The 143595-nt window shown below is 36.7% G+C and overlaps 9 protein-coding genes across 16 annotated transcripts in view; 3 read left to right on the top strand and 6 right to left on the bottom strand.

The window, feature by feature from the left end:
- The window catches only part of adam19b (ADAM metallopeptidase domain 19b), a gene marked incomplete at its 5' end in the record, with an annotated part of 26474 nt that extends 10518 nt beyond the window's left edge, over positions 1-15956 (bottom strand). The window contains 8 exons of the mRNA XM_079892425.1: positions 1-65; positions 1285-1489; positions 2998-3074; positions 4460-4538; positions 14799-14869; positions 15335-15447; positions 15612-15643; positions 15850-15956. The exon at positions 1-65 is cut by the window's left edge and continues 1 nt beyond it. Of these exons, the coding sequence (XP_079748551.1) occupies positions 1-65; positions 1285-1489; positions 2998-3074; positions 4460-4538; positions 14799-14869; positions 15335-15447; positions 15612-15643; positions 15850-15956 (749 nt within the window). The remainder of the gene's footprint in view (positions 66-1284; positions 1490-2997; positions 3075-4459; positions 4539-14798; positions 14870-15334; positions 15448-15611; positions 15644-15849) is intronic.
- A 1497-nt stretch (positions 15957-17453) lies between these two features.
- Positions 17454-21524, bottom strand: thg1l (tRNA-histidine guanylyltransferase 1-like). Its single transcript, XM_079893407.1, has 6 exons — positions 21028-21524; positions 20406-20582; positions 19097-19266; positions 18277-18365; positions 17792-17899; positions 17454-17700 (listed from the first exon to the last, which is right to left on the bottom strand). The coding sequence occupies exons 1-6, from the start codon at positions 21213-21215 to the stop codon at positions 17539-17541; spliced, it is 894 nt and encodes a 297-aa protein (XP_079749533.1). The 5' UTR covers positions 21216-21524; the 3' UTR covers positions 17454-17538.
- Positions 21525-21816: 292 nt separating this feature from the next.
- Positions 21817-25210, bottom strand: LOC307170750 (putative pancreatic secretory proteinase inhibitor). The gene is made up of 5 exons (XM_079891996.1): positions 25014-25210; positions 23308-23379; positions 23160-23191; positions 22964-23076; positions 21817-22828 (listed from the first exon to the last, which is right to left on the bottom strand). Exons 1-5 carry the CDS (start codon positions 25039-25041, stop codon positions 22783-22785), a joined length of 291 nt encoding a protein of 96 aa, XP_079748122.1. The 5' UTR covers positions 25042-25210; the 3' UTR covers positions 21817-22782.
- nipsnap3a (nipsnap homolog 3A (C. elegans)) lies at positions 24850-28975 on the top strand. Its single transcript, XM_079891995.1, has 6 exons — positions 24850-25226; positions 26359-26566; positions 26903-27064; positions 27321-27470; positions 28501-28587; positions 28714-28975. The coding sequence occupies exons 1-6, from the start codon at positions 25146-25148 to the stop codon at positions 28788-28790; spliced, it is 765 nt and encodes a 254-aa protein (XP_079748121.1). The 5' UTR covers positions 24850-25145; the 3' UTR covers positions 28791-28975.
- A 138-nt stretch (positions 28976-29113) lies between these two features.
- On the bottom strand, positions 29114-65638 carry abca1b (ATP-binding cassette, sub-family A (ABC1), member 1B). The gene is made up of 47 exons (XM_079891992.1): positions 65522-65638; positions 62442-62549; positions 61027-61120; positions 58234-58375; positions 57994-58112; positions 54288-54409; positions 53546-53737; positions 51047-51136; positions 47950-48190; positions 47370-47509; positions 47171-47287; positions 46846-47040; positions 46071-46276; positions 45796-45972; positions 45329-45551; positions 44188-44409; positions 42964-43279; positions 42307-42481; positions 41748-41879; positions 41471-41610; positions 41256-41393; positions 40938-41158; positions 40772-40847; positions 40424-40662; positions 40272-40323; positions 40063-40182; positions 39792-39940; positions 39444-39568; positions 39256-39354; positions 38867-39151; positions 38646-38784; positions 38477-38557; positions 38199-38368; positions 37929-38106; positions 37722-37837; positions 37059-37203; positions 36826-36949; positions 35791-35920; positions 35539-35659; positions 35374-35436; positions 35162-35268; positions 34896-35037; positions 34094-34228; positions 33113-33216; positions 32268-32360; positions 31554-31797; positions 29114-30537 (listed from the first exon to the last, which is right to left on the bottom strand). Exons 2-47 carry the CDS (start codon positions 62505-62507, stop codon positions 30394-30396), a joined length of 6849 nt encoding a protein of 2282 aa, XP_079748118.1. The 5' UTR covers positions 62508-62549; positions 65522-65638; the 3' UTR covers positions 29114-30393.
- A 5840-nt stretch (positions 65639-71478) lies between these two features.
- On the top strand, positions 71479-97596 carry slc44a1b (solute carrier family 44 member 1b). Of its 6 annotated transcripts, none has more exons than XM_079893593.1 (16): positions 71492-71626; positions 74828-74917; positions 77696-77838; positions 82000-82136; positions 83510-83603; positions 83703-83872; positions 84195-84284; positions 85074-85240; positions 85329-85515; positions 86321-86489; positions 87063-87219; positions 89131-89214; positions 90076-90213; positions 91311-91547; positions 92931-93035; positions 95005-97596. In XM_079893593.1, the coding sequence occupies exons 1-16, from the start codon at positions 71507-71509 to the stop codon at positions 95026-95028; spliced, it is 2112 nt and encodes a 703-aa protein (XP_079749719.1). In that variant the 5' UTR covers positions 71492-71506; the 3' UTR covers positions 95029-97596. The 6 variants fall into 6 exon arrangements, with proteins under 6 accessions (XP_079749717.1, XP_079749719.1, XP_079749720.1 ...); XM_079893594.1 differs by having other exon boundaries at positions 92931-93008; positions 95005-95450; XM_079893595.1 differs by lacking the exon at positions 71492-71626 and adding an exon at positions 73649-73930.
- tbc1d2 (TBC1 domain family, member 2) lies at positions 93400-114036 on the bottom strand (the record flags this gene model as incomplete). Of its 3 annotated transcripts, XM_079893588.1 has the most annotated exons (15): positions 113778-113900; positions 111830-112270; positions 110301-110445; positions 107426-107549; positions 105590-105699; positions 105299-105501; positions 104816-105199; positions 104200-104310; positions 103736-103908; positions 102932-103432; positions 102290-102410; positions 101522-101707; positions 101227-101348; positions 99984-100179; positions 93400-93507 (listed from the first exon to the last, which is right to left on the bottom strand). In XM_079893588.1, exons 2-15 carry the CDS (start codon positions 112265-112267, stop codon positions 93400-93402), a joined length of 2922 nt encoding a protein of 973 aa, XP_079749714.1. In that variant the 5' UTR covers positions 112268-112270; positions 113778-113900. The 3 variants fall into 3 exon arrangements, with proteins under 3 accessions (XP_079749714.1, XP_079749716.1, XP_079749715.1); XM_079893590.1 differs by lacking the exon at positions 93400-93507 and having other exon boundaries at positions 99615-100179; positions 111830-112267; positions 113778-114036; XM_079893589.1 differs by lacking the exon at positions 93400-93507 and having other exon boundaries at positions 99615-100179; positions 113778-113915.
- Positions 114037-114715: 679 nt separating this feature from the next.
- elp1 (elongator acetyltransferase complex subunit 1) lies at positions 114716-130813 on the top strand. The gene is made up of 37 exons (XM_079893472.1): positions 114716-114834; positions 115352-115531; positions 115634-115786; positions 116606-116687; positions 116873-116953; positions 117366-117451; positions 117612-117711; positions 117791-117881; positions 118015-118138; positions 118401-118494; positions 119233-119463; positions 119622-119792; positions 119886-119970; positions 120748-120903; positions 121102-121208; positions 121315-121418; positions 121512-121565; positions 121675-121780; positions 122294-122409; positions 123258-123331; positions 123597-123675; positions 123823-123902; positions 123990-124118; positions 124261-124346; positions 124427-124575; positions 125315-125438; positions 125534-125631; positions 126513-126714; positions 126796-126857; positions 126933-126995; positions 127658-127718; positions 127814-127927; positions 129088-129199; positions 129414-129541; positions 130001-130152; positions 130471-130546; positions 130631-130813. Exons 2-37 carry the CDS (start codon positions 115382-115384, stop codon positions 130696-130698), a joined length of 3948 nt encoding a protein of 1315 aa, XP_079749598.1. The 5' UTR covers positions 114716-114834; positions 115352-115381; the 3' UTR covers positions 130699-130813.
- A 553-nt stretch (positions 130814-131366) lies between these two features.
- Positions 131367-141584, bottom strand: smu1a (SMU1 DNA replication regulator and spliceosomal factor a). Its single transcript, XM_079893471.1, has 12 exons — positions 141461-141584; positions 140417-140627; positions 140154-140306; positions 138328-138438; positions 138087-138215; positions 137889-138008; positions 137677-137793; positions 132727-132854; positions 132525-132651; positions 132237-132404; positions 131969-132121; positions 131367-131733 (listed from the first exon to the last, which is right to left on the bottom strand). Exons 1-12 carry the CDS (start codon positions 141484-141486, stop codon positions 131635-131637), a joined length of 1542 nt encoding a protein of 513 aa, XP_079749597.1. The 5' UTR covers positions 141487-141584; the 3' UTR covers positions 131367-131634.
- Between the last annotated feature and the right edge of the window lie 2011 nt (positions 141585-143595).

The following is a 143595-nucleotide window of genomic DNA, read 5'->3' as shown; positions in this document are numbered from 1 at the left end:
TCTGCATGGTCGGCCACCACCATCAGCTCCACGTATTTCATGCTACTGCTGACATCCCTTCTTTTCTGCAGGAAGAGATAGATAAGATATGACTAAGCATAGGCTAATTTGATATACTACAGAAGAAGTGCTGAGTCACTGCTTCAAAACCTGAGTTTATGAATATAAATGCTGTGAGACACTAATTGAGACATCCTGTGTCTTCAGTTAGGGACAGACACTCTATTCATGTATGCAAACGCAAAGAACAATGTGTCCTTAGTTTAGTACCACTTTAGTCAGCTCTTCACATTTATTTAAATAACAAGTTTTATTATCTGGTACTTTCCATGAATAGGGTACAAAATAGAGCCTGAACTCTTAAAAAATGTGCTATTTTATTTTCTTTCTTTTTCAACAAATTGTCAGTGAAAGGAGGTGCATAATCTTTAGGAAATGTTCACTGACAACTTTAGGAGGTTGTAGTATATTTTAATATGGGCTGTTTTATTTTACATCCATTTTAATAAGGTTTTGCAACACTTAGCCTATATCAAAATTGGGGTCTAAACACAGTTAAAAGCGTGGATTTTTTTGCAAATTTCTAGCTAGAAACATTAAATAAATACAGAAAAAAATGTTAATTTAGGAAAAAATACTTAATTTAAACCTTAAAAAGTCAAACATATTGCAAAATGCACTTCAAGGGCCAAATAAATGCCAATTTTGAAAGAAAATATATATACATACATTAAAAATGTAAACAAACGGCCAAATAAAATATATGGAAAAATATAAGTAGATAAAAACTCTCTGAAAAATATGTACGGTAAGCAAATACATTTTAAAATCTATTTTTGTATATTTTGAAATAGAGGCCTATTCAAAAATGTACATGGGAATAAACATCAAAATATTTTGTTATTTTCATTTAAATTGTTGGATCTAGAAGGTCAGGACCTCTGAGGTGGTACAGGCCAAATTCACCATTTTAAGGGGTACACCTATATTTATTGTTTCTAAAACTAGCTACTTTTCATGCTAGGTTCATTTTATGTTACATATTAGTTTCTCTAAAATACTTTGCACAACAAAAAAAATTGGAAATGTGCCTTCAATGCTTTAAAAAACACACCATGGGCACCAAAATGAACAATATTCACACCAAGTGCTGTTGGAACTTTTTTGATGGTGAAGCAACAAGTTACACAATGAGCTTCTTCAAATTAAACGTATATTGATCCGAAAGGATCTCTAGTTTGACTTTGGGTGAAGTGTTCTTGCACAGCAATACCATGATCTCACCCTATTGGTCTGCTGAGGCTCTGCCATGACATCAATCAGCTCTTGAAGGCTTTCCGTGTGATTCCCGTCTCCATGGTGGTGTCCGCAGGTGCCCGCTGGCAGTTTCAGGCTCTGAGCGTTGTAAACGGCATGTCCCTGAGAGTGTGTTTGGTTAGCTAGCGGTTCGATCATGTAGCTCACGCTGTTATTGACTGTTATCATGCCCCTGGGGATTGAGAAGACAACATGTCAGTCACAAGAATCTTTAAACTTTAAATTTCAATGATCAATTGGAAAATCAGAGTCATGGAAATTTCAACAGGCCTACAGGATGGAAACCTCTCAGATGGGTTTTGCACGGGAAGCAGCTTCACCACACAAAATGATCTTTATCCCGGATGGGAGGGGGAAGAAAAAAGGGAATAAAACTGAATTGATAGCCAACTTGTGTTTATGCTGAACTGGTTTATTTAAGCAAAAACAGATTTCCTTGCTTCCTGGATATCCAAGTATTCTCCAAACACCAACCTAGTTACACACACAACACTTCACAGATGTAAAGGGACGCCCAACTATCAATGAAAATGCTTCCACTGCAGAAATGCACAACTATATGCAAGGCACAAAAAGAACCCAAACCAAATATTACTACGAACTAACAAACTTACAGTTACATGCCAATATTATGTGAATGTTAACTGTCTATGAATAGTGAAAGTTGCTACTGCATCCTGCAAAGATAAAGAATACTCAATGACATTAACAAGAGTTCTTGAATTGCAACTAAAGACATGCAAACACATCTGTTATATGATACATAAAACTCTAGACAAAATGTTTTCATGGTGCTCATTTAGTGGAATCATACACCGCAGCTGTGAAATTCATCTGGAAGGACGTGTGTACACTCTATAAAATTCTCAAGTTTCTCCCATCTCCAATCAAACCCAACTCACTCAAGCTGTGCTGGCTCATCGATCTTTTTGGATATCAGTCAATGTGTGTCTGTTCAGACAGGAAACGGAGTCTCTGAACGAGCTGGAGCTCAGCAGGACTCTATACATCTACCCTCGGCCCACTCAGAAACCCAGAGACCCGGCCACGCTGCTACAATGAACTCGCTGAACTCACTTCCTGGGCTAATAAACTGTAACTTTTGCGCAACAAAGACAAGTTCTCATGATGCAAAGCCATATCACTAAAGCTGAAGAGTCTGACAGAAAATGGAACTAAAAATGGTTTTGTGAAAGTCACAATTACTAACCATAAAAGACAGTTTTTGCATGATAATATTAACACTATAAAATGTAAATTTGATGAAGTAATTTTTTAGAAAACTGTTTTTGTTTAGATAAATATCATGAATTAATAAGAAAATTAAGCTATAGCTCACAAGAGGCCATGGGTTATGATTGTACCTTGGTTTAAGGTGGAGTGTGTCATTTCAGAACCACTAGTGGCACCAAAATGAATTGCAAAAATGTAAAAAAAAAAATAAATAAATAAAAAAAAACTTTTCAAACTCCCCACATCTTCCAATGATTGGAATTATAATAAAATAAGCCAAGTACTGTGCATTTATATGTGGCTCTTCCAATAACAATGTGTAACAGTACAAGCATTACATTACAAGCCTCTAAATTAAAGATCCATTGAACATGCAAAATAAAAACATATAATTAAATAAATATATTTTTTCACACAATACACATGCAGATCTGCTGTGGTTCTTACCTGAATCCAGCACAGGTGCTGATGACGAGACTAGACCCCTGGATTCCCTTGACTGACCCATGATAATAACAGTGATCCTGAAACCAAGATAACATATTTATAACATTAGAGGAAATTAGGTTTTGAAGTACTATAAGTAATAATACTATAAATATATATACTGGGTTTGGACACTAAAACACTGGCCAATATAGCATTGGAGGTTTCACGCCTTTATATGCATGGCCTCACTGGCCTGGTGGCCAATCTTCACTAATTTTACATTCCATCAGTAAGAGCAGAGCAATAGCACAGCTGTACATAAAATATTGCAATTCACACAACATAATAGGAGACTTATGAGTACAAAGAGGATAAATTGTAGGAGCGCGTCTTGCTGGCTCATCTGTGACCAGGACAGAAAATCCCTGTGGTGTATCGAGAGCTATGTTATCCAGGGTAATGTCGGCATAACACCGGCACCAAGTAGGACAAGGCACATCCAACAGGAGTGACTGTTGACGCAAGAGGAAGCTGTCTGAAAGGGATGTCTGGGTACTAACCCGAATTGTGTCCAAAAAACATAAAACCACAGCTGCCCAAATCACTGCAGAAATAAATGTGCACCTCGACTTTCCTGTTTCCACCAAAACTGTTTGTCAGGAGCTCCACGGGGTCAATATTTATGGTCGGGCTGCTATAGCCAAACCTTTGGTCACTCATGCCAAGGCCAAGCGTGAATTCCAAAGGTGCCAGCAGTGGAAATCTTCGGCTGTGGACAATGTAAAACAAGTATGTTCTCTAATGAGTCCACCTTCCCCCCTTTCCCACATCCGAGAGAGTTACGGTGTGGAGAAGCCCCAAAGAAGCTCAACACCCGGACTGTTGCTGTCCAGAGTGAAGCACGGGGTGGATCACTGATGGTTTGGGCTTCTATATCATGGCCCACTACGTGTGCTTGATGGGTGTGTCACTGCCAAGGACTACCGAACCATTCTGGAGGACCATGTGCACACAATGGTTCAAACTTTGTACCCTGAAGGTGGGGCTGTGTTTAAGTAATTTGATGATCATGAAAGTGAAGTTAAACATCTCCCATGGCCTGCACAGTCACCAGATCTAAATATTTTTGAGCCACTTTGGGGTGTTTTGGAGGAGCGAGTCAGAAAATGTTTTCCTCCACTAGCATCACATTGTGATCTAGCCACTGTGAGGAAAGAGGAATGGCTCAAAATCCCTCTGGCCACTGTGAAGGACTTGTTTCTGTCATTCCCAAGATTAACTGATGCTGTATTGGCTGCAAAAAGGTGGCCCTACACTATGCTAATAAATTATTGTGGTCTAAAACCAGGTGTTTTAGTTTCATTGTGTAACCCCTGTATGTATATATGACAACATAGTTTATCATAAGATTACTATGACAATATGAACTATTCACATGCTGTTTAGAAGTGAATGATTCTGGAATGGCTCTTACACTCACCCTGTTAGAAGGCCTGGAAAACTGACGGTTTCCATTTGGATCATACCATGTCTCCTGATATTCAGAGGAGAACAGCTCCCTTAGAGAAGAACACACAAAAAAGACAAAATAATTCAGCTTTACATTTAATATGCACAGCTGGTAACCAGACAGCTTCTATCACTTCCAAAAAGGAATAACATAAACACTTCAAACTTGTTTCCATTCCTTTTCTGGGGTCAAACATGAATCAGGATTTGGTACTTATCAGATGCAGGTTATTTGGAGAGAAGAAACCAAGAGGCCTTACTGGTTATATTGAGTATTTCAAAGGATTTCTGCGCAGAAAATGGCAGACAGTGTGAAGTCTCTTTCCCTTAATGACCTTGAGCTCATTAAAGATTCATCTAAAGTGGCTGAGTGCTTTGAGAATCAGAGATCCACAGTAAGTGTGCTTACAGTCTGAGAACAGCCTGTTTATTGTGCATACTCTTTCTCCTTAAAGGTTGAAACATGACCACTAAGTCCTAAATATTTAATTTCTCCCAAGTCTAACAAACGATTTGATGACTGCATCACACTCAAATCTTTTCTTAGCTACAGCTTAGCTATATATTATTAAGAAGTAGTACTGTGTCATAAAGAAGAGATTATGTTGATTTTCTTGAGTTATGTTTCCCCCACATCCTAATTAAAAAGGCATGACTACCCCTTCACAGACACCAGCAACAAATGTGTTCCTATTAGCATGATACTGGATATTGGATAACATGCAGTGGATACATTTTACTATTGTCCCATTAGTTATCATTAGTTAATGCATGAACTAAAACTTAACTAATAATGAGTAATTCATTTGTTACATAATTTATTAATTTCTGTAAATGTTAATTAATTAAAATACGGCTGTTCATTGTTAATTCATGTTAGCTCAGGTCCATTAAATAATGTTAAAAGATCCTATGTTTAATATTTTTCAATAATGTATTAGATAATGTTAAAATTAATATTAACTAAGATTAATAAATGCTTTAGAAGTATTTTCATTGTTAGTTCATGTTAACTACTGTAGTTAACTAATGTTAACAAATACAAAATTATAGTGTTACTACAATATCATAAATATCATTAAAGACACTTAAAAATGATTAATACTGTCTACAACCCATACATATTTATATTCTGATTTATGGGTTTAACAAAGCAAAATATAAATACTTTCCTTCTCAGGAGAGTAAAAATGGTAGACAGTAAATGTGTGTAAATAAATGTAATTTATTTACAACCAAGACACATTTTCAAAAATTTAATTTTAAAACAAAAGAAAATAAGACAAACAAGAATTTTTTTGTCAATCAAATTGTTTAAATTATATTTTGTATCACATTGACAAGTGCACTGTCATGTGTTGTTTTGGTTCTTTCAGTTTAGTTTCATCACCTGTGTTTAGTTGTCATAGTCATTTGTTAATTGATTAGCCTCACCTGTTCCTTGTTTTAATGCTCATTTTAGCTGCATTCACGAAATGTCGCAAAAGTGTCTGCTAAATGATTAAATGTAAGTGTTGTAATTAGGAGATTCCAACTTGTAAAGAGCGTTCATGTCGTCGTAGAACTCATGACTTGTAATTTTCAGAGAGCTCCGACTTGTACCACGTGAGCGCTGTACAACATGACCGCTGCAGATTCATTTTTGCCATTGATAGTCTTGCCATAGAAATGCATAATTGGATGTGAGTGAGCAGCTCGGTGTTGTTATTTCACAATTAATGCAGCATTAGTCTGTGTATTTTACCCCCTGTTTGGTTCAATTCTTTGTCTTTTCTCATTTTTGTTTGTTCTACTTGTTTTCATTTAATAACTATACTTCTTTGCAAATAGATCCACACTTCAACTCTCATTACCTGCAACCACGGCACACACAAAGCAATTCGAAGTCATTATTTTCAAATGAGAATTTTCTAATTTATGTCAGTGCGTATGTTCCATTGGTGTGTTTGCAACACCTTTTTTTATCCTTTACATTAAAAAATAAAGTGATGCATTGTGAACACCAGTAAAATCATTTACCACTCATGGGAACTGAAACAGTCTGTTACCACTGAAAATATTTTTGATCTGACAGTTTGACTTGCTCTATCTATATCTAACCACATATTGTAGTCTCATTCTTCCTCTTCTTCTCTTTTACACACACACACACACACACACACACACACACACACACACACACACACACACACACACACACACACACACACACACTCACACATACACACACACACACACACACACACACACACCTATAAATCTAAAGCGTCTGTCTCTCTTTGTATAAATTAGTGGGCCCAACAACACTTGCTCTGGACACAGTCCAGACCTACTGGGCTGCGACCTCCATCACCCCCACGCAGGAACACCCACCAGACTGCACAAGTCTGCACTGGCCCTGCAGGACACTGGATCTCTGCCAGGGAGTAAAAGTGTCATGGACGCGAGTGCAAAGAGCCCCTCAGAGACATACCGGTCATACGGGCATTCTGATATATGAAGAGCCTTTAAAATAAATACACGCTACAAGTATAAATACTAGCACACAGGGTCCTTTAAGGTCATATGAGCATATTTAGTAGCATCAACATACATTTTAACAGTTTAAATCCCTTTTCCACTCTTTTAAACAGACAAAGACTATTATAGACACGACATTTACTGGAGGGACACTCAGTTTTTGATAGACAAATGATGAAGGTGCACAATATGCCATGTCAGAACTTTTCATGTCACAGCGAACACCAGCAAGGCCATTTCTCTTCAAGATACAGTCCAAGAGGATGGAAAAGCACTCAGGACAGAATTAGGGGCAGTAGGATAGGGGGTTCTTGAGTGTATCTGACACCCTCTCAAACAATGCATGCCTGTTGATCCAATCTGCCGAGTAGTCAGAGGGAACTAAAACACGGCCCGCACTTAATCTGCCACACTGCCGCCCAATGACCCAAAATGTGTTGCTATATTAAACCCAGCCACAAACAGCCACTGGGCCAACCAGAAGACTCATACATTAACAATAAACTGAGTCTGGCTGTGCGTGACGCTATAGTCCCTTAGGCTCTGGAAAAATTGAGTGAGTGAGACAGAAATAGGTATTATTTTACTGACAGAAAGAAGGATGTTGCACATACTAGGTGGGCGATTAACAGAAGTTTTAAGTGACGTCATGGCAGTTGTTTTAGCAACACGATTACAAACACTTACGGAAAGACACCTATAAAACAAAAGCTGGCAAAAATAGACCATGATTGATTGTGGTCCAAACTAGCTAACTAACTATACAAGGAGTCAGTGAATAATGTTTCTCCTAACTTGCCAATGGTCGTGAACGCTCATTAATATTTCTTACCCAAAATGATATTGCATTTCACTTTATCTTTAACAAAAATATATTCTTTGTCACTATGAAAATGGGATAATTTAACATATTGTTTTTATGCTGTGAAATATTTACTGATTTTTATAAAGCAACCATAATAATAACGTTTATAATGTCAGTAATATTTTAAGATGAACACTTACTGGACTAAAGCATCTTAGGCTTGCTTGATTATCCATCATTATTAAAAAATAATTTTAAAATGTGAGTATCGATACATCAGGCTTTTGAGGAATGTTTATTCTGCACATCTCTCATCATTGAAATGCACTGTGATTATAAAACAAAGCATTTAAATTTCATCTTACTCAGACATATTATTGGAAGATATAGAGCAACAACTTATACTTATGTGCATTTTATGAAAGTAGTCTGCTACACTTTTATAAGAATCTCATTGAAATTAAGAATTACTTTTTGGACATATCAGCAACTGCATCAAATTGTATATTTTTGATAAGTTTGAGACTCTGAATAAAAGTGAAATGTTTTTTCCCTCCTCAACAATGAGCGACATATTCTCCTATATCCTATAGTCTTAAAAGCCTGATGTATAAAATATGACACTCACCAAAAGTTTTTGGGTTATTATTTCATATGTCAGGCTTTACAGGGTTAAATCCTAGGCTCAGAATAATAAAAGCCCTTAGAAAAAAATATAGGGTTCTGGAAAACCAACGTGGCAAACTTTTGGTGAAAATTGATTGAAACACGATAGTATGAAATTTAGCATTTTGTTCCCTAACTTCACATTTATAATGTTAATAATCTTTCCTTCTCCTTCCCTCTGTATAATAAGGGAAAATAATTGTATAAATTACCCCACAAAGATGCAAAATACCCACACAGAGCACTAAAAGCTTTGGCACGAGGCCCGACAGATGCAGTGATGAAGAGATGTGTGTGTGAGACATGGCCGTCTGGCAGCAGCAGAAACAAAGAGCTCATTTCAGTACAGAAGAGCTGCGTCTCAAGGGTCAGCGGGCCGCATTTTCTCATATCAAATGACATCACTCTAGATGGAGGAGGGAGAGAGAAGGATGAAATAAGGACATCACGAACAGACAGAGAATGATTGGAAAGGGCAAAAAGAGAAGAGGAGACTGGCTGGAGGGGAGGATGATGTAATTGGGGGCATTGCCTCGGCCATTGCCGTAATGGAGGGGCTTTTATTGCTCTGTTTCAGAGCGTATCAGAGCCTAAAAGCCTGTCTGAACGGTCTGCCCTCTAACTGACAGCCCGTCAACCTCCCAGAGGGGTAATTTGAAAGTCAAACAACCCAATGCATGTATAAGAAAATAAACAAAAGCAACAGAATGCAGAAGGCACGCATTAGCACATAAAATCAACATTGACCCTATTTACTTAGCCTACTGTATAATATTTGACACTCAAATTTCTAAGGCCTCTAAATTATACACCTGACACTGACAGACCTCATTGATATTTGTATTGCAAGCTATCAGAATTTCTTCTTACTTTTCAACTATATAAATAACATCTTCACCAAATTGCATATTTTTCTCAGTTTGGGACTCTGATTAAACCTAAGATGTTTTTTTTTCCCTTCTCGAGTATGAGCTCCATATTCTGATATATATCTGATATATATGAGCAACAAAAGCCTGATGTATCAAAAATAATACTCATCAACAACAACAACAAATTTGTCTAAAGGTTCAATACTGTTTTTCTGACTATTATTTCATATGTCAGGCTTTACAGGGTTAATGCACATTCCCGGAATTGATTCACCGGTGCACAATTGTTTGTAATTTTCTTTCTAATATTTCATCAAAATAAACCAAACTGCCAATCAAATTTTTTACCTAACACCCACTTTTTATGATCCAATTAACTCCAGATGGATAAAATCAAGTCCTGCTCTAAATCATTTCCATTTCATTCAAAAATATGTCACATTACAGAAGTAAAATGGTTGTAAATGACATTTCATGTTGACTTCAAATTAATCACCTCTAGTGACCTATAATCCCCTGTTATGTATTATTCTGATGACACAAGCCAACATTGTGGCTGAAAATATTAGGGAGGACATGGCGTCAGACTCAGACCAAAGACTAATGTTTCCCCTGAGATCTGTTAGCCCTCCGGAGAGAGAAAACGGAGAGAAATACAGGAGGGATAGAGTAAAAGAAGTTTCACCGTAGGGGTGGGCGATATAGCCTCAAAATGATATCACGATATTTCAAGAATATTTGCGATAATGATATTTATGATGATATAGAAAAAAAAGTTGACAATTTTTTTTATTACATTTATCTCACCTAAATGTTTGCTCACTCATTGTGGTTTTACAATTGGGTAATTTTGTTTTTAAGATTTTACACAACACAAGGAAGCTTGATTTCCATCTTTGAATTAAACTGAAAAAAGTAGCAAAAATATATACAAAGATACAAATAAAGAGAAAAGTTTTTGGTATAGGTCTAACACTAGTATTCAGAAATGCTACAGAAACTGTATAAGGTAATCAAATGTAAAATAACACTGATAGTCCTGAGTCCTGACTAAATTAAATGCATAGGTTATTAATTCTGATTCTTTACAATGAAAGCTATCTTTTGTTGTTTTGACGACAACATTAATGACAGACACATGGCTGCTGTCACTTTTAGAGCTAGTGCCCGGATCCATTACTGTTTTCATGATACTGACTGTCACACGCGTTTTATGCTTATTTCAGACATAACCGACTGTTTATGAATATACTAACCATGGCCGGCATTTTTACACTATTTTGCGTGTTTTTTCCCCCGTTAAAGCGAAATAATCCGCAAAAAATAACTTTTGTTACTCGCGAGCTGTTTGTAAGACGGCTTTACTGTATGTATGCACACAGAGTAAACAGAGCGCGCAAGAGTACTGAATAGTTTAAAATCGCAAATGTTTAAACTGATAAGACTTAAAAAGAAGTGAAAATGATAAACTTTAGTTACGATGCAAGTGACCGTCATGTCCTGACTGCTAAACACGAGTGTGGTATCGACGCTTGACTTGTGCAACCCATTTTGAGAGCGAGAGAGAGAAGACGCGGCGCCGCTGAACAGTCACGCGGTTTGTAAAATTGCGTTTTGGAGAAAGTTTAAAAATGATTGATTTGATCGTCATTGGAGGCTGACTTGCTGCTCTCGCGCTCAGACAGGTGTTGTTGTTGTGCGTGCTAGGGAACGTAACGTGCCATATGTCATTGCCTTGCTATATCACTGATATCGCGATATGGCGCTTTTTTATCATGTAAAAATTTATACCGGTATTATCGTGGACGGTATGATATGGCACAGCCCTATTTCACCGACAGGTCAGCAGACATAGTCTTGAGTCTGTCAAGAATCATGCTAATGCATATGAGTGCAAAGGAGAATGAGGAGAATCAGTTAGGTTGTGGGGTTCCCTGCTACTTCAGAAAACCCTAAATGATATCTCCCCAAACATTCCCCTGACACTCAAGTCACAAAACCCCAGTCTCAACAACGTCAGAAGACCTGAATCAGCAGTGCCCTGCCTGGATCTTAATCCCATTCCCCTCCTCTGGGTCCATTAGGGCAAACATTCATTAGGATAAAAGCCAGGATTCTACGGCAACACACACACACAAGCTTTCTCCTTCAGACTGTGATGGATCTATCCTGGAAGACGGCCACTGACTACAGATGCCTAGAGACTCACAGCTGCTTTTTGAAATTCTATGCATGAGCGCTCAGTTTTAAACAGGGAGAAGGAGAAGTATAACTAAACAAGAACGAGAAAAGCAGAAAATCTTTATCATTTACATCACTGACAGCCAGCTATTCCCCTGAAATCAAACATACTACAGCTACAAAATCCTTAATAAGCCAAGAAACTCATTAAGAGACCATTACAGAAAAAAAGGTAGAAAAAGAAGCTGTCACTGGGGAGGTACCTTTTCAAAAGGTACACTTTTGTTCCTTTTAGGTATATGTACACTTTAGGTACTAATATGTACCTCTTAAAAAGGTTATGCCCTAGTGACAGCTTTTGTACCTTTTTTCTGGCAGTGTATCAGCATTAGTAATTTAATAATAATTATTATAATAAGTTATAACCTACATTATGGAGCATGTTTCAAGATTGTGGCTAAACGTGCTTTACAAAAAAGTGAAAATTGAATTCTGTGTGATTTCTAGGGTGTTCAACTTCTGGCTGGCTTAAACTAAAATGAAAACTAAAAATATAAAAACAAAAGCAAATTCAAAATATTAATAAATACTATAATAGTAAATAATTTTAAAACACTGGTTGTTTGTGTTATTGGTCTTTCTACGACATTCTGGTCTTTATGCAAGTAAATTTGTTTTAATAATACTTCTGAATTTAACGTGTTATTTGTAAAATACAGATATGATGATGAGTAATATAATCTGCACATAAACATAAAAAAGTCAATAACTGGCTTTAACTGTTAAGATTTATCACTTCAATGTGTAAAAGATTATAAATGACTGCGCAGTGTCAGTTTGATGTGAGACAAGTGGAAATTTCTGGCAAAATTTTCCTGTAGTCAAAATCATCTGTCAAGAAACCTAATTAGCATGGACTGTTTTTTCCACTGGGTGACCCATGGGGTTTATACGGAGGTTAAAAGTGTAAAGAGAGGGAGAAATAGCATGAGAAAGACAGAAAAATAATTAATGACTACACTTGACCTCAATTAGTATTAACCCGAGCCTTTGAACTGAGATGGATATCTTTGAAACCATTTTCCTTGCTTTTATCTTGTCCCACAAATATTGAAATTATCCACAGGAGACAATTAAACCCAGCCTGCATTAATATTCATTGCTCAGACATGAATGCAGGGTTGAGGGAGGTATAGCTGACCCTGCATTCATTTTACAACAGCCTTAATCGATAAACAGTCCACATGAAAGAAAATCATGCTCAAACCCCAGACATACAAAAATAGTGCTGCCGAGACACTGGGACCACAAAAAGAGAAATCTCATTTCAGTGCTACTCAAATACAGAACAAACTCTTAAAAATAAAGGTTTCAAAAGGGGGTTCTTGCAGTGATGCAATAGAATAACCATTTTTGGTTCCCCAAAGAAGCACTTTTTCTTAGTGTGAAGAATATTTTTTTATAAGTTAAAAACATTTTTCCACTATAAAGAACCTTTTGTGCAGTCTAAAGTTCCCATGGATGTAAAGGTTCTTCATGGAACCATCAATGCCAATAAAGGACCTTTATTTTTAAGAGTGGTGGCTAACCTTTTCTTGACATATGCTTGCATTGCAAATGCTGAATTTCCAGTTAATTCTATATTTCCGTAATATAGTACTATAATTACTATAGTACCTCCCACCCACCCACACAACAGAACTGATCAAATATTACTTTGTATGGTCATCAACTATCAATGCTATTGTTATTGGTCGGTCACCATGACTTCTGTTAGTTTGACATTACATCAGATTAAAATCCAGAAACAAAGTGTCTCTCTGAATTAAGATGTTGCTCAATATTATTTTTTGTGAAAATGACAACATTCTTGGGAAATATAAACCACACACTTCCCAAAAACAAACTGACACAATGCTTGAGAAACGGTGCTGATTGTTTTCATCACACCAAAGGCTAGATCATAGTGACAAATGACCAGCAGGGTGCCGTTCCCTAGAGTTATCTCTGTCAGACACCATGGAGTGGTGCTCTGGATGAATCTTCAGTTAGTAGCCTATGGCTATTCCATCTGCTCTGATTTCCAGATAGGACCTCCACTAATGTGACACCACTTAGACCAGGGTAGGGTTGCACCAGCCATTCTTAAGTTCTTAAAGGGTAAGTTCACCCAAAAATGTAAATTAATTTACTCAACCTCAAGCCATCCTATGTGTATATGACTTTCATCCAAACACAATCGGAGTTATATTAAAAAATATCCTGGCTCTGAAGCCCAAAAAAGTGCATCCATCCATTATAAAAGTATCCCATATGACTCCAATGAGTTAATAAAGGCCTTCTGAAGCAAAGCGATGGGTGAGTAAATTATGGGATAATTCAATTTTTGATTGAACTAATCCTTTAATTTGGATTGTAAAGTCCACACTAGAGGCTTAGTAACTAACTCTGTACTTTATTCAGTTGCACCATTTGTTCTCTTTGTTCATATGATGTTAACACTCAATGATCCAATAGCAGCCTTCAAATAGGTGAGTGGAAGTTGTGTTGAGATGCCGGGAATTTCAGTTAACACTCTTAAAAATAACAGTTCTTTATTTGGCATTGGTGGCTCTTTAGATTATTAAAATGCTCTTCACTGGAAAGCAATGGTCTTCTTTTAAGACCAGTTCACCAAAAGGTTCTTCTATGGCATGACTGCAAAAACCCGTTTATTTTTAAGAGCACACAGCTGGTGTAAACGGCTCCAGGAGAGGATTGTGCCGGTTGCACCCTGGCTTTTCCTGAGGCATCCGACACAATCCTTGCCACAGAACAGCAAAGCAAGATGTCTTTTAAAGTCCTGTCACTAGCCACTTAATGCCAATGATACAGCTCAGAAATAATCAACCTGGTTTATTCGGTTGTCAACCTGTTATCATGTGCAATTATCCCCTAATGGCAATGCACTCCAGGGGCAGAACCTAACCATGTTACACGCTCAGCTTCCTGTGTCCTGGAGCAGGAGTATCAAATGTCATTCCCATATGGTTTAATGCTCGTGCGGTGCAAACGCTCTCCATCAACAGATGTACATATGCTTGTGCCAAAATGAAAAGGGAAACCACATAGATGTGTATTTTTGGTGCAGCGCTATAAACAGCATTTCATATATCACTACACCTCCAGTTGGTAGGTGATATATGACTACAGTGGAGTAAAGCTGGACTGCAGGGTATGAAACTGAATGGAGATGGTTATTTATAAGACTACACGCACAAACTCACTCATTTCTCTGGAGTTGTAGAATCAGATCTTCTCCTCCCACAGTTATCTTGACCTCTGCCTCAGACGGATGCTGGGAAGGGAAATCAATCAGGTTATCTAGAATTACCCAAGAATTTCCATTATGCAAAATTGGTGATAGATACTTAGTTAAAAAGATTATGAATGAGGCAAGTGGTATTATACATACAGTGGGGGCCAAAAGTCTGGCTTCCATATAAAATCAAGATTCTCTTTCAATCTCAAATCATTCTTGATAACATGATCACGGGATTTTACAAAAAGCTATGGAGTTCATGCAGCAGTGCTGGGCAATATAGCAAAGACTTCAGTTCAGAAATCAGTTCAACTTTTCACTGGAATATTACTTTATTTGATTAGAAAAGCAAAATGGTATTATAGGTTTGCTCCCCATATGAACAAGCCATTTGATGACAAATTAGGTTTGCAATGTGGAGTTTAATAATATAAGCACAATTAACCTATTGGTGCAATAGCCTACTACTATTTTCAAAACTGCATTTGCATTCGAAATTACCTTAGTGGCCACATGAGATCTTCTGTGCCTGGTTGGGCTGATCCACTCTGGATAAGTGATAAAGTGCTGCGGGTTGTCATGGATGCGATATGAGTCTCCATGCCAACGTTCATCTAATAGTACAATAAATCAATCACGTGATCAATAAATAATCAATCTGACACAATTTCCAGAAAACGAGTTCAAGCGCGCGCAGCATCTTCAATTCCACTGCTTAGAATCAAAGCAACACAATAACGGTATTATTTTATTGTGACTATAATATGATAAGACTCACCCGTCTGTATGTCGTCGCCATGTGCAGTGCATCTTAAAGAGAGATGTAAACAACAAAAACATAACAATAAAAACCAATGGAACTGCACTGCGCCCGCGACCATGCAGCGATTCAAATACACGCCCTGAAGCATCATACATTAAATTAAATGTAAATATAAAAAAAAAATGCACGAAATGAACGAGCCGTGCAGAAGGAATTATTATCGATTATGAATAGCATTCATGATGAACAGCACCGGTATGTGTGACTGTAGAGTCCGACAGAGGCAGTGAGGAGCACATCTTTACAGCCTTTAACACCCTGATCAAGCACCTCCCCTTCAGTGTGCCTCCATCCATCCATCTATAAATATTATTCGATTAATTAGAAATTTGTTTAAAAATAAATTACCAGAACTAGAAGTCATGTTAAACAGAAATTCAGCAAAAAATAATTCAAGCACAAAATCTTGCATGCTTAATGAGCAATAATACTGACCTTTGCTAAAATAATAGTGAATGAAAAAAGTCTTCGAAGGCATTTACAGTTGTTAGTGATGGAGTACATTCACTGTTATAATTTAAGCACGAAAACGAGGTCAGGGATACCATATTACACACTACACACAACATTGTGTCACTGTGTGTAATAATATACACCTTGGCTCTAAAACAAGTAGCACGCAGAGGGAAGATGTGGTTTCACAATCAGCCTACAATAATTCTGTCACTTCACATAATTGCATCCAACATCAAAGTACAGGAAAGACCAGCACACACACACACACCATCCTCTGGGATGTTCAGATGTGTCGAAACTTTGATATTCATAGTTGTTAAAGGAATATCTTGATCTCAGTACAGCTTATTCGCCAGCATTTGTGGCATATTATTGATTATCATCAAAAATAATTTCCACTTGTTCTTATTTATTTTATAATTTTTTTTCAATCTGGGTTACAGTAAGGCACTTACAATGGATGTTAATGGGGCCAGTTTGAAAAGATTAAAATACTGTTTCAAAAGTATACCGAGACATAAATGTGTTAACATGAGTTTAATGTGAATAAACATTGCATACTAACCTTTTCTGTGTCAATTTACATTCAATTTTACAACTTTTGTCAGCATGATATATATATAGATTCACTTTTCTTTATTTTAAATGATCCAAAAACCGGCCCCACTCAATTCCATTGTAAGAGTAACCTAGATTTTGGCTCTTTGTGATCAACATTATATGAGGCATGAGGCATTATGCATTAAGCATTGAGCTTAATTTGTATTGAACCCAGGATAGTTCACCCAAAAATGAAAATTCTGTCATCATTTACTCATCCTCAAGTTGTTCCAAACCTGAATTTATTTCTTCTGCTGAACACAAAAGAAGATATTTTGAAGAATGTAGGTAACCAAACCAAAAACATTGACTTCCATGGTATTTTTTTTTTCCATACTATGGAAGTGAATGGGGACCAGCAGCTGTTCGGGTCCCCATATTCTTCAAAATTCCATCTTTTCGGTTCAGTAGAAGAAAGAAATTCATACAGATTTGGAACAACCTGAGGGTGAATTTTCATTTTTTGGGTGAAACATCCCTTGAAAGTACTGATTTCATACGCACGTCATTAAATGTACCCATGTTGATTCTTTCGTACGGAATTCATAAAGACATTGAAATCTGGAGAAAACAGACTTTTAAAGTCATCAGCACACAGAGGGGGTGAGGTAAAAACAGATGCTCATCCCTGCAGGAGAGAATAAGATCCCTCATCTCAACTAGGAATCTTAGGGGGAAAATAGCACGGCAACATCACCTTTCCGTCACCTTCCTTTCCTCCAAAAAAAGACAATAAATATAGAACATTGAAAGTTTTTTTTTTTTAATTAAACACCAAAAGGAAAAATAAACTCGCATTTTTGGTCAGAGTTTTTTAACAGTGTGATCAACATTGGTCACTTTCCAGAATGTCTGCATGTTCTTCCCAAAACTGATCTCCAATGATATCACAGGAATGACTTGTAACCTTCTTTCTGGTCCGTGTTACAGTAACTTCTGACTCTCCTTCATCTGGCCGCTTGATCTGTTTAGTTGTGGTTTCAGTCACCTGAAGGAAAGTAAGAAGAAAATAGTTATATATTTCATTAAAGAGATGAGAGAATAATAATAAAAAAAAAAAAAATCCAGCTGTCTCTTACCTTTTCCCATATTAAAGTTGTGCCTTTTTTGTGAAATGACGATTCATTATTGTAATTGATACTGAACTCAGAAAACAAGATCTCGTTCTTATCCGCTGCTTGTGTTCCCTGTGTGTGGGGAAAATTATGCATCTTTTTAGTTTGTTTAAGTAAATTACACTACAGCTATAGAATGTAAATATACAAAATAATTGTACTAGAATTAGGCATGTTTAATTAAACTTATATGGAAAAAAAACAAATGAATCCAATAAGGCACAATTTAACATTTATGTATTATATTAGTATTAAATATTGCAAGGTTATGTATCTGGGTAAAAGTGCTTACTGGATCCTAAAAGAGATTGTGACTAGACCTAGTCAGATTTAAATACTGCCATGATTATATTGTTTTGGGTGGAAACCTTCCTTGTACTTGACAAGCATCCTTCAAATCTATATGATAACTGAGAAAAAAAACTGAGAACATAAATATTTGAGAATACATTGAGTCTCTCTTCAGCCTGTGTTGTGGTCAATCCTCCTTTCTTCACCAGCGTCCAAAACGTAGTGTTGTACAAATTGTTAATGTGACCTGAGAAGATACAACACGTCAAAAAAATAAATAAATAAATAAATATATATATATATATATATATATATATATATATATATATATATATATATATATATATATTTATTTATTTATATATATATTGTGAAACAATTCCAAATCCTTGTCTAGCTACATTTTCTAAAATTGATATTTTATGCATCAAAGTAAAAATGATACAATAGTATGACAATAATAGTTCACCCAAAAATGCAAATTCTGTCATCATTACTCACTTGTTGTTCTAAACCTGTATGAGTTTCATTCTGCTGTTGAACACAAAAGAAGACATTTTGAAGAGTGTTGTTAGTAACCAAACATTTTCTGGTCCCCATTGACTTCTATGGTATTTTTTTCCTACTATAGAAGTCAATGGGGACCAGGAGTTGTTTAGTTACCAACATTCTTCAAAATATCTCCATTTGTTTTCAACAAAACAAAGAAACTTCAGGGTGAGTAAATGATGACAGAATTTTCATTTTTTGGTGAACCATGCCTATAATGCCCCATCACAAGCAAGCAAGCATGTTATTATTACCATATTCTCACAAGGTTGTCATGAAATTTTTAGTTGTAGTTTTGGGGTGACAATCACAGTAAACTGCAGAAGTCAAAAGTGCAAATAATGGCCCAGATCTATCTAGTTCATCCTATTATACTGTTTTTTACATGTTACAGTCAACCCAAATCTGCAACAAAACACATTAACTTACAGTCTGCCTGTCTCCAGCTTAGATAGTCTTTAAGGTTATGGTTGGTAGGATACAGCACCACCCTGCCATCAAAGCTGGGCGGGTACAGCAGCGGCTGCTCCCCGAAATACTCCTTCCAATAGAAAACAAAGCTAGATGAAAACTGGGATGTCACATGGGTCATCAGTTTACTGTAGAGAGAAAAGAAAACATTTAATGAGTGATTTTCAGGGTCAAGGAAGTGTTAGGGGGTAAATGGAAATGTATATAAGAAGAAGAAAAAACCCAGAGTAAAAAATGTTAAAATAAATAAGATTAAAATACAAATTTGATATAAATTATTGATTAAAAAATATAAAACATATTAGATTAAATTAATTATGTTAAATTAAAAAATAAATGTAAAAAAAAAAAAAAAATACACTGTACAGTACTATAGTGATAGAAAAACTTAAAATAAATACACTGATTATTTTAAATAGGCAAATACTTAAGAGTCTATGATTGGATCATTATTGCAGTTATTATTATGCTTCTAGCAGGCTATATGTTTGGTAAAAGTTCTTCTAACCCTAATTGATGGAGTGTGTAGCTTCCTCTTGATGGAAATAAATGTTGTGATGTTATTTCCATCAAGAGGTACATCAGTTTCTGGTCAGGATCTTGTTTTGATAATGCAACACACTGTCCAACACACTGTAAGATCTACTCCAGCACATCCCAAAGACTTTCAATGAATTTAAGATCTGGAATCAGAGGAGCCAATTCATGTGTGGAAATGATTCTTCATGCTCCCTCCCATCCATTCTTTCAAAGTTTGAGCCTGATGAATCTTGACATTGTCATCCTGGAATATGGCCATGATGTGTCTTCCTACATGGTTGTTTAAGAAATAAAAAGCTACACACTCCATCAGTTAGTGTTAGAGGAACTGTTGCCAAACATATAACACACTAAAAACATAATAATCACAGCAATAATGATCATTTCATAGACTTAATTACTTAAACTATTTAAAGCAGTTGCCTATTTAAAGTGTAAATACACCGGGCAGTGTATTTCACACATTTATAATATTTTCTTTATCACATTATAAACTGAGTCTTTATACATAAAAATATGTATAGCTGCCTTTTAAATTTTAGAATGGGGTCCTTCGCATAAGAATGATCATATATGGAGGTTCGAGGCATCTAAAATATTGAAAACCCCTGTCCTAGACCTGCATTATCCTTGACAACTATTGTGGTGTTTGACATCAAGATGGTTTTGAAATGCATTGCACAGTTTCCAAGTTTATCTACGGCAGTGTGTCAGCATAGAATTATACCTTGCCCTTCTTTTGAACCAGGTGGTTGATCTTTTGAACACAAAGCTGAACTCGTCACTCTGTCCATAGGCTATAGTGATGTCCTCCAGATCCTCCATGACCGAACGGGCACTGCGGCTCATCAAACCCAGAGCTCTGTCATCATTGGGTTTAATGAAGTTATGCTGATCAGAAAACCTGCAATCAAGGGGATCATGTTGGAAATGCCTTCAGTTATCACGCATGTTCTACCCTCTGTGAAACACGGCTGTACAGTTAGTTAAATGTTTGACATTCGTTAGACATTCAGTTTCATACCCATAAAACTCTTTGCGCATTTCATGTTTTGAGCCTGAACAAACTCAGATATAAACAAATGTTCTTTACATAGCAAAAGGCTACATTTAAGAAATACATATATTAATTAGCACTATAACTCAAATAAACAATTTAACTATATGACATTATGGTATTAAACTAATAGTAAAATGTTCAGAAAAATATCCCTTTATAGCACAACGTTATGTCTTAAGAACTTATAATGCATGCAATACTGTAAACCACGAAACTAGACAGTGTTAGTGCCTGTACTGCAACAGCATGTCGTAACTGTACCTATTGCAAGCATTACAGAATCACTTACTTGTGGAAGTTGCGTCCATCTAGCCGAACAACAATATAGCAGTTTTTCAAACATTTGTCGTCAAGCTCAAAGTTTCTCACGTATTCAAATTTGCTTTTGGCCATGACTGATGATGTGCTAAAATTAAGACTTAAGAGTGTCTTGTGCTTTATAAGCCCTCCAAAGTTCACCGACAACAGTCTCAGCATAAGGATATCAGAGTTATGAGTTATTTAATTGGTTTAACTTAAATAATGTTGTTAGTTCTGAATATTTGTAAGGCGTAACTAGTTAGCTGACATCCAGAAAGCGCATTTTTAATATTCATGTCACAGGAAAAACTTCAACGAGAGATTATTATTGGTATTAATCTTAAATCTTAAAACGCGTTGTATTATTAAATATATAACGTTGTATTGTTTACACAATATTTATTTCTTAACCGGAAGTATGTTGTATCAAAACTCACATGTGAGTGAGTGAGCGGTCATTGTATTGGTACGTCACCTTAAACAGTCCCTCAAAATACAGTTCTGAAAATTGTGTTCCGCCATATAGCCTACGAAACATCAGGCTGCTAAGATTTAAAAGCCTAACATCTGACACAAAATGAAATTAACATTACTGTACATGCTATTTTGAATGGAACGAGATGTTTTGTTGGTAGTTTTGAATGAAAATTAAAAAATCATGTGCAAGAATGTGCTGTGTGTCCAGTGTGCAGAAACTTTTTGTTTCTTTTTCAGTATAATAAGTATTCTGCAAAGAAAAGCAAGACATAAATGAAGCTGGTCAACCTTACAATTGTTTGGCTAAATATGTTTATTTTATTAGCAAAAAAAAAAGAAAGAAAAGAACGTAAAATCAAGGTATAAACGGTATAACACAGTTTGTCATGTCATCATGTCACATTTCCATTTTTTTAATTTACTTTTTTACATATTTAGAAAAATAAGCTGTAACTAAAAAAATCACTCTTGAAACATTGCACTCTGAGCAGTTCCTAAAAAAAAGAAGAAACTTAATGGAAGAGCTGAAAGATATTAACCCATCTAACAAAAATATGTTCTAAGATGTTTTGCAAATGTTCCCATTAGGTTATGAAAACGTTATTTCAGAATGTTCTCAGAATGTCCAGATTTTTAAATGTTTTAAAAACTTTTTTTTCTTGGTTCGTGAACGTTAGAGAAAACATCAAGGGAATGTTTCCTCTATTTAAAAATGTTGCAAGTATTATGGGAACATTACTTTTGAATGTTCTCTGAGGTGTAATGTTTAAAAAGCATTAGACTTACATCCAACTAAAATTTTCCAGAAAAAAAAAAAACGCTCCATGAATGATGTATAATAACACTTTTGTGCTAATGCTTTGACAATGTCATTTAAGACCAGATAACTTTGATGCATTCTATTAATGTTACTGGAAGAACATTTGTTCATAACTTTAAGAGAACCTTGCCAGAATGCTAAAGTTCTGAGAATGTTCCCTGTTATCTGGGAAAGAAAGACAGGACAGTATTGATGTAAAACAAACTAAGTAAATAGAAAATCAAACACACTGCACTGTTCACTCAAAGTCACTTAAATGTGATAAACTGACACATATTATTCATATCAGTACTAGTATTTTTCATTTTTAACATGCAGTAGGTTTTCACGCATCTACTGTATAGGTGTACTGATAAGTGCAAAACTGGTCTGGATGAGCATAGCAAACAACACTCTTAAACAAACATAGATATGAAAAGCGAAGTGATGATCATAAGGTCTTCCACCTCAGCAGCGTCCGTCTTTCACAATCAAAATGTCTGCATTTGTGTGCCTAAAAAAACAAACACCCTTTCAGTTATCCAACATCAATACTTGCTTGCTAACAGCCCTTAACAATATGAGTAATTACAGGCAAGAATCATACTGTAATGCTGTTATCCTAACAGAAGCAAATGAATGGACTCACATTCTCTGCACACACAGGGTGCATTCATTGACGTATGTGATCCCATCATTACCGCACACAGGAGAGTAGTTGAGAGGACATGCTTGGTTGACACTCAGTCCTCCACATGCAGGCTGTCGGATTAAAAACACACGCAGTTTACAGTAAATGCCTGTTATGCATCACAGTTGATCTTCTAATGCATAAATGGACTTACTCTGCGATAGAGTCTTGATTTATCCTCTGCGCCTGGAAAAAATGGTTCTGTTGGATTAATCTCAATCCTGTAGTTAATTGCAAATGGCACACCTCAATGATTAAAACAATTACAGAGCCCTTTTAAAATGACAGATGATGAGACTTACCCACAGAGAGGATGAGGACCAGGCTCATCAGAACCACTGCTGTTCCAGTCATGATGCTCAAAGGAAGGAAGCCTGGATTTCAAAACAAAAATCTGGATTTGTAAGTTCAGGCTGAGAGCTTCTAACAGTGACTGATGACTTCTAGCTCGCTTCTGAGAGTTGTATTGTTGATGACCCTCAACATATAGTTTGAAAGTGGTGAGGAGGAGGAGGAGAGGTGCTGATATTTTAACGGCCATCCGCCCCACCTACCCACTATCCCGCGTCAACACCAGTGAGAACAGAGCCTCTCTATTGTCTCTCTCTTTATTAAGGGATAAACATTCCAGTCTGTCCAAAAATTGCTGAGCACAATCCAAAAAGCATTGGCCTGTATAATATCCCTCAAAACAGGTCTGGCTGGGAGGTGTGTCCCTGTTTATTGGCCCCATGTAAATGGAATTCCACTAAACATGGAATGCAGTAAACGATAATTATGTAATGTAATAATTAACTACATAATGCAGTAGGGAATATGGGCCTGAAGAGACTTTTGAACTTGAAAAAAATGTATACGGGTCATTGGTAAATAAAGCTTCAAAAAAGATTTGAAGATCAGTTTTCAAAACTGATGTCATGCATATTTTTGTTATGAAAAAGTTTCAGTTGTTAAATAACAGTGTTTAAAATCATTTTTTGACTGTTTTTATGTCAGGCGGTACAACCAAATAGTTGCATATATACTGTAGTTGTACCACATGACATGGAAAGTGTACCAAACCCATACAGTTTTTACCAGTATTTGAGAGAGATAAAGACCTACAAACATTTTCACTCTGCCACAAGGATCAGTTGAGCTCCTCTGGATAATGCATTATCATATTTACTGTTATTACCTTGTCTATTCACAATAAAAGAGCCATGTTTGAAGTTGTGCCACCCTGACATTTGAGAATATACAAATTGCTGGACAAAAGTTTTTTTTAATTGTCTCAACAGCTTTAAACTACTGATATTTATTAAATGTGTTTATTTGAAATGTTTCAAACCTAAAATGATACCATTTAGTTTTAAATGTTTTATCATTTAGACACAATTTTAAATAGTTTTCTTAGTTTGTTCATTTGTTCAGACATGTTGCACCACATTTTGGGGGTTTAAGATAACAAAACATAAAATAATATGTATTATTGACATGGTCTAAAGGAATGCAAACTATATAGGTTTTATAAAATAAAGTGATATATGTCATGGATGTATCAAATTATTTTAAAAGGAAATAATGCACTTGGACACAATAAAATAAACACATCATGTCATTGACCCATATAGAGAATTTTCTCTTAAAAATCTCAGTGCAAAGTGGAACTTTCCTTATTTTAACACTTTTCATGTAGGCTATGTGTGAATTGAAAACTCTGGCTTTGGGAAAAAAATTCTGGCAAACCTAGCCAAAATTGCATTAAAGTAATTAAAGAGACACAATAAAAGTTTAAATGTATTATATTCTACTTGATTTTTTAACAACTAAATTTAAAGTAGTACAAATAGTAGGCTACAATTATACAAGAAAGCATGGCATACATAGGAGAGCTTCATATCTAAGCTATTCAAATGTTTACAAAGTTTGAAAACCTATATCTAACCTTTATATCTATATAGTTTTTTTATTATTATAAATGTAAAGTTTTAAACGTTAATAATTAATAAAAATGATGAACGCATACTTCCATGCAGCGAACTTGGACGATACATTTCGGCTTCCGTACTATTGTCTCTGAGTGAACTTCGTGCAGGGTTGCACGTCTCTGGCACGTCAGTCAAGCTGCAGGTACAGTTGCAGATTCACGACGAGAAAAATGATACAATTACGCGGTATTTTCCGGAACGCGTCATGTCACGCAGCAAAACAATGTCTGTCTGTGAAAAACCGACCTATGGTGAGTTTAATAATCATTCAAAAGTTTTGTTTAAGACACAGCGACAAACATTCATCAATGTAGGTTTACAAATTTAATGATATTGAATCTTTGTGACTTTTGAATGGAGTTAAAAGACAAACGCCAGTTTTTGTTTTTGAAGGTGCGTCAGTGGAAACCTCCATTGTCAATCAAATGGTCATGTAACTCCACTGTTACATTGTTCAGGACTTGGCAGTGTTAGGAATTACAAAAGCATGAAATCAAATCACTGCAAAAAGTTTAATAATCCAAATAGAAACTAAGAGGCCCATGTTCTTCATGCATATGTGGGGTCCAAAAGTCCCTCCTCAAGAATGAGCTCCATATTCTCCTATATCATACTATAATATAAGTTATAAAAGCCTGATGTATCAAATATGACTGTTTCATTTCAAAAGAATAGTTTTTTTACTGTTATTTTCTATATCATGCTACAGTTCAGGCTGAGAGCTTCTAGAGTTGATGACAGTAGCACTTCAGCTGCATAATATCTTGTGTAAATTAAGAAAATCTGACCTTTTGTGCAAAGGGGTTCACATCATTTTTCTATTTGATTTACTGACTTAAAAAAAGTGCCAAATCTTCTTAAATATTTTAGGAATTGACATGCAGTATTCCATGTTTAAATGTCAAAACCAAAACAAAACACATTTCCAATTGAGACTTTTTGACCCTTCTATATTTATACACAGTGTATCTATCTTTTTAGTTTTTAAAAAGCCATTAATGTCAATTTCACTTTAAGTCTAGAGTTGTCTTGTTAAAAAAAATATATTATATACAGTATTTGGGATGTATGGACATTAGGGGTATAGGGTTTGATCTTTGTACTTAAGTGGGAATCGGCTGGTCTGAACTTATAGAACATACTGTAAACATTTGTACAGTTTATCTTTGACATGATTGACATGGCAGTTTCAAGGTTTTTAAAATGTGCTGATGGGTTTGGATGGGGGGATGTGCCTAAAAATGACTTGAACCTCAGTAAATTGAAAAAGCAGAAGGCTAAAGCTGCCATTTCTCAAATCATATAGATAGTGTAGACGTAGAATATGAGTTATAAGTTATATACATGACGTCACTAGCAGTTTTTTTTACATTTGCGGAGCAGCCCAGGGCATCGATCTCCACCGGACCGCAGCAGCAGCACGGAAACTTCTATGAGTTCCGCACATATTACATCCAGCCGCATCTCAACGCTGCCTTCCTCAAACTGACCAGTGAGAAGATCCACCTGCGTACAGCCCACTCAGAGCTCGTCGGATACTGGAGTGTGGAATATGGGGGTCTCAATCAGGTTTTCCACATTTGGAAATATGGTGAGAAAGACTTCTGAATTCTTAAATGTCCAATCTGCACTTTAAAAACTTTATAAGACTAATAAATAAGTAAAATGCAACAAAACATTGAAATTACTTACCAAAGGAAACTGACTCTTTACTTCTAAGGGTTGCAAGGTGTCCTATAGTTGCTGGGACATCCTGTTTTTCTCCTTATATGATTTTTAGACATTCTTAGTAAAATTGCTTGTTTACTGTTTTGACCCAAAGATGCTGTGTGTATATTTTAGTTAAAATATCTACATGCATAGTGCTGCTCCACATACAACTCCACAACAAACCCTTCTTTTCCGTCTTTGCTATAATGTTGTTTAGACAGCTATGCCCAGCGTGCATCTGTGCGGGCAGCCCTGGCTCAGGACCCCAGCTGGATTGAGGAGTACATCTCTAAAGCGATGCCCATGCTGAGCACTCAGGATAATGAGGTGACGTACCTCGTACCCTGGAGCAAAATTCAGAAGCCACCCAAAGACGGAGGTGTGAACTATGTGCATTAACATGTCATGCATCGATTTTTTAAGAGTCACCAATTCCTGCTCACTTAACCAAGAAAAACCCACTTATTAAACCTTATTGATTTGATTGGAACTGCAATCATAATGGTTTCCTGAATATTCCCCCTTCTGTCATTACAAATATGCATAAATTGTTCACAGAAGAAGATATAAAGATTTCAAATACTCCAGCCGTACTTATCTGAACAGCTTTTGTTAAAATGTGTTGTTTTCTGAAGGAGTTTTCGAGTTAGCCACCTTCCAGATGAAGCCGGGCGGTCCGGCGGTGTGGGGTAAAGTGTTTCAGGCAGCAGTGGGCACCCACTCGGGATCAGGATACGCCCACTCAATTGGGGTTTTTCACTCTGAATTTGGACTGCTCAATCAAGGTGAGTTAGGCAAGAAAGCGATTATGTTTTAAAACAATTACCAAGTCATATCATTATGATATATTTTTTGAATTACAGCCTGTAATTTAAATATACTCTAGCATTCAATAGTTTGGGGTCAGTACCTGTTTTTCTGAAAAACTTGCTTTCTATTCAGCAATGATACAGTAAAGACATTTATAATGTTGTTTAGATCTCAAATAAATGCTCTTCTTTTGAAGTTTCTATTCATCAAAGAATTTAAAAAAAATCAGCATATTAGAATGATTTCTGAAGGATCATGTGACACTCTCTCTCTTCCTCTCTCTCTCTCTCTCTCTCTCTCTCTCTCTCTCTCTCTCTCTCTCTCTCTCTCTCTCTCTCTCTCTCTCTCTCTCTCTCTCTCTCTCTCTCTCTCTCTCTCTCTCTCTCTCTCTCTCTAATAATACCAAACAGGACCAAGTGCATTGACAATGCTAAGTTTTAGAATTAGTAAAGATTTACTAACAGCTTGCCTTGCACCACCAAAACCCTCTTTTGGCGTTAAAAAACTACTGTCAGGATTTGCTAAAGATCCGCCGTTGAAAAATTATCAACGAAAAGACAGGGTTTCATTTTTGCAGCTGAGCTTCCCTTTCAGATGCAAAAATGATGGGAGGAGAGTATTTAAATGAATCATGTAACTTGATTTACTAAGGTCTGTGCTAGTCATTTTACTGGTATTTACCTGCGGTATTATTTGATTCCCCCCAAAAAACAAGTTTAAAGCCACTTTACGCCTGTGTTGTTATTAGATCACCCACAACTGATTATCATCGGCTGTGCTTGTTTGCGACCCTTCGCGGATATGCGCTGATCTTGATAGACCGTTTTGGTCATTATAGAAATGATCTGACAGCGTCTGTGTTCTTTAATGTGCCTGCTGTCAGTAAATCCCCTGCAGAACTTTCCACTCCCATCAGCGCTTTTATGGGATTGTGGTTTAGTAAATCTGTTTTCAAACTGCTTTTTGTATATCCAGTATACTCTGATATTTCTTTCCAATGCGCAGTGCATGTTTTATGGTGGTATGAGAGTGCAGACCAGCGTGCAGCAATACGCCATAAAGCTCATGGAGATGCCAGAGTAGTGGCGGCAGGTAAATCTTACAACTTATTACAGCAGACAGTATTGTACTGTGATTATGAGAGAATTTTTATGTTTTACTGTTTGCATTTTTTTTTTTAATTACATTTCTTTTTTACTTTTGTATTTTTTTCTCCAGTAAGGGAGAGTGCAGCGTACCTGGTGTCACAGAAGAGCAAACTCATGTTCCCCTGTACCTTCTCACCAATCAAATAACATGGCCTCGAGGTTTGAATCCACAATCAGGGAAATGTGGAATTAATGATAGTGGGTCAAAATAATGCTTTGCATCACGTTAAAAGACTTCCAACCTCAGACTGTTGCAGATATTAATCATCGGTGTACATGTAATTTCTTTTCTACAATAAATTCTTCCATGGCAATAAAAATCATTCTAAATTCAGCAATGTTATGTTGCATTTTGCATAGATTAGATATAGTGATAACATTTATGGTGCTTCTTTTTGTTAAATTTGAAACAGATTGACACTGAAAATAATTCATACATTTGAATTGACGTCACAGATCAAACAAATATTAGGGTTGTAGATTGTCATGTTTTATTGTGTAAATACAGTGAATGTACAAGGCAAGTAACAGACATTCCACAGCCATAAATTTGAAATGTAAACAGGTATTAAATGAGGAATATCACTGGTACTAAGACTTTTTGTCTTTTTAGGTTTTTGTTTTTTAGTTCTATTAATTTGAGAGAACCCAAATCTGAACCAAACAGTAAATGAAAAATACCAAAAACATTGTCTGTGGAAAATCCAGTGCAAAGATCTTAACACCTTGGCATTATATAATTTTTTTTAATTAACATAGCAAGTAAAGTGCTTGGATGAAAGGTGAAAATCGCTATCACCTATTCCAATGAGATCCAAAATACTGATTTTAACAATCCAAACTGAATGCAGGGACAGTTCACCCTTACTGTACTGAACGGCTATGTAATTCAGCTGGAAATTGTTTGTGGATTTCTGTATTTAATGGCCAGAGATCCAATGAAGGACAACCCAAATGCCCTTTTACTAAAGAAGGCACATGATCGGTATGATTCAATTGATTTCCTTCTAAGTTGTTCATACGACTCTGAGGTATTTGTTACATAGTGTAACTTTAAAGCTTACTTGTATAAACTTTATTTTATTTTAAAAAAACCCTACAAAATCAATCACCTTGTTTTGTCCATGCACAAAGATTCTTATATTACAAGAGAACGTGAGGCACTCTTGGATAGAACAGCCTATAAAATAATGCCCCTTTTTTAAACATCTAAAACAATCGCTTGTTTATAAATAGACATATTAAAAACAAAATCATTTTAACATAGTACAATTTGCAGTTTTGCAGTTCAGCCTTTGGCCACGCAAACAATTATGATTCTTCAGCATGTGATTCCTAGTCTTCTAGTCTTAAGAAAGAGTACAAAGACACTGACCCTGAATTATTAATCATTGGCATTTTTCCATCTGCCCTATTATCTCACACAATGAAAATTAATCTCTGTCAACGACTGCGCAAAATACAGTCCATGCAGTCTATACCAGAAATTATGGCTTCAAGTTTAACACTGTGACTGACACGGTTGGAATTCGACCATGCTAGAAACACGAGGGAAGTCTTTTCAATTTCTTTTGCATTGACTTGCATTGAGTGTCTCGTCTGCAGTGTCTGCCTCTCAGCTGACCGGTGAAGACGTTTCTTCAGACAGAGGTCAGAACAGCAGACTGCAGCTCAAAGGCCACAAAAACATTGTGAAACATGTGGAATCCACTGGCTCCAGTTAGCATGTAGTGTAAAGAGAGACTCCGGCTCAGACAAAGCTTTCCATTGGCTTCTCCATGTTCTCTTTAGTAGACAGAGGGCTCAGGAGGGCCATGTTGACCCCTGTCTCTTTACGACGAATGGAGCTGTCTGAGTGGTCGTCACTTTGGTCCTTGGCAAAGTTGACAAATACCTGTATATTGAGGAGAAGAGTGCTGAGTAATCACATCATGAGAAAAATACACTATACTAGTTCATAATATTTAAAGAGGACCTATTATGCTTTTTTACATTTTCAACTTTCTTTAGTGTGTAATGTTGCTGTTTGAGCATGAAAAAGTCATGAAATGTCGCTCCAAATGATTTTCTCTAGATCAGTAAGCACTGTTTCTAAACTCCCTGAAACGAATGATTGATTGATTCAACAAACACGTCACAATATTTAAATAATTCATGCCCAAGGCATATAAAAAAATAAGGGGGCAAGGTCTGGTTGAGTTGAGGAACAACATCACTTTTTTTTGCAGAAGGGACAGTTATTTCTGTATTCTGGTGGTTAGGTGCAGAGCGATTCAAAATAAATTGTAAAATGAATTACATTTCAATGTTTTTCTCCCTCGACATTTATATTTAGAGATCACGTTGACGTATTGAGTTCCCTTCAATTTATTTCTTAAATTTCTTTTTACTTGGTCTTAAAAGGTCTTTAAAAAGTCTTACATTTATCTACATATAACATGCAGAAACCCTGTGTTTTTTTTGTTGCATGAAAACCTATTCTAATGCCCCGAAAACTAAATTCAAGAATTTCTAGAAGAGCATAATATTGCCTCTTTAACGACAAAAAAATGAAACGTGAAATAAAAATGATTGACTTTATAAATAAATGTTCTTGCTTATATTGTGCACATTGTGTCTGTGTATGTCACAGTAAAGTTTATTTTTAATCAAAATGTAATTCTTTACTTTTCTGTCAAAAAATAATATTATATCAGGCAGCGCACATTGATTGCACCAATAATGTCATAACACACTTTTCACAATCCAACTCCCCTACATTATTTACTGCTAAATATTCTCTTTCCATCTTCCAGTGAAATGAATGCCATGTGTTAACCATTGACTGTTTTTTAACTTCCTTTTTATCTTCACTCCACTACATACACAAAATGTGCCTGTGATGTTTGTCGGTTGGAAATGCCCTCTCACCTGGTCCAGTGTGGTCTGGGACACAGAGTAGTCCTCTATCCTGAGAAACTCTTTGTTCTTGGCGAGAATGCTGAAGATGTGAGAGAGGGAGGTGAGGGAGGAGGGAAGCTGGTATTGTAGCATGTTTCTGTGTTTCTCTTTCAGTGTGCTTCCCGGCAGCTCGCTCTCAATGAACTTCATCACCGGCTGCAGGTCAGGATCTGGCCCCGCAACCCTCAGAATGATGGTGTACCCATCGCCAAATCTGGAGGAAAATGAGCAAGTGATATGTATCAAATCTAGAAATGTCTAGAAACTAATGTTTGTTTTATTCTTAATGTTCTTTATTTCAGTCATTATTTTTGCGGTTCTGCTTGACACTGCTAGTGTGCAGAAATGAGACACTGTACCTTTAAGTAATTACTTAGCGATTTGTATATATTAAGTAACTTGTTTCAGTTCTCTGATTGGTGGAGATTTCTTTGCAGAATCATGGGTAATGTAGTTTTTCTCTAGGAATTCCACTGTTAAGCACGATTATTTAAAAAACATAGTTGGAATAATGTGGACCGATGGCTTTAAACAAAGCATTGATTAACTACCTCGTAGTTCACAGTAGGTTTGTCTTTTATGGTTTTTAAGTTATCTTTAAAAATCAATTCCCCAGTGAAGAAATAGAATTGATTTTTACTTGTGGAACCTGACCTTTGCACTCTGTATTATTGGTGATTTTACCTGTTCTTCAGGTGCTGGACACTACCCAGACAGCGGAACCTGCCGTTCACCATGATGGCCATCCTGGTGCACAGCGCTTCACATTCTTCCATGCTAGGAGTGGACATGACACAGGTTAGTATGGAAGAAAATCTATGAAATACTGCCTCCTAGTGATAGGTGGAAGTCTAACCTAAGCATGAATCTAAGCCAAACTAAGTAGACATTCAAATGAACACATTTTAGTTGAAAACAAAAAGTATCAGCCCTGCTGTCTAGCAACATCTCACTTTGTGTTCTTGTTTAGAACAGGAGTTTTCTAGTAATCTTAGACTTTCAATGGAGGGACAGAAATCTCTATTCACCCAAAACTCTGACATAGGTTCAAAACCTTAATAAAGAGATCATAAAAGAAATTCAGTTAATCGAGTGATTTAATCAAAATCTTCCAAAGATCACACAATCCTTTATATGATGAACATTTAATGTAGGCTTTATTTCACATCTAAACATTGATCAGCAAACATACATGGAGCACTCAAATTTTTTAAACAGATGTTCTATGTATGTTCGCTGATCAATGTTTATTATGTATAGTTCAGACCGTCAGAGTTTTGGGTGAATAGACTTTCTATGGAGGGACAGAAAGCTCTCAGATTTCATTAAAAATATCTTCATTTGTGTTCCTAAGATGAAAGAAAGTCTTATGAGTTTGGAACCGCATGAGGGTGAGTTATTAATGACAGAATGATAATGTTTGGGTGAACTATTCATTTTAATAGAACTATTCATCTATTAGTCCACTGTTAGTGTTCAGTTTAAGAGCATAACGGTTGATGTTATAAGGAAAATTCTGATAAATGCACCTGTGAGAGGTAAGCACAACAGAGCGTCCCTCTTTGATGACGCTGTGGATGCAGTTCCACAGTGCTCGTCGTGCTTTCGGGTCCATTCCTGTGGTGGGCTCGTCCTGTAATCAAAAGCACAGTCACACTCAGATTTGCCCACAGGTTCAACAGGAAACACACACTGAACAGTGACATAAGCAGGAAGAAGGATAATATTCAGTATAATACTCTGTAATATTATTGATTTAGCTGCACTGGCACTATTGGATCAGAACTAAATTGAGCTGAATGATGACACTAATGTCTTCTGCATAGCTAATTACAGCTGAATTGAACTGATTGGCAAATTTTGCATTTTTGAAATTCGACACTGTTATTGAACTGAATTGAATCAACATTGAACAGACTCAAAGTGAATAACACTATTGTCGCTAGAGCCGCTAGCTCAATTGAACTTGTTTCATGATTGATGTACTTTACACAGTACTGAAAACTGAACTGAACCAACACTGAACTGACTTGAGCTGAATAATGACCCGGTTGTCATTTCAGAGCTGATTTACAGCAGATTTTGAATTCCATCATTTATTCTGTTATTTTCTACTGTGAAGCTGCTTTAAATCAATCTGTATTGTTTAAAGCGCTTTATAAATAAATAAAGATTACTTGATGTGTATTGCACACTCAAGTGAACCAAAACGCGCCTGTTCTTATGTGATCTTTGTGTAATCAACCCCTTTATGAAGCCTCTCTGAAGGCAAAGGCAAAAGAGTTCAGGGTAATTTAGCTCTAGGGGTGTTATAATCCTGAACTCCTTATACAACCAGAGCAAGAAAACCAGCTGAGAGAATAATCAAACAGTGGTCATATGATCCTGACTTATGTTGTTTTTGTTGATCAGTTTGCAGATATTCACCCAAGGAGGCACAAGACTTAGAGCCAGTTATGTAAGTGTCTTTGTGTGTAAATGTGTGTGTGTGTTTGAGGAAATGCACATACCAGGAAGACCACTGGAGGGGCTCCAATGAGTGATATGGCGGTGGAGAGTTTGCGCATGTTGCCACCGCTGTAGCTCCCTGCATTTTTGTCCACGTACTTCACTAGACCCAGTTTACGGATTCCCCACTCTGCCACCTGCCAAAGGTACAATACATCAGTAAAACAAATGACACTTTAATAGTTCCTATTAGAGTTCAAAACATGTGTATATATATTGAGGTAAATCTAACCTCATCATATTATATAATATGATAGTAAACAAAAAGTTTTTATTCTAAATGGTGATTTATCATTAATATAGTACAGTATTTTTTTTTCCTTTTTCATGTTTTTTTTAAATCAGCATAAATTTAAGACAGTATAAATACTCTTTTTATGCACAATAATGCGAAATGTGCTTAATTGTCATGCCAAAATGCAAAAAAAAAAAAGACGTTTTTTTTTCTTCTACATTTTCTTAATGCAAATAAATATAAATATTTGTGTTGTAATTCACTTTCTTTTCAGTGGAGATTATTACTGTAATATAGTATTTCTTAAAAATGCTTATATTTTTGCTTATGTTTCTTTTTTTAAATGAGCATATACTGAAGGCTGTATAAATACTTTTAAAAAGTTTTTGCATTTTGGTAATGAAAAGAAAAAACTTAATTGGCATGTCAAATTTAGGTATTGGGAGGGTGGAGGTGAAATATGGCCCGGGTGTGTGAGATTCACCATAAAGGTCTAATTCCATGAAATGATATAAAAAAAATGTAAATACTTATTTAAATATGTGTGTTAGTTTATAAGCTCTGCCCACCTCACAGACTTCATTCTCAGGCACACCGCGCAGGATAGCGTAGAATTCCAGGTGTTCCCGTCCTGTCAGCAGATCATTGATGGCGTCAAATTGAGGGCAGTAGCCCATGTTCTGATGTACTTCATCTATTTCTCTGAGAATACTGAGACAAGAAAAAGCAGCGTCATCAAAAACAAGCAACCACAGAAGTATATATAGACTAAGCTGTAATGAGGAAGTAGCGTCTGTTCTCATCACTACATTATTTGAATGTCTGTACTCTCTACCTTTTTCCAGCTAAGAATGCTTCTCCTTTGGTGACCACAGAGTCTCCGGTCAGCATTTTAAAAGTACTGGTCTTTCCAGCTCCGTTGACACCAAGCAGACCAAAACACTGAAAGTAGAACAAAACAGACATCAGTTTATGGTCGTACAGTTGCTGTGAATAAGAGTGACTCGTTTGGATGAGGCTGATCATGAGGCATCTGTCATGAATTACCTCTCCTGGAGGAATTCCCACACATAGACGATCGACAGCGGGCTTCTGTTTCCGCTTGTACACCTGGAAAAGAAAAGATGACATTGATGAGGGCACCATTTATTACACATAATTTTAAGTACTAAAATTGATGTCTGTGATCATTAGCTGAGGTTTTCTGCTGACCTTAGTGAGTTGTCGGAGTTCAAGAATGTCTCCTTGTTTAGTTCCATTCATGATCCTCTGCCTCTCTCTGGCCACATCTTCATCTTCCTCTCCAATCGGACTCAACTTAGCACTTAGAGACCTACAGAAAATAGACAACCCATCACTTTAGATCTTCTAAAATGATAAAACTATGTTCAACCATAATTTCATTAGCAATTCATGAAAATGCTATTTGTTTCTTTCAGAATATCATGTTGTGATGATGCTTACTTGGGTTTAAAGAAGAAACGATACTGGATAAGGACTGTTATGGTGAAAAAGACTGCTCCTTCCACAGCCATAGCAAAAAGATTCTTGCCTACCATGTCCCATTCCAGTGGAGAACGGAAACGGTTCTCACCTAATGCAAGGAAAGAGAGCATTCAGCATCTATAACAATTACCCTTGCAGTAGTTACAGTTAAAGGTGCAGCAAGAGATTTCTGAGAAACGCTGTTGGAAGTGGACCGGACCGAGCAGCACAACACACTTGTAGCCAATCGGCAGTAGGGGCGTGTCCAATCATGATGGGGAAGGAGAGAGAGTGAGCAAGAGGGAGATTTGAACTGAAGAAAGAGAGATGGCTGAGAGACATTACAAAAGCGAAGAGGTCAGAGGAATATAACTGGACAAAGAAGGGTTATGATCAGGCAAGAGCTTTAGGACCTGCGTTAATATTAGAAAAGCTAAGGCCTGACGGATGCAGAGGTTGCGTTGTTTCTGTTCCATATACGAGTAACGTCATTTTTTCAGAAACGTTTGTTTCACAGAACCAAGATATGGTGTTGTTGTAATGTTAGCTGTAGTAACAGGACAGTTTTGAGTGTCATTGTTGGTCTGGAGCTGGTGTGCTGCTGGCAACTAACAACCAACTCTTGCTTGTAGATACTCTTGTGTACTATATGTTAATTTTTAGCTTTTTTTGCCTTGTCGTTTGTTTGTCAACTTCACTTTATTTTTTTCACAAAGCATTATTTTCCTTCGCTTCAGCTATGATAAAGAGACATCCACTATAATTGCATGTTTGTGCATTTTGGGGGCGGAGCAAAGAAGCGAGGGGTGTGTTTGTTTGGATTGGTGTTTTGGATTGTTTGCGTTTGTTTGTGTTTCTCAGAAATCGCTTACTACATCTTTAATACACAGACCAGAGAACTCATATACTTGTCTTTTATCAAGTTTATGAGGTCAGACTATAAACTTCATTGATCTAATTCTCGTAATCTGTCTGCAAAATTGTTTTTTTTAAAGTGGAGCAAGCTAATCTTACCAAATCTCTCCATAGCGTCAGCCATGGCCTGATTCTTCACCATGTCGATGAGACCTCGACCCAGGCAGAAGTGTGGGAAGATGAGCAAAACGTTCTTCAGGATGTCATTGATGCCACCAATCTCCTGCAGAAGAGGATGAGAGGTGTCAGAATTACTTGTGCTTGTGAATTACCCCTCAGCAACACAAATAGCAGGACTGCATTAGGATGAAACCAAAAAAGTAATTTCTCACATTGTTTCCAAATAACTCCATGACAAATGTGGAGACGCTCCCATTGATCCCAATAAGGATGTTTACGCTAGTGAGAACCACATAAGCAGTGCTGGGGATTTTGAAGAGGAAAGAAGCCGGGTACATGAGAGGAGTGATGGACCATCTGAGGAGAGACAAGAATAATTATTTATCATCAGGGAAAATGCTATGCACATTGGCAGTGTATTCTGACCTCATGTCAGGCCCTAATCAGTCTATCTTAGCGACAGATTTTGCAAAAACAAACACCACTCACATAACTAATTGTACATCATAATGTTTTATTTTTCTGTTTTTTATTACATTTCTTCAGAAAATATACCTAACATAATTTCGTTTTACCCCCCCCCCAATGTTTTTCAAAAAAGTACTTACATTAACTTTTTTTTTTATTCTTTCACATTTTCATCAGATTTTGTATTACATTTATTTCTTGTTTGAAATTTTAAGTTTATAATCCATTTTTTCCTATTTTTATTTCACATTTTCTTCTAAAAACATACTTTATAATTTCTATGATGAATGTAGTTCATAGTCTGGTTTTTCCATTTCTATTTATGTGTTATTATCAGTATACCAATAAATTATCGCCTTATTGAGGTAATTAAATTAGTTTCATATGAATGTCTTTATCTGTCTTACCCATATAGAAGCAAAAGAAGAGCAAGAACAGGCAAGTTGGTGGCGGAGACGTAGGCTTTTTGTTGGAAGCACACAAAGATCAGGATCACCAGAGTAGCAGGAACGACATAATTGCACTATACCAGAAAGCAGACAAAAATAAGATAAGAGTCAGCAGCCAAGTAGGTGAATACATTAAGGGATATGAAAGCAAAACCAGACACTCACCATATCCCAAAGAAAGTTGGCCAGCCAATAGAGGTATGGCTGAACTCCGCTGATAAACTGCATATGCTTGGCCTTATTCACTCGTTCCTGAATAAGAAAGACAACAAAGCTGGCGGGAACGAAGGACATGGCGAAGATCACACAAATGGAAACCAGCACGTCCACTGAGGTGGTCATCCTGAAATAGCATAAATCATAGTTGAGAGATTAGAAAAACATGATCGTCCTTAAGAAATGTTATTTAAATGTAATCAATGTTTCAATGCTTACAGGGCCACTTGAGAAAGCTGTTCTTTGGTCAGATTGAGCGGATGGTTGAACGCAGTGATGCCAAACTGACGGGGGTCTTTGCCAGGTGGTAAGTTGGCACGCAAGATGCCATTGTTCATTACATTGAGGAAGGATCCAATACTGTGCCAGCCCTTGTTATTGAACCATATCTGAAAATAATAACGAAACCCCAATAAAGATCACTCCAAGTAGACTTTAAATATAAAATATATTGTCTTTAATGGGTTTAAAATAGCAGTCGTCCAGCTGTCACTCACCTTGACATTATTCTTAGTGTCCAGCCCATTGATGAAGGCAGACAGGCTTTTCAAGAAACGGTCGGGAGCTGATCCGGAGTTCTAAAAGAGTAGGATAAGAAGAAATACTTCACGCACTATTCCTGAAAGCTGTTTGATTCATATCGTAAGAATCAGCTTTTTGGTTTACCTGGCCCAGCTGGAAGATCTCCCTGACTCGAGAGATGGCATCATCGATCTCCTCAGCAGGAGGAAGTACCTGAGTGCTTCTAGCGCCCAGTGAATATCCTCCATACCTGAATTCGTTCACCCAGATCTTGTTCTTTAAGCTTTGAAAGAAACCATTTGTTTACCCATTGAATGGCAGTATTGAACTATTTCAGTTCATGTAGATACAAAATCAGCCCATACCTTTTCCCAATGATCTGTGCGTAAGTCTTCACTAGATAGTCTGAGATGTTTCGTCCTGTCAGGTTCTGGAGAGTCTCAGTTTCACTGATCTTAATCTGAGGAGGTGGCAGTCCACCAGCACCGGCAGGGCATTCTGGGAGCATCTTCTTTTTGCCATTACAGCTGCACTCACAAGCTGGCGATGGGTTGTCCATGGTCCAGTTTGTCATTGTGAAAATGTCCATCAGGCTTTCTTCCACTTCTGGTGTAGACCATTCCTCATCGCCCATTGTACAGGGAGCCTCACTAAAACCATGGGAGAAACAGGCTTAGTTTTTTCCAGAGTGAAAAAAAAAAACATTAACAGTTGCAAGAAAATCTTGGTGTTTCATATACTCGAAGTTACTTACAGAATTGGTTCTCCTTCCATGCATCGTGTTCCAAAGCCAGGATCATCTAATAAGGCGTTGAGTAATTTTTGTGTGCTTATATCATGTGGAGCATCATCACTATAACAAATAATGACCGTATTTAATCAAAATGGTTCCCTGCAAGCATTTTAAATTTATGTTGAATAACACATGTTGTCCTTACGTACCTGATAAACATGATTTGTTCTTCATACATCCAGGGATTAAGAGCCAGGCTGGGATATTTTCCAAATGGTGGCACAATAAGACTGAATACTAGAGCGATGCACACAAACACAGCGGGAAGAACAATCTGCAAAGAGAATCAAAGTGAGTTGATCAAAACAGAACTTTACTGACATGGGCTGCATTTCGCACAAGCCTAAGTAGATTGTAGAAATGGAAAGTCTCTATGATCTACTTTTGGGAATCATAGAATCCATTGACACCAATAGTCTATATGATCTACTTAAGCTTATGTTGTTTTTGGGAAACGGAGCCCAGGTTTAGTTTTTTATTATATTTCCCATTCCTACCTGTCCAAAAAAGCCTTTCCTTGAGCGGCGAGCAATAAGAAATCTCTTCCATAATAATGCCACAAACTGCTGCCTCTTTAAACTCCAGCCTTTCACTTGATATGATCCTTTTCCATCAGTCACGCTGAAATAGTCTGTCTCTTTGGATTCTGGTGATCAAATATATCAACAGGAGTTGTCAACAACACATTTAAAACCAAGAATATTAAGAAGACATTTGTCTGTCTCTAATCTAATGATACAGTATATATTTTAGGGCTTTAAAGTTTACCTGGATCACCATAAGATTCGGTACAGTCAAAGTCATCGTCTTCGGTCAGGGGTTTGAGGCAGCTCTGGTGGTCACCACCAAATGCATGTTGTCTATGTCTGCGCACTGGCACAGTTCCATCTAACAAAGTTATAAATACAAGATGAGATCTTAACTGGATTTGTTTTTTTCTACTGTTTATTCAGTTTTCTAGAGAGCTAAAAATTTACCAGAGATGATTTCTGCGTCAACTCCACTGTCCTCTGCCACTTTAAGGAAAATCTATATCAAAATAGAAAGATCATTAAGAACTTGCATAATAACAGTTAACATCCTAAAGATTTTTGTTGACAGATAAAACACAAGACAAGCTACTCTGTACCTCTTCAAGTGTAGTATCTGAGACACCATAGCTCGAAATTCCAAGGTCAGCGAGCCTATCATCCAAGTCATGGAAGAGTTCAACAAAAGCACCATCTTTGGCAGACTCATACGGCAACACATATGTGATCTCATGACCGAGGTCTTCCACCATGCGAGCAGCGGGAACATACTTCAGGATTAGACTGGAGATGAGGGCCACATCAACAGGAACAACAGAAGATTCGGGCCATGTTGTTCCTGCAGAACATATTGAACAGAGTAAAAACTTTAGTGAAGATTCAGTTAGAATATGATGAAATCAACAGTTATCCATCATTTTAAAGATTGAGGTCAGGTGTTGCCTTACCAATCGCTGTGGCAGCTTCGCTCTCTTGGTCGCTACCAAGACCAGCATCTGAACTGCTGACCGATGCATTGTCTTCCTAGAAAACCAATGAAACAACAGTGTTTAGCCATTAGCTTACCAACAAATCAACGTGTTCACTGATTTTTGCAACCTGAAGTGCACTTACTTTCTTAACAAAAGACACTGTGCTGCTCGAGTTCCTGCAAGAACTGAGAGAAGGTTCAGAGTTTTTCTTCACCAAGGTAAGATAGTATCCGGTTCCCAGTTGAGTCTTCAGAAACAGCGAGGAACCCACACAACAAAGCTTTCCATGGGAAATGATGGCAATACGATCGCCCAGAATGTCTGCTTCATCCATATGATGGGTAGAAAGAAGGATAGTGCGACCTGAAAAAAATACCCACAGTCTTCTATGATTAATAAATGTATTTTCTTTATATATAAATACAAAATGGACTCATGTCCAAATGCATAGGGTGGTTACCAGCACGGTACTTCAGAAGAAGGTCCCAGATGCCTCTACGAGCGTATGGATCCACACCAGCGGTAGGCTCGTCCAGAATGACAACCTTTGACCCTCCAACAAAAGCAAGGGCTACCGAGAGTTTCCTCTGCATACCACCTGAAGAACACAAAAATTGTTTGCAACAAATCAAACAACCAACATATCAAAATTTCAAAGGTCATAATGCCACACACCTGACAATCGGCTGGTCCTGGATTTGCGTTTGTGTGGAAGGCCAGTATCGGTCAGGATCTGCTCCGTCTCAGCCTTCACTTCCTCCTCAGACAGACCCTTCAGTCGAGCATAGAACCAGATGTGTTCTTCTACTGTCAACCTGAAATACCCCAGGCCAAGCAAGAGTGGATTATCATCCACAGAACTGATCTATACAACCTTGACATCAACTAATATGTGACTTTTTTCGAATTATTTTCCTTGATCGTTTCTTGTAGGTCTGAGAAAGGCACTTACATGCTGAAGAGGACATTGTGTTGTGGACACACTCCGAGGCTCCTCCTGATAGAACTCAGCTCTGAGCGAATGTCTTTGCCCATGATATACGCAGTGCCAGAGGTGGGAGGGAAAAGGCCAGTCAGGATAGACCTAAAAACATTGAAGGTGAATTGAAGGGTTAGATATTATAACCAAAAGGTAAAATAACTCTTTTCTATTTGAATATATTTTAAAATGTAAGTTATTCCTGATTTGGTGCTCAAGAAAAATGTCTTATTATTATCAATATTGAAAACAATTTGTGCTGTTTAATATTTTTGTGGAAACCATGACTTTTTTCAGGATTTTTTGAAGAATAGACAGTTAAAAAGAAGAGCATTTATTTGACATACCTTTTTTTAACATTATAAATATCTTTACTGCCACTTTTGATCAATTTCATGCATCCTTACTGAATAAAACTATTAATTTCTTTGGTTACTGACCCCAACATTTTGAACTGTAGTCTATTTAACTTTTAATAGTAAGCTCGTTGGCAATAATAATATTTTATACTAATTTCAGAATGTGAACTTACATGGTGGTAGTTTTTCCAGCTCCATTGTGACCTAGAAAGGAGGTTATCTGCCCCTCATAGAAGCCAAGTGTCAAGCCATCGACCGCTAGCTTTTTGCCGTGACGGTAGACCTTCACAAGATTCTCAATGTAAACTCCCAGTTCAAGGTGAGTTGGTTCCTCTTCAATGCAAACGGCTTAAAAAAAACAACACAAAACACAATTACTCTTTTTTTAGTGAATAATATGTCTAATGAACAAATTCACAGCTGCATTTAAATGCTTAATATAAAAAATAAAAGTGATGCACAATATTTATTCCCCCTATTTTTACATTTAGATGACCTTTGCCTTCATCTGACACTCACTTAGAGTTAATAACCCTATTATATTTAATCTGTAGCAAATAAATATAGATTTTTCATACTGTATAATGTACATTATGAAAATGATATTTATTTGCTATGCTGTGATGCCTAAATTCACCATTTTTACCATTTCACCAAATTTACCATTTAAAACTATGATTATGTCTAGTATTTTTTATCTTTTTTGTTGTTGACAAAATTAAATAGATTTTTATTATTTATGAGTAATCATTCATAACATGAAACTTCTCATCAGTTTCTCATTTTGGCCAGAAATCTAAAACACGTTAGTGATCAAAAAGGTTTCTTACCCCCAGCATTGCCCTTCTTTCCATGTATTGCAGTATTGTTTGTGTTTTTCTCTCCAAACCAGTAAGATTTAGTGAAGGGGAAGTACCACGGCCTGGGAATGCCATACTGCCCTGGGAACACGGTCTCAATGTACCAGGTCATGACCCCATACAGGAAGGCATCAAAGTACATGAGGATGAGGCAGGTGGTGAGGTTGTATTTGTCGTCTTCCAATGGGCTGGAGAAGAGGTTATTCCATTGGATGCCCACACCCTGCTCCTCAAACAGTGCAAAATACTCACAGCCAAACCCAAACGCCACTGGAGACAGTAAGCTCTGTGGAGACAACCAAATTGGACGTAAGTAGTGTTCTGTTTTTTTTTCCCTCCTGAAGTCCACTTAAATTTTTAGTCAAGGTTTCTTGCACCAAAATAACTAATTTAGTTTTACAGAATACGTTTCCACCCTCCATAATGCAGTTAAATTTTATGGGTCTGTTAGTCTGGCGTTGCAAAAATCGGACTGGTATGATTTCTGTCGGATTAAATTGTTTACATTACTTTTTAAAATATTGTTTTAGTTCAAATGAAATCATACTGTTAAAGAGGCCATATTATGCCCATTTACAAAGTCTTGATTTTGTTTTTGGGGTCTACTAGAATAGGTTTTCATGCTTGAATGTATACAACACATTACTTTTATCATATTTTACTTTGTAGCAGCACCTCTCTTCCCAGTCTGTCAGTTCCTGTCTCTATGAAGCCCCTCCTTCCAAAAAGAGCAATGTGCTCTGATTGGTCGGCTGGACCAGTGTGTCCTACAGTAAGTCACTTTAATTACAAGTAACTAGGTAACAGGATCAAACTGCCCTGGAATAACCCGGGGTTAAGTGCCTTGATCAAAGTAATCTCAGTAACTCTTCCCTGCTGGCTCACCTTTAACTGAACTCTTGTATTAGTGTCCCAGATCTTTAATCTATCACATTAATCTAGTGTAGATTCCTTGTAATCTAGTGTTAGCCTACAATGGGTTTAAAGTGCAATTTTACAGTTAAGATATTGTCATCGCCCATGTAAGTCATTTTAGATAAGGGAATCAGTATAAATGTGTTTCCTTATGCAATATACTGTACAAATAACGTAATGCACTTGGCCCAGCACAGCAACAACCGATGGCGCTACACACACACACACATTTGTAACTGTAAAGTTGAGTTATTTTCCATAGGTGGTCGTAAAACTCACAGCGATGACTTTGGCGGTGAAGCCCACGTAGTCTTGCCAAGCCACGCACAGCACATAAGGCAGGTACAGGGTGAAGTAGATAATGCCACCGCAGGCCGCTGCCAGGTTGGCACGTGCGAACGCAGTACTGATCAGGAAACACTGCATGATGGTTACCACAGCGAATGACCCGAGGAAGAGAAAGACTACGCCAGGGTCACTGTAGGGCAGGAGATTTCCCATCTGAAAAGGTAAAAGAAATCAGGTTGAGTATCTCTGGACTGAGTGGTTTGAACGTTTGTCACTAGCTATTTTGATGAATATTTCCTAAAGAATTGTACATAATGAATTATAGTTATAATAATAACAGTATATGCTATTATAGTATTTATTATTATTAATAATAATTATTATTTAGTGTTAGTAAGACATCACTGGTAAATAAGTTTATTTGTTACCATTTTCACCATTATTTTACGGTGACGTAGTTACACGTTACTACATGTACTTACTATAGTAATAACAGGAAATTATGCATAATTACAAGTTGCTAACCCTAAACCAAACCCTAACCCTTATGGTGAACTCTATGGTACATGTAGTTAATTAATATTACTCAGTACTTATTTGAGTAAGTACAATGTAACTAAGCCACCAAAAAAATGACGTGTAACCACAGATCTTAAGACAGAAGTGAGATGTAAATTCAAACTCAGAGGGAATGTGGTCCTCAGATTTTTAAGCCAAGTTGATTTTGAATACAACACCCCAAAAAATATAATGCCATCTAAGGTTAAACTTTATTTCGATGGTCCACTTAAAACATTCTACTAACTGTAAATAACTTTGCAACTACATGCCAACTAACTCTCATTAGAGTATTAGTAGACTGTTAGGTTATGGTTAGGTGTTAGGGTTCAGGTTAGTAGAATATGTTGACATGTACATAGTTTTAAAGTTACTTATAGAATGTCTGTTTTGATAGCATAAAAATAAAGTGTTAGCAGATATTAAGCAGACAGTCAATTATAGTTAGTAGAATGTCTAATGTGGACCATCGAAATAAAGTGTTACCAAATCTAAATAATCTTTGATAATTAAATTAAGTTTTTTTGTAGGGGAAAAGGAAAGGAAATAAGATCTGCAAATGTCTTTTTAGTACCTTGAGTAGAAGAACCAGCAAGCCTGCACTGACGAGAAGAGGGATGAGGCTGCTAATAAACCAGCTGAACCACAGGATTCCGTTGTCTAGTCCCATAATCCTCATGGTCTCTTTGAGTCGGGCCTCTTTCTCGTAGACGACGCCTTTGATGATGATGGCCACCGAATACATCCAGGCCAGAGTCATGAAGAGAGGCATGGAGCGGCTCATAATGCGAAGGAAACTATGAGAAATGAGAAGAATTTTCAATAATTGTTCCTGCTGTTATATAACATACTGAAAGACAACCATAAAGCAGTCAGGACAAGCATGCTGGACTAGCGCTTTGGGTTTTAGAAAAGCGCATTATAAAATGTATTATTATTATGCAATTTTTTCTGCAGGAGAAGTAGTTTAAAGATGATCCTTGATAATTTGTCATCTCTGTAATTCATCTAGGTTTATGTGTGGTGCAGTGGAATACTTACATATCATCCACATAACATGGATAAGGCATCTGCTGGATATAAACACCAGTCTTCTCTTTGGTCCCAGTAACTGCTCTGATGATGCTGTGTTCAACTACATCCTGAAGGTAAGAAAATCCTCCCCAAATATACCGCATATCCTCAAAGGGATCAGCCCTGGGACCAGGATCCCAATACCTTCCAACAAAAAACACAATAAGCATCTGATTTCATAGCAAGCATACTCATTAAACTGGAAATTTCCATCATTGGACAGCTGAGAAAAGCAAACTTACCCATCTTTAATCTTGTTTGTGCGTTCCACGTTGTCGATATCCATGCGGATTTTGTAATTGACGTGTGGTGGAAGTTCCAAGGTGTTGTGCTGTACGTCCAGGAACACAATTCCTGCCCAGAACTTTCTGTTATCCAGGAGACTCATGGACTCATTCACCAGTTTCTCCTCTGTGCTCACAGGTTCAAGTTTATCCAGGTTTACACACTGTAAAAAACACCATAATTTAGTCACAATGTGACTTTCGCTTTCTAGTGATAGTCAATTGATTTTTATTTGACCATATTAGACTGTAAACATGCTGTTGTGTGCAGTTTAATCAATAACTTTTATAACTAAATCTATTTGACCTGTAATAATCTTTGGCTTGTTTTTGTATTACTGTAAAAGGGAACTTTTGACCCATTAAAAACGGCGATGACTAGGGAACAATGTCTTTAACCTAAATAAAAGTTGATTTTCACTTCCTTTTTATCTTTCAGATCTCCTTTTGTCAAACTAACAGACATCATATTGCTGGAATAGACATTAAAACCCCAAAAACCCACACAATTCATGCAACAGGTTATCCAAGCACGTTTTGCACGTGCCTTTCTCCCAAAAAACTTGAAATCCTGGTGGTTGTGACATGCGTGTACTATTTAACTGATGATAGGTTGTTGACGTGTTTAATGTGAAAGTATGTATGTGGGAGACAGATGGATTATGAGATAGAAAGGATGTGTGTGGGAGGAGAAAAGAAAGGAAAAGGTAGTATGAAAGAGAGCTGTTCTGACCTCCATGAAACGGGATATGCTCATAATGGCCTGGTCCGTCTCATTGAAGACATCCCGCCACGTAAATGCCGTCCCATGGGGACGCGTGTCCTCGGAGTGCTTAGACAAGAAGCTGATAACATCCTCCACGTTCCACTGAGTCCCAGCCAACTGGGCACTAAAGAAACTAGCAGTGGCGTTGTTTCGAAGAAGCGTCTGTGTTTGGAAGAACAAAAAGATGGACGTTGACATCAGCTTCAATATCAGTAATATTGACTAGTTCTCTAGTCCTGCACCGCAACCACCAGCCACATAGGGGCAGTAATGAGAGTAAGACATAACTTACCCGCATCAGATCCATTTCTTCACTATTCTCCATGAAGTTCCAAAACTTCGGTCTGGCTTCTTCCCACATTCCTCCTAAATCTCGTAGAATTCCGAGCTCCTGAAATGTCTTGTTGACCTGGGAAAGAATTAGGAAGTTGCTCCAATTGCACTGCAGATTCATGCATGCATCATGCACATGTTTTTTTCAATATGGTTACCTCATGAATGATCTTCTGGGTTGCAGGGCTATGTGGCGTATAGAGGATCTTCCCCATCAGAAGAGGTTTCAATGCCCTCCAGATCATCCGAGAGATGGGACTGGCTTCCATGTTCCTCATCAAGTTGTTACAGTATGGAGCTAGAAACACAATGCATGAGAATATGCATTAAAGGACAATTTAGCACCCGTTTACTGCATACTCTGTATCGTATTGTATACTGCTAGTATGTTATTTCCAATGCAGTGCATGCTGTTTATGAAAAAGCATGTTAATTGCAGGGTTGTTATTGTTAACTAAAACTATATAAAATTGTTTTTGTTAATTGAAATAATACTGAAATAAAGCAGAATATAAATATTAAAACCTTAAACAAACTTAAACCTAAATAAAAATAGTACTGAAATCACTAAAACTAAACAGAAATAAAAAAAAGCTAAATATAAAAATAATAACAACGACAAAACAAAATTACTAAAACTATTATTAAAATGAAAACTGAAAATATAAAAGCTATTAATAAATACTATAATATTATATTAATAATACTAAAAAAGAAACAGTCGTAGGTTTGACGTACTGGTGGTATTGTCGTAGACTGAAGCCGATTCGTCATCACTATCGTTGTGGCTGCCGAACAGCGCCTGGAAATTGCTGTCCTCGTACCAGTTGAGGGATTTAATCTTGAGGCCACCTCCTTCCGGGTGTCCACACACAATACGGGACACAGCCTGGTACATCAGACTCGGAGAGCCAGTGGCGTTTTCGGTCAGAAACAGGATCTCATTTCGCAGGTCAATCCAGCTCCTCATACTGGCCAGCTGAAAGAATGATGAATGTTACAATTTTAACCGAGTCTGATAAGTGTCTGATTGATATGTAATCACACAACCAATTTACTTAGTGGTTTTCATCAGTTCGTTAAACAGGCATGTCGTTTTCTATATTAAGTTGGTGTGTGTTTTTAATCAATTAGTTGACCCAAAATAGAAAAATTCTGTCATCATTCTAGCACCCTCATGTTGTTCCTAACGCATATGTTTTTATTTAAAGTCTCCCTCGGGTAAAAATCAAGGTTTTAATATTGTTTATACGTCTATGTGGTGTTTTTAATATGCTTTAAGACAAACCATGTGTAAATTCATGCCAACACTATTGCTGAGTATTTTCTCCTTAAAACTGCAGTGAACTAAAGACAGTCTCAAAAACGTGGTTTGAAATCGCTGGTGTTTCTGACGTCACAAACTACCTTGTAACCAATCAGGTCAACGTGTGATCGTCAACGACTGGATGTCTGAGCTGGTGAGAGTGAGTGGAGACGGGGCTAATTTGCATATTCATAGAACCGCGAATACTAAATGAGGCAAGGGAGTTACATTCAAGATATTTTAAGGCATGAAGATTTTTTTTTCTAGGAAAAAACATTTAAATATGTAATTTTGCTGATCAAATATGAGTTTTAAGGGATAAAATGATTGACTACAGGCGGACTTTAAGAACAAATGGATTCATGTTGAAGAATGACTAGTCACTCTATGCAGTTTCAAGCATCAAAAGCACTATAAAAGTAGTTAATTCAACACAATATCCAACTGAAGCCATATGATAGCAATTTAAGCAATTGGTGTATGTAAATGGTTGCGACCAGATCATTGAGACGCTTGAGAATTGGTTCAATCTGATTCATGAATTTATCATTCAGACATAATTTTTTGTGATTTGAATCAAATAATTAACTGAAAACAAAAGAGTGATTAGTTCACAAACCCATGAAATCCTTGGAACATAATACACAAGTCGTTTGAACTACTATCATGATCCATGCTTTTGTGTCCTTTTTAGAGAACGAAAGCTCCAGTTTCTAGTCATTGTAATTGAAAAGAGCCTAAAAGAGCGACTCCTTTTGTGCTTCCTTGAAGGACGTTATACTGGTTTGGAACAACATGAGCGTGAGTAAATAATAAAATAATTTAAATTTTGGGATATCTATCCCTTTAACAGTACATCAAAGAGAAATTTGACAAGCATTACAAGGAATAATGTTAGTATTTCATTATTACGCCAGTGCAGGCTATGTTTGCAGGCTAGGCAAAATCCTTAAAAGCTACTGTCATTGTCTAACTCCTGTTTGGATGTTTAACCAACAATCCTGAATCCAGAGAGCAGATCCCCCGAGGGCCTGTCAAATTGAACACAACTAATATTAGACAAATAAACCCTCCCATGAAAAGCTGGTTCTGCTTTTTCAACAAACAAAGGATTGTCAAACATAACAGAAATCTAACATAAATGCATGTCTAAACTGGGAGGTTTGCTTTTGGAGGGTGGCTGACAAGAAGAGAAATGTTATTCTGTGCTGGTCAAGATATTTCACGTTAAAGCAAACCCAAGAGGAAACTTTCATTTTTATTATAAGACTTACGAAAAAGTCTCCAGTGTCTCCATTTAATCTCATTGCTGTCTAAGCAACTGAGACATTAAAGAAATCTCATTAGTGATTTTTCTTTCACACCTGGCTATGTTCGGATAAGCACACTATACACTTACTATTTCTGTAGTATGTATACTGTGTACATAATGCGTACATTTAATAAAAAAAAAAGCAGTGTATACTGAATAATATGCAGTAGTTGGATAGTTTCAGGATAGGATAGTTTGACTGAGTAGAGAATTGTGTCTCCTGGTCATTCATTTTAAACCAGGTGTGGTGCACAGCATAAAGCTTTGCTGGTTGAAACCACGTGAGCCTTACGGATCTGACTCAGCAAGCATGCGAGTCACTTGCTGCTATTTTAGTGTAAAAGTGCCAAGAGAATGGAGGGTGGAGAGTGCAACAGATGTCATACCGCAAAAATAGAGAGGAGGGAGGGATAATGTCCCCTCATGTCCCTTCTAAAACAAAGCTGTACAGAGAAAACTCCTAAATAACTGCACTGCAACAACAAAAAAATATTTTAAATCAATATATATCATTTGAAACAAATGAATTATAATGTATAAAACTTTCAAGGTTTTTGAATGTCTAATGTATTGTTTTTCACTTTAATCAGCATTCATCCAGTCTCGTACCAACACAGTAAAAGGTTACTGGAATTCACCATCCGTCTCAAACATGAGGGTGAGCCAGATTAGAGAAATGGGTTGAGTTTAGTGTTCCATTCAGTGAGACTTGTAGCCAAAGGTTTCCCTTTCAGTGAAGCAGAGAACAGAGAGGCTTTTGTATGGGCAAACAGGTCATGAACGCCCATCTCTCTGTGTAAAGCAAACGTCTTTATTGCAGTCTTTAGATACTGACTGCTGAGTAGATTGTGTGACTCTCTCTCTGGATGCTTGTTCAGCTGTGCTTGGTTGTATATCTGTCCAGCTGGGAGCTGAAACAACTTTCTCTTCTTCCCACTGTGCACCACTACAGCTGGCAAACGAGACACTACCGAACTCATCGACACATGCAAGCCCAATGTGACACCTTTACTCCTGCGTCACAGGCCCAGCAGTTGTCCCCGCCATTAAATGTCACTTTCACTCTCATGGGATGGTTTAGAGCCTTACCGGGTTAGGTTTGTTTGAATTATGACAAAGAACTCTCATTTGCAGTTGATGGACAGTTCACAGAACAGCTCAGGATTGGTTTACATTGCCTGTAGTGATAAACTCTTAATAAATAATATGAGATCTACCTCCACAGCCAGTGATCCCAGGCTCTCCAGAAGATTGTCTGTGGCTTTGGAAACTTGACGGACATCAGTGGCATTAGTCCTTATGTCTGACTGGTAAAAGGCAGAGAAAAAATTATTATTGTAATAAGTTGTAATACAGTTATTGAAAAATAATAGTGTTTATATATACAGTGCAATGCATAAGTTAATACACCCATGCTAAAGTTGACTAAAAAGAGGAATAAAAAATCATATTTTGGAAATTGAACTTAATGCCTTAATTTAAAAAATTAGGAAAAATCCAACCTTTTAGGACACCAATTTTCTTTGTGAATGAATGAATTGGCATGGAGTACTTTCCATAAGATCATCTCTCAATGCAAATCAAACCAGCTATTAGGCTAACTGAAATAAAACCATGCCAATCTCTAGGTATGGTGAAGGCTATGTGATGATGTGGGGCTATTTTAATTCCAAAGGCCAAGGGAACTTTATCACGATGCATAGTATCCTAAAAATTAATAATAAAAAAATACTTAAAAATAAAAATCTGCCTGCCTCTATGGGAATTTAACATAGGGGTGTACACACTTATGCACCATGTATTTTAAGGAAGAACATTTATTTATTTACGATACATTATTCATTCACAAAGAAAATTGGTGTCCTTAAAGGTTGGATTTTTCCTAATTTTTTTAATTAAGGCATTAAGTTCAATTTCCAAAATATGATTTTTTATTCCTCTTTTTAGTCAACTTTAGCATGGGTGTATTAACTTATGCATTGCACTGTATATATATATATATATATATATATATATATATATATATATATATATATATATATATATATATATACAGTATATAAAAAAATAATCTAATGTAAATTTTTTATAATTCACAATATAAAAATATATATATATATAATGTACATGGAATATGTCTAAAATACATTTACATAGTTTAGTTTCATAGTTCAGTGTCAATCAGTTTATATGGCTGTTAAATCAAATCTAGTCACTCATGTTAGTGCTGACTCATTCTTGAGGCATCTAATTTGCATGATTGTAAATGATCAAAGAACCATAAATGTTACGCATGGTCACATTCATTCCATGCATTCTATATGCCAACAGCCAGCGAAATCAAACTAAGATGACCCATTAATCTGGGTTTCCAGTTGAGTTGAGTCAAAATCATCTTTCATTGACCAGCGTGATCTATGAGTCAACCCGACATCTTGACATTTTTTGGAAATCATAGGAAGAAGCAGAACAGAGGAACTGAAGCTGTCATGACGTGTTGTAACTTCCAGCCGTGCCTTCAGGCTGTATATTAAGGTAGGTGTGTAGGGCAACAGGCAACGACATGCATCCTCCCACGCTCTTCATAACCCGCTAACTCTTTCATTCTTTTTCCTTTTCTCTCTTTTAGTTGACTGTTGAATTGTTTGTGTCTTGGCACAATGCACGCCAATGATAAAGTTGCCTGGGTTTGTTTTTAAAACCACTATCAACAGCAGTGGAGGAGGAGAGGACACTATTGCACCGGTTTGGAAGATAAGATGATGACCTCTGTCACCCTAAGACACACGGTGGGGGTACCTTATTCAGCAACAGTTTAATTTACACCCTTTGCTAACAATAAAGCAACACCATCTGGACACCCCTCTTATATTAACATGGTTTAGAGGTGGTGTCAGATAGTAGAGTGAAAAATTAGCATAAAGACAATGTAGTCTGTTTTAGGACCTTGTTTTGCACTGTGACATATTGTTGATAATAAAAAAATCAAAAAGCATTCAGAGCTTTTTGTAATTACTCTCGATGGTTGTCACAACTGTAAAACAATATTATTTTAATATTTTTGACCCCCCCCCCCCCCCCAAAAAAAACAAACAAACATAAAAAATATATAAACAGAATTATAATATTTAAGTAAATACATTAACTAATTAATTGCACTGATATAATAATATTTTATTGTTTTCATGTTTTTCTTTTGATTTTTGTGTGGAATTTTAGCTACAATAATGTCCCATTCGTTAACATTATAGTTAATGCATTAGCTAACATTAACTAACAAAAAGGAATATATATTTTTACCCCATTTATTTATCTTTGTTAATGTTAGTTAATAAAAATATTTTTTTTTGTTAATGTTAGATTACAGTACATTAACTAATGTTAAAAGATACAACTTTTATTTTTAAAAATGTATTAGTAAATGTTGAAATTAACATGAACTAATATTAACAAGTGCTGTAGAAGTATTGTTCATTGTTTGTTAATGAAACCTTGTTTTAAAGTTTTACCAATAGGTTTTTTTTAGAATATGATACTTTTAATATATACAATGGTACTGTTTGATTACCATATTTATATTCCATAGAAATTACTTCAGAGAATACCATGGTTATATCATGGTTCTTCCATTGAATATTTAAGGATAATGCCATGATTTAAAAAAAAAAACGCATATAAAATCTGTTCATTTTGATTCACTGTACTATGTTTCTTACCCTAAGAGGTTTGAGGAAATCCAGGTTGGACTTGAAGTGTCTCTCGGCCTGGTCTAGCCAGCTATTTGGAGACCTGCAGATGATGTCCTGGGTGAATCTCGCCACCCCTTTGTCTGGGATGGTCACAAAGTCCTCAAGTGTGGTGGAGCTGCACATATCTCTCAGATGGACGCCAAAACCTTTGATCAGCACCTAAAACATGAAGAGCATCGGTGATAACCGGTAAGGTTGAGGGCAGATAAGAAGGTGTTCATGTGATCCGTGAGGGGTTTTGGAGATAGACGGGACAGAACTGTTCATATGACCTATGAGTTTATTATCAGGAGAGGGTCATTATAAAGTACTTAGACTAGATGCCTAGAATACATATTGTGAGGGTACATTAGGGTAAAACTAGGCTGCCTATGGTCATTTATGAGGACTGTAGATTGTTTAATGCCCTGAGGGCACGTCACACCGCTAACAGCTGTTGATTTCCCAAAAAATTGAGCTGCATGCTGGTTTCCTCTCTTTAACTGATTCCCAGGGGCAGATTAGCAGCATGTGTGGTGTAAACTAATCAAAATGGACCTAGAAACAATGACCGTGCCATACGTACTGTATGCACTGTAATTACTGTACAACAGATGTGACGTTTGGGTCTTTGTTTTAGCTTGAGCATGGAAGAAATGGGTGAACTTGAGTCATCTTATGGTCACCATTGTTTTTTTCCCCCTTCAAAATAATGCTTTTCGATGCTCACCTTTTCAAGATTCACATCAGCTTCCAGAATATTCTTCACAGAATTCTGGGGAAAGGAGGCATTTTGCCGGAGGAACGTTGAGAGGGTCTCATTTTCACGCAGGAAGTCCTTCAGCTTGAAACCTAAGGACAAATATGCCACTTTAGTGTGTGCATGTTAAGGAATGCTTTACAAAACCAACATACAATGGCTGTAGTTATAGGTTTTTCAGCAATTTGACCAGACTTTCAATTTGAGCAGATCCGCCCCTCTATTTTAGGATTAATTATTTTAGAAACGCACCCCACTTTCCATCAATTTACATTTACATCACAGTCTTAGAAAACCTCAAACTTTTGTTCTGAGTACATGCGCTCACTTGCTGAAACTTAGCGCTGTTCATTCAGGCGGCGAGCTTTTGAGAGTGTTAACTACACACTCGTGTGCTCTCCTTAAATTTCATTCCTCTTTCAAAGTTCAAGTACATGTCGGAGCAGGCCAGCTAGTGCGGTTCACCTGGGCGTGGAAAGAAACATCGACTGATTCATCGCGTGATTCCACAAACAACACACGGGGAGTCTAGTTGCCTAAATGTTCTGGAATCTACAAAAGGGGATGAAGTGGCCCACACAAATCCATAAAAATGGAACAGATTTACTTAAGACTCCCATTCCTTTCTTAAATGTGTGACATTATGCTACTGTTAATAAGTTTAGATTTTTTTTAAAGATTTTTTTTTATTCGGAAAAGATTAATCAATTTCTGAAGGATGATGTGACACTGAAGACTGGATTAATGATGCTGAAAATTCAGCTTTGCATTATAGGAATATATTACATTTTAAAATCAATATAAATAAATTCAGCCTTGGTGAGCATAAGATAGTGTACCTCTTAGATGATATAAATCTTAAAATAAAAAAAAAGCACATTTTTACATTATCTGATGGAAGTGATGAGTCCCAAACAAATCCCTATTCTTGATGGAAATGCTTCAAGTCTGTAAATTTGGGGATCGCAAACAGTCGACACCCCCTCCTCAAATCCATACGCATAAAGCCAGTCATTCACACCTAGCTAACAACTATCTGCGATAACCCTCGGCCAGAGCAGCCCAACTGTCTCCCTGTCTTCCTTCTGTGCTGTTCATGGAAACAAAGGCTGGAAGTGTGTCCATTGCAAGGGAGGGGCGAAACCCCCAGGAGGTGGTAGATTCCTGAACTATTCATTCGCTTCCACACTAATCAGTCTTTTGAAAAGAGGCTTAAGGGGGTAGAAATAGGGGAGTGCAATGGGGTCTGAAAAGACATGTGCACGGACCTTCTGTAAAGTCATGGCTAATTACATCTGTTAGGCCTTTTTAGATTGGACAGGTATATGCAAGCTCAAAATGAGAAAGTCTTCAAGAGTTTAAAGGAGGTGAAATTGGGATAAATTACATGTTGAAATCAGGATACTTGGTATATGTAATGCAGGGGTTTCCAAAGCCTTAATCCAGTTCTTAGACAGTTGTAATTTATGTCTGAAATTCACACTACCATTCAAAAGTTCGGGTTGATAAGACCTTTTTTTCTGTTTTTGAAAGAAGTCCCTTTTGCTCACCAATGCTACTTTTATTTGATCAAAAATATGGTAAAAACGATAATATTGTGAACTATTATTACAATTTAAAATAACTGTTTTTTATTTTAATATATTTTAAAATATAATTTATTTCTGTAATGCAGTTGTAGTTTCAGCATCATTTCTCATGTATATCATACATTACAACAGTCTTCAGTGTCACATGATCCTTCAGAAATCATTCTGCTGATTCGCTGCTCGAGAAACTATTTTCGAGAAACATATTTTATTATCAATGTTGAAAAAAATGTTGCTGCTTAATGTTTTTAAGTCATTAATTATATATTTTTCAGGATTATTTGATGAATAGAAAGTTCAAATGAACAGCATTTATTTGAAATAAAAATCTTTTGTAACATTATGAACATCTTTACAGTCTCTTTTAAACAATTGAATGCATCCTTTTGAACAAAGTTTTTTTTTTTTTTTTTTTTTTTTTTTTTTTTTTTTTTTTGCAGGAAGTGCGCAAACCGTTTAAGTGCTGTCAGGACAGGTATGTGAATATACAAGTCAAACGCTCAACTAAACCCTCAATAGCCAAAGAGAACACCATTACATTATTAATTTGGCCATTTCAACGATTGGCGTCATTTTTTAAGCCTGAATGTTTTTAATGAACATTGTAACCCATTATGTGGCTAATTGTAAAGCAGATTTTTAAAGCTCTTTGTGAATCCAGCATTACAACTATCACGGCAAATGATCTAGGTGTGAATGAGTTTAAGCTTTAACTGTAACCTAAACCCAACGAACTCAACTCATTCATGTCTGTTGTCATTAGTTGAAATCAAAAGAGGAGAATAAAGACAGAAATGAATGAGATCGCAGCATGCGGATGCCACGATAAGCCCCACAATGACTGGATGGCGAGTTCAAAGCATTCCTATTGTCATGCACGACAGCCGGAGACACAATAATGAAGCTTTAATTTGAACAGGTGGGCTGACATGGCTCTTTTTCTTTAAGACTCTTCTACATTGGGAAAACAGGAAAGTGTATTATGGTTACATTTTAGCTCAATTTTGGTTTTATTTTATTCTCTGTCTGTATAGCTCTGAAGGGAGCAATTAAAAGTCATCTACCAATTTCACTAACTGTAAAATGTTACTCCAGACGTTCAGTGATTGCGTCTGTACAACCTCTCCTCCATTAGCAGAGAAATGCGATTAAAGCTCACTTAGCGTGAGAAGAGAAGTCTGTGAACAGGAAGAGACAGTTCATGGTGCTTACCCAGCACACGCTAAGTGAATTGAATAGAGAAGGTAATGCTAGAGGATTGGATTCTGGGATGTTTGTGCGTATTTTACACCCACACTAGCCCTCAAACCGACTTGCCATGGCTTGTATGAAAGGCTTGATCCTTCATTCAGCCACCCACCTTTTCCTCTCCCAGTGGAAAAAAATCACAATTCCAACAAATCCTCAAAGACTGATGGGCATCAACCTTTCACTTGTATGTATGTTTACAAGGATTTACTGATAATTCGAATGAGTCACTTCATGTTAGGAGAAGTATTTGCTATGGGCGTTTCTGAACAAAATCTTCATGTAGTGCTTGCATCTCATTTTGGTCATTTGCATACTTGATACTTGATATATAAAAACGTTAAGTTTATTATGTTAATGATGCTGAATGCCATTGGTTCTTGTGGGTCTCTTGACTGATTTTCAAAGTTTGAATATAAATGAATATGTTGTCATATAACTAAATCAGTAGACCATGGCTCTAGCAATGCAAAGGTTATGGGTTCGATTTTCCAGGGAAAGCAAGAACTGATGAAAAAAAAAAAAAAAAAAAAAAGTACCCTGAATGCAATGCAAGTCGCTTTGAATAAAAGTGTCTGCCAAATGCATAAATGTAAATATGGCTTTAGAAGACTTGAGAGTACAGTGCACAAGTCATATCACTTTTATTGTACTTTGATGTCTTTTTTGTCCTTTTAAGAGCTTGGTCACTGTATGCATTCACTTTATGGAAAAGAACAGCTCAGGCATTTGAAGTTTGGAATGATAAGAAGATGAAGACAGAATTGACATTTTCAGGTGAGCTATTTCTTTAAGAAAATGTGAAATGTTTTTATTCTAGGCCACAGTACTGTACTCACCAGCTGTGTTATTTTGCATGACTTTTACTGCCCTGATAAGCTCCTTGAATCCATCTAAGCTCTTGTCATTTTGACTGTACAGTAAAATCTTCTTGGCATCAGAAAACAGGCGTGAGATTCTGATAAACAAAGCAGAATTATTACCAAATTGCACTCAATGTCTTGTATTACATATACTAGGTCACATTAGAGCTGACAACCCTGTTATTTCGAAGTCTTCAGCTGAAGGCAACAACTTACATGGAATCATTGAAGTTTCCAACGACTCCCGGAGATTCCCCAGGGGTTGGGTGTCGGAAGCACGGATTGTTGGCATTGCAGACAATGCCCTGGATCCATGGCAGGGTGCCTGCTGAGGGCATGGCTTTGTTGGGAAAGTGACCTGTAACAAATAAAGGGAGACGAAATGAACTACCCTATTGAAGAGGATTGAAAAGAGTTTCCACATTAAGGCTTTCTACAGAAGAGAAGAAAGTGTACACGGTAAAACCAGCATAATCAACACAATGGAATAGAGTGATGAAGTCAGAAAAAGTATATTTCTTGTAAAATATTTTTTTTCCCAGATAATGCATCATTTGACTTCAAAAGCTCATCTACTTCATGCACGATGACTGACCATGATAACGGGCAGCTTTTAGATAGTGAATGACATGCTATCAGATTGACATCCAATGGCATGGACATGATGTTCCGGATGAGATTTTGATTATTTATACCTCCTAGTGCGGCCTGCGGCCAATCCCCATGCCCATATACACCCATATACAGATAATGGACAACGTGCACCCTTAGACTTCCTTATCTTCCCACAGACCTAAAAAACATCAGCAAAAATCAGACTCCCCATCCCTGGAAGAAGCGTACTCTACGAGGAGACCTTATCAAGTGATTACCTAAGCAGTATATGTGACCTATGCCCCCCCCCCCCCCACGCACACCAGAGGCTCACTGTTATTTCTATAATGAGTCAAATGTATAGGCCTGCTATCAGTCAACCTTAAGACTGCCAGCTGCTCCATTGCTGAGCACAGCAAAGATAAGATAATACTTTCAGCATGAAGTAATCAATTCAGGGGATATTTGTTCAATTCCATATAATTATTTAATTTAAAATAATTTATAACAGGGTGAATCTGATGAAAAGCATATATGGGTCATACTTAAACTTAAAAAAAAAAAAAAAAGAAGTTTTGTAACTTAAGAATATGAAGCCTATTTTTAGGAACATTAAAGTTTTTTTTTTCCACAATAATCAAGCACATTTTCCCCAGTTCTCATGAAAGACTGAATTTTCATTATTTCTATATATATATATATATATATATATATATATATATGCTTAATTGTATAACAAAATACAAAAATAAATCTGTATGGTGTATATATATAAACCATACAGATTTAGTTTTGTATTTTGTTATACAATTAAGCATATTCTGTAAAAATACTTTAATAATGTATATACAAACATGTAATAATGTAAACATATTTTTATTTTAAATTCAGCATAAATTAAAAGATGTACAATATATACTGCCAGGATATATAAAAATGCAACTTGTATATTATAATTATGTATGATAATAAATTAAATTTTTATATATCCTAGCAGTATTTGTTGTACGTCTTTTAATTTATGCTGAATTTAAAATTAAAATATCATGCATTACAGTATTTTTACAGAATGTGCTTAATTGTCATAACACAATACAAAATTTAAATTATAATTCATTTTTGTATAATCAATAATTATAATTTTTTTTTTTTTTGTGGTGAAATATTTCTTGGGATTCATTTATCCACATAAGTCAAGTCAAGTCAAGTCAAGTCATCTTCATTTATATAGCGCTTTTAACAATGTAGATTGTTCCAAAGCAGCTTTACATTGATAATAGGAAATTAAAGTAAAGTGTTTTGGCTTTATAGCAGCTCTAGAATAAAGTTATTGTCCAGCTAAAGTTAATAATTTGTCTGTTTATAGCTTAAGGGACTTAATTAATACTGCTGGTTTTTGAAGTCCTAAAATTGATTATTACCAACATGATGGACATTGTTCTATGTCCATTTAATCACTTCAGCAAGAGAGGTTGCAACATGCCTGTACTCGCATATGACAAATCTACTCATCCATCCTCACACAAATCCAGACTTTAGGAGAAGTGAAATTCTGCTCAGTACTTCCTATATCCTGTTTAAACCAAAGCGGTAGCACACAGACACATTTGAACGTCAACAAGATCTCATGACCAAGGCTCACAGTTCCACAAAGAAGAACAGAAAGTTCACAATCTCACAAACTCGTATCCATTAAGACACTACATTTATTGTATGTCTTTTCAAAGGCTAATAGCCAGGCATTGTGTTTTGAATTCATGAGTAGTTTGCGACCTATAGCATTTCTTAGGTCATGGTAACATTCCTAATATATAAAATGTTGCTAATGAGGTTAGAAAAACAATCATGCACAATAAAAGCTCAGGTGCTATAAAACAAGATGTAACGATACAATGAACAAACCAGCTAATAAATGCGAACATCAATGTCACTGTACTATCAAATAACAACTGATGATAAAATATAGAACATTTTGTCCATGTTTAAATGTTCTCAAAAAATTTGAATCCCAGCATGCTCCTGATAACATCACCTAATCTTTCTACATCTGTGACTGACAGAAGACCAATTCCTCTAGTTATCAGCGAGAACTCATAAACACCCTGCGAGCTTGACACATCTGATAATAATGCACCATAAAGAATCGTGCAATGAAACAAAACGTGCATTTTCACCCCTTGCTTGCACCATGTATTTAGGTTATGCAATTAATATGCACACGTTGAAGTTGTTTTCCGAGCAACACGTGCAAGCCATTTAGTTTTCCAATGGCAAGTTGGGAATTTAATGTTACAAAACTACAAAACTAAAAGCTAAATGTTGCATTGTGCAGACACAGCACAACCGCATCGCTTCTAAAAATGCTTTTCTCTCTATTCACAGGTTGAAAAGTCCACAACTGTGAAGTATACTTACATTCATGTTGTTCGTAAGGCGGGTAATTCAACCTCACGGCGATCAGGATGAAGAAAATAAAGAGAGGCCACACAATCTCCGTCAGCAGCTGGAGCTGCAAAAGTCAAACACATGAGGACAAAAACAGTCAGCGTTTTCTGAAGTGCAGACATTAGAGACCAAACATGACTTGTAGAGCCCTCCAATGTCTAAAGTAAGGGCTTCTGGTGAGGGTAAGTTTTTATTAACAACATTTATTATTAATACATGACAGTGAATCGATCAGACCCTCCAGATATAGAACTACATGGCATGTCTGCATCGACCCAATAGGGAATGAAAGCCATCTGACCACTCTTTCTCCATTTAGCACTTTTGTGGGTAATGCTTATTTGTTTTAAACGATACACTCTAAAAAAATCTGTTTCAGTATTTCTACTGGTTTAAACCATTAAACTGTAGAAAAGTAAATTAAGGACTGTATTTTCATGCAAGTCTTTAGATATAAAAAGTATCAGTTTCCAATATGTGTTTTTGGACATAACCATGTATTAAAACGGTAGTACCATGGTAATATTGCATTTAAATATTTTTATTTGGAATGTCACAAAAAATCCTTTGTAATTACCATATTCTTGAATGTATCTTGTAAAAACACAAATTTCAGTACCATGTTATATATCAAAATACCATAGTATGGTATGTCACACTCTTAGGAAATAACCCTAGGGTTCTTGACTCAATTCTCAAGAATGCTTAATGCCAAAACATTTCTATAGAAGAGTAAATGTCTTAAATGATTGCATAATACTTTCATGTTTAAAGGGTTATTTCAATTTTAACTTGAGATAGAGTATGTTTGCAAGCTGTTTATTTAATACAATTTAATTAAAACAAAATTCATTAATTAAAATGAAATCATAAACATAAAATGTAAAAAACACATCATGTTTTGTAATGGTTTAAAGAGTAAAATATCCTATAAAATTTCAAAGAGATTTGAATTCTATGTCTGTATCTGCATCACTTTTAGGAGAGTCACATAAAAGTGGTTTGAATTTGCATTGGCCTGAGAATATTTATGTAGCAGCATTCTGCATTGAAATGACGTTAAAATAACTGAATTTGGGTTGTTATGGGATATGAACATCTTCAGATTATATAACTATCCATAAATTAAGAGCCTATAAAATTAAATCTAAAGTGACTAAATAATCTCAAGTGACAATTTTGATCTCTAAAAGCAGCATGATGTGAAATGAATCATAACTGTTACACATTTTACTTTTTTTAGTAAGCTATATTCCTAAACATAATGCATAACATGCGTAACACAAAATTATATTTGAATAAATGTTATTCTTGTTAGTGAAAGCAGATGGAAAAACGACGAGGAAACCAGAAAGATATATACAAAATAAATCCGTTGTCCTCACCGTTTGTCTCCGTCTATAGGTGAAGTTCTTCCAGAGCAGCAGACCCAGCTGAGTGGAGACAGACATCTTCACTCGGGTCCCTCTTCACTCTCAGCTCTCAGCTCTCAACTGCAACGACACAACGGAGGAGCGCAGGGTGAAAAAGACATCCAGCAGCGAACAACAGAGCAGCTCAAAAGTCCAGGACAAAGTGCAGCCCTCCTATCTGACTCTCTGCTTCTCGCTCACGTCTTCGCTTTTCATCTCTCCCCTCATGACCCGTTTTAGGGAAGGCTAGCATTTTCTTCTTCCCATAATTCCTAGAAGTGGTGGACCTTGTAGTGTCAGAGTGTCATCAAGCAAGGAATTTCACAGGCCATTAGGGTCTCTGGGGTAGGTAGCTTTATTCCTAATGGCCATGTTTGATCAAAGAGCTTCATTTAAAATGCACAGATTTGCTGGAAGTCAAGGAGAGAATCGGTGGCCTTGCTCTATGCTAATGATTCTATTCAAATGCGAAAAGGGTCCAGACATTCTTGAGTGATCTTCTAATGCTCACATTGTTTTCAGTCTCTGTATCCTTTCAGTGATTTAATCAGCTATCCCCAAACAGATATGATCAGGTTTGTGTCAGATGGGATAGGATGGAAACAAAACTTAACCCTGTAAAGCCTGACACATATGAAATAATATTTAGGGGGAAAAAGCATGCATGTTTTTGTTGAGTATCATATTTAATACATCAGGCTGGTTGGCTCATATACTGTAGTGTGATAGTGAGAATATGGAGCTCAGACTCAAGGAGCAAAAACACCTTAGTTTTATTCAGAGGCTCAACATTGAAATATATTCTGAAATATAACAAAAATATATGATGTTAAGTGTGAAATATATTTATTGGGACAATTTCAAATATTTGCATATATTCCAAAATATACTCTGAAAATATATTTCAAATATATTTCTTTTGTGTATGGGGGACAGCCTTTGTCGCACCACTGTGATGCAATCGGCCTTCAAATGCGGCCTTCGAAGGATGCAGTCTCTGAATTGGGATGCAGCTAATATGTACACTTCAGGCAGATCCATAGAGGCACAGCAGATTATGCTTCATTTACCCCGACCCCACAGAACTCTTAGTGTATGGTATCGGAGTTATTTTGACATTTAACCACATTTTATTTGTAACTACCTTAAGCTGACTGTTTTTACACAGTTATAGTTTTGTTACACAGTTATTGTATTGTTATCATTTTCGTTTGTGAACTTCTTTATATTTTCTCTAACAGCCCAAACATACTATAGAATGGTGCATAAAACAAATTCATAAGGAAAAAAACTGTAAATAATAAATCAGCTCCTTTGCGGATTCCAAGTGATCAAGGGCTTAAGGCGTTCCATTTAAACTCATTGCAAGGTTTCCGCCAGTAGTGGGCACTGGTGCAACGTAAGCAATGACGTACAACGGCGTGAACGAGACAGAAGGAAGTTAGCGAGGAAAATTGGACTTAAACGTAGCCATTGAATTACTCGCTCAATCGATTCATTCGCTCAAGTCTCGGATTCATTCAGGAATGAAACGCCACTCTGTTCGCCTATGCTGTGAGTCAGTCGCACAACGGGTCTGTGACTTTGCTTTGGGAGTTTAGCTGACAGAGAAAATAAAACACACCGTTTTGAGTGACATCAATTAATACTCAATATCAATTAAACAAATTCTGCGTATTGCCTAAAAAAAGTTATGATCGCAGCATCGACTAGAAAAGATACTAATGTAAATGCATTTGCTCCGTGCTGTCCAGTGCATCGTGAAGTTTTGCCACACAGATTTTGAGAGCTGGCCAGCTAAATAAAACAGGCGGTGTGTCAAATAAGTGGACTAATGGGTAACGTGGGAGCAGATGCGAGGTACATTCATACTTCCGATATAAACATAGTGCATTTCTCTGGCATACTATGTCTACACAGAAGGAAGCCTTGTCTAGGCTCTGCCTTGGTAGGGTTTGTGTCAAGCCATTAGTCTGGTTGATGAGAAAGAGATTAAATAGATGCAATAAGCGCTGTAAGAATCAGTACAACTGTGGCAGCGGATGACTATTATTCTTGTTTTTAATGTTTTAATTAAATTTCAAACAAATAAAGGCAATGTACAGTCAGAACTGCAATAATATACATAGAAAAACATACAGCCAGGGGGGGGGTAAGCTAAACATTAAGTAAATATATTAAAGGACTTGCATGACTATTCTGTTTGGTTGACCAATCAGTGTAAAGGGGCGTTTCATTCCCGCCCACATATTTTGGATTTATTGTTTTTCCATTTGGGAAAAAAGAACAAAGTGTGATGAAAACAAGAATAAAAAAATAAAAAAACATACACGAGATGGGATTCCCTACCTGGGAATCATTTCTCTTGTCATAAGGAAATCTATAACTCATGTACGATTAACCAAATTAATCATGTATAAACAGTGGCATTGATTGAATACACATAAGAAAATAATATTTCTCTTACAGAGATTATTAGCTCTGTGTGTTCATGAGAAGGGTCGAATAGGCTATGTGATAAATTAACGGTGTATTCGTCTTAACGTTTTGAAGACAAAAACGAGAAAAAAAAATGATCCGAAGGTAGGACCATGCACCTTTGTCTGTCTGGTTCACTGTTCTAATGTTTCTGTTCTCAAATAGCAATCCTGATCTGTCCACTGATAAAGAACCACAGGTTGTCACTTTTTCTATTTTCTGTTAGCCTTCTGTTAGTTTTTTCTTTAAAAAACAATGTCAGATTTTGTTTCTGAATTTGTCATGCAGTTAAATATCAAGTGTGTGTCGCATAATTTCATGAAGCATTACTTCGATGGGAGGAAAAAAAAAACTTACCAGTAGACTGAACTTTCATTCAACCATTTCTTTTGACAACTTTTACTCTCTCTCTCTCTTCATAAATTCTAAAATTTTGTTGTTATAGCGCTTAGCCTAGGCTACTATTTGTATTGTATTCAATTTCAATAATACATCTAAAACGTTGCGTTTGCGTTCATTCTTTAAAAAAAACATAAACGTTGTTAAAGAAAACGAAGCATAAATGTATATCTTACCCAGATGTATCTTCTTTGATGGACATTCGCTGTAATCCCTATGAATCAGATGTATATTGATTCACTCCGGTGACGCCGGTGGTGCTCGTGCGAAGAAGCATCTGAAGATTTTGAAGTGGTTTTATAGCGCATCCGCTCTGAGCGCCGGGGGTTACTGTCGGTCATCCAGTGTACTGCTCCTCTACAAGAGGAGCCCAAAACAGCTCTTAAACTGCATAACTGCTAACATCTGCCGACGAATGAATGCTATGAAAACAATGCAGAGGGAAACGTGCCTTTTCCACTGTTTTTCGGGAAACTATGACATTTTGTTTGCTTTTTAAAAGCCATTAGCAGAAACTATTTATTATTTAAAATACAGATGATGGCAAAGTATTTATATGCAGTCAGGGTCTTGAATGCAGGCAGAACACTTGACTCATTCCCTTTCACTTTTCACTTCAGTGAGATCGATTTCTTTGGAAATGGTTGATGGGATGTGATACTCTATGTAAAGTGTGTATGTGTGTGCGTGTGTATATGTATATATATACCCCCCCCCCCCATATTATATATATATATATATATATATATATATATATATATATATATATATATATATATATATATATATATATATATATATATATATATATATATAGTCATGTGAAAATAAAGAAGGACAATAAAAACGTATCTGGTCTTTAGCATGTCAAGTCACTTCAAGTCAAGTTAGATTGTTTCAAAGCAGCTTTACAGTGTTAACAGGAAAATGATGCATTTCAGTGTTCAGTGTTGATTCATTTCCTTTGCGAAGATCATCTATTATTAAATCAGTTCATCTGTAATCTATAATCATCGATAATCTATAAAGCAGTTTGTCAAAAAAACATTTCATTGCTTAGCTCAGTTCAGTTCTCATACAACAGTGCTGTACAGTCAGATCAATAATATTGTTGAATATTAAGTGTCCCCTGCTAAGCAAGCCAGAGGTGACAGTGGCAAGGAACCCAAACTCCATCAGGTGGCAGAATGGAGTAAAAAACCTTAGGAGAAACTAGGCTCAGTTGGGGGACCAGTCCTCCTCTGGCCAAAAATGAGGTACCTCAGATGAACACCACCACATGACATATTACACCGTGTCATGGTTTGACAAAAACTAGACCAAAATGGAGAATCCATGTGTGACGAACTACACCCTTACTGTTTCTATAGGAATTAAGAGAGTAGCAGTCAGGAGGTTCTAATCAAATGTCTTTGATTAATTGATCATCAGCAAGTGTGATCACCTCTATAAAAGCAGAAGTTTTGTCTGTTTGCTGGTCAGGATCATGCATGTGTGTCTTAACAATGCCAAGGAGAAAAGACGCCATGATCTTAGAGAAGCAATTGTTGCTGCCATCAATCTGGAAAGGGTTATATGGCCATTTCCAAACAATTTGAAGTCCATTATTCTACAGTGAGGAAGATTATTCACAAGTTCAAAACATTCAAGACAGTTGCCAATCTTCCCAGGAGTGGACGTCCCAGCAAATTCACCCCAAGGTCAGACCGTGCAATGCTCAGAGAAACTGTAAAAAAACCCAAGAGCTACACCCCAGACTCCACAGACCTCAGTTAGCATGTTAAATGTTTAAGTTTATGACAGTACAATTAGAGTGAAAGACTGAAAAAGTATGGCTTGATTGGAAGGGTTGCTAGGGGAAAGCCTATTCTCTCTAAAAAGAACATGGCAGCACAGCTTAGGTTTGCAAAGTTGCATCTGAACAAATCTCAAGACTGCTGGAAGAACGTCCTTTGGACAGACGAGACCAATGTGGAGATGTTTGGGCCATAATTTACAGCGCCACGTTAGGCGAAAACCAAATATATCAGCACAAACACCTCATACCAACTGTGAAGCACTGTGGTGGAGGGGTGATGATTTGGGCTTGTTTTGCAGCCACAGGACCTCGCAGCCTTTGAGTCGACCATGAACTCCTCTGTATCCTAAAGTATTCTAGAGTAAAACGTCTGTCTGACAGATAAATCTTGGCCAAAATTGGGTTATGCAACAGGACAATGATCCCAAGCGCTCCAGCAAATCTACAAAAGAATGGCTGAAAAAGAAAAGCATCAAGGTGTTTCAGTGGCCTAGTCAAAGTCCAGACCTCAACTCGATTGAAATGCTGTGGCAGGACCTTAAGAGAGCGTGAGAGACTGATAAAGTCATATGGAAAATGATTACTTCAAGTTATTGCTGCTAAAGGTGGTTCTAAAAGCAATTAAATCAGAGGGTGTACTTAGTTTGTCACACATGGCTTCTCCATTATGGCCTAGTTTTTGTTAAATAAATAATGACAGTGTAATATGGCATGTGTTGAGGTTGTTTTACCTAATTTTAAGACCTGCTAAAGACCAGATGATTTTTTTTTTTATTATGCCTGACAATTAAAACCATAGAATTCAAAAGCGTGTACTTTCTTTTTCACATGACTATATTTGGGAGGACATGTCTTAATTTCTATGCTCTCTTATCTATTATCTTCCAGCTATTTTATTCTCTCAGTACAAGAATGTAAATGAAACTGTATAATAAATGACGTCAGACTAGACCAGAATAAGAGATATTGACCTATTTGACACTTAAAATTATTGAGTGTACAGTATGTTCTTAATCCTTTAATCCTTATCTGGAAAATATATTTTTTTCTCATAGAACATTTAAGTAATCTCAGCTCTTCAGGTACAAACAAAGCAACAATATTGTGCCATGGCATATGCCAAGAAAGATGTCATTTGTGTGTGTTAGGTGTTTGTCATGGTGTTGCAATACAGAAGCAACCGTTATTGTGAAATTCTGGGAAATCATGGCCTTGTTCTCAAGCCAGATCCCGTATTCTAGTATTGTGAGAAACACAAACACTGTCATCTTAATTCCCCAAAATACTGCAGAGCTCATTATCCAAATGAACCTATTAATGATATCTTAATGGACCGTATTTTACAATTTCATAATACTGGCAGAACAAAACAGACTATATTGAAGTTGACAACCCTCTGATGATATCATTTAAAAATAATAATGATAAATGGCCGCTTGCTCTCGTCCATATAATGGTGAGTAGTGACTAGCATCAAGCTTTTTAAAAAAGACACAACAGTATCACTGACTGATCCCATGTGACGTGCTGTATATTCCAGGTGTTCTGAGGCTGTATGATAGGATTTAGTGGAAAAACAAACCGAAATTGAATGTACTAGTAGGTTATTTAACAAAATTCTTGACCTTGGCCGTTGGTCTTCTGTGCACGGCTAACGTTATGCGATGCCCGTTCGTGAGACTCATTATCGCCACAGTTCACTCCATCTTGCCCAAAAAGAGCACACAAGCTGTGACATGAAATACAACGCATAGAAATCCCCAAAACATTGTAGCCTACATCAGTGTACTTTCTTCACTGAGTCAAATATCACCAGTTTGTCTGATGACAGTTGACAGATTTGAACGCCATAACTTCTTGTAACGACGAACACACAACATAGGCCTATATTCACCTCGGAGAAGAAGGTACATTTTATGTCGCCTTTTCGTTAATCTTGATTCTCACAACTTGTGTGCTTTTTCTGGGCGAGACGGACTGAACCGTGGGACGTCGTGCGACCAGCCGTGTGCACACAAGAGCAACGGCCAAGGTCAAGAATTTCGTTAAACAAATTAGGCCTAAATTAAAATGTGGTTTGTTTTTCACGAAACCCTATCATAAACCCCCAGAACACTTGGAATACGGATACGGCACATGTCACATGGGATCATTCTGTGATATTTTGCATCTTTTTTAAAAGCTTGCTGATCACTACGGATGAGCACATGCGGGACATTTAAAAAAAAAAAAAAAAAAAAAAAAACTCATTTTGTGGTCCATAAAAGAAAGAAGGGCTGACGGCAGTAGAACAACACCAGGTTGAGTAAATGATAAGGTTCATTTTAGGGTGAACTATCCCTTTAAGTAACCTGTGTGTGCTCTCACTATCTGGAGGAAGGGTCAGCTGATATTACCGCTTCATGTATTGCATCTTCTGCAGTACAACTGTTGGCACGTACAACACACACCGATGTCTGCTCCTCTGCTACGGGAAGCTGTGTAATATTTCTGACATTTTTAGTAGAAGAGGGTGATGAAATAATGGAATACATTCCCAGAAACTCAGGCAAAACATGTTCTACACAATCTAATTATAGGCTATATGTGAAGTTTACTAGCAATTGCTAAGTGAAAATTGTTTCAAAGTATGTAAATGCAACACTTACATTTTTTTCAGTGAGCATTTGAGCAATTGAAATCAGATTTTTGGGTAAATACACCTTCGGCGCGCTCTCGCACAGTTTCACATCCATAAAGAGCAGGACTTATGCTTTCTAGTAAAAGAAACATTGAATGCTATGATGCACATAGCTGGTATACTATGAAACACAAATATCACATTCCTCTTTGTCAGAAATAGAGTAAAGGCTCTTGTGGAACAATAATAACACCTAAGCTGAGAATGGACAAGGAAAACTGTGCAAATCTGCTGAATAAGGAAATGTGTGACAGACACGTCAATGCTGTTTTATCACATTTAAGGGGAAAGTTCATGGGTTTAAGGAGTAATAGGGCTGATTTGTTTATAAGAGCAAAGCCAAACAGCTTCCTACAGATGTTGCAGAGACTTCAAAATCTCTTCTAAAAATGTGTTGAGGCATTCTCTAAAACTGCTGAATTGCACATAAACATGAAGTAGGAAAGCAAATTGAATGTTCCACCCAGCTGTGAGAGATAATTTTGGTTATATGGCCCTTGTATTTACAGTGCCACGCACTTAGAGAGAGATAATAATACTTTCACATACTGACAGTGACTACCCGAAAAAATAAATACTGAATAATGAAAAAAACCTGAGGTTTAAGAAAACTCTGAATTGTATTATTGTATAATGTACAATATAGGCTACTTCATGATATACAATACAGGGGGTCCAAAAGTCTGAAATCACACCAAAATCTTTGAAAATCTGGAAATAAACAGAACGCAATGCATGCTATTTTTTTCCACATTTTAAAAACTTTATGATATAAAATGATTAAATATGTAAGACTCTGCACTGTTAAAAAGTTTTTTTTATGTTTGCTCAAAAATACAGTAAAATTGTGAAATATTAATTTGAAGTAACTGTCTTCCCCTCTCCACTCTATCATTTTTATAAATGTAATTTATTCCTGTGATGCAAAGCTGAATTTTCAGCATCATTACTCCAGTCTTCATATCACATGATCCTTCAGAAATCATTCTAATATGCTCAATTGCTGCTCAAGAAACATTTCTGATTATTATCAGTGTTCAATTTTTTTTTTTTTTTTTTGTGTGAAAACCGTGATACATGTGTACAGGATATTTAGATGAATAAAAAGGTAACATAAAGAACAGCATAATCTGAAATTTAAATCGTTTGTAACATAAATGTATTTAACGTCTCTTTTAATCAATTTAATACATGCTTGCTAAATAAAAGTTAATTTTATAAGAAAAATCTTTGTGATCTTAAACTTTTGAACTTTTGTTTTCTGAAATTATATTATATTATATTATATTATATTATATTATATTATATTATATTATATTATATTATATTATATTATATTATATTATATTATATTATATTATATTATATTATATTATATTATATTATAAAGCAATCCAGTAGAATTGGTCCGTTTTGATTCACACAGTGTTTGTTGTGTCTGAGCTCCCTCTAGTGGACAGACACATTAAAGTACAGTCAGTTTCGACAACCAAATCACTTTGTTTACAGTAATCTGTGAGGAGTTTCTCCCTCCTCTTTCTTTGTCTTTTCTCCCTATCTCTCTCTGTGACACACACACACACACACACACACACACACACACACACACACACACACACACACACACACACACACACACAATAAGTCACTATGTTCACTCTCTCCCTGGTACTACAGAGAACAATGGAACAATGCAGCTGTTCTGTGGCTGAGGCTTTACCCCTCAGACAGAGCGCTGTGATGAGCGAGGTGAGACGGTCAACATCCAGCTCCTATCGCCCGAGCTCCAGCTGGAGGATAAAGGTGGGACAAAGTTGTTATGATTGACGAGTTTAGAACTTCTAAGATTAACAGAACTTCTAAGATTAATAGAGCTTCGAAAAAAATAGTTCCTCTCTGTTTTGCGCTCGTTTCTTCTATGGGGAAGGTCTGTCACACAGCAATACAAATCAACATCTATTTCTCTATCTCTTAAACCTGTCACAATAATTTATGTCAGTTCTACTCAATTACGGAATCAATTCAAAGTGGTCAAAAAGTGTACTTTCAAAGCATGTTGTGACTTGCACCACTTAGATTTAGTAGAAATTAAGGCAGCAATTTAACTTTAAGTGTTGGGAAACTTTGGAAGTTTATATAAAACTTTATTGGGTTGACATTTTTACAACATTTAAAGTTGTGTTTTCAGGAATTCTCAAACTATTCTTAAAAATGCTATCAATTATTGCAGTAGGCTAATGGTAATTTGTTTATTGGTGTTCAAAGCCAAAATTGTGATAGGCAGATAATCTCCAGTTAAAGTGTATGAAGAGTTTGGGTGTTAATAGTTCCTGTATAAATGTGTGTGTTTTAGGGTAGTTTCTACAGTGACTAGCACACTGAGAGGCAGCAGTGACGCAGATTCCCAACTGGGTGGTGATGATGACCATATGGACTGACGTTTGTGCTTTTGTGCTCATAGTGGTCAAGCAGCAATGAGCTTTTGCTCCTGTTTTTATAGCAATCTGTAGGAAAATGCATTGAGGGTTGGGGCCACAGCCACAGCCAATTTTTTTCTTTTTTAATTTTCAGTCAAAGAGAAATATTTATATCACCAGAACCAGACGATATTAATTCTTATGATTACAGTTTTTTTTTGCTTACACACAATTTCTTAAACTAGGGCTCATTTTCTCTAAACTGCAAAAGCAAACACTCCATTCAAAACTATTTTATATCTTCTAAAAGTTTCTTCTAAAACATTGAGTTTTGATTTCTAAGTGATCAATTTATGTACAAGTGTTTTCACACGTGATCATTGGGTAATCGGGAAATGATTGTGGCATTTAAATGGCAGTGTTTCCTGAATGAAACACGAGCTGTTAGTTTTGAATCAGAATCAGAATTGGCTTTATTCGCCAACTGTGCGCAAACACACAGGGAATATGTTGTGTTTTTCAGGAGCTCTTGGTACAAAAATACACACATACATACATTCATATACATACATGTATGACACGAGAACAGAAAATAAAATAAGGAAAATAAGAAATAAATAATACTACGAAAAAAAAATATTATAATGAGGTATAAATCTGGAACAGAAGACTTACGTACAGATTTGTGCATTATGTACTGTATATACAGCTGTATAAATTAAAGTGTTTTTCAAAAGTGATTTATCAGAGATTTCACTCAAAGATCTGATAGAAATTTTGGTTGCACTTTATTATACAGTACGTGTACTTACAGTGTACTTACCTAAGGAAGTAATGTAAGGTAACTACATGGGTTAAGTTTAGCAGGGTTAGTACCTAGTTATTACCCAGTTATTTTAATTACTATAATAAGTACATAGTATATACATGTGGAACAGGACTGTAAAATAAAGTGCCAAAATTTCAATACCTTTAAATTTCTACAATTTTTTCCATGCAGAAACCCCTCTATTACCAGGTTTTCCATGTGAGAACCTGTAGTAACTTAACTCTATTGGAAACATCATTAAAAAGGATGAACAATAATTCTGAATTCATTCTGATATTTTAGTTGTACTTAAGGTCAGAAATGTTGGCATACAGTTTTGCATAATGTTTTATCATTATTTCTTAAAAATACGCAGTGAAGCTGTTTTAAAATATGATTAAGCTATTATGTGAATAACAAGATTATTAATAAAATACAAATACATAAATTTAAAAGCCCATAAAAAAAAAAAAAAAAAAAACTGTATTCCCGAATGAAAGCAGAGCGGTTTAAAGTTCCCGGGTTCCTCCAGCATCCCTTCATTCAGCGCGCGTTCCGCCTCATCCAGCTCGTGCTGTGAATGGACGGCTGCCGTTCTTTTCCGGCTACACCTGCTCAACCCACCAGGAAGTGCTGGGCGATAAATCCTAAAGTAATAATCCCTTTTACCTGGAGCGAGAGGAGCGAACAAACATTATTATGCAGTGTATCCGGGGAAAGCCCTCCGATTAGATTCATGTGATCGACGCGCGCGATTAATGCAGGGTAAAAAACACCGTCAACTCCCTGCAAGTTGGGGTTATTGTTTTCCTGCGGTGTAGCGTTTAGTTTTTTTGCGGTCCTAACCTCCCTCCGGCAATGGGATGCTGTGAAAGCGCAGAGGTAAGCGATGCTGGCCGCGACAATACGCGATACAGTGTGTCGAATCTCGAGAGGATGTGTTGATACATTGTTCCATTGTTTCACGGCTGATCGCCTTTGACGGGCTAGTGAAGTGCTGGACTGTCTCTTGCGCTGCATGTAATCCTATTATTATGTCCTATGCGGCCGCACATAGCGATGAATACATTTGACCATGACATTTATATGTTGATATCGCGAACCTTCGTTAGACCTTTGTCAGCAGCACACTGATGGTCTTCATGACACTGTGTAGTGTGTTAGTAAACATGTTTACAGGGACTGCTGTCCTTTACTACACACTGGTTACACAAAGGTACTTATGATTGGATATATGGCCGATGCTCGTTTTGTGAAATTGATTTTTGAATATGTACGTTTTGACAAGTTACATTTGTAACATCTGTTACATTCATGTGAAATTACTAATTAACATTTGCAGCGTGTTAAATAGATATGCAAAGAAGAGATTGACTGATGTCATTTTTTATGATTCATTTTATGTTTAAATGTTTCATAACCGATAAATAATACAGGTTTTATTTATTGTTCTATTATTGTTTTTTGATGCAACAATAGATGTATTATTCATTACTAATCTCTGAAGTATAGACAAAAATAAGATAATAATAATCAAATAATGCAATTATTATTAATCAGAAAATAAAAATGTTCTTCCCAGTTTGGTAGTGTTTTTTTTTTACTAAAAGGCATGATTTATTAATAAACATAATTTTTTAAAACCAATTCATTAAAAAAAATCAGTAGACATTCTTGATCACCTTATGTTTATCTTTAATGTGAAGGCATTTGATTTGAATCATATGATAATCAGTTTAAGCATGACTGAACACGAAGCACTGTGTTTTTGTATTGCAGAGGACAAAAAGAGAATGGAAACCTTTGGAGGACCGAAGCTGCACGGATCTGCCGTGGTTCCTGTTATTTACGTTGTTCCTTGTGGGAATGGTAAATCAAAAATTCACTTTATTCATAATTTATATACAATATTATGTTCGTATATGCATGTTATGAAGGTGCGTCTGGTCCCACGTGTTCATGTTACTGTGTATTTACATATATATGGGTACTAGTGCTGCACAATTGATAATTAAAAGATTGTGATCTCAATTTAAACACCCACCCAATCTAATTCCTAAACGCCAATGATTCGGCTGTCTATTAAACATTTGACGTAAAACTTTATATTTCGGATATAAACACTCCTGTCTATGATAGCGAGCAAAATGGAGTAAATCACCTTATGAAAGTAACTTGACGTTTCAAATACAGATTGCATCAATTACATTGTTACACCAGTAAGTTGCGACAAGTGGCTGTTAAAAATGCATTTGTCATTGAATCATTCATTCCAAAATGCCGATTCATCCAGTAATGAATCAAGTCTTGATGAGTGACTCATTGAATCATGCATTCAAACCTTCAATAAAAAAATCAAATGAATTGAATATGTTTTGAATAGACTTCAGCAATTAAGATTTTGTCAGAACCTCAACCTATGTAATTTTGTTTTGGGAGAATCATGATCTCTATTTTAAACACAAAAATCGTTAAATAGTTTAATAGAATAGTTCAACGAGACAGTGTTTTCTGAAGCCACAGTTCCAACGAACATTCTCAAACAGCATTGGTGTGGTTGGAAGTTGGAGTTTCTTGTTTTATGACATGTAAATTTAATAAATTCTTATCCGAAGCAAAATAAGCAAGCTGACATTCAGTACAATCTATCTTTCATTTAGTATAAACACAAATTTAAATTACGTCTTTTAGTTTGTCAAGAGATTTAAAGAGCCGTTTTTGAATGGTATGTAAGAACGAGTCTATGATTGAAAAAAGAGAATTAGTCCTCAGATGCCATGTCCGTAATTTATAGCAACAAATCTTGCTTTAATTCATTCTCAAACGAATCAATTAAAAAAAGTTATTAACCTGCGTGACATTATTATTATGACAACGTGGTTGAACGAAAAAAAACGCGACAGTCCGGTTTCGGGAAACAGTCATGACTAGTTGATTTCTTCAACGATGCATCATACTATGGTAGTTAAGCAGCGAGTTACGTCGTTGTACAGTAACCCCTGATTGGTTAGTCATGGCATTCAACAGTCAGATGTTAATGACAGGTGTCCAGGGCAACACTGTATAACTGTATTTTAGAGCTGCACGATTCTGGATAAATTGAGAATAAATTTTTCCAGATGAAAATAGAGATCACGATTCTCACACAATTCTGAATAGACGACTAAAAATAACGTAGTTTACTAGAGGCTCTGACAAAATGTTAATTGCTGCAGTCTGTTTAATAAATGTTCAATTAATTTTAAATTGATTATTTAAAAAAAATCAGGTTGAATGAATGATTCAATGACTCTCTCATAAAGACTTCACTTGTTTCATTGCCTTTATGAATCTCTTGAATGAATAATTCAATGACAAATAAACATTTTAACAGTAACATGTCGCCACCTACTGGTGTAACAATGTAATCGATACAATCTTTATTTGAAGCTTCAAGTTACTTTCAAATGGTCATTTGGTCTATTTTGCCCATTGCCGTAGACATCAGTGTGTATAACTTTTATCCCAGTACTTCTGTGATAATGTTTGTAAGACAGAAACAATGATACTGTGTGGTTGAAAAAACTGTTTGTGAAGCTGTTTCATGCCTATATATGTCAACGGCTCTCTCTGGGTCAAACGCAGATTTGAATGTTTGCTGTGATCGTACTTGTCAAAGGTTTAATAGACGCAGGCGAATTGTTGTCAATTAGGAATAAGATCGCATGGGTGTTTGAATCGAGATTGCAATCTTTTAATCGAATAAATAATCGTGCAGCTCTACTGTATTTCATGCATTTATGTATTATTTTTGATATAAGCAGGACAGTGTACAAGCAGATGGTCATTGTAACATAATCAGACTATGATGTGAAGCAGAAGTGGAGTTCAATGTTCCTGGACACTGACTCGACAGTCTCTTTCTTCTCTTATAATAAAACAATAAAATTACTTAAAAATAGAATAAATAACTGAAAGCAATAATTAATGGCGATTAATTTGTCTAGTAAATAGCCATATAATACAACATTCTACCATACTAATTCATTCAAGACTTTTTTTTTTCAGGATGGCGCTGCATAAATATTTTATGGCCCAGCTTTTTTTGCTTTAAATGACCTTTTTGATATGTAGGGGTTTGTCACCTTGTGATTTTTCTTTTTTAATTCATCTGGTCTTCACAAACAATTGGTAACATTATGGAAATTCATTGGGTTAATAGTATGGGAACAGTTTAGCTCTACATGTCCCACATTGACACCGAACTAGATGTCCTAACCAGTGCAATGCAATAAAGCTATTAACGCAATATCTCTTCAAATGAGTTTTCATCCAAACCAGCCACGATGAGTGTCACTTGGTTTCTATTTTTGTGGTGTTTTGCAGGGTACCTCCACCCAGTGTGAAATCTCACTGCTTCAAAATCCTGTTCCACATTTCTGTATAGTACATCAGATAGTTTCTGATTGGTTGCTGACTTTTAACCAAATGAAGAAACTCACTGTAATCTCTTCATTTAGTGGTGAAACTTTTGTAGGTTTTTGTATTTTTTTTAGCCTTTGCTGCAAAGGAGCTTTTCCCACATCTTGTAGTGTAGTTATTTTACATGCCTGTAGTTCTTTTAAACAATCACTTTCCATGATTCCTGCTAATTCACTCTCATTCCAGTGTGGCATCTGTGGGTTTACCATCGCAACTGGAGGGGCGGCGCGGCTCGTCTTCGGATATGACAGCTACGGGAACACGTGCGGCCAACGCAACGAGCCCATCGAAGGGGTCCGGCTGAGCGGTCTCGACCATCTTGACAGAAAGTGAGTCAGCTCGCCTTTCATCCCTCTCTCACCTGTTTTGTACACTTAGCCCGCACACACACTCCTCCTCATCCTCATTGCACACCCGTTTTTCTCCGTCGTAAAGTGGTCAGCATTGAAATCAGAGCGCTCCAGCTCCTTGCCCTTTGATTATCACATCAATGCAAATGTCAAATGGCTGGCGTTTCACCTCGAGATGGCAGAGGACTATCTGAGCTACACACACAGTGCCTTGAATAATTCAGTACTGGCCCTGAGGACGGGTACTGTCACAGTGTGCAGCCCTTAATGGGTGCTAGCCTGCAGGAAAGACAGGTATTGCAGGCTATTTCATTTGTAGAGCTGTCAAATTACGTTTTTCTTGGCTCTCCTGTGTGGTTGAACTGAATTGTATGTAGTTTTTTAGAGATGGGTCTGAGATCTGACTCATCACAAGGCAGAGTGATTCATTTGGTGGAGTATTCACCAGCTTGTCAGAGAAGACGTGAAGTTAATAATGGCTTGAAAATGTCTTGCTGGAGCTGTCAGAGAGACGGCTGTGCTGGCGGAGGGCATGCGGTTTACCTTTGTATTATAAGACGTCAGATGAAATAATTCAACATAAACTTCTATTCAAAAGTTTGTGGTCAGCAAGATTTTATTTTATTTTATTTTTTATATTTTGTATTATTCAGCAAGGATGCTAGCCTGGGTTTCCCCATGCTGCCTTGCGCGCAGCGCGATTTTTGGCCTCAAAAAGGGGACCAATCACAGAACGGGGAGGGAGCAGAAAGACGATGACGATGTCTATGCGACACACCGAAGCAGTTTGTTTATATCTATGGATCCAACATGGCATCAGACGCGAAGTTACCTTTCGATGCAGCCTTAGATAGTGTTCTAAGTAGTTTAGAACGCAAGTTTATTTCGTCTTCTTCCTCGTCGAATTTCTGTCGCTCTACATACGTCATCTGGTATAATTGAAACGATTGGCTATGAGCTACGTACAGGCGCATTTGATAGACATTCGTAGCGCCCAATAAACGGCTATGGGCATTCGTAAACCACGCCTCAAATACGAGAAAATGAACATGTGGTTCCCAGACCACGTCTCAATGAGACGAGGTCTGACGTTAGCCAGGCTACAAGGATGCAGTAAAATGTACTTTATTCATGTGATGGCAAATCAGAATTTTCAGCATCATTACTCCAGTCTTCAGTGTCACATGATTCTTCGGAAAGCAAAATTCTGAAATCTTTGATGTGTAAAAAGTTCAAAACATTATAAATGTATTTACGGTCACTTTTGATCAGTTTAACGCATTCTTGCTGAATAAAAGTATTACTTTATTCAAAGAAATAAATCTCACTAACCCCAAACTTTATGAAAACCATGTTGCAAAAAGTGCTCGTTTTATCATAACTATACCCATATTAACATGTCTTCCCATGTTTACATGCGACATAATGAACAAAAGTGTGGACTGTGCTACACTGGAATTTGCTAACCAGCGGTCTTTTACATATATAAGTCTTATGTACAGTTTTGTTTTTTTACTGTACTAAAGCACAAATTTACCATAATATGTATGAGATTTAGGAAACATGCTAAGTTCACATACTTGTTTCTCCGAAAAACAATTCTACAGCCAGTTATTCTACTTTGAAATGTGCGTTCCGTGTCGGAATGTCTGTTTTATTTTGGATTGTGTGATCACTTGTTTCTGCTTCTCTTTCACATGTGTTTTGATCCGGAGATTCTGTACTCTTTCAGAAGATGTGTAATAACGCCCCCTACGGTATAACAGTAAAAACACAGATTGCCAGAAATTTCCGACAATGGCAGGGAAAGAATGTGTCATAAATTATGGAAGATTCCGTAAATGGCGGGAAAGAGCCAATGTGTTACCACACACTATACTTGAGTGCTAGACAGTTAGAACAGCATAATAAGCAGACTTCTGGGATAAGAACAAAATATTAGGCCTGTAAAATATATCATTTTCATGTAGACAACATAGGAAACGAAAATAACCACTGAACCTAATCTAACCCAAAGCTTGCTGCACAAAAACTACTGACAACCTTTACAGCATACAATAAACACAATGCAATACATGAGAGGAAAAGATGGACAATAACCCCGTTAAACAGAGATGGATAAAGTGAGGGATCGTGGGTAGTGGGAGCGGCCTGCGGGATCATGGTATTAGAAGCTGAGAAAGTAAAACTAAGCTAAGTGCATTAACCAGATGAACTTTGCTCTGCTAACAACATTAGCTTGCTAACTTAGTCTGCCTCCTGACACACAAAGTCACATCCCAAGCATGTACTTTATCCAGTACAGCAATCAAGTAGGGGTGTTTGAAGGTTTTTTTTTTTTTTTTTGGAGAACCACTGGCCTAAGGTGTGCAGTGAATTGTATGTATAGGTATGTTAGGTAGAGGCACATATTTCCAATGAGCCTAGGTTGGCGACGTGTGTGTCTGTGTATAAAGAGAGAATGATATGGAGGGTATGTAGTGCTGCTCAGGGGTGATTGCACATCTCTAGTGGTTCTGTATTTTGAGCCAGAGATAAAGCTGTAATAAGAGGAAGATGAGAAGAAATAAGCAGTCACACCTTCCTGTAGGAATAGCTCACTCTAGGTGGTATTTACCACATCTGTCTCTTAAAACAAGAATAAATGAAGCAATTACTCCAAGCTATATGTTGTAATAGGATACACAAACACCTGGACCTGTGCTAAATCACACACAGGCAACATCACCCTCATAAAAAAAACTACTAATGTGAAACGGCAGCATAAATCGCTGCTTATCACAAAAAATGATTCTGTAAATGGGCAACTGACATAATTTTGCTGTCCTCAAAGGCTATAATTTTTAACTCATATTTTCAGCAAGGCTGAGCAGCAAAGAACTTTTTTATCATAAACATAAAATTATCTATTCAAATGTGAAAATTGTAATTGTACCCCTGATGAACTGTGAAACAGACACATATCAAAATGAGTTTGGGGTCTGTAAAAAATTATCATGTCTCAAAGTCTCATGTTCACCAAGGCTGCAATAAAATCAGTAATATTGTAAAATATTACAATTTAAAATAACCTTTTTCTATTTGAAAGTATTTTAAAATGTAATACATTTTCCAGCATCATTACTCCAGTCTTTAGTGTCACATGATCCTTCAGATATTCTAATATGCTGATTTGCTGCTCAAGAAACATTTCTTATTATTATCATCACTGTTGAAAATAGTTGTTGCTTAATATTTTTGTGGAAACCATGATACATTTTTTCTTTGGTGAATAGAAAGTTTAAAAGAACAGCATTAATTAAAAAAGAAAGTCTGATCAATTTAAAATATATTCAAATAGAAAATAGTTATTTCAAGTAATAATATTTACTGTATTTTTGATTAAATCAATGCAGCTTTGGTAAGCATAAGAGACTTAGAATTTTTTTTTTTTAGTGTATGTCTATATAGTAAATTAAGCCTTTATTATAAAACAAGAAATTCTGTTTTTTCATGGTGTCCCTGTAAATTTTGTTTTATATTCATGATTCTAGAAAAAAAACCTAAAAACCTATAACATTAATTCTGTCTCCATCTATAATCTCATATTGTAAAATCTCAACCTGTTCTAGATGGCTGAAGTTATCTGAATGCTATTCCTGTCAAATCTTTTCACATTAGACTTCCACGAGGACAGGTCTGGGCTCTGTACAGTAAACCTCTTCTGTGGCCAGGCTGTTTTGACAGGATCTGTGCTGATGCTGAAGTGCTCTTTCCTCGAGCGCGTGCGTCCCCTGCCACTGACAGTCTGTTTTTGTGCTGAGCACACAAGACAATGGGTCCCTCGTCCCCGCGTGGGCACCGTGCCCATTTCACACCACAGGAAAAGATGAAGTAAAGCCACAGCAACAGAGGAGGCTTGGCTCATAAACAAACTCTCAGTTCCCCTCTGCCAAAAATCTGGGCTGAACGGTCCTGTGACCAAAAATATCTGCTGTTCAGAGTTGATCTTTATCGCACAATGCTGTGTTTTAAGTCCCACTGTGGTATCAGACTCCATGAAATAAACATCTTGTTTTGGTATTTCATTTGTCATCAGATTTGAGGTTATGTACTTTTCCTGTCTTGAAAAATGAGACTTTGTTGTGGTTTTATTCACAGCTTCGTCTTTTTCCTGGATCCATGCAACATAGACATCATTCAGAGGAAGATTAAATCCATGGCGCTGTGCGTGTCACAGTGTCCTACCGAGGAACTGGCGACTTACTACGACCTCAAGAGGTTTGCCATGATGAATGGTGAGTTGATCACCCAGTTAGCTATTGTGGGCATGTAACGTCACCGTCACAGATATAATGCCAGGACACTGACTGGACATCTACCCATGGGAAAGACAAAGGCGTTCCTTATATATATGGTCATGACCCCCCAGTGTGTGTCTTTTCACATTCTTCTTTTCTCAGGGGCTCCAACAAGAGCAACACGCACACACATAGATTTAGACATATGTTCCTGTCAGGCATAGCCAGTAAGACTCGGTTGAGTTGCCTAAACAAAGATTGCACTGACCCATCTTGCTGTTTACAGTCCAGTCTTGCTGTCTGTAGGGTTTGACACGTTCCATCTGACACCAAGAGGGAATATGAATGACATCATTGTTTCCCACACAGAGACATGGACTTTCTCAGTCCTTTCTGTGCATCTGCTTATGAGGACAGTTCATTATGTATTTGGAGTTCACGTTCATATTAAATGCGTAGTGAGTTAACTGATTTAATTAGCGACCTTAATATCTCATTTCGCATTCCTGCTGAAAACCATCTAAATGAATGTCTGATCATAGCTGATATTAGTGTTATTTTATTACTATTTATATACTGTTATATAGCACTTATTATTTTTTTAATTGGATTTTATTTTTATACTTTTCAATTTAGTAATATTGTTCTGCACCTTTTTTTTATATTTCTGTTTAGCTTAAATTTATCTTAAGTTCAATTTTAGTTTTAGTAATTTTTGTACTTATTTCAGTTAGTTTGAGTTAAAAAAAGTTTTTTCATCTAACATATTTTTAGTTAATCACTTTGAACATTATAAATGTCTTTACTGTCACCTTTAATCAACTGAATGTGTCCTTGCTGAATAAAAGTATTAATTTCTTTCAAAAAGGAAAAAGAAAATCTTATTGACCCCAAACTTTTGAACAATATGTGTTACATCACCATATCTATTTATTTTTTTTAGAGCAATGTTTATTTAAATTTTTTTGCCTGACCATTTTGGTCAACCTGATTAAAGCTAGTTGGGTCACCTAGTGAAGCTTGCTTCCTCTCATTGAGAGTAATCTCAATTTATTGTTTCGACTTATTGTCCACCTTAAAGGGATCGTTCACCCCAAAATAAAACTTCTGTCATTATTTACTCGCCCTCAAGTTGTTCTAAAAAAATGAATGGAAGTCATTGGGGGCCAGCAACTGTTTGGTTACCAACATCCTTCAAAATATCTTCTTTTGTGCTCAACAGAACAAAGAAATTCATATAGGTTTAGAACAACTTGAGGGTGAGTAAATGACCATTTTTATTTTTGGGTGAACCGTCCCTTTAAGTTAGCATGAGCTAGTATTATAGGGGTGATGTTGTGTGTATAATGCTTCTTTTTGTTCTCTTTTAGGGTCCGAGCTTTGCTCGTATGAGTTACCTGGTCATAAGTACCCACAACTTCCCGAGCGCTTTGAAAAGTGTCCCAAACTTCCAGTACCAGAGAGGTATGAAACACACTCTTGACAAACAAACTCTCCCTGTAAAGCGCAGCTCTTTTCCCCCTTGATCTGTCCTCTATCCTCTGGCCTTTTCTATCTCTGCAGCAAAGCTCTTCCAGTGTTTAACCGCTGCACGCCTGTGGATATCTCCTGCTATGCTAAGTTTGCTGAAGCGGTGGTCACGTTTGTCAGTGATAACAGCATGTTAAACAGGCTGATTGCCGGGGTGGCGGCCAGCAAAGAGATCATTGTTGGGCTGTGTCTGCTGGCGTTAGGTAAACGTCTACTCTCTCTGGCTGCTGCTGCTGCTCAGATTACATTTTCTTAATATGTTTTTATCTGTAAAATGAGTTGAAATGGATAATTACGGTCCCTGATATCCTTATAAAATCAAGGATACTATACTATTAAGCATTAACAAACAAGCATCTAAATATAAGGTTCACTGTGGTAATTATTGCAGTGTTCTGAGCCACTATCAGATGAAGGCAACATGAAACAACTTTTGCAACACTTTTAATGCCATAATACAATGTTTTTAGATTAAGAAAATCTGATTTTCCTCTAACGGCTGATCCTGTTTTGTGCATGCTGCAGTTTTGTCTATGATCCTCATGGTGATCATTCGTTACATCTCTGCTGTCCTGGTTTGGATCCTCACTGCAATGGTGGTTCTGGGTTCTTTGGGCAAGTCTGCTTTCTCTGATCTTTTCTCACCTCCTGAGCTGAAAATAACATTCTTTCTTTCTTCATTTGCACGTACTATTCCTGAGTGCAAAATAGCACAATAGTGCAATCTGATTAATTAAACAGTTTAGCCAGTTGTCAAGGATACTAGGGATGCACAATACATTTGTGACCATATGAGCATCACCCAAAGTTAGCAGTTTTTAATGATCATGTCGGTCTGATATTTTATTTTGTTATATATTATTTTTTATTTGATAATTTTGTTATATTTTTATATTTAATATTGCTATTTTACATTGTTCTTTTCTATTGTATTTTGTTTCGATTTTTATTTTATTTTGTTTTATTATTGCACTTTTGTTACATTTTAATTTGTTTTATTTTATAATTTTGTTCTATTTTATTTTATTTAGTTTTCTTCGGTTTTGTTTTTAGTTATTTTTCTCAAGCAATACATTCTTTGCCGGTTTCAAAAGTACTATTATCTATATCTATTATAAGTACAATTATCCATCTTAATACTGTAATTTACTTATAGTTTTTGATGTCTGATTTTACTGTATTTTTGCTTGAAACACAGACTAAACGGTATAGATTTATTATATCACTCTTCATGTGATCATATTGACTGTCAGCCAATATTATTATTATGCATCTGTTCCAAAAGGATGCACAGTAATCTAGTCCCAAACAAAGGTGAATCACCATTAACACAGTGTGTTTTATTGTAGGCTTACACCTGTTTTTGCAGTGTTGAATGTGAATTTGGCATGCGTTCTTTCTCAGGAGGCACCAGCGTTCTGTGGTGGTTATATATAGACTACAGAATGACGATGAATGAGACCATGTCTAAGGATCTGAGGGAAACAGAAGAACCCAACGGTGGCATGAAACCCACCAAAGACCACGCTCAAGGACTGCTCATCTACGCAGTTTCAGCAACCGTGTTCACTGTAAGCTCTCCAAGAAAAGAGGATATGAAATATGGCTGGTGTTTTTGGCTGTGTCATGCTGCAAATTTCCCTCTTTCTGCTCCTGCAGGGAATTTTGTTGCTTCTGATGTTGTTTATGAGGAAGAGGGTTGCCCTGACCATCGCCCTGTTCCACGTGGCAGGAAAAGTGTTCATCCACCTGCCACTGTTGGCACTGCAGCCCTTCTGCACCTTCCTCGCTCTTTCTCTTTTTTGGGTTTACTGGATCATGGTCCTCCTCTTTCTCGGCACCACTGGTGAGATGAAGATGTCTGTGGGTTTTAAAGGGATATTTCACCATAAAAGTCATTTAACTACCCTTATTTTGCTCCTTTCTTTTACATGCTTCTTTCTTCCATAATTGTTCAGTGTTTAGGGGAAAAGCAGCATTAATATTATTTGAACTTTTTCCATTTTGTTTTCCAAGGAAGAAAGAAAGTAAAATAGGTAATGGAATGATTTGAGAGTGGGCATATTCTCGCTTTTGGTTTAAATGCTAACTTGCAATGTACTTATTTTTATTTTATTGCATTTTTTTTTCATTTTGCTCTGCTCTGTTCTGTTTTAATTTTTGTTTCTATTAAATTTATTTTGTTCTATTTTGTTGTTTTATTGTTATTTTACTTTTTTATTCTCAAACAATATATTCAAAAGGTTTCAAAAAGAACTAAATCTGATTCCACTTAAACAGATTCCATTTAGTTGAAATTATATTTAAGCTTAAAAACAGATAAAACAGAATAGATTTATACTATCACTCATCATATTATTATGCAGGTTATCCCTTTGAAAACGTAGTAATGTGTACTTTGAACTGCAGATATGGAAAATGGCATGTTCATTTAATTTTAGGCTTTGCTTTGCTTTTTTTTTTGTCAGGACATAATGTGTAAAAGGCTTAAAATAGCCTTCTGTTCAAGTCATTTTGCACAGATAATGTGGGACATTTACGTACTGCTGCACAAATTAGCTGACTTTGCTTGGGCACCTTGTTTTCATCTTGAAGGTGTGTTATTATTGCAGAAAGTTCTTTAAAAGCAAAAATCTCTGTCCTGTCCACAGGGAACCCGGAGAAGAATGAGGATACTGGGCTGGTTGAGTTCAGGCTCACAGGAGGGCTGCAGTACATGACCTGGTACCACGCAGTGGGACTGATCTGGATTAGTGAGTTCATCCTGGCCTGTCAGCAGATGACCGTAGCCGGTGCTGTGGTAACCTACTATTTCACAAGGTCTGTATTTTTAGTGGAAAATGTTCTCAAATGCCACTGGTCAATATTTTGTTGTTAAAGGTGCAGCAAGCGATTTCTGAAAAAACGCTGTTGAAAGTGGATCAAACCGAGCAGCACGACACACTTGTAGCCAATCAGCAGTAGGGGGCGTGTCCAATCATGATGGGGGAGGAGAGAGAGTGAGCAAGAGGGAGATTTGAACTGAAGAAAGACTGTAGAAAGAGAGATGGCTGAGAGACATTACAAAAGAGAAAAGCTCAGAGGAATATCACAAGAAGCTTCTTTAGAAGAAGAGCTTTAGAACCCGCATTATTAGAAAAGCTTTCCAGAGCTGGAGAGACTCAAGTGGGAAAGCCTGAAAACAGACGCAGAGGTTGCAACTTAGCCATTAAAACAACAACTATTATTTTGTAATACTATATTGGTTTACATAATTTGAAATTACTTTGAATAATCTGGAGTAAGTCTACAAATGCATTTTTTTTCGACTAATCCTGCATTCATGGTGTTGTTCTTAAAATATCTCACAGCTATAACCTTGAGAGATGAGTTATTTATTTCATATTCATTCAGGGACAAAACCAAACTCCCGGTGACACCCATCCTGTCATCAGTGCTGCGTCTGGTGCGGTATCACCTGGGCACTGTGGCCAAGGGCTCCTTCATCATCACCCTCGTCAAGATCCCACGCCTCATTCTCATGTACATCCACAACCAACTCAAAGGCAAGGTAAGGTCACAGCTCACTTTACGCGTCCTTCATCTAAATTGCAAATCTCTGTTGTTGCAAGAATCTTAACTGACGTCATGCATGTTTATGCTTATAGCAGGCAGTTTTCATTAACACGAGAAAGTGCTTATGTTGTGCTTGGGACGATTACATCAGTGATTAACTAATAGTAAAGCCGGGTGCACACTTTGCGATTTATTATCGTCCTTTACGATTGTTGCTTGTCAGACTGTACGAACATGATCCTCACTGTAAGCCATGTCACACTGTAAGATCTCAGCTGTCATTAATGTCAGACTGTACGACAGTCAAGACGCTTTAAAAACGGACGGAGTTTTACATCATCAATCAATGACGCGTTCGGTGATGTGAGCTACATTACACATGGGATTGAAATGGTTGCTACAAAGAAATCTCAAATGTTAATTTTCTTGAATCTCGAAAAATAAAGACAATTTGACGGTCGTCTTAGGAGAAGCCACACTACTGGACTGTGAGTCAAATCTTCTGACACTGCCAGAATTTCGTCGGAGATAAAATTTGATCGCAATGGTCATTAATCAGCTGACGGTGAACATGTCAAATTAACCATCAAAGACTTTTAGCATAGGATCAGATGATTATTTTAGGATTTGCTAAATTTGTCTCAGACGGCCAAATCGTGGCCAAAATCGCACAGTGTGCACTCGGCTTAAGATGTTGTCTAGGAGTATTATGCTAGTATTAAATACTAAAAATAGTAAAAACACTTTTTTGCATTTTAAGTCCTTTCATGGTAGAGACAGTGTTCTTTCAGTTTTATTATTTATTACATATACTATTGTAGTATTTGTTCATATTATTTTAATTAGATTTTATTTTTATATTTACATTTTTAATTTAATTTGAAAGCAATGGTTTTATGGCTTTATGGTTTTAGCAATTTTGTGTTGTGAGTTTTTTTGTCATTTTTAATTCGTTTTTTTGTTTTTTTTGTTTTAAATATGTATATGTGTTTTTTTTATTATTATTTATTAGTTTTAGTTACTTCAAGTTAAACTAAACAAAAATGAGAAATGTTGCCTTTGCAACTAGCTGAAATAAAATGTGTTTAAAAAAATAGATTTTATAATTTATAATTATATTATATTTATTTTTATATAAATTTATATTTTATAATTTAATATTTTATCATTTAAATATTTCATTTCAGTTAAAGGGATAGTTCACCCAAATATTTAAATTAAGCCACTATTTACTCATCCTGGTGTTGTTTTAATGCTGTATACCCTTTCTTTTTCGGACCACAAAATGAGATTTTTTTTTTTTAAATGTCCTGCTCGCACTCGTCCATATAATGGCACTGAATAGCGCCCAGCATCAAAAAGACACAAAAGTATCACAAAATGACCCTATGTGACACATGCTGTATATTCCAAGTGTTGTGGGGTGTCTGAGTGTTAATTTACTGATAAATCATGCACCATAAAACCACCTTCAGTAAATATGCTCAATTTTGACTTCATGCAGTCTTGAAGAATACTAGTTATATACTGTATATATAGCCTACTGTAGAATGGCTTAAACTGAATTTTGCTTTGGCCTTTAAATCAGACAAATTACTTTTCTTGTCTGAAAATGTTTTTCTAAATACTTACTTTGGTATTTTCTAGTGTTTTGTGTGGGTATCTTGAAGTTAATGCTGCAAGCTATTTATTTCTGTCCTCTCGGGTTCCACTTTGGTGAACTATCATTTACTTGATATATGGCTAGTGATCTTGGGAATATAATGAACTCTAATAGATATCAGCACCAGCTTTATAGAGACAGATTTGGAGCATTAAGGTAGTGGCTGACAAATGTGCAACAGACATGCACTGTGGGTAACATCTGCGCTCGCTCTGATTCTGTTCCATGTTACGCGCCCCACAGGAAAACGCTTGTGCACGCTGCATGCTGAAGGCCTGTATCTGCTGTCTGTGGTGTCTGGAGAAGTGCCTCAACTATCTGAATCAGGTAGGTCACTTAATGGATTACTGCAAATTGAGGTAGAAATTGTCTGTGTGGTGTTTTTAATATGCTTTAAGACAAACCATGTGCAAATCGGTTTGAAATCGTCCCTGTCTCTACGTCACAAACTACCTAACCAATCACTTAAACGTGCTGGCGGGCTTTAGCATATCATTAACTATGATGCAAAGCAGGGGAGTCTCAAGAGAAGTATATTTTTCTGTTGAAATGAAAATCGGGTGAATTATATATATGATGTATATTACGATGTTATGATGAACCATATGCCTTTCTCCACTGACTCTCTGCTGATTGTTAGAAGGCAGCTGTCTGACTCTGAGATGGCAAATTGGAACATGGTTTGTGTAACATTAGCAACACATTATTAGCTGTTTGATAATGTAGTCAAGCCAAAGGCTAATCATACCATTATGTGTCTGACGTTGTAGAGAGCGATACATAAAACGCATTACTATTCTGATATATCGACTTATAGAAGAGCCTGTATAATTCACTCTTCCACTTCTTCTTTTGAATCAGTTTCTGGTTCAAACATATATGGCTGAATTAAACCAGTATTTCCACTTGCCATTGTGCAGCGTTTACTACAGTAAAGTTGACCGAATGGATCTCTGAACTTGTGTGAGTTTGAGGCGGGGACTAATTTGCATATGCATGGTTCCGCATAATGAGGCAAGGGTTTAGAGTTACATTCAAGCTATTGTAAGGCATGGAGAAATTATTTTCACAGAAACATTTCAATATGTAATTTTAGTGATCAAAAATGAGTTTTAAGGGATACATTTATTGACTCCAGGGGGACTTGAAAAGAACTGTGATCTATTAATTCTTGTAATCTGTTTCTAGAATGCTTATGCGGCGACGGCCATAAACAGCACCAGTTTCTGCACCTCGGCCCGTGATGCCTTCATGATCCTGGTGGAAAACGCTCTTAGGGTGGCGACCATCAACACCGTTGGAGATTTCGTTCTCTTCCTGGGCAAGGTGAAAGACAGTATAGTAGTAGTTGAATATTTAAAGAACTATAAATGATGCAAGGTAAACTGTTTCATTCAGTGGTTTGAGGAGTGCCATTTTCAAGTTTGGGGTCAGCAAGATTTTTGAAAAAAAAAAAAGTATTTGTATTTGATCAAAAATACAGTAAAACATGTGTTAAATATGATTACAATTTAACATATATATATATTCCTGTGATAAATTATTCCATTTTCAGCATAATTTCTCTAGTCTTCAGTGTCACATGATCCTTCAGAAATCATTCCAAATTTCCGATATGCTGATTTGGTGCCCAAAAAACAGTTCTTCTTATTATTAATGTTTCATGATTCTTCAATGAATAGAAAGCTCAAAAGAACAGCATTTATTTGAATGCCTTTAAAAAAGTCTTTACTGTCAATTTAATGTATCCTTGCAGAATTAAAGTGTTAATTTCTTTAAAAAAAAAATCTTACTGACCCCAAACCTTTGAATTGTAGTGTATGTCCTACGTCCAGCATAACTCTCATTTCATCTCAAAAAAGTTCACTCATGAAAAGAGTTTTAATAATGAGGCCAGATTTAGTTTTAGGTTATATTTCTAATTCATTTTCAATTTTAAATGATTAAATTGCTGCTAAAAGTTTATTTGTCAACTTTTATGTCCTCAAACAGACATGAACTCAAAGTCACAAGCTTAGAAAATTTAGATCTGCATGAATTCTCATGGTAGTTCAAGCTGGTTATGCTGGATGTGCTGGTGTGGATGGATGTCCAATCCTGCTCCTGGAGGGCCACTGTCCTGCAACGTTCAGCTCCAACCCCAATTAAACACACCTGAACCAGGTAAACAAGGTCTCATTAGGCATACTAGAAACTTCCAGGCAGGTGTGTTGAGGCAAGTTGGACCCTCCAGGACCGAGTTTGGACACCGATGGGCTGGACAGAATGTTACTGGTTAAGCCGTTTCACCATCAATCTGATGAAGCTGGTTTACCAAGAACGCCTTGATGGTTAAGCAACCCATGCTGTAAACCAAAATCTTTCCAGTAGGATTTCTTTCTTGGTTGTTATAGCTGCTAATTGAGCGTTTGGGTACCGTGCAGATCCTGATCGTGTCGTGCACGGCGTTCGCTGGGGTGTTAGCGCTGAACTATCAGAGGGATTACACCGAGTGGGTCCTGCCGCTCATCATCGTGTGTCTGTTCGCGTTCCTGGTGGCACACTGCTTCCTGTCCATCTTCGAGATCGTAGTGGACGTGCTCTTCCTCTGCTTTGCCATCGACACCAAATACAACAATGGCACACCTGGGAGGGAGTTCTACATGGACAAGGCCCTGATGGTGAGTCGACGCTGAAGAAAAGTTGCAGACTATCTGTGCAATCTCTCCGTCTGTCGCCATAAATAGTCTCAGTGTTGAGGGCGCACTTGCCATCTGAGTCACGTTTCTGATTTGTGTTGTAGCTTCGTTCGTTCTTTTGAATGCAGGCTCTCTGCTGGCCTGGATACGTTAATATTTTAAGATTCAGATGGTGTCCCAGATGTTCTCTCTTGGACAACTTTCACCTTTTGTTTTGAAAAGCTGGTTGATTTTGCAAGGAGGAACAAACTCACAGAAGGCTGGTTTCTTGTGCACTCTTATGAAAGCGTTCTCCTTTTCACATAGTCAGCCAAATCGTGTAGCCAACAGCTTTGTGAAATCAAAAGAGAAGGCTTGAGCCTTGAGGTGCTGCACAGAATCACAGCCCTTCAGATATGCAAAGTCACTAACCGTAAAGGTTGTAGCACAGCAACTGACTTTGGAACTGCTTTCCTTCTGAGAGCTTCTTTGGTTAAAGATATGTGTTCAGTCTTTCAATCACTGGCATCAATTCAGAACGGTTTTATTTTTGGCGGGAAAGCTGTTTTCCAACTGCACATTAAGGGACTGTGCCCTAGTCTGCTTGAAAATGGTCTTCTGGTGTAAGAAATGGTTTGAAAACGATCTGACAATTCGTGGAAACGATCTGCTATTGGTTAAGCATCATTTACTTCACAAAATCAACAAGGTAAAGTGGAAATTATGATTTGTTTTACTGGAATTGAAAACAACATTTTCAACAGATTTTCAAAATGATATAAAATAAAAGTAAAAGTATTGTAAATAAAGATTTGAATACATTTTTAGGCATTATTTTGGTCCCATTTGCATTTGGATAATATTTTCATAATAAAAAAGTAGATCTTTTTTTGTAGATCATGCATCCATATGTTTCATAATTAAAATGTAATTCATATTATGCTCAGTGGTGATTCTCATTACTGACATGAAGTAATTTTATTGTATTAAAATACTGTGAGGATTTTTTTTTTTTTTAAATCAGTACAAAAGGCAGAACAACAAATACTGTGTAAATATAATTTATGTGTGTTTGTAGTATTTGTTGTTCTGTATCTATCTATATATCTATATATCTCTCTATCTATCTATCTATCTATCTATCTATCTATCTATCTATCTATCTATCTATCTATCTATCTATCTATCTATATTTAAAATATATAAAAAGAGGACAGTAATGAGAATTTGGGAATTAAAACGTGATTAATTATCATTAGAATGTCTTTATGCTTCTTACATACCGGTAAATCAAACATGAATTCAGGCTGAGAAATCGAACCTAGAGTGAAAAAGCCTTCAGGTGTGCGGGACTGTAGTTTGACTTCTTTCTTTCATCTCCTGCAGGAGTTTGTGGAGAACAGCAGGAGGTCAATGGCGATGGAGGAGCGGGGGCGCAGCAAGCGCGCCCGTCCCAAGGAAGAGGTAGAGTTGACGGAGGTTAAGGCCATGGTGAGTGGTGACGTGGGTGAGGCAGGGGCGGAGTGGCAGGAGCTCCAGGAGTTCCACCTGTACTATCTGCTGCTGTGTGTGCTGGTGGACTGGGCCCTGACGGAGCACAATCTGGTGCTGTGCCTCACACAAGACATGATCATCTTCCTGTCTGTCAGCCTGCCCACCTCCACCCTCTTCTTCCTGGTCACATTGCTCCAGAACACACCCGTGGCTGTTGCTGCATGCTGACTAACGCTTCCTCCCCTCCTATCATTTCATCCATCTTTCTATGCATCGCACTAACAGAGCATGAGCATCTATTTTTCTATCGGTGGATTATTATTTGATTTTTTTTCCCATTCCATTTTTGCCTCTTCTTTTTTTACTGACTGTCTTGAACTCGTATGGCGGCTATAAACTCTACTGATATATCCGTGGCCTTAAAAACACCATGTTGCTCTTCGGAGGAAAGATAATTGAAACTGCCAGGCTGGAAAAACAAGAGGAGGAGGGGAAGGGAAAGACTTTATCTCTCACATTGATGGTCATATTATGATCTATAATATAAAAGGATTCTCCACAGTTCTTAGTTAGCAATTTAGCTGGTGACACTTAACTCTTGGCTGACTGGATAAACCACTGCAAATCGTGAGTTTAAACTATCACAATACTATTGGGTCAGTTTAGTTTGTTTAGTAAGATAATATTGGGACTGACTGTATATGGGTCGTTGACATGAAATGTTAATCCAGGTTCTTTTGTGTGACATGCTATTAAAGATTCTCAAAATCGACTAGTCAATGTGTTGTAGGATGACTAGTTGATGACTTTATGTTTTTCTATTATTATTTGACATGCAGTTTTCCTGACACTAATTGAGAGATGGTACAGAATATTTATTTTAAAGTGCTTTTTTGGATATTACCTTTTGTGTAGTGTGTAATATAACTGTTTAAAAGCTCTGCAAAGTTTTAAAGATCAAAGTTAAAACCGATTCTGAACTGCCTGTAACGAGTCGTCAGTAATTCCAGTTATATTTCCTTCTCGAACTTACGTAGGTTTGAAACAAATTTGCATAATTCCAGCCTATGGCTTTCATTGGCTGCCCGCCGCGAAGCACGTCTACTTTGACCTTCAAACATTGTAGTTTTAGCTGAGACTGGAAGAGTTTGGTGCGTGTTGTCGACATGTTTTCAGCACTGCGAAAGCAAATCCACAAAGGATATCTGACCAATCAGAGAAGAGTAGTCTCTCGGTAAGGCGGGTTTAGAGAAACTGAATCCTTTATCGAACCATTTCACTGTGAGAAATGAGGTGATGCTGCAATGTATATTATGAGAAAATTCTGGGTTTTTTTTACTTGTTTTTTTTTACTTTGGATTCATTGTATTGTAGGAGAACTCCAAAACAAAATTAGGAGCCTATAAAATAGCACTATAGGGGAACTTAAAAAAATACCACTAAAATATCGTTTTTTACTCCACAAGATTATTTAAAGGGATAGTTGGCCCAAAAATGAAAAATGTCTCATGTTGTTCCAAACGTGTTCATCTGACTGGGCAAAAAAAAAAAAAAGTACATTCAAAATGTTCGTTTTTGGGTCAAACATCTTTTTACAGTACATGAACTGCAAGAAAAATATATGTTTCCTTATAAATGTCCTTATTTAACCCTTAACTCTTCGCATTATATTTAACACTAAAAGTTTGCATTATTTGTCAACTACCCATATACTCTCTGTGTTCCTGAAATCTGTTGTTATTAATATTGTTGGTGTGTTTTAGAGGGGAGAATCTGGTTTCAAGACAGCCTTTACCATCCATCATAACACCCTCTCAATAAGCATGGCTTCTCACACCTGCTTTTTGCAATGCTATTTGGCATTCTGCTCCTTGAAAACTGATGAAGTGGACTAACTCCTCCAGATCCAGATCAGATGAATGGTTGTTGGTTTGTTTGGGACTAATGACGTCTTTCTTTCCTGTAGGCTCCCGGGACAAGCTCCGCTTGACCAAAATCAGCCCATGGGACTTTTTAAAGACATTCCAAAATGTTTATTTTTACCAATGTGTAACATGTTTACTATGGTTTCACTCCAGGGAATACAATATTTTAATAAGAAACTGTAAAAAAAAAATGAAATAACAATGTAATGAAGCACTTTATATTGGAGCGCTGCATATTTTAAAAAGCCTGATGCATTTTTCGTAGTGATGTCCTTTTTATAAGACTAAAAAAAACAAACAGTTGCCATCTAGTGAAACACAGTATTAATAATGTCTAGAATCACTGTTTTTATTGTCAATTTTTTCATAACAAAATTTTCTTTGCGTTTATGAGAAACCCACATACTGCAGTGCAGCACTTGTTTTTTTTTTATTTATTTCTTTTAATCCAAATACTGAAGCATCTATGCTTTTTATTTCTTAATTTAAAAAAAAAAAGAAAAAAAAAAAAAGAGAAAATGCTTGGTTGTGTTATTTGACTAAAATAACGTTACCATGCTTGAGAATGAAGTCTGAGGGCCTTTCACTTCTGTGTAAAAAGATTGGTTGGTTGCTTTCCCTCCAATGGTGGTGATTTTTAGTTTGTTTCTGAGTTGTGATAAAACTGGTCAAAAGGTCAATTTTTTCCTGCTGTGTCTGTTAGTACTGGAAGAAACTGGGTTGGGTTTCCTTAAACTGGGAGGAAGATGTTAATGGTTTCTAACTACAATCCACAGTTGCTGTAACTATGAGCATGAGTGACATTTACAACAAAAAGCACATACAAAAACAAATATATTACACAATATGGTGACTTCAGTTCCAGTCAAAAGATGATTTTTTTTAATGTTTTTGAAAAGTCTCTTATGCTCTCCAATGCCACATATATTTGAACAAAAAATACAGTACAACAGTAATATTGTGAAATATTATTACAAGTTTCTGTTTGAATATATTTTAAAATGTAATTTATTCATGTGATGCAAAGCTGAGTTTTCAGCATCATTACTCCAGTCTTCAGTGTCACATGATCCTTCATCATTCCAATATGCTGATTTGATGCTCAAGAAACATTTCTTATTATTATCGTTGTTAAAAACGGTCGTGCTGCTTAATATTTTTGTGGAAATAGAAACATTTTGAAATATTTTAAATGTCTTTACTGTAACTTTGAATCAATTCTTAATATGGATAAGAGACTAATTTCAAAAATATAAAAAAAAAATTGTAATGACTCCAAACTTTTGACCGGTAGTGCACGTAGAAATGGTTTGTTAGCTTAACGGCTAATTCAGAGCAATTCATCCTTCAAAGAAATGCAAGGCTACTCCTGTTTGTAAATCAGCAGTGGGGCTATTCTGGTGCTGTAATGTGGCTTGGACATTGTCTTTGGTTGTTAAAGTAACTTGACCTTGCCTCATTTGACTGAAACTGAGCGCATGAGTATCTATGATGGTGATCCACAGCATAAAGCACTGATCTCTCCTTGGGTGCAATTCCTTATCCAACCTGTATGGCACAATGTTGCCTTTTCTACTTTGGGAGATATGTACTAATGTTAGCTTTTACATAGAACAAGTCATTTCAGTTGTTCTCTTTTGCTTTGCAACCCATGGAGAGTTTGGTCGCTTTAAGCTAGTGAGAGTTCTAGGGCCACCGACTTTCATATCTGCATCAAACTTAAGTCTTCCTACTTGTGTATCTAGAAAGGAATCTTGAGAGGAAAAGTATGTTGAAAGGAAACGTCATTTTATTTTCTGCTAGACAGTGGGAGAGGAGGAGAGTCACACAAAACTTGTATTTTGCCTTAACCAACTGAGTGAATGTCGCCCCCTGCTGGATCACATAGACTCGGAATTGAAACGGTTCATAAGCCTTAAAAAGACCTAGATCTAACCATTCACAGTAATTTAACTAACCCATCGGATGACAGGACGTGGTAGATGTGGCTGAGGATCTGCAGTCTATTGGGTTTTTTTCTAACAAATGTCAGATTTAGCAAAAATGTCTGTGATGTGTGCAGTTTTTGTATGGATGTTTTGAACATGTCATGTTACATATTGATAAATATTGACTGAGGAATAGTTTTTTTTTTCTTTAGTTTTTTTATTCCATGTTTTCGTGTCTTGCATTGGAGGGAAATGTTGTGAATTGTCTTAAAATGAAGAGTTGTTGTTTTTTTGGGAGGGTTCAGAAATGTACTTGTGAGATATTAAGAGCATGAATTAAGAAAAAAAAATCTAGGAGATTTAACATTTGCCACACAAAACTTATGCTGAAAGCATGTTAAATATTGCACTAAGATGGCATTCATTAAACACAGAGATGAATTAAAGATATCTGTAAAACATTTATAGTTCAAATCGTCTTATAGCGCATTCAATATAGAGATGTTTCATAAATGTTTAAAGAATCTTCTCTGTCAACAAAATTGTCTTTTAATTTGCTTGACGTTGCAGTTTCTGGTTTACGCAACCAACCCACTGTTTTATCAGGTAACATTAACTTGATGACTGAACAAGTAGGTTGTGATTAAAGATGAACGGTGGAACTTGCCTTTTAGGGTGAATCTCACAAAAACATCACCCCAAATGAAAAGAAAAAGAAAAAAGAAATGATTTTGCATGAAGAACATTAGAACCATTAAGGTTATTTGTAATTGTGACACTATTTTCATGAGAATTCCGAGGGAAAACGTGCTTAATTTTAATTTCTGTAATGCATCTAGATGTTTTCATTTTAAGACTATGTTTTTTTTTTTATTATTATTATTTTACAATAAACTTTTATTGAAATCAGCACAAGGGCAGGCATATGTGCCCTTATATGAGGTATAAATGCAATTTAGTAAACTTATTCCATTTTATTATTATTTTTATTAATAATGATCTTGACAATTGTGCTTAATTGTCATACAATAATGTCACAATGCAAAAAAATGTTTTGTTTATGCAAAAAAACAAAAAAACAAAAACAGTTTTGTGAGATGCGTCTTTTAATTATTATTATTATTTTTTTGGACTCAAAAATGATTGAACTTAGGGATTTAGGCCAGAAAACTGACCTTACACTGGGCATTTACTGCCTGAGAAAGTTTTTTTTTTATTAGTTTTTTTATGGATACCAGTGTCATAATCACTGGAACAGGATCTTTTTGGCCTCAAACATGGTCTTTGGCTCTCCACTTTATATTGCCAAATGTAAGCAGTGCACAAACTCTGGTTGAAAACCAGTTAGCTTTTGTTTTTGTTCATAGCCTTTTTCTTTCTTTAAATCACAGAAAGCATCTCAGTAACAGCTGTGACATCGCTAGTCCTGTCAGTGTGTATTAGAAAGAGACAGACGAGCTGTGCTTAGAGGCAAGCTAGTAAAACCCATAACCACTGCGCACACACACACACACACACACACACATCAAATGACCTGCATGCTCCTGACAAGGGATTTTTCTAACTCTTTAAAACAATGAGCCATTTTTGTAGGAACGTGAACTGTTTGGCATTAGAATACATGTGACTTAACACTGATAGAACAATAGCTTTATTATGCGACAAGCCACTGTTTTTATTTTTCGAGGTGAGATTGTGAGTCTGTTTCTCCTTTTTATTTTGGGAAACTGTGCTTCTGTTCTTGTCACACGGGGGAATAGGCCGATTCTGTTATCAGATACAGTCATGGATAGGCAATACATCAGTTTACTCTTCTGGTGTGATATTAGCTATTAGCTCTTACCTGCAGTAAAGTTGTTTGTAACATTGAACTAAGTTTTTGTTGATTTGTTTGATTTTTATATTTATGATTTCATATGTATCCTGTTTTTTAAAGTAATAAAATGGGGGAAAAAATGACTGTTTCTTCAGTGTCAGCTGATCAGACAAGACTTTACACTGGGTTTTCACCAAATATACAGACAAACTGGAGTGAAAAACAGTTTTATATTTATTATGTGCATGTTTTCGGGATAATATCATTTTGGTTTGTAAACTATGCGTGAGGCTGATAATATATGCATGCATGTGTTATATACAGTAGCAGCACAGTACAAAATCTTTAAACAAAAAACATAAAAGCTTCAAATTTAAAAACAATTCTTTGCTGAAGGGGTTACATATACGCTACTGTTCAAAAGTTTGGGGTGTTTTAATTAAAGAAGTCTCTTATGCTCAACAAGGCTGCATTTATCTGATCAAAAACCACAGTAAAAAAAAAAGTAATATTGTGAATTATTATTACAATTTATTACAACTATTTCCTATTTATTCCTGTGATGCAAAGCTGAATTTTCAGCATCATTACTCCAGTCACATGATCCTTCAGAAATCATTCTAATATGCTGATTTGATGCTCTAGAAACATTTATTATCAATGTTGAATTCTTCGATTATTTGAGGAATTGAAAAAAACCCCAGCATTTATTTGAATTTTTATTTATTTAAAAAAATGTAACAAAGTAAAACTCTTTACTGTCACTTTTAATCAATTTAATGCATCCTTGCTAAATTAAATTTATTTCTGTAAAATGTTGCCCCGAATCTTCTGAAGAGTGGCATAGATATGCATCTGTGCAAATATGTAGGGCCTGGACATGCCCAATACTGAGGTCAGCTGCTGATTGACTCTTTTGTTCAAGCCATTTGTGCATTGTCATTGTCGCAAAATGAAATTGTCATGATTTACTCACCTTCATGTCATCCTGATAAAAAGCTTTTTGGTTAGTTCCTCATGCAACCTATTATATGACTTTTGAAGACTTGGAATATAGTGCATATAGAGTTTATAGAATAGAGTTTTATGACTACTTGTATAGTGCTTTCTTGGACAGAATCCATCTCCATTCACTTTTACTAAATGGAAATGGCTGATCATATGAGTTTGGAACAAAATGAGGGTGAGTAACTGATGAGTTTTTATGTAGTGTTTCTCATTCAGCATTCAAGGCGTTTGCACGTGCATCAAGAGCTTATGTTTGACTACTCTATACCTCCTCTTCATCTTCACTAGCCAGGGTGTCCAGCTCTTTGTCTTTGCACCGGACGTGTTCAGCTTTGTATGCTTTCTGTAAGTTCTCCAGCTCTCTAATCTCAGCGCGGAGGTGTTCCAGATGCACGGCGCGACGGTTTCGTAGCAGCTTCATGGGCAGTGGGTTCATGTCATTGAAGGCAATGCTTGTCAGCTTTCTGTGGAAAAGGAAGATGAGGTATATCGACATTATAAGAAAACTATACAGTAATGAACTAGCTGATATGTTTATTTCCTGCAGAAACATGTGATTTGGAAAGACTCTCCTAAAGCAAGCTTTTCTTTGTGTTTTTTTAAACTATGCCATCCATGCACTAAAAGCAGGAATGAGCAGGTGCACGGCAGACATGCATAGTATCAGAGGCGCATGTTTAAAATAGCCACGCCACAGAAGCATCTGACCCATATTCTGTTTTCTATTTGTGTTACTGCTGCTCAGACAGATGCAGGCTGCTTTATTTTACTATGACTTATATATCTATATATATATGGTGATGTCTGACTGTGGTGAAAAAAGCTACACTGTCACTGTCTACAATACCAGGAGCTCTTTTGAAATTGAATGGAAGAGAGAAATAAACAGATTATATATATATATATATGCAAAAGTCTTAGGCACATTAGTATTTCACTCAACAATTGTTTTAAGTCAGTAATGTATACATTTAGCTGTAGTGTGTCAGTAGCAAATATCGGTTTACATTTCCAAACATTAATTTTGAAATTAATTGTAATAATCCAGTTTTTTATATGCACAATGAGCCTGACAACAGCAGGTATGATCCTCACGGAGATCTATTGCAATTAATGGAAAAATGTATGTTTGGAAATGTAAACTGATATTTCCTACTGACACATAAAACCATTTTTTGGGGGCGAAAATACTAGCGTGCCTAAGACGTTTGCACAGTACTATGTGTGTGTGTATATAAATAAATATATATATATATATTAAAAACACCAAATGTAATGGTATGTCCTGTGTTAAAATTCATCCTTAAAAGGTGTAACCATGAATACTGTTATATGGTATAGTGTAAGGCTTTATGAATACATACATTTATTGTATAAAGTCTTAATACCTTTAAAATGCATCAACTACAGAAAATATTACTATTCTACACTGTAAAAGAACTTCATTACTCTATATTTACTGTATATACACACTCAGTTTATAGTAATTTCTTCTCTATCCTTCATCTCACCTTCCATCTGCAATGGTGATGGGGAAGATGCGGAGATACTGGTACATTTCGACACTGTCTTGAATCTTTAAGATGTCTTCCTCTCTGTATTTGAAAAGAGCCAGTGCATATCGGAATATCACCTATGAAAAAGATGAATGGGGGATTTAGTCCACAAAACCACAGCAGAATGTTCCGCAGAGTATTCAGAAACATCAAACTATTATTAGTTTGTAATCTGTTCAGTAATTCAAAAGAAACCCAGTACTGATCCATACACTATTTCTAAGAATGCTCTGTCATAGATCCAAGGTACCTTGACTCCCTCATACAGGAAGGTGTCCCATACTTTAAACAGTATGCGGGTAGGCAGACTCTCAACGAACAGCACCAGGAACCATTCAACAGTGATGAGTGATACGTCTACTTTTAGCGCTTCCAGGTGGGCTGTGAGTCGAGGTAGTTTCTCTGCCATGAGGTCCTTTAATACACGCTGGTCAGCCTGGATAGATGAGAAGAAAGATGGAAGAAGTGTGTGAGAGAGACAGTAAAATGAAGACGGGCCATTTTAGAACCATGGGTCATTTTGAGTAATATACATTACTGCTTTGGGGTCAGTTTTTTGTTGTTGTTGAAAGAAAGAAAAAAAAAATTCAGCAAGGATGAATTACATTGACCCTAAAGATTTTTACATCGGTACAAAAAAAATGTAATAAATGCTGTTCTTTTGAACTTTGTTCATTCATGACTCCTGAAAAAAAAAAAAAATTTAAGAATCAGACTGTTTTCAATTGTTTTTTCAACATTGATAATAATTAGAAATGTTTCTTGAGCATCAAATCAGCATATTAGAATCAATGATCTGTAACAGAAGATTGGAGTAATGATGCTGAAAATTCAGCTTGTCATCACAGAAAAAATAAAAATTAAACTTAAAATAGAAAACAGTTGATTCAAATTGCCATAATATTACAGAAAATTACTGGTTTTACATCAAATGCATCAAGTTTTAGGATTAAGTATTGAAGTAAAAGAAGCGTATTTTAAGATTCACAAAGATATTTAAGATTTTCCAAGTTCTCACCTGACAGCCCAGCAGGTCTTTAGTGTAGTAGTTGTGAGGCATGATGTAATCCACAACCACTACCAGACACCAGAAGGCATCTTCCTCATCCTGCAGTACCAGCAGAGCGATGGCCGCCAGTCTGAACACAGTGACATAGATGCTGGTATTTACCTTTCTTTTTGCATAGAGGTGTCATGGTAAACCTACCCCTAATCTGATGAGCCTGTAATGTGCCCTCTTCAGCAAGTTGTTGATCAACAAATGACCACTAGATGTCAGTATATCACATGACATGGTCAGCATGATGTTAGTACTAAATAGCTAGTTGGCACTCAAGTGTTCAGCATGGCAGACAAGACAACAAACATTTTATATGTAGATAGGGGTGTTAAAGAGGTGTACTCAATTATGACATTAAATGTAAAATTAAGCACGTAAAAAAGCCTTTTTTTAATAAATGAATAGACATTTTTAAGTAAATCTGGCACTTTTTGGTTTAGTAACGTGTTATACACAATTCCCCATTTATTACAATTTTTAGTGGCCAATATTCAGCTAAAAAGTTATAGTGATTACTGCAACAATCAAAGCCATTTCTCTCTTTATCATGTCTATTGTGGCTCTGCACCAATTACCAGTTGTCGCTTGGATTGTGATTACCTGTTGAGTCCCTGCACGTAGCCGATGGTGGGGTTTTGCCATGAGAACGCTTGCAGAACTCTCTCCAGCTTCTGAATCAAGGGGCTCGAAGGAGGGGAAAAGTATTGATTGGTGGTCAACGTTCGTTCCAGGTCCAGCTGGATCTGTCTGGGCACCAGGTGAGGTGAGGTTCTGCTCTTCTCGCACAGCTCCTGATAGCGGTCGGGATGACGCTCTCTTAACGTCTTGGTTCTAGTCTGTATCATAAAACGCCAAACCCTCACGCGGTACTCGCGTGGCAAGCCTGTCCGGAGTAGACCCTTCAGTTCTGTTGATGAAGAGAGTTCAGCTTCAGGAAGTCCGAACAGGAGCTGAGCGCAACGAGCCAACAGCGGCCCATCGCATTCCTCGTTATTCAGCAGGTTTTGGGATCGGATCTCCAGGGCCTGGATCTTAGCAAGGAGCTTCAGGTCCTCAGCTTTGTAGTCTACTGCGATCCTAAATCCATATTCATCGTACTCACTGTAGAATGTTGGGAATTGTGAATTTTTTTTTCCAACAGAACAGTTTGCCATATAAATGTTTGTCAAAGTCCTATGACTATGCACGTTATTTAATTGAAGCTCCATATCTTCTTCTACTTTCTTTTAGCAGGGGCCTTATCTAAGCAACAACTGAGCTATTTCTTTCTAAATCTCAGTATGTCTATGAACCTGAGTCATTTATTTCCATCCAAGTCTGGAATGGTTTACTATTCCAAGTGTGAATGAGAATTGAGAGCTCCAAAGAAGATATGAACAGGTGAACTGATGGGACTGTGTGTACCTGATGGGGTTTACTTTGATGGCTGCTTTCAGGTCTGCCTGAACTGCATCTTTAAGCACCTTCTTGATTGCTTCCCTCAGCTCCGGATTCAATTCCTCACTCTCCTGGAGTTTCTGGAGGATTCCCAAATATCTGCTTTCCATCTGACAGTTATTGGCCTCTAAAACAGCACACTGACACACACATAGTAAAGCTATAGTGAATCTGGTTTCAAACTCTTTTTTAGTGACATTTACCAAACAATCATGCCATAAGATTCATTTTCTAAAAATGGAATTTCCTTTAAAGTTGTATAAGCACACTCAAACTTTCAAAACTCAAATCTTGAAAGTTCATAAAGACCTGTTCAGTGTTCAGATGAAGAGGTTAGCCAAGCAGAACAAAGTGTAAAGACGTCTTTAAAGCACAGCAGCAAGAAAATATGGCTGTTTTGGTGCAAGAAAACTTGACAGAAAAAAATTCACCTTTACTATCAGACTTTGCTCCTGTTCTGAACTTTTTCTCCAAAGAGTCGTCAGCTGGTAGATCTCAGAGTTTAGGTACTGGTTCTGGGTTTTATATGCTTTCAAATCATCCTGAAATAGAGATATGATCATGATTGTGTTTACAGTAGAGCTGTAATCATGCTTGGCACAGCCATTTCAGAATCGGACAAACTATTCATGAACAATGCTTTCAGAAATCATTCTAATATGTTTCTTTGATGAGTATAAAGTAAAAAACAAAAAAAAACAAAAAAAAATTGTATCAATGTCAAAGTCACTTTTGATCAACTGAATGCATCCTTGATGAATAAAAGTATTAATTTCTTCAAAAAGAAAAATAATCTTACCGACCTCAAAATTTTGAATGGTAGTCATGATTGCAAATCATAATGGCGAAAATAATTCTGCTTAATATTTTTGTGAAAACCATAATACATTTTTTTTTTCAAGAATATTTTGATTAATAGAAAGATCAAAATAGAAAACTTTCGTTACATTGTAAATGTCTTAACTGTCACTTATATATGTGTGTAAATGAAAAAAAAAATCATATATCATCTATACAGTAAATATATTAAAAAGTTTATTTTCTCACTTTCAAATGCACATTCTCCAGTGTTAGCTGTTTGAAGGTCTCAGTTTCCAGCCCATTTGTGCAATGCTGGTCTCCCCCACAGGCTGCTAACTTCTCAGATAGCTTCAGTATCACTTCCTGTTTGGCCTGGTTCTTGTGCATCAGGAGCTGGACACTCTCTTGGAGTTCAGCGATATGAGAGTCCCTCTGGTTCAGATCCCTCCGTAGGATCTCGTTCTCCTGCTGCAGGGACTCCACATGGTTTCTCAGTTCGGCTGCACGCCGTTCACCGTGTCTCAGGAGCTCCAAGCGCTCCTGCTCTCCCTCCGCAGCTAGAAACTGAGCACAGGTTCGTTTCTCCAGCTGAGCATCTTCCAGCACTTTATGTAACAGCAACACCAACTCCTGACAAATGATACATATGCAGCTTTTAGTAGATTATAGAGTAATAAATAATCCAGCAGGAAGATGAAGGTGAAGTGGTGGTTAATGTCCTCACTTTACCTTCTGTGCTTTGACCTCTTCAGCCAGGGAAAGTTTTTCATGTTGAAGTTGAGATCTGTCTAGTTCTAGAGGTTGGAACTTTTCTTTGCAACTCTTCCTGGATTGTGACACTGTGGATAGACGATTTTTTTGCAGGTCCACACACCTGGCATTAGAAGGGGATTCTGGGGTTTGAGAAGATCCGGGTGTGGGAACTGATAAAGCTGAGGAGGAAGGTGATCATTCATGAGCATTTACATTTAAATCAATTGTTTATTATTTTTTTTCTGGTGAGAAAGTAGTAGCGCTTACTGTGTGTCTTAGATGAGGGAGTTTTTTGGGTGTCATTTGGGTCGTCAATATGGAAAACACTTTGTCTAATTTCCTGTGACTGCCGGTTACGGAAACTGTGCATTGTGTTCCTGTTTATCAAACACAGAGACACCTCTGAAGAAATGACTCACAATAACAACTACTTTTTTTGAAGAAAAAGGCCAGTGTAAACATTGCAACATGAAGCTAAGCGTTTTGTGGATGGCTGCCAGGGCATTGTTATGTGGTTGCTAAAGTTTTCTAAGTGGTTACAAGGATGTTATTAGGTAGTTTTTAGGGTGCTCTGGGTGGTTGTTTACTGGATCAAATTAACAGAACCCACTCAAGTATCTAGATACAGCTTGGTCCCTCCAATTTCAGTCTGAAGGGTTTCATTGCCAATTTAAATCAACCATCCAGTGACATTTGTGAGTCAAACTTAAAAAAACTTAACTTAAAAAAAGTAAAAGCAAAAACCTCATGATTTGGATCATGTCCATAGCACAGTTGGTGCAGGACAAGTTGTACTGAAGTTTAATACTTAGTATTGATATTGAAACTTACAAATCATAAGTATGAGCAATAGCAAAAGTTTGCCTTAGAATTTATTCAGATTCATTTATTAACTCCATATATACTCCTTTGTGGGTATATTATGTAATCAATTGAATGATTTTTGACATTTCAGATGATGATGAAACAGTGTTTGTCATGATGTGTTTTATTCAGACATAGAAGCAACTTACCACATCCTTATTGAGACAGACGTGAAACTACAATTACTTCCTAATCTCATATTAGATAGACTATACGTTGCAATGCCTACATAATTCAGCCACCAAAAAAGCAGAGGTGGACAAAGCACACAACTTCCTTAATTGAGGGAAAGTACAGATACTATTGGTCAAATATTACTCCGTTACAAGTAAAAGTTGTAAAGACCGATTTTTACTTAAGTAAAAGTGCAGAAGTGCTTGTTTATAAAAGTACTTAAGTATCAAAAGTATATAAAAGTAAATGTCAATGCATTGTTTTATTATTGTTGCACTGTTGTATGTAATACTTACAGTACCTTATGCCTCTGAATCTATGCCTGCATACCTACCCTCATATCAATATCATATGTATTTCTAGAACACAGTTCCAGTAGTGGGATTGAATATGAGATTGAATAAGTGCACTCAATAAAGTCCACAATGGTTTCGGACACCCAAATGGCTGTTCCCTCAAAAAGTCCCCAATTTAAAGTTTTTTGGCTTTTAGAATGAATATGTTAGCCTTACTGTTATCTATAAAGCTAGTCCAAAACAATGACAAAACCCAACGCTGAAAATGAAAATCAGGTTCTGACGTCAACCCGACATTCATTTCCAACCAAAACGCAACTCCCACAACCAAAATCATCCCCTGACTGACGTTACTACTTTCTACTCAAGGACCTTGACAGAATTGTAGTGGAGTAAAAAGTACGATATTTGTCTTTCAAATGTAGTGAAGTTAAAGTAAAAAGTTTCCAGAAAAAATAATCCTCAAGTAAAGTACAGATACTCAAAAAGTGTACTTAAGTAGTACTCAAGTAAATGTACTTTGTTACTGTCCACTCTCATACATATAAAATGTCAGGAAGTGTATGTGTGTGTGACAGAGTAATGATAACTTCCCTAAAATAATAATTCTTGAGAAATTTAGATAACACCGTTTTCTTGGAAGATGCTGACGCAGATTTTCAGTGTGATGTACTTTTCATTTTACCCTAAAAATATGCCATGATGCCAGTGTCCAATTTGTGAATTTTTTAGAACAGACAGAGAAAACATAATAAGTACATGTACTCACTGCAGCTCAATTAGCGGATGTTTGATTGACATATTGAGGGGGTTGTTTAATCCTGGTGCGGGCAGACTGGCAGCTTCTTCACCCACCAGGCCAGAAGGAGTCTTCACCATGGGCAAGAAGTTAGCTGTGTAAAAGAAAGTAGAAAGTATGTTCAACAAACCCATTGTGTTAAATACATCTGATAGTCCAGTATAACAAGATGCTTTCAGATAATGAAACTTGTTTCTTATTAGTTTTGTAAGAAATTATTATAATTTTTTTCGAAAGAAGTCTCATGCTGCATTTATTTGATCAAAAACAGTAATTTTGTGAAATATTATTACAATTTAAAACAATTGTTTCCTATTTAAATTATTTGAAAATGTAATTTATTTCTGTTATGCAAAACTGAATTTTCAGCATCATTACTCCAGTCTTCAGTGCCACATGATCCTTCAGAAATCATTCTAATATGCTGATTTGCTGCTTAAAACATTTCTTGTTATTACCAACTGTTGAAAATAGTTGTGCTGCTTAAAGGAACACGCCGACTTTTGGGGACTTTAGCTTATTCACCGTATCCCCCAGAGTTAGATAAGATAAATAGGAAAATGTTGGCGTTATTTTGTCACTTATTGGGAGTAGTATGCTAGCTGGAGCCATTTACCTCCAGTCTTTGTGCTAAGCTAGGCTAGCGGTGGGTGCGTCAGACAGAGTTACGGCACGCACAGAGATGAAAATGGTATGTATGGTCTTATCTAAATCTGGGGGATACAGTGAATAAGCTAATCTCCCCAAAAGTCGGCATGTTCCTTTAATATCTTTATGGAAACTGTGATGTTCTGCTCTTTCTTGCTCCACCTAGTTCTTTTCTAATGACGCAACCACACATTGTTGTGCGTTTAACGCAGGGTGAGGTACATGTCTCAGCATGCCTGAAATTCCTAATAATAAAAGAAGTGCTGTTTAAAAGATCCATATGCTAACCATAGCTAGCACAGAGTGAAATAAACAAATATTATTTTAGTCTCTGAGAATACTTTTAGGTTATATTTGGCTGGTGGTGCAATATTTTGGATTTTCTACTGATTCAGCTGCTCAGACATACAATTCCTCATTTCCTGCATTTGACTCTGATCCCACAGCTGTTTCCTAATGCCTGGATTTCAGAGCTTGAGGTTGGAAGGGGGTGTCTGTGTAAAAGGAATGAAAGTGCTTTTATCGCAATGACAAGCCCAACCCTACTTGTATTCCTGGAAATGATGCATTTAAGCATTGTAAATTAGAAGAGATGGGGATAAGAAGAGAAGAGAGCAATTTGCAATATTAATAAGTCATATACTGTAGCAGTAACACGCAATTTTCTATCAAATTACTGCTGCCACACTTCTACTGTAAATCCCAAAAGTTTTCTGTGCCTCATAAATCTGTTTAAATTAAATGTCAGACTATAACATATAACATATTTTTTGATTAATTTAAATGTTAGTACATAGGAGTTAACTTTTATTTTTATACTTTCATTTTCATTTTAATTGTAACTTTAGTATATTTTGTTATGTGCTTCTGTCATTTATTATTTCATTATTTTATATATTAATATTTACATATTAATTTATTAATTATTTTTCTTTATATTTTCTTTGATTTATTCTTTATATTTTATATATTAATTTACATTTTATTCTATTTCTGCCTTATTTCAATAAATGCTAATGAAATCGTTTCAGTTAAAAATAACAACACTCCAGCAAATATGCCAAAAAGCTAATTTGCATGTGCAAAAGTTTGTCACAGGGGTTTTCACACAGCTCTATATTTTTGTAACTCAAGATGTACTAACGTTTCTGGTAATACTTTATAATAAGTATATATACTTCTATATTTGTGTCATGAATTACTGATCTGTGAAAGCATAGAAATTGAAAAGGTTTCTCTCACAGATGAGAGTGGATAATGGCTTTTTGCTCAGTCATTTAAGTGTCTCCTCTTAGGTTAAGTGCACATGGAAACTGAGCTCAGCATTCATTTTGTGTTCAGTTCACTTCAAACCCCAGATTGTTAGCTAAGTGCCATGCAGCCCTGATATTCACTGCAGTGCAAACCAGAGTAAGTTGCATAGCTGTCCTGCGACATAGGGAATAAGATGGATATCAACATCCATCCCACCATTTTCCAGAATTACTAAACGTTTAAAACTTGCAGATGATTAACATTTTCTTTCCTGTCGCACCCTCCTGCTGTGACAGATAACAGAATGAGTAGATCTGATAGACATAGCTGACATGCACAAACATAATTGCAGACTGTATGAGTCCTGGTTAGCATTCTACAAATAAGCCCCTTGGGCTAATGATGACTAAACTAAAACAATGCAACCAGCTGAGTAACGTGCTATCTGATTGGTCGCTCTCAGCTGCTCCCCTTGCGCTAATCTTGTGCTTTCCTCCCTCTATACTTGGCGTTTCCTTTCTCTGTCTCTGGACTGTGCTCATGCTCAGAGCCTATGGTTTAGTAACATTGTATAGAAACAATTGGGATGTTATCTTGAACACCAAATGTAGGTAGCATTTAGTAACATATAATAGACTCAGATTATCATCTGACTGAAGGATTTATAATAGTTTGAAGGTGAAGAAACTCCTCTGTCAATAAAAAAAACATTATTTTGATGCACAGATTCCAAGCATTCTGTTCTGACTGGGCTGATCTTTCACTTTCTATTAACTTAGTATCACATGACTGGCCAAACTAGACTTTCCTTTGAAAAACTAAGTAAATTCCCCCTCAGATCATATTTCATAAACAGTGTAATTTCCAAGGTGCAGTAACTATTTAAATGTAACTTTTTTAAAATAAATGAGGAATGCTAGGTTTCGTATTGTCTTCCTCTTACCAGGGCAGTTTGCTGATGGAGTGCTTTCCACAGTTAGGTTGTCTGGTCTTGGCATGGACTGATGTTCAACATGCTGCTCCCTGAAAAGGGCACGTTTCAACTGCAGCTGTTGCAACCAGTACATCTGGGTATCCCTGTTAGCTGCCTGAAAACAGAATGATGTTTGAAGACACACCGTTTGGGCCGGTTGCATAACCCTCTAAGACTAGTCTTTACAAATTACAAGTTTTCTTTAAGACTGTTCATAGCTTTTTAAAATCAGTTAAACGTAGATTAGCCTAATTTGATACCGAAAACCAAGACTAACTGCTAGTGGCTCACACTAGAACTTAAGACACTGACATAAAACATAATGGCTGTGTTTATGCAACCGGTCACTGTTTAGAGGAAGTTTTCTAAAGCATTGTTGTCTTACTCAAGATGCTCATCCGTTATTCCTCCACACTTAACCCCAATGTTAAATAATCAAATGAGGAGGAGAGACCCTTTATGGAAGTACCACATTATTTAATATTCCGGCAGGCCATATTTTAAAGGATCAGTCCGCCCAAGTAGCAGTGCTTCGCCTTCTGAGAATATAGTTCCTAGTATGTATACGGTTAGACGATGGCTGTGTCTCATCATGTGACCTTGTTATTTGTACACGCTGTGACTATACAAATCACAACATGTAAATAGGAAAATGTTGGCATTATTTTGTCACTTATTGGGAGCAGTATGCTAGCTGGAGCCGTTTACCTCCAGTCTTTGTGCTAAGCTAGGCTAGCGGTGGGTGCGTCAGACAGAGTTACGGCACGCACGGAGATGAGAAGGGTATGTATGGACTTATCTAACTCTGGGGGATACGGTGAATAAGCTAAAGTCCGAAAAAGTCGGCGTGTTCCTTTAAACATTTAAAAGATAAAATTCTGTTCAGAAGAACACACTTTATCAAGATATGTACAGCAAGCAGCCTTTTCTCTCTGACGTAGTTTCAGCACGATTGATACTCAAGAATGTGATGTGTAAGGACTGTCTGACTCTACTGATAACAACAAGCTTTTTGGAGACAAGAAAAAAAGATAGAAACAGAAAGAAAGAAGAAAAATAATAATAAGTAAGGCTTTATATTCATCCCTCATTTGTATGCCTGAAGCTTGTTATTTGAACAGCAACTGACCTTTAGAATCTCCAATGTTTTAAATCATGAACTGTCATTAGACAATGGTTTCACTTTTGTTTGTTTTCTTTCATTTTAGTCCAATAGATGTTTTATGAATATTCCCAGGTCCTTAACCTAATAACATTTCATATTTAACAGAAGATAGAACAAATGAAAGGCATTGACATTTATTCATTATTTTCACAACCACATATTCCCTCCAATTTCATATTATTTTCCCCCCTGTTTAGTTGCCATGTTCTTCTCATTGATTTGGTCTCAATTACCATCCCATCCCAAGCAGCTCATCCCCCTTTTTTTGCTTAAAAAAAAAAATCACAGTTTATGGAAGCCTGTTATTTCAAACCAAACCATGTGATAACATTACCTTGAGAATGAAAGTGCGCTCTGGTGTCTGTATATGAAAGGTTCCCTCCTCTCCCTGCAACGGGTAACTGAACGTGGCCCGAGACAGATCCGCCTTACCCAGAGGATTGATATCCTGTGCCATGCGGTAGTAAAACAGCTGACAGCTCTTCTCCTCGTAGGCAAACCAGCGGGACTTCCAGGTTTTGAGAGGTCCACCCTGCTTGTTGAGGTAGCCACATAGTTTACTGCCGGACTGAACGGGTGCCCTGAAGGTGGCAGAGGTCCCATCAGGCTGAGCAGCATGGATATTGGTGTCCTCTTTAGCCTGTGCCCCATCTGACCAACCCAAACTCTGCTGTTGGTTCTCCTCAGTTCTGGTTCTGACACACTCATCCACAGGAGATACGTACATGTCTGGTGGTGGAGGTAGAGTGCTGGAGCTTTCCTTGCTCTCCATCTGCTTATCTCAACAAAGAGAATCAGTGACATCAGACAAAATGTTGTCCAAGTAATTCAATTATGTCCATCAGCATAGCCACACCAGAAGAATATGATCAAATAGAGCTTCGGTAAAATATATGCATACTATTTTAATACACTAAACCAGGGGTAGGCAAGTTTGGTCCTAGAGAGCCTTAGTGATCCTGAAGAAGACATTGTTCGACTTGTTCAGGTGTGTCTCTGCAAGACAGCGGCTCTCTAGGGCCGAACTTGCCTACCCCTAAAGAGTAAGATGTCCGCTTAGGAACAATGTGCATTAAGTGCATTTACTATTAAATTAAACATATTTAGAAGTTTAGCATGTGCTGGATGTTAATATATCAGCCTATATTTTATTAAGGGAAATAAATAGAAACGTGCTAATTTAGTACTAATAGCACAAAATGTAAAATTATTATTTTATTATTATTATTATTATATCTTACCCCACTGTTGTCATTTATAGATTCGTATTAATATATACTTATATATATATATATATATATATATATATATATTATATATATATATATATATATATAAAGAGTTTTTCACATATGCATAGCCTATGTTTAATTGCCAACATTATCATTGAAGATGTCATAATAGCAACACAAATTGAAGTTAATTCACTTACCTTAGTCTATAGTCTATAAGTTTTAATTAATTTCATGTACACAAGCATGGAATTTATTAATAACAACCCCATTAATTACAAAATCTTCTTACTTCAAAATAAAAACAATATGTTTCTCCATAAATCTAAAAACATGAATGTGTTCATCCCTATTAGGCTAATACATAGACACAAAAAACGTTGATATTCAACATAATGCAATGTCACAGATGCACAGATTTTTTTTTTTGAGCAATTAACCGTAAAACTGTTTAGACTGAGAAAATCTTACAAATTTTTCTATGTAGGCTATGGTCAAGGGAAAATATTAATGCGAGGAGGTCATCTTGGGACATCTTACCCCATCTTATCCTACTTCGAAATAATAATACATTTTTAAAAAGCAAGGAGAATTAATCGTCATACAAAATACCATTTTCAAACGAATTGCACAATATGCTAGGCTAACTCATTTCAGTTTCAACCTAAACAGATTTCACAATTAAATATTACCAGCATTTATATACAACTCTAGGTAATTATTTAAAGTAAACTGTATTAATAATTTATTAACAAACATTATGCTTCATATCATTAAACCATACATTCATATAGAAAATATAGGTTCAAATTGCAAGCTGCATGACATTTCAAATAATTTTAATGTACATTAATAGACTGTTAAACATTATACAATGTATGTTAATGTTATTAATGAAACAATACATAAAAATGGTAACCCAGTCTTATCTTAGTCAACACCTTAAGTAACTTAGTTACACGCGCGCATGGTTCGCGCTGTCATTTGGAATAAATAAACTGAAACAAAACACACACTAACATAACCCAACATTTAATAATAATCACATACCTTGTCTTTAAAAAGCTTAAAGGTTCTTTAGTCCATGTGTTTGTCCAGGGCGCGTCTATATGGCACTATAAACAACTCGCACACTGCAACACTTCCTTCGTGAATGATTCATATTTCTCGAAGAGAGTCCCTGTCTCCCAGCATGAAGGAAATCAGGAAATGTCACACATCAGAATGATGTAAATGTGGGTCGTATTGCGGACGTTAGGCAGGCGTGTCGTGAGGCAATAGGCATCGCCTTCATACACTGATTCGAAGCGCTCCTTTCAAGCTAGTTTCAGACTTTTAAACTGTTGTAATTACTATTAATAGTCAGGGTTATTTTGATTAGGCCTAAGCCATATAATTATATACAGGAGAATGACCGATGTAACACTTTAAATACAATGTCGTTTGTTTTGTTCATAAAATACTATATATAATTTTACTCCCAATGTCCGTCCGACTCGTAAACGAATCGGTTTGTTCGGATCTTTTCATATTTTTAATGAATCAGTTGAACCGGTTCACAAAACCGCCTTTTCAATCATGTACAATTAGTAAATAATATCCAATTAATCAACCAATAAGTGAGCTCATCGTAAGAGCATTTATATCTACGCCTTGAATGAATGACAGTTTTATCAATATTTATTCACAAACACTCACATGATGCAATGCGTTTGCAGCCAAAATAAATAAATGAATTTTAATATTGTTTAATAATGTAAATGGCAACTTTACATTACATTTCAAAGATTAATCATGGCTTCAACAAACTGACGTAGGAGTCATGAAATTGCACCCTTATTTTATTACACTAAATCGAATCGCTGGATTGTTTTTTTAAACGATTCTTTGAAGAGCACAGTTCAAAAGAACCGATTCATGGAAATTGATCTGACATCTGACACTGTTTCCTCCACGCCGCTAGTGCGCGCATCTGTTCATGTCACCGCACAGCGACACTTTTTCTACGATGTCAGAAACTGCACTGACAACAACGTGCGTGTGTTGTGAATTGATATTCTACAAATGTTAATTTACCTCATATAGAAAGAATAGATAATACAACAAGGTAAGCGTAACTTCTTTTCGACATACGCTGACTTGATTGTGTGCCATAATAAAGACAGACGTTTACTTTACATTTTATAGTCCTATAAATGATTCTCAAATTGAAATCAGTTATTTATTGGATAAATAAGAGCCTGTTGTCTATTTAAACATATCTATTTTATCCAATTTAGTGACACTGCATTGAGAAATTATGATACAACCATATATTGTATTTGCACCATGACAATAACGTGTTTTTTTTAGACATATACCATGTCTCGAGTTACCTTGTAACATGAATATAGTATGGTATACACTACCAGTCAAAAGTTTGGACAGACTTTATTTGGTTAGTAAATGGAAGTGACCAACAAATCTCTAGCATAAATAGGAATGTGTTTTAAAAGCATCCCAGGATGCGCGTCATGAAGTTGATGTGGATGCATGCAGTGCCTTTTCCACTATGTCATGTGAGAACATTTCATGTTATCAAATTAAATCAATCAGTAATACAAAAAAATAAACTACTGTTTCAGATCTCATCTTGTTGAAAGCATCCATCCAAAATGAGAAACCTCAGCCTGCTGCAGCGCTTCAGATGTGTGGATCTTCCTATCCCGGGATCTCCGCAGTGTTTCACCATCAGAAGTGAGGATGGAACAGTGCTGGTGGCCTCCGAACTTGCCATCACAGAGTACGACCCACGGACCGGAGAGGTATTTCTAGATTCAAACCCCAGAAGATTGAGAGACTGACTGACTTAGTGTCTAGTACCAAATAGCTATACATTAATCTTGCTGTATAATGTGCTTTCATAGGTTTATAAAGAGGTTTCACTGACGACAGATGACTATCTCCCAGAGGATGGTAGTGGGCTTGTGGTGGCAATACAGGATTTGCCAGATCAGGAGTCAGTGTGTGTGGCCACTGCCAGTGGTGATGTCATTCTCTGCAACCTCAACACCAGTCAGGTGATCATTCATTTGATCTTAAAGGAGAACTCCGGTCAATTTTAACATTGAGCTCATTTTTTTGAGTGCTGTCAATACAGAGAACAACGACAAAAATCGGTGTTGCCTACACCGTGTTATCCTCTTTTTAAAATTTGCACCCTGTTGACTTCAATGGGGCAAGTTTTAAACCTGCTTTTAGCCTCTTAACAACCTTGATGTGTCATTACAAGTGCACAGGTCATGTGAGTGATTCCTTCAGAGTGAACATGGGTGAATCTGACTGCAGTAGATGTGAAAGATATGGATAAAAATGATGTTATTTCAGCCAGCGCTCATACCTGTATTTACAAGTCCAAAGTAGTCGATTGTCGAGTTCACGCGCATTGGTTTAGTACCTATAATCACGCGCGTGAACTCGACAATCAACTACTTTGGACTTTGACCGAAAACAGGATGTAAACACAGGTATGTGCGCTGGCTGAATAAACATCATTTTTATTCATATCTTTCACATCTACTGCAGTCAGATTCACTCGTGTTCACTCTGAAGGAATCACTCACATGGCTGTGCACTTGTAATGACACATCAAGGATGTTAAGAGGCTAAAAGCAGGTTTAAAACTTGCCCCATTGAAGTCAACAGGGTGCAAATTTTAAAAAGAGGATAACACGGTGTAGGCAACACCGATTTTTGTCGTTGTTCTCTGTATTGACAGCACTCCCAATGTACAAAAAAATGAGATCAATGTTAAAATTGCCCGGAGTTCTCCTTTAATGCTCTTACATTAAAAAAAGATTTTATAAAACATGTGTGCTTTAATAATTTCTCTCTCACAGTTGGAGTGTGTTGGCAGTGTGGACAGTGGTCTAACCGGTATGACTTGGAGCCCAGACCAGGAGTTGGTGACTCTGACCACAGGTCTGTATCTCTAGCAATGTTATTTTAGAATCATTGAAATACTCTAACAATGTTAACTATGGTTTTAGTTAACTATAATAACCCTACCTCTCATAAAATGTCCGTGTAACTCAATTAGTTCTGTTTAGAAGTGCATAATAATGAATTTTGCATTGTGTCCATTTGTGTCTTATATGGCATATCAGGTCAAGAGACCATTATCATGATGACCAAGGACTTTGAGCCAATAACGGAGGTTGCAATCAATCAGGATGACTTTGGCGAAGGTATAGCTAATAAAAGTTTTCATTTAACACTCAGTGTCATTAGGATTGGGTTATCGTTTAAATGTTAACAATCCCAATTCCGATTCTTCTTATCGATTTTGGATGTGAAAACAGCGTGTGATGTTCTTGCACATTAAAATGACTTTTTTTGTGTGCGTTTTGGATGAAAACATCCAAAGATGGTTTCAAACATGGTTTCAAGTCATTTAAATGCACACAAAGGAATCAATAATTTTCAATAATTTTAATTTTATAACAAGTATCCAATTCCTGACCTTAAGTATCCAATTCTAGAATTGGAATTGATTTTTGATTCCCAACCATGAATATCATGCTTTCATGCAGGTGACTTGTGTTCACTGCATATGAGCTGATATAGTGCCTGATTGGTTATTTTGCTTCTGTGCATCAGATAAGTTCATCACAGTTGGTTGGGGGAAGAAGGAGACTCAGTTTCATGGCTCTGAGGGCAAGCAGGCCGCCCAACGGAAAGCAGCAGTAAGTTTTTGTTCTGTTTAGTATTGTTCTACTTTACCAAACCAACCCACTGCAGCCAGCAAGTATGATACCGAGCTGAGGATCACCAGGAGATCATTGGCATTTCAACCTGGTTTGAATATGATCCTTCTTCTCACCTAGTTCTGATCCACTTTCACAGGAAGTGCAGCCTGCCCTGCCGTGGGACGACAGGAAGCCAAGGGTCACTTGGCGAGGCGATGGGCAGTTCTTTGCCGTCAGTGCTGTTTGTCCCAAGGCTGGTGAGAATTTCCCTTTGTACGGTTGTTTTTGCATAAAAAAGTTTGTGACTGTTAAAATATAGCTGCATTTTTGTTTCAGGTGCTCGAAAGGTTCGTATCTGGAACCGAGAATGTGTCCTGCAGGCCACCAGCGAGGTCGTTAACGGTCTGGAACACCCTCTCTGCTGGAAGTAAGGCATCCTGAACGTCTTTTAACTTTTCAAACTATTTACAGAAAGTGAAATTATGCCCTTTCACCCGTCATTTCTGTTTCTCTCTGCCTTATCATTATGCTGTTAATATTGAAGTATATTTTTCTTGTAGACCCTCTGGCAGCCTGATCGCTTCCACACAGCGACACCCTAACAAACACAGTGTGGTGTTTATGGAAAAGAACGGACTGATGCATGGAGATTTTACACTGCCTTTTGGAAAGGACCAGGTCAAGGTAGATATTAACTCCTCTACTCCCGACTTCGGTACTAAGTTTTTCCCTCTAGCATTTGAACGTTGCATTTGAGTGTTGTTTCGGATTCTTAAACACCTCTGATTGGCCATTGTGTTCACACGCTCAACATATATGTCTCTGATTGGCCACTGAAGTCGGTACTTTTGACAACGCTAAACTCCTCTCTATATGATTTAAAAAAAAAAAAGATTCAAGCTATAAATCATGGGGAATAAATCTAAAAATGGTCTGTGTTTTTCAGGTGAAGGAGCTGCTGTGGAACAGTGACTCTACTGTACTAGGGGTTTGGATGGAAGACTTGAAGCCTGGAGAGATCAGCCATCCCAACACATACAGTAAGATGCAAATCAAACTGCTTTGCATATTCAGTGATGGGGTGAGTAATAATCAGTGGTGCTGATTAGGGCTGCATGATTAATCAAAATAAAACCGAAATCGCAAAATGGCTTCGTGCAATTATCAAATCACAAAGACCGATATAATTAAATAAATATATGTGCTGTTTTTTCATGTTGCTCATTATCCGCCAGTGTTTTCATTCTCACATCATCACTTTTGAGTCACTTTTACATGCATTTGGGAAAACATGTTCCAACCAATCTTCCCATACTTGTAATAAGAGCTTATTAACAAGAGTCAGATGTCCATAACTATTGGTTTTGTAACGTAATATAAAATTATTATTTTTAAATACCGTTTTTTTATTTTACAATAACATATTATAGTGTTTTTTTAATATTATATTTCTTTTTTTCTTTTTTTTTTTTTTACTATTTTTATATATTCAATAATAATAATAATTATTATTAATTTTATATTATTGTATTGTTTCTTTATTATATTGAGATATAATCACAAGATTTTGGCCAAATTGTGCAGCCCTAAAAAACAAGCACAGCATACCTGGAATTTTATTTATTTTTTAAATCGCAATTTTTTTCATCAGGAAAATCAGACTTACATTCTCCCATCCCGTACCTAAACCCCCCTCTCCCCCCAAAAAGTCCTGGTGATGATACTCATTATCAAGGTTAGGGCTTTTGTTTTAAACCTCTGACCTATTTCTTTCACAGTTCAACTGTGGACTGTTGGGAATTATCACTGGTATCTGAAGCAGAGTTTGCATTTCGGCAATGAGCCCCTCAGGGCTCCGGCGTGTGTGTGTTGGGATCCGGAGAAGCCCTTGCGTCTCCACCTCCTGACTCGAGGACGGGCCAGCTACACCTACGACTGGGGCTGGAGCACTCAGCGCAGCCATGGCAATGATTCCCATGACAACGCCAATGTGGCAGTGATTGATGGAGGTAGGCGTGGCCATTGTCCTAATTTGACAAACTAATTGACGAATCTCTGAAATGTTGTAAACAATGCACTATTTCTCATTTGTGTTGTAAATAAGGCATTTTATCAATTGATGATTGAAGTGAATGGTTTCAGTGTTTAACTAACATGTGTTTTGCAGATAAAATTCTGGTGACAACATTCCGCCAGTGTGTGATCCCTCCACCTATGTGTGCGTTTGAACTTCAACTTCCTGTTCCTGTCAACTTGGTCACCTTCCATTCTCAAGCCCAGAGGACCAATGAGCTCGCAGCTCTCACAGCCGATGGGCATATTTATGTATACGGGGAAGGTGAGTCACACTCGAATTTGAAACTTTTATCAGAATTTAAAACGTCAATATCATGTTATGTAGGATTTATTCACTTGTGTTTCCTGTATTCAGGTGGTGGAGTTGAAAATGGAGGTGCACCCAGGGTTCTTGGCTTTAAAGTCATCTCAGCACCATTAGTCTTAAGAAAGAAATACAGGTACATGATGATTTTGAGTTTCTCCAATCTTTATTTAACAAGAAGATGCCACTGAATAAGGAATATTTTTTGATTGTCTTTGATTTCTATGTAGCTGTAAAAGTTTGGGGTCGGTAAGATAAAAAAAAAAAAGGTTTTGAATGTCTCTTATGCTCAACAAAGCTGCCTTTATTTGATTAAAAAACATACAATTTAAAATATATAATAATTTCTATTTTAATACATTTTACAATGTAATTTAGTGATGCAAAGCTGAATTTTCAGCATCATTACTCCAGTCTTCAGTGTCACATGATCCTTCAAAAATCATTCTTATATGCTGATTTGCTGCTGAAGAAACATTTATTATTATTATCAGTGTTAAAAAAAAACTTTCCCTGCTTAATGTTTTTGTGAAAAAAATTCTTTAATGAATAGAAAGTTCAAAAGAACTGTCACGTTTTATCAATTTAATGCATTCTTTGTTGAATAAAATAATTTTTTTCTTTAAAAAATTGTTTTGATGACAAACTTTTGAATGGTGGTGCAAAATATATTGCATTTAATGTATATTTTAATGCAGCTCTAATAAAAACATTTTTGACCAATTTATGTGAAATAACCTTTCAGAGCAAAAAAACAAATATATTAAATGTCTTTTTCACTGTTTTCTCAGAGACATGTGCTTGTGTAGAGTTTTAAGTCTTTTCTCAGTCAGGCAAGCAGATTGATTGAGCACTACTGTGTGACTATGACATGCAGCCTGTATTCGGTGTGCTGATGCAGATGTGTGTGCAGGGTCGCCGTGGATCATGGGGAACCTCTAACGCTGCGCTTGCTGCTGTGGTTGAGTGAAGATTTGTTTTTGGCTGTGGCCCACGGAGTGTGCTTGACACGCCTGCTGAAACTGACCCCATCAGACAGCCAGGACCCCAAGGACACACTGGAGATCAGGTACTGCCGCTAAAATAATGAACTCCTCCGGTCTTGTTCACATTTGTATTTAGTGTAGCTCACACAAAGACAGACTGATTTAACGAGCGTAGACATGAGCTCAGGGGCTGAGAATTGTTCAAACTTGTGAATTTTTTAAACTCTGCACTTTTGCCAGTGTCTCTTTTTCTTACAATCTTGGTGTTGGTTATTTCTCAGGTCAGACGTTCCTGTGGATGGTCATGTGATCAGCTTGTGCCACAGCCTCAGAAATGGCACTGTGGCCCTGCAACTTGAAGATGGACAGATCCGGAAACTTCTTATGGGTCAGTCAGTTCATTAATCGTAATTTTTTTTATTTTTTTATGTATGCAATCTAAAAATGAATAATGACATATATAAAGGATATTAATGCTAGAATATTCTAAACAGACTCTTCAGAGCTCAGTCTAACAGAATGGAAGGATTCAACTGGCAATACCATCAACTTCCCCCGGCCTTGTGTTCAGACGGCACTGTGTTCCCTCAGCGGAGAAGTAAATATATATTCTCCAGACAGAACTGAGTATTCGGTCATGCTTTGCCCTTAAATTACAATAAATGCTTCATATGAATTTGTCTTTTAATAGGAATACTTGATAGGCCTCACTGAGAGATCACAGCTCTATATCGGTGACTCACTGGTAGGTGTGAGGACCCCAAAAATGAGAACAAGGATATAAATTACATTACATTTGTTGTGTTAGTGACAAAATCTTGGCTGTTATGCTCATTAGAGTTTCTCTTCCACAGGTGGCTTCCAATATATCTTCATTTGTAGTTTATGATGACTTCCTCTTGCTCACCACACACTCTCATATGTGCCACTGTCTCAACATCAGCACGCTCTCTGTTAAAGGTACATGTGAACGCATCGAAGACATTAAAAATATATTTCATATAAATATACACTACTGTTCAAAGTTTGGGGTTGGAAAGATGTGTTGTTTTGAAAGAGGTCTCTTATGCTCACCAAGGCTGCATTTATTTGATCAAAAAATCAGTAAAACAGTAATATTGGGAAATAGTATTACAGTTTAAAAAAAAAAAATTTGTTTGTTTGTTTTTTATTGTAAAATGTGATTTATTCCTGTGATCAATTTTTTAGCATCATTACTAAAGTCTTCAGTGTCACATGATCCTTCAGAAATCATTCTAATATGCTGATATGCTGCTTGAGAATCATTTAAAAATATAAATGTTTGGTAGCATTATAGATGTCTTTACTGTCACTTTTGATCAATTTAATGCGTCTTTGATGAATAAAAGCATTAAATTAGACCCCAAAACTTTTGATCAGTGTTTTATCTAAATATAGGTGTATATATAAATGTAAATATACATGTATGATGTTATTGGTGTCCCTGCATAGGTCTGCAGTCAGCTCTGAGCTCAGATGCCAATCAGAATGATGAGACTGTAAGAAAGGTGGAACGAGGCTCTCGTATTGTTTCTGTGGTTCCCCAGGACACCCGACTCATACTGCAGGTGAACAGAAAGTGATTAAGTAATTATCTTTCTAGGAAAAATGTTTTAATTGGGATCTGAGCCACATCCAAGCATCAGAATGACATATGGTGTGTTCAAGTCATGTTGAAAAGATTGTATTTACGAGTTGAACTCACATAAACGCCGTAAATAAGTCGTAGATATGAGTGGGAAGCTCGGGATTTTCTTGAGTTGGGGGCATGTCAGTGAGAAACATGGTGGAATACCACAATATTCATAGGTATTTAGCAGTGATATTGTCAGGCTTTTTTATTTACAACAAATTAAGCGAATTCCCTGCACAAAATATAATAGCGTTGTAATATATCAATACAATATGCAACAATAACGTTTATTGTGGCAATGTGGCTTCATAAATGAATAAAGAAAAATTAAAAAGCAGCAGCATCCTGGTATTGTGGTGTTTTTCATAGGCAAGCACCATTTACATTTTCTCCAGAAAAAGTATATTTGTACTGAATTTGTGGTTGTTTATTTCAGAATATTTGGTGGTGTGTTTATATATCGTCACCTTCCTAAAATAATTGCCTAAGCCATTTCCTCTGGTAAAATCGACCACATCCTCAGTTGAACAGATCATGCAATTCTACCCCTGTAGTATATTGGCCTATGTCAAGAGTGTGACTGTCAATGTCAATGAAAAGACAATGAGACTTAAGCAATTTTACAGGCTTCTCATGATGGCAGCTGCATCAGGAAGAATGAAAATCTACTCAACCTCAGAAGCTATTTTTCAGTTTTTTGTGTTTTCTGAGAAACCTGAAAAAATGACTTGGACAATTATTTTAGGAAGGTGACGATATATATTTTTCGTTGTTGCTTTTTAGATGCCACGAGGGAACCTGGAAACCATCCATCATCGGGCTCTTGTACTTTCTCAGCTCAGAAAATGGCTTGATGGGTATTTTACATTTACAAAAACTTCACACAGTGCTACGTAAACAAAAGGCATACTGATCTTTTAAAAAAAAAAATTGTATTTCCACAATGAAAAATGTATTTAATTTTTATTATATTAGTATTTTAAAATGTAAATATATTTTATTTTACATTTCTTATTCTACATTTCTTTATTTTCTATTAAAAAAATAACTTAAGATGAAAAAGATAAAAGAAAGTGAACCTGGTTTGAATTGATTTGAATCATTTTAATGTGTTTGTTTCAGTCTCAGATTTAAAGATGCTTTCGAGAGTATGAGGAAGCTGAGGATCAACCTCAACCTCATTTATGACCACAATCCCTCTGTGAGTGACCTCACTCTGATTTCATTTCCTTTAACAGTAACATCTAAATGCATTCTTCTACACCATAGATTGCATTTCCTTTCAGAGAATAGTACTAAATGAATAACACCACTGCCGTCCACCTCCATCCCATGAATCCTCTCACAGGTGTTTCTTGACAACATTGAGATGTTCCTGAAACAGATTGACTCCATCAACCACATCAACCTGTTCCTCACTGAACTTAAGTAAGTATTTAATGCAAAGGCATTGATTAAATCTCTGTTGGTGTTTTCATGATTTATCTATTAATTTAAGTATTTTGCCATTCTTAGAGAGGAAGACACCACCACAACAATGTACCCGAGTCCTTCACGCTCAGCCTCCAGTACAGCTTCAGGAAAAAAGGTGGACATCATCTGTGATGCCTTCCGGTCCACAATGGAGGCTCTCGATCCACAGAAGTCAGTTCCTCTGTTATAAATGATACATATATTTAAATAAATTTCAGGAAGTATAGTATAGCCCTTCTACTTGCTTTTTTAGATTGCCGGTGTACGGCAAGCCCTTTTCTTCCTCCTCTGACATGCTTTAATCTATACACAGATATTGTTTATGTATTCTTACATCACACGTGAGAAAAACTACACCAGAACTGGAAATCGCTCTACAGAAGGTCCATGAGTTACGAGGTGAGCCTCAATAGACACATAATCAAACATGTTTGTTTACTGGGCTTGAGTCGGTTACATCTGTGTGCTTTTTTGCCTAGTGAACCCCCCCAGCGACTCCAACAGCGTGAGCGCAGAGGAAGCTCTGAAGTATCTCCTCTTCCTCGTCAATGTAAACGAGCTGTATGAGCATTCCCTCGGCACCTACGATTTTGACCTAGTGCTCATGGTGGCTGAAAAATCTCAGAAGGTCAGTCAGAAGATTCCCACTCTGATATATCTCAACTCTTAGTATATATTATATTATATCTTGTTATATTTTTTTATTATATTGTAAAATGAACAAATGCAATTCTTTAAATACATAATGCATAAGATTCACCTTTTCACGTATAAGCAGCCATTTCAAATATTTGTATTACTACATTACATTATTTTATATTATAAGAACAAATTCAATTATGTAAATACATAATGAATACAATTCATCATTTCACTATATTATAGTCTATGATACTACACATAATGAATAGTTTACCTTTCCATATATAAGCAGCCATTTCAAATATTTGTATTACTATAGTATGTTTTAGATTATATATCAGAAGCCATTTCACATATAATATTTATATAATAGAAAAGAACAAATACAATTCTGTAAACATAATGAATAAAATGAATCATTTCATATATAAGCAGCCATTTCTCATATTTGTATTATATTGCATTATTTTATATTATAAAATGAACTAGTACAATTTAATTAATAAATAATATATAATATAATAATAATAATAATATATAAATACATATTTGTATTCCTATAATGTATCATATTATATAATTTTATATTACATTTTATATTATAAAATGATGCAACACAACAGGCACTTCCAGCGTTTTTGATGATGAGATTGATCTAGTTTCGGCACACGTCTGTTGTAGACGCTGTTTTGCAGTGGTTTATAGGCTTCTTCTCAAACATGTAGGACCCTAAAGAGTACCTGCCCTTCCTGAACATGCTGAAAACCATGGAGCCAAACTACCAGCGCTACACCATCGATAAACACCTCAAGAGATACAGGAAGGCCTTACATCACCTCAGCAAGTGTGGTAAGGGCCTTGTAGGATGTCCCAAGTGAATTTAACACCAAATATTCAATGTTGTCTCCATGTTTATTTCTCCTGTTCTACCTCATGTTTTCCAGATGAAGAACACTTCACAGAGTTGTTAAACTTGGTGAAAGATCAGAAACTGTACAGTGATGCTCTTGAGCTCTATCCTTCAGACAGTGAGCAATACAAGGCAAGTTTTATAGATGGTCCATATTTTTATATTTGGAACATTTTATTTTTCCATGAAGTCCGTTAGTCAAGGTTTGTCTCACCAATATATATATATATATATTTCATGGCTTATTGCACTTAAACGTTTAAATACATACAAAATTATGTCAAATGCCCATCTTGCCAAGTATTCAGGTAAATACAGTCAGTAACTTTAATTGTAAGCATTATGATTACTTCATTTCTGTAGTATTTCTTACCTGAATACTACAGTTAGACCCAACTGAAAAACGCTATGTTTATTTCATTTGTTTCTTTATTCTATTGTATGTATTTGTGATATTGTTTGCTATTTGTTTATTTGCTCTTATGTTATTACTGACTGTTTACTTTTTTTTTTCCAGTTTTTTTTTGTAAATGTAGTTCAACGATTCAAATAAAGCCTCCCTGTTCTGTGTGTAAGCTATTACAACAAAAGTACCCAACTTATCCAAAAATTCTGAGAAAATAACAAATTATCTGTATGGCGGTATATCTGGCAGTTTTCCCTGTGGTTTCGAAAATCGATATTTTTTTAAGGTATCGTATCAAAGTTGGAAATTCCAGTATCGTGACAACACTAGTCTGAATACTCTATTCTGATTGGCTGGAATGTATGCATTGAAACCCTTTAATACACAGGTAGTTCTAAGTCAGTTGAATCACGTGCTGCTTTCATTAAAACACACACACACACACACACACACACACACACACACACACACACGTCACTCGCACACAGAGATCTGAGATCGTCAGAAAGAAACAGGAGAAAAGAAGCCCTGTGACTTTCATTAATCAATTAACTTAAAATAGCAATGTTGACATGATCTTGACCCTCGACCCCTGTGATGTCATCAGACCCTGAGCGTGGCCTATGCAGAGCATCTAGTTGAGCAGCAGCAGGCGGAGCTGGCGGGACTTCTGCTTTGGAGATGTGGAGAGACGGCCCGTGCCCTGCAGGCCTTCGTCAGCTGTACGAGCTGGAGGCACGCCCTCGCCGTGGCAACACACATCCCGCTGCCATCCGAACAGCTGGCACTGCTCGCCAGAGACCTGGCAGGTAAGACCTTTCTGTTATGTATCTGTTTCCTACTGAGATTACGAATGTCCGTAAGCCATCTTGTATGTGTGATGTTTTCAGAGAAACTTCTAGAGGCCAATAGGCACACAGAAGCCGCCCTGTGTTTGGAGCAGTATGCTAAGGTACACTGCATATTTCATATTCGTCATAGTTCTGCTCTCCAAGATTGTGCTGTGCTAATGTCTGTGTGTTGTCAGGACTGTGAGGAGGCGATATCCGCTCTGATACAGGGATCTGCATGGGAAGAAGCCCTGAGATTGGTGAGCCTGTTCTTTTATGTGTTATTAGGCATAATAATATGCCTAACATTTATTATTGTTGTACTGGATTACTTGATTCTGATTGCAGCATTGTTGCTAAACTGTATAAATAATCTTTGATATTCTACATAGCTGTAATTAGCAACATACTGTATACATTCAAATAATAAATGAACTACATATATGCTCTATCATTCAAAGGTTTGGGGTCAGTAATTAATAATTCTACAAGTTATTCAGCAAGGATGCATTAAATTGATCACTAAAGACATTTATAATGTTACAAAAGATTTCAAATAAATGCTCTCATGGAATCATGACACTGGATCATGTGACACTGAAGACTGGAGTAATGATGCTGAAAATTCAGCTTTGATCACAGGAATAAATTACATTTTAAAACATATTCAAACAAATTAAAATTTTAATAATATTTCACAATATTACTGTTTTTGCTGTTGTTTTTTTTTATCAAATAAATGCATCCTTGGTGAGACTAAGAGACTTTTAAAAAATCTTATTGTCCATACTCCGTAGTGTACGATATATGAATTATATACCGTACACTACTGTTGAAGAGTAAGGTCGATACATTTTTGTTTTAAAGTCTCTTATGTTTCTATGTATCATAACTTAATTTCTTTTTTTATTTCTCTTCTCAGATTTATTTGTACAACAGACAGGACATCATTGAGACAAATCTGAAGTCTGCTCTTTTAGATGGTAAACCATCATATTTTACTTGTCTTGGCATTGACCTGTTTATTTTGTATCATATTTTGTGCTGCATCTTAACTGTACACTTGGTTTGCCTTTAGCTCACAGTAGTCAGACGTCCTTCCTGGAGTCCCAGAAGACTTTGTTCATCCGCCACAAAAACCGTCTTGCTGTGGTCCGAGAACTTAAAGCCAAGGCCAGACTTGAGTTATTTGGTAAACAGGAAGTTTTAATTATATCCATTTCACATGTTTGATCTCATCAAATATTTTAATGAAGGGCTGTAATGTTAGTGTACATATATTTTGATGATGTTTCTGTCAAGACCACTATCATCAAATACGATTGACCATTAGCATATAGTTTGGATTGGCGTTATGGTTCTGTTTGGTTCTGATGGTATGGTTCTGGTTCAGAGCAGCAATAACCCCCCTTAGGGTAAACAGAACAGAACCAACATGAATTTATTGACTGTATTAATTCAAAATTTTAAGTACAACATAATTCGAGAATTTATTCTGATTCAAAGGGCACTCAGAAGGCCGAATTCTGACTGCACGAGAGGAGGAGCTGGGGAGGGAGGAGGGTAATTAGCTCCTGAGAAACGCGATAGCTGCTGATAATACTCAAGTCAAGTCACATTTATTTATATAGCACTTTTTACAATACAGATGGTTTCAAAGCAGCTTTACAGAGATAACAGGAAAATGCAACAAATTTTGTTTCCACAAGAAAATAGCGTCACAGTCCAGCTTAAGTAAGTTCAGTGATGTTTAATTTTGTTGTAAAAAAGTTATTAATTTAGTTCATTTATTTCATAAATGAACTAAAGTTATAGTTCACTTTCATCACCCATTTTTCATTGTCATTTTCTTATAGAACATTTATAGTTCATTTTTCATCGTCATTTTCATATAGTTCTTTTTTATCGCCCTCCTATATATATATATATAGCCGCTCTGGAGAAAACCGTGATAAATTTAATGTCCCCAACTAAGCAAGCCAAAAGCCAATGGCAACAAAGGCGAAAAAAGGCGACAGTGGGAAGGAACCAAAAACCTTGGGAGAACCCAGGCTCAGTCGGGGGGTTCTCCTCTGGCCAACGAACGAACAGTGTATGATTTTGATTCAGGCAGCATTATAGGTCAGGAGTCAGACTGGATTGGAACAATCAGAATAAAGGAGCTTATATAAAGTGATAGACGTCATATTTCTATAAGTAGACGTGGATCAGCTGATGCGAGCTTGACTAAGGTGACCTGCCAGAACTAACGCTACGCTTAATATTCCTTAGTCACATGCAATATTTATCAGTACACTTGGTTTTAAACTATTTCCTGTTGCTCACTGACAGTCTCTTCCTGTTCTATTTCAGATGAGGATTGTGCTGACTGTGCAGATGCTGAACTCTACTCTGAGGCCAGCAGCGTCCTGACCGGCAGCCATCTTGGCTCAAAATACTCCCGCAGCAACTCTCGCATTTCATCGTGAGTGACATCACTGCTACCACTTCACTTAAATCAGTGGTCTCAAACTCTGCCCAAACCTAATTAAAGAAACCTGAACCAGTTAATCAAGGTCTTCAGGATTACATGGAACTTCCAATAGAGTTTGAGACCACTGATGGAAATGTTTCAGCAACTCTATCAGCAACTCAAATGTCAAGCCAAGTCTGATGCAGAGATTGAAATTTGTCTGCAGGAGGTCGTCTAAGAATCGTAGGAAAGCAGAGGGAAAGAAACACAGTCTGAAGGAGGGAAGCCCATTTGAGGACATCGCCCTCCTGAACACACTTATTCAAATGATCACCATTGTTGATAAGATGAGAGGTGAGCCGAAGAAAAAAACATTATACATGCATATATATATATATATATATATATATATATATATATATATATATATATATATATATATGTATATATATATATATATGTATGTGTGTGTGTGTGTGTGTATGGTTTAAGTAAAATCTGGCACAAACAACTGCAAGTCAACAACTGTAAGAAATACTTATGCATATATATAGTTATACATGCATGCATACAAAAAAAAAAACTACACACTAAAGTTTGTAAAGTAAATGAATTGTGAATTGTTCAAGTAAAATCAGGCATCAACAAATGTATTGGGTACAGTTTAATGCTAAGTATGGCATAGTTTGACTCGTTGTATCTTTAAAACTGTAGAGAATTGACATGATTAAGATCATTTTCATTATTAAGCTGTATTCTGTGTGTGTAGACCATGTGATTCACACTGATGATTGTTGTTGTCTGACCCTGCAGAGGAAGTTCACAGCCTGCTGAAAGCTCTGGTGCTCTTCCAGTTTGACGGTCCGGCCAGCAGCCTGCAGAGAGACTACAGTGTCCTGCTGCAGCTCATGGAGGCGGCCCTTCCAGAGATCTGGAGTGAGAACCTGCAGCAGGGCCAAACTCCAGTGAGTCACACACAGGCTCTCCTTAACAGCTTTTTTTTTTATTTTTTTTTAAACAGCTTAGCTCAGAATTTGTTTGTTGTGTAATTGTTTGAATACAACATTTTTTGAGGTTATTGGAACTTTATTTTATTTGGAACTTGAGATTATTGGAATATTCTGATTTCCCTCAGAGAATGTTACATTTAACATATATATATTTTAATCTATTTATTACTATGTTGTTCAAAGTTACTTGTCTCATTTCTCTCTGACCCTTAGAATTGTGGTCTAAAATGTACTTTTTTTTGCACTTGTGAATCATGTTTCTTCTCTCTCCAGCTCACGGGTCCTAACTCAACAGCCAATAGCATTACGGCATCATTTCAGCAGCAGAGACCCGCTGTGCCTCAGCAAGGTAAAGAGTAACTCTGTACTTTCAGTGAGGATGTTTCATTCATGTCATCTGTTTTAATCTACACTTATCCTTTGCACTCCTCAGACGCAGAAGCCCTGACTGCTCCCAAGATGAGAAACACCATCAAGTGGAAACTCAGCATTCTCAAATAGCTTGCATGTGTCTTTAGGCCTTTTTTTGTTTTGTTTTAATTGTATTTTATTCAAATAAAATGTTTGCATTGTTTTATGGGATATTATGGATGAATTAAAGATTATAAAATGTTTTTTTGTCTTGTGAGCTTGATTGGATAGCTGTAGTTATTTAATATAATTATTCATTGTTTACAATCAATTATATTTGGTCTTATTTTTGGTATATAGAGTATTAGACATATATTCAGTATGAGAATCAGTGCAAATTATTTTTTTTATCATTAATACAAATCTCTTATTTTTAATGTCTTATCAAGCCCCATAATCTATTCTTAACTAACCAATGTTACTTTTGTCAGGTTAAAATAAATTTGATCAGTTTGACTTTGCATGAATCTGAAGACCTGGTTTATAATTTTCCTCTAATGTTGAATGGCTATAATTGCTAATTCTCAGTATTGCAATCAATGATACTGGCCTTCGTTCATGGCACTTAGAAAAACACTAAACAAATTTGATTAATAATATCAAATATTTAAGTTGCTGTCTTTGTGTATTTCAACATGAAAATATTTTTATGATTACAAATTTTAATGTCACTTGAGAATCACAAATATTGGTTAGGCTATTTTTTTTAAAACAATCTACATCTCTAGCTTTTCAACAGTAAACAGATACAACTACTTGCAGTCAAATGATTTTTAATGGACAGAGAAAACAATTACAAGAAAAAACAAATAAAAAAGATCTATTGTTGGATCAAAAAAACTTGTTACTATAAATTACAGATGCTTCCATTAGCCAAATTTGACACTGTAGAAAAAAATGAAAAAGTTATCCACTGCACTTAAAAAAACAGGTATATACACAAAGGGTTAAAAATAGGCAACGTATTCTAATTGTATTCTCCCGCCCCATCTAATCAGGATCAGCATCTCGATGCCACATCTGTTGTTATGGCTTCCAGAGTTTGAGGAGCCCATCCTCACTGTATGTGGAGATTAAATTCTGGTGTGGGTGGTGGGCAATGCCAATAACATCCTTCTCATGAACCTGTCAAGACACAGATAAAATAATCAGCATCTACAAATCCTTTTGTGCATGTTCAATGTGATTTTTTTTTTTTTACATAAATATTTTTGAAATAAATATTAAAAATAAATGTTTTATACTATATCAATTTTTGGGATGGAAAAGATTTTTTTAAATATTTTAAAACAATACTAATTATTACTTTTTTTCTTTTTATGAATGAATGAGGAGAAAGATGGACTGAAAGAGGGCTTACGGTCAAGGTTCTCTCTAGTTTGCCTGTGACTGTGCTGAAACAGTAAAGCACAAAGTCCTCTCCGACACAGTAGATCCACTCGCCACGTGGAGACAGAGTACAGCACACAAAATCACCTCCCTCTCTCTTACCAGAGCTGAAACTCCTCACAATCTGCAACAGGAAAAAACATAAGGAGAGTTCTCAGAGATTCATAATGCACAGACGGACACATAATTTCAATTCTGTCATCTCTTTCATTAGCATTCATGAGTCTTGACATCCTCACCTGGCCTTGCATGTTCATGATGACAACAGTGTTGGATCGGTTACACACAACAAAATGCTCTGGGTTTTTGGGGAGCTGGATGACATTGTTAACAGTGATGTCTGTTCCCGCAGAGGTGCCTAGAGACTTAAATGTGCTGGTGCATTCTGAGGTCTTCACGTTCCAGATCTGGGAGAAAGGAAATACAAAGCCAGAAGTTTGATATTCACCTTTACATTTTATGAGATCTTTACATGAGAGATTTGAGAAAAGACTTGACTAAATAGGTAATAATTTCAACAACATTACCTTCACAGTTCCATCAGATGAGGCGCTAATGACGTGGTGTCCGTCAGGAGTAAGTGTGGCTTCATTTACAAATGAAGTATGACCTCTGAACTCCTTCAAAGACTTGCCTGATTTTAACCCATGAATCCTATTTAGAAACAAACACAAGTTAATTTTGCTGTGGTTTTTGTGAAAGCTGAGGACAGTGGTAACAGACGCTCACCTGATGGTCTGGTCGAAGGACGCGGAGAGAATCTGAGTGCTGTCTTTACTGAAGCTGAGGCAGGTGACGCCTTTACTGTGAGCGCGCTCAAACCGCCGCAGACACTGACCGCTCTGAATCTTCCATACCTGGACAAACAGCAAAATAATAAATACATCAGCCTTCCTACTGTAAAAACAAATGACATTTTCATCCTGCTCAGAATTGGTTCTTGCGGAAGCTCAAACGTGTTGCGTAACTAGAATGAACTTCATTGGTTCTTGCGGAAGCTCAAATGTGTTGCGTAACTAGAATGAACTTCATTGGTTCTTGCGGAAGCTCAAATGTGTTGCGTAACTAGAATGAACTTCATTGGTTCTTGTGGAAGCTCAAACTTGTTGCGTAACTAGAATGAACTTCATTGGTTCTTGCGGAAGCTCAAACGTGTTGCTTAACTAGAATGAACCTCATTGGTTCTTGCTGAAGCTCAAACTTGTTGCGTAACTAGAATGAACTTCATTGGTTCTTGCGGAAGCTCAAACGTGTTGCTTAACTAGAATGAACCTCATTGGTTCTTGTGGAAGCTCCAACGTGTTGCGTAACTAGAATGAACCTCATCGGTTCTTGTGGAAGCTCAAACTTGTTGCGTAACTAGAATGAACCTCATTGGTTCTTGTGGAAGCTCAAACTTGTTGCGTAACTAGAATGAACTTCATTGGTTCTTGCAGAAGCTCAAACGTGTTGCGTAACTAGAATGAACTGCATTGGTTCTTGCGGAAGCTCAAACGTGTTGCGTAACTAGAATGAACTTCATTGGTTCTTGCGGAAGCTCAAACGAGTTGCGTAACTAGAATGAACTTCATTGGTTCTTGCGGAAGCTCAAACGTGTTGCGTAACTAGAATGAACTTCATTGGTTCTTGCGGAAGCTCAAACGAGTTGCGTAACTAGAATGAACTTCATTGGTTCTTGCGGAAGCTCAAACGTGTTGCGTAACTAGAATGAACTTCATTGGTTCTTGCAGAAGCTCAAACTTGTTGCGTAACTAGAATGAACTTCATTGGTTCTTGCGGAAGCTCAAATGTGTTGCGTAACTAGAATGAACTTCATTGGTTCTTGCGGAAGCTCAAATGTGTTGCGTAACTAGAATGAACCTCATTGGTTCTTGCTGAAGCTCAAACTTGTTGCGTAACTAGAATGAACTTCATTGGTTCTTGCAGAAGCTCAAACTTGTTGCGTAACTAGAATGAACTTCATTGGTTCTTGCGGAAGCTCAAATGTGTTGCGTAACTAGAATGAACTTCATTGGTTCTTGCGGAAGCTCAAATGTGTTGCGTAACTAGAATGAACCTCATTGGTTCTTGCTGAAGCTCAAACGTGTTGCGTAACTAGAATGAACTTCATTGGTTCTTGTGGAAGCTCAAACGAGTTGCGTAACTAGAATGAACTTCTTTGGTTCTTGCTGAAGCTCAAACGTGTTGCGTAACTAGAATGAACTTCATTGGTTCTTGCAGAAGCTCAAACTTGTTGCGTAACTAGAATGAACTTCATTGGTTCTTGTGGAAGCTCAAACGAGTTGCGTAACTAGAATGAACTTCTTTGGTTCTTGCTGAAGCTCAAACGTGTTGCGTAACTAGAATGAACTTCATTGGTTCTTGCAGAAGCTCAAACTTGTTGCGTAACTAGAATGAACTTCATTGGTTCTTGCGGAAGCTCAAATGTGTTGCGTAACTAGAATGAACTTCATTGGTTCTTGCGGAAGCTCAAATGTGTTGCGTAACTAGAATGAACCTCATTGGTTCTTGCTGAAGCTCAAACGTGTTGCGTAACTAGAATGAACTTCATTGGTTCTTGTGGAAGCTCAAACGAGTTGCGTAACTAGAATGAACTTCTTTGGTTCTTGCTGAAGCTCAAACGTGTTGCGTAACTAGAATGAACTTCATTGGTTCTTGCAGAAGCTCAAACTTGTTGCGTAACTAGAATGAACTTCATTGGTTCTTGTGGAAGCTCAAACGAGTTGCGTAACTAGAATGAACTTCTTTGGTTCTTGCTGAAGCTCAAATGTGTTGCGTAACTAGAATGAACTTCATTGGTTCTTGCAGAAGCTCAAACTTGTTGCGTAACTAGAATGAACTTCATTGGTTCTTGCGGAAGCTCAAATGTGTTGCGTAACTAGAATGAACTTCATTGGTTCTTGCGGAAGCTCAAATGTGTTGCGTAACTAGAATGAACCTCATTGGTTCTTGTGGAAGCTCAAACTTGTTGCGTAACTAGAATGAACTTCATTGGTTCTTGTGGAAGCTCAAACTTGTTGCGTAACTAGAATGAACTTCATTGGTTCTTGTGGAAGCTCAAACGCGTTGCGTAACTAGAATGAACTTCATAGGTTCTTGTGGAAGCTCAAACTTGTTGCGTAACTAGAATGAACTTCATTGGTTCTTGCGGAAGCTCAAACGTGTTGCGTAACTAGAATGAACTTCATTGGTTCTTGCGGAAGCTCAAACGAGTTGCGTAACTAGAATGAACTTCATTGGTTCTTGCAGAAGCTCAAACGAGTTGCGTAACTAGAATGAACTTCATTGGTTCTTGCAGAAGCTCAAACGAGTTGCGTAACTAGAATGAACTTCATTGGTTCTTGCAGAAGCTCAAACGAGTTGCGTAACTAGAATGAACTTCATTGGTTCTTGCGGAAGCTCAAACGAGTTGCGTAACTAGAATGAACTTCATTGGTTCTTGCAGAAGCTCAAACGAGTTGCGTAACTAGAATGAACTTCATTGGTTCTTGCAGAAGCTCAAACGTGTTGCGTAACTAGAATGAACTTCATTGGTTCTTGCAGAAGCTCAAACGAGTTGCGTAACTAGAATGAACTTCATTGGTTCTTGCGGAAGCTCAAATGTGTTGCGTAACTAGAATGAACTTCATTGGTTCTTGTGGAAGCTCAAACGAGTTGCGTAACTAGAATGAACTTCATTGGTTCTTGCGGAAGCTCAAATGTGTTGCGTAACTAGAATGAACTTCATTCGTTCTTGCGGAAGCTCAAACGAGTTGCGTAACTAGAATGAACTTCATTGGTTCTTGCGGAAGCTCAAATGTGTTGCGTAACTAGAATGAACCTCATTGGTTCTTGCGGAAGCTCAAATGTGTTGCGTAACTAGAATGCACCTCATTGGTTCTTGCGGAAGCTCAAACGAGTTGCGTAACTAGAATGAACTTCATTGGTTCTTGCGGAAGCTCAAATGTGTTGCGTAACTAGAATGAACCTCATTGGTTCTTGCGGAAGCTCAAACGAGTTGCGTAACTAGAATGAACCTCATTGGTTCTTGCGGAAGCTCAAACGTGTTGCGTAACTAGAATGAACTTTGGTTCTTGCAGAAGCTCAAATGTGTTGCGTAACTAGAATGAACTTCATTGGTTCTTGCGGAAGCTCAAACGAGTTGCGTAACTAGAATGAACCTCATTGGTTCTTGCGGAAGCTCAAACGAGTTGCGTAACTAGAATGAACTTCATTGGTTCTTGCAGAAGCTCAAACGTGTTGCGTAACTAGAATGAACTTCATTGGTTCTTGCAGAAGCTCAAATGTGTTGCGTAACTAGAATGAACTTCATTGGTTCTTGCGGAAGCTCAAACGTGTTGCGTAACTAGAATGAACTTCATTGGTTCTTGCGGAAGCTCAAACGAGTTGCGTAACTAGAATGAACTTCATTGGTTCTTGCGGAAGCTCAAACGAGTTGCGTAACTAGAATGAACTTCATTGGTTCTTGCGGAAGCTCAAACGTGTTGCGTAACTAGAATGAACTTCATTGGTTCTTGCGGAAGCTCAAACGAGTTGCGTAACTAGAATGAACTTCATTGGTTCTTGCAGAAGCTCAAACGTGTTGCGTAACAAGAATGAACTTTGGTTCTTGCAGAAGCTCAAACGTGTTGCGTAACTAGAATGAACTTCATTGGTTCTTGCTGAAGCTCAAACGTGTTGCGTAACTAGAATGAACTTCAATGGTTCTTGCGGAAGCTCAAACGAGTTGCGTAACTAGAATGAACTTCATTGGTTCTTGCGGAAGCTCAAACGTGTTGCGTAACTAGAATGAACTTCATTGGTTCTTGCGGAAGCTCAAACGAGTTGCGTAACTAGAATGAACTTCATTGGTTCTTGCGGAAGCTCAAACGTGTTGCGTAACTAGAATGAACTTCATTGGTTCTTGCGGAAGCTCAAACGAGTTGCGTAACTAGAATGAACTTCATTGGTTCTTGCGGAAGCTCAAACGTGTTGCGTAACTAGAATGAACTTCATTGGTTCTTGCTGAAGCTCAAACGTGTTGCGTAACTAGAATGAACTTCATTGGTTCTTGCGGAAGCTCAAACGAGTTGCGTAACTAGAATGAACTTCATTGGTTCTTGCGGAAGCTCAAACGTGTTGCGTAACTAGAATGAACTTCATTGGTTCTTGCTGAAGCTCAAACGTGTTGCGTAACTAGAATGAACTTCATTGGTTCTTGCGGAAGCTCAAACAAGTTGCGTAACTAGAATGAACTTCATTGGTTCTTGCGGAAGCTCAAACGTGTTGCGTAACTAGAATGAACTTCATTGGTTCTTGCGGAAGCTCAAACGAGTTGCGTAACTAGAATGAACTTCATTGGTTCTTGCGGAAGCTCAAACGTGTTGCGCAACATGAGAATGTCTCGCGTCAAGCAAGTATGTGTCTTAAGACGACTTGGACAACCATTAGATTCATATGGATCTATTTTACAATCTCTTTATGAATATTTTGAACAGTTAGAGTTTTGGGTCAACAGACTTTCAATAGAGGGACAGAAATCTGTCAGATTTCATTAAAAATATCTTCATTTGTGTTCTGAAGACAAATGAAAGTCTTGTGGGTTGAGTAATTGATGACAGAATTTTCATTTTTGGGTGAACTAACCCTATAATAATGGTTTTATTTATTTGTCCGATTTCAATAAAGTGTGTATGAGACCTTAATCTTGCCGTCTTGGGCTCCTGTGGCCAACATCTCAGTGTCCCGACTGAAAGACATGCACAGCACTGCGTCATCCATCATCATGAAGTTATCCTGAGCCTGATACTTCAGATCCTGTCCAACAGAGACACATGATCCATTATGAAAAACATGTACATAAACCGTTATTACAAACGCAGATAAATAAGTCTCAGGGTAGATTCACAGACCTTTCTGATTTTTCCAGTAGTGAAGTTCCATACTTCAATAAATCCATCCACAGATCCAGTGACCAGATACTGGCCATCCGGAGAGAAGCGCGAACACTCAACATGAGACTTCTGACCAAACTACAAAAAAACAAAACAAAAAGGTGAGAGACAAATTCATCTTTTGTCACTGTTGAGGACAGAGGCTGGTCAGTGTACCTTGATGTGTCTGGCCAGCTGTGTGGGGAATCGCTCCTCCTCTACATCCTTCACAGCTGCTTTACCTCTGAACAAATCAATGGTCATACCAGGAGGCAGAAGACCCTGATGCTGCTGCCACTTCAGAGACTTCAGAGAGAGAAACAGACAATTACCATCAAATATAGTAATATAAACTATTCTTTTAAGTGTAATTCTCAGATCAGTGTACGGTAACATGATGAAGGGAAGTTTTGCTCACCTGTCCAAGCAGAGCCATCAGACGGGACGGCGGTACCACACTGACCTCACCAGCGAGAGCCTGAGCTATGGCTGCTCTACGCTTCTCCTTACTGCTGCCGTCAGGATAGGCCTACAAATAAACATAGCAGGTCACAAATCATCCAGAATGGAGGTGACTATTGTTGCTATCAGGGAAATCTTGTATGTTCAAAACTGCTACTTTTCAGGAAAAGGAAGAAAAAAAAAAACACTATATATTTTTTAAATAATTAAATAATGTGTTGTTTTTTGACCAGCGAATGTCAGACCTGTTTTTTTTTCTGTAATAAGAACGGCTGTACATTACGTTTTCAGCAACTTACAGGTTATAAAGTTTATTGTAGCTAAGTGGCTGCTCAGCTGTGTCTCATTTGGCCAAAATCTCATGTTATTAACAATGAAGTTATATGCACAGGCTATTTAAGACATTACTGGCTATAATTCAACAACAAGTGGGGAGTGACATGACAAATGATCAAGACACTCTTCTCCGCACCTCAAATACATAAAACATTAGCATTTTATATACAGTGCTATGCATAAGTTTAGACACCCATGCTAAAGTTGACTAAAAAGAGGAATAAAAAATTTAAAAACTTAATGCCTTAATTAAAAAAATTAGGAAAAATCCAACCTTTAAGGACAGCAATTTTCTTTGTGAATGAATAATTTATCGTAAATAAATAAATGTTCTTCCTTAAAATACAGGGTGCATAAGTTTGGACACCCCTATGTTAAATTCCCATAGAGGCAGGCAGATTTTTATTTTTAAAGGCCAGTTACTTCATGGATCCAGGATACTATGCATCCTGATAAAGTTCCCTTGGCCTTTGGAATTAAAATGGCCCCACATCATCACATAGCCTTCACCATACCTAGAGATTGGCATGGTTTTATTTCAGTTAGCCTAATAGCTGGTTTGATTTGCATTGAGAGATGATCTTATGGAAAGTACTCCATGCCAATCTCTAGGTATGGTGAAGGCTATGTGATGATGTGGGGCTATTTTAATTCCAAAGGCCAAGGGAACTTTATCAGGATGCATAGTATCCTAAAAATTAATAAAAACAAAATACTTAAAAATAAAAATCTGCCTGCCTCTATGGGAATTTAACATAGGGGTGTACACACTTATGCACCATGTATTTTAAGGAAGAACATTTATTTATTTACGATACATTATTCATTCACAAAGAAAATTGGTGTCCTAAAAGGTTGGATTTTTCCTAATTTTTTAAATTAAGGCATTAAGTTCAATTTCCAAAAGATGATTTTTTGCATTGCAAAGCAGAAACAGTCCAAAATGTATGCGGCACTTCATTCACAATAGAGGCTGGGTGGAATTATAAGGTTTTACCGACAGTTTGAGGATCCAGTGGGTCACAAGCTCTTTTTCATACTTTTCATTGGTTAGATATTTGCAAAAACCCACAGAAAAAACGTAAAGGGTGACCAATAGTAATGATTCATGAAAAAAATAGAAATACGGAGATGCAAGGTTTCTGCCCAACAGTGACAATATTATAGTGTACTGAAGAGAAGCCTGGGGCCCATCGGTTTCATAAAGAACCGAAAATATTTTTACAATTATCATAATATAAAAGCTCTCTAATGTTGTGTTTTAACTGCTTTTATCTGTCAAAGGAACTAAAATCAAAATCTTGATATGACAGTAATTTAACAAATTACAAAAGGCTGTGATTTAATTAAATAATTATAATGTCTGTTGCATGTTTCAGAGCAAAGTGCGTTCACACAAACAGCTCATGACACAGTGTTTTCAGTGCGTTGTTTCAGCTCCATCACCTCTCTGGGGTCAAAGTATGAGCGAGCCAGAAGGTTCTCCAGGTGGATGTATCGCTCAGGTTGGGTTTGTTTGAGCATGATCATGGGGTCCGTCTGCCTCAACAAAGATCTGGCAGCTCCCAACTCTCGGAGCTCAATCAGCTCAAGAACGACCTGTAAAAAGACCAAAAAAATACTTATGATGTGTCCAATTATTCACTGATCAATCAGGGTTCCAAACCTAAAACTGACTTATAAAAGTCCTGACTTTCTCTGCCTCTCACCTGTTCGTAAAGGTCAACGAGGGTCTTGTCAGGGAGTTTGAGGGACTGTATAGCCTGAAGTACAGTGTCCCAGTGACCGCTATTGATATCGGCCACAAAACTCTCAATACTGTCCACCGTGTTGAGGGACACTGTCGTCTCCTCCTGGAGTGTCACTAAAGTCTTATGCAAGTTGTTTTCCTTCAGGTACTGCATGATCAGACGGATCACGCTGGAGAAACATGACAAAAAGGCATTTCAGTAAGAGTTACTTGAAAGACAGTAGTGAGTGTTTATATTAGCGCTTTTTTCACCAAAATATAAATAAATAAAACAGCAATGTCTAGGAACATAACATATACATACATACATATATATATATATATTTATATTTATATACACAGTCACACATATACACATACATACATATATATATATATATATATATATATAAATACACATACTGTATTGTAATATTGCAAAAAAATACACTCTATATATATATATATATATATATATATATATATATATATATATATATATATAATATATGTGTATTTTTTTGCAATATTACAATACAGTATGTGTGTGTATATATATATATATATATATATATATATATATATATATATATATATATATATATATATATATATAACATATCACTGTATTGTAATATTGCAAAAAATACACATATGATATCTACAACATAACACTACATTGTTCTTCTAAAATTGCATAAATCAAAAGGTATTGCAAATGGTCTGTTTGTTTCTAATTAAATAAAAACAGAGAAATCTAGAGCTGTTTTTGCAACTAAAACCGGACAAAATACTAAGCAGGCTGAGCTTCAATACTTTAAATACCAAAATATAAAAGAGAAAAACTACCTAATATATAAACTTTGTGCAAAACCTAATCTCCTCATAATGCTAACACAGTTAGCCAGAGAAACAGCCCAACACCTAAACGGTGCAAAAATCAGCCTGCAAAAATTGTGCTCGTTTAAATTACACAATTATGCATTCATGTCATGTTTTGAAACACACAATTTTGTTTACTTACTCTGCTGACTCTATTTCAATAGACATGATTGAAAAATGCTACTATTTCTGTGCGGAAAGAGAGAGGCTGAAGACACAGGAACGACACACACGTCTTCTTCTACGGCTCTGAGTTCATCTGAACTAAACTCAAACAGCGACACCTAGCGGCTTCAAAAACATCCGTCACCAGATATTCCACAGACAATGACGACAAACTATTTGTTTTGAAATTATAAAAAGATTAAATTTCATATTCACAAATCTTAATTTGATAATTAAATGTTTTATAGAGCGATTCAGTGAAACCATGCAGTAACACCGTAAGAGACTCATTTAATAATGATTAAAAAAAACAAACATTAAAAAAAAGGTATTTAGATAATTTATATAGGGAATATAGGACATTTAAAAGACATAACGGGAACAGCACTGGTACATGACCCAACTTGAACCTGAATTTGAACTTGAATCTCAATTTTGCAATTAACAAACAATTTTATCAACAATCTCTTCAACAGCAATCCTTGCCTGTAATTTGATGTGGGGAAAACCAGAGCTGTTTCACGTAAATTTATAAAATTATTTTGTTTATTTTATTTTTTATTAATTAAATAACTCTCTTTACAATTATTATCTATCATGTATATACAATAAACAATATTGTTATTATTATTAAGTGTTTTTTTTATTTCAAATGACTTTTTTTTACTTCAGTATCATCACCACAATATTTGACATATCTCAGTTTGTCCTATACAGTGCCGGTCAAAAGTTTGGAAACATTACTATTTTTAACGTTTTTGAAAGAAGTCTGTAAATGATAATCAAGCCTGCATTTATTTGATCAAAAATACAGAAAAAAAAAATAGTATTGTGAAATATTATTACAATTTAAAACAATGGTTTTCTAGTGTATAAGAAAACTTTTGACTGGTACTGTATGTTACATTAAGTTTAAATGGTTATTGGGTCATTATGATGATCAATCCAATCCATGCCATTTAATCTTTCTTCCAAGCATAGTCTAAATTAGTCTGGAGTAAGAGTCCTCTATCTGAACACAGGCTCTAATGATTATAAACACTTGAAAAATCCTGCTGTGATTGCATGTTTTGTATTCCAAGCTCTGTCTAGGGCCGGTGTGTCATTATCATCCTCTCCACGCATCCCTTCTGACTGTTCACGTAATGAGCTGCAGTTCTGTGTTTGTCTGTGGAGGGCGTCAAAGAGACGTCTTTATTCCAGATCGCTCTGTGAGTGAAGGTCTCCCAAGGTTAAAGTGTTTATTGCTGCATCAGCCTCATATGCTGGTCTCTTATGAGGGCACAACGCCATGGGCATTTAACTGCCCAGATAAAGCAGCTCACTGCTGCAAATCTAATTGCCCACCACGAAACAGCACTTGTTCATTCTTATTAATGTGCATAATTTGGGCCTACCTCAGAAAACAGACCTACTGCGTGATTTGCACCTAAGTGCATATGCAATGCGTTCTTCTAACCGATTACAATTTCAATGCTTGCCATTAAACACAGAGACTAAGAGTAACAGGGCTCTGACATTTTGCAAATAGCTACAATACCTCAATACCAGTCAATTTGAGGTCAAATAGATTGAGGGCCACAAGCGGGCAGTTCTTTTTATTATGAGCCAACACCAGAGGTATTGTTTCTAGCTAATATGTTATTCTGGAGCTTGTTCATCGTTGATAACCACTCACATCCTGAGAAAGATTATGTGTGGGACATTATTGAGGGCCTACTGGCAGGTGTATAATTTCCATGGTTCATAAGAAGGAAAAAGAGACATTAAATCTTAATTTGCTTCTACTATGAAATTCATCATGTGCTGTTTATGCTAAAAACATGAATGATAACTCAAATCGTGCAGCATCACTCTTAAAGCAACACTAAGGAACTTTTCCTCTTCGGTCCCCCTACAGGTTGGAAGCGGAATTGTCCATTACCGCTGTCGTAAATAATTTCGCCGCCCGCAGCTACTGTCGCATGCACACTCGCTGTTTATCCAGCACCAGCTTTGGAATGAACGATGTCCACAGACAAGGTAGAGTATGTTGCATGATTTCATGAAAGTATGATGTATTGCGACATCAGAAACGAAGGAAAACTAAATAATGACTATTGTAACGCTTGA

The sequence above is a fragment of the Squalius cephalus genome, assembly GCF_949319135.1.
Source record: "Squalius cephalus genome assembly, chromosome: 14".
Taxonomy (NCBI): domain Eukaryota; kingdom Metazoa; phylum Chordata; class Actinopteri; order Cypriniformes; family Leuciscidae; genus Squalius; species Squalius cephalus.
Note: the sequence above shows the minus strand (reverse complement) of the source record. Positions and strands in the feature narration are given on the sequence as shown.

Bases quoted from the DNA above. Each gene is read 5' to 3' on its own strand.
- thg1l (XM_079893407.1), bottom strand. From the start codon at position 21,215: ATGCTGAGACTGTTGTCGGTGAACTTTGGAGGGCTTATAAAGCACAAG. The intron at 19,267-20,405 runs GTATAATTCTAT...TTCTCTCTACAG, and splicing joins TGGTTCAAAAGAAGGGCAAG to TAAACTGATGACCCATGTGA. The intron at 17,900-18,276 runs GTATTCTCAAAT...CCCCACACACAG, and splicing joins AGGCTGAAGAGAGACTCAAT to GGAACACAAGCAGCGGATAA.
- LOC307170750 (XM_079891996.1), bottom strand. From the start codon at position 25,041: ATGTATCGTCCAAGTTCGCTGCATGGAA. The intron at 23,192-23,307 runs GTAAGTCTCATC...CATTTTTTCCAG, and splicing joins GGTCCTCATCCTCTCTGTGG to GCGCAGAGGATAAATCAAGA. The intron at 23,077-23,159 runs GTAAGTCCATTT...TTAATCCGACAG, and splicing joins AATCAAGACTCTATCGCAGA to CCTGCATGTGGAGGACTGAG.
- nipsnap3a (XM_079891995.1), top strand. From the start codon at position 25,146: ATGATACAATTACGCGGTATTTTCCGGAACGCGTCATGTCACGCAGCA. The intron at 26,567-26,902 runs GTGAGAAAGACT...AATGTTGTTTAG, and splicing joins TTTCCACATTTGGAAATATG to ACAGCTATGCCCAGCGTGCA. The intron at 27,065-27,320 runs GTGTGAACTATG...TGTTTTCTGAAG, and splicing joins GAAGCCACCCAAAGACGGAG to GAGTTTTCGAGTTAGCCACC.
- abca1b (XM_079891992.1), bottom strand. From the start codon at position 62,507: ATGTCTGTCTCCACTCAGCTGGGTCTGCTGCTCTGGAAGAACTTCACC. The intron at 45,552-45,795 runs GTAAGTATTCCA...CATTTCTCATAG, and splicing joins CCATGTTATGTGGATGATAT to TTTCCTTCGCATTATGAGCC. The intron at 35,269-35,373 runs GTAATTCATGAC...TTCTACTTTCAG, and splicing joins TGGGAATTCCTCCAGGAGAG to TGTTTTGGTCTGCTTGGTGT.
- slc44a1b (XM_079893591.1), top strand. From the start codon at position 71,507: ATGGAACAATGCAGCTGTTCTGTGGCTGAGGCTTTACCCCTCAGACAG. The intron at 86,490-87,062 runs GTCTGTATTTTT...ATATTCATTCAG, and splicing joins GTAACCTACTATTTCACAAG to GGACAAAACCAAACTCCCGG. The intron at 89,215-90,075 runs GTAGGTCACTTA...ATCTGTTTCTAG, and splicing joins GCCTCAACTATCTGAATCAG to AATGCTTATGCGGCGACGGC.
- elp1 (XM_079893472.1), top strand. From the start codon at position 115,382: ATGAGAAACCTCAGCCTGCTGCAGCGCTTCAGATGTGTGGATCTTCCT. The intron at 123,903-123,989 runs GTAAGTATTTAA...TGCCATTCTTAG, and splicing joins CTGTTCCTCACTGAACTTAA to AGAGGAAGACACCACCACAA. The intron at 124,119-124,260 runs GTCAGTTCCTCT...ATCTATACACAG, and splicing joins GAGGCTCTCGATCCACAGAA to ATATTGTTTATGTATTCTTA.
- smu1a (XM_079893471.1), bottom strand. From the start codon at position 141,486: ATGTCTATTGAAATAGAGTCAGCAGA. The intron at 138,439-140,153 runs GTGATGGAGCTG...GTTTATTTGTAG, and splicing joins CATACTTTGACCCCAGAGAG to GCCTATCCTGACGGCAGCAG. The intron at 138,009-138,086 runs GTACACTGACCA...GTTTTTTTGTAG, and splicing joins AGCTGGCCAGACACATCAAG to TTTGGTCAGAAGTCTCATGT.